Raw genomic sequence first — 144,179 nt, 5'->3', positions numbered from 1 at the left:
ATGTCGATGTAGATATAGATATAGATGTAGACATAGATAGCTATAGCTATAGATATAGATATAGATATAGATATAGATATATATATAGATATAGATATATGATGAAGAGAAGTAGAGATGGAGGAAGTTTCTGATATATTTTTTGTGTTTCCTCATATAAGTTATATAACTTCTCTGTTCTCCACTTTTCTTATTGGTACATTGCTGATGTAGAGATGGCAAAAAAAATTGAACATAAGAAAAAAAAAAAAAAAAACTTAGACAAGGATCCAAAAGAGTAAGTTGTTTTTAAAACATCTTTTTTGTTATGATTTTTGTTGTATTAGTAAATTAGCAGTTTTTCCTTATGGCTAGGACAAAGTTGGTCTAAGTCTCCTATTATAGGCCTTGTAAAACAGAAGCAGGTAAACACAGGCACTTTTCCAGATATACAACACAGAACAAAGAATAAAAAATGCAGCTCATCTAATCAAGGTACATGCCACTGTTATGCATTTGCTAAATTACCATTTGTTAACTGAAACACAGGGTGCCAGATGGTGAACAAAGTTCCAAAAGAAGACCATGGGAGAGATTGAAATAGAAGTTTATTACTCACAAGTTCTAGAAAATTTTTAGAAAGAGTATATGCCCTCATGGGGCTACACAGGGAGGTCAAGGCAAAATGTAGACAGAGAGAGAGGCAGGACTTGGAGCATATGTTTTTATAGAAGTTCATTGGTAGCACTTTGCTGCTTCTGAGATGAGGCCAGATTCCTCAATTCAAACCACAAAATTGATCCTGGTAGACACCAGAACCCAAATTACTGCTTTCCAGACAATCCATCTAGATTCTTAGAAAGAGACCCTTTAACCTATAAGGATTTGGCAGTGAAACAAAGTGTACAAATCCATTCTGATGTAACTACTGGGACCATTCACCTCAAATAGCTTCCTCTGGTGATGGCCCACTTGACTCTTCCTCTGTTTATAGCCATGGATGCACTGACATGACACCATGCAACACAGAACAAACTCAAGTTCTTGGTCTTCCTGCGAAATGGATACCAGTGAGTCTTCCTTCTCTGATCAGGATAGTAAACACCCCTCAATACCAATATTGACTTAAACACGGCACTGAGGCCTAGACCCTGTTCTTAACCATATGCTTGAGACAGGAGTCATTAAGCCTAAAATTCTCCTTTCCATAGCCTATGTGGCCAGTTTTAAGCCAAAATGAAATTGTATCACAGGGTAGGAAAGCAGGGAATGATGGAGAGCCCTGTTGGAACGGTGAGGCTAGCGTGCCCCTGAGTCTGGATGACAAAGGGATTGAATTCTTTCACAGCGATGGTCCCTCTGAAAATGATGTCTAAATGATCCTTGCTGCTAACCGTTCCCACCCTTGATGGGGTTGCTACAAATATCAAATATCACTACAAACTAACTGGGCCTATGATTGCACATACATAAAACCCATTTGGGGTCTGTACTTCCATGATTTGTCCAACACCCTCATGGAGTCAGTCTCATAAACACCTAAGTAGCAGTGCTAATATCTCCTTTAGCCATATACATGTAGCTCCCCAGAGAGTAAAAGGGCCAACTGCCTTTTCCTTTGCTAAATGTGTCCCTGACCACCAGAGGGAGCTGTAAAAATTTGTTCCACTAGATGCAGATAGGCAGCTCAGCCTTCAGAGAAGCCTTCAAGTTGTGTAAAGCTAGCCTACCCTTAGCTCATGATTGGCACCTCAGCTTGATAACCACATAGGAGGGTCACTAGCTCCCTAGGTGGCCACCACACCAGAAGACCTCACCCCTGAGTGAAATGGATTTATCAGTGGAGAGGACATTGCCCCAGACCACATTAACTTAATCCAAGAATTTGTCTTTGAAGATAACTATACCCCCTATACCAGAGATAATACCACAAAGACATACCACCAGTAGGAGACTTCATTACTCACCAGGGTGATCTCACTTCTAAGTTCACCAAGAACTCGGCAAGACATTGCAATTTGGATTGAGACCTTCCAGGAACAATAGATTAAATGTATTATCCTTGGTGAACTCAGGAAATCCATTGGAATAATATTTCCCTGAACTTGCCTCTGTTTTATGGCTGACCCTACCCAATACCAAGACGCTTGTCAAACTATGAGTCTATCTTCTGCCAATTTCATGGCAGCATTACATCATATTTCCCCATTGTGCCAGGCCAGAATGTGTAATCAAAACCAGACATCTCTCCTGCCTGGAAATAACCACTTAAATCGCTTGTCTTTCCTATTCCCCTGACCTTCCATTTCTGAGTGCTTCCATGGAAATACTCAACCATGACTTCTGCTGGTCTCTGCTTTCTCTAGTTAGACCATGGGTTTCTCTTCAGCAGCCATATATCCCTTGAACCTGCCTCCAGTACTTCCCTTTCAATACCATAATCCCATGCTACAGCCACCCTGCATTGGAATCTAGAGATTGCTGGGATGTTGTCTTTAATTATTTGTCATGCAGTTTATAGATTTCCATTTTGGGGGGTTAGTTTGGTATTTTATTTTGTTCATTTTGTGGTGCTATACTTCTTACAATCCTCATGGGCTTGTGTTAATGTCTACACATTTGAAGAAGTAGGCACTTCTTCCAGTCTCTACTGACTGACTTTGGCAAAGAAAGTTCTTTGCTAGTTAACCCATCCAGAAATTTGGGTAGGCCAACTGGTGAGGCCCACTGGTGGATTGTTGTAAGAGTCCACAACTGGCCACCCTGGCATGGGTGGGCCTGGCAATGGGGCAGGCCTGAAGCCTGTGTTTGTAGGAACTGGCAGGAAGCTGACTCTATAGATGCTGGACCAGAATCTGGGACCAGGAGGGCTAGTCTAGAGCAGGGTCCATGGGTGCTGGCCTGAAACATGCATCTGCAAGGGTGGGCCTCAAGTCTGGGACTTTTAGATGGGACTGGTTGTGGAGTAGGCCTGGAGATAGGGTCCATCAGGGCTAGCCTGGGATCCATGGGCTGAAGAGTCTTACGTAACACAGGAATTCACTGGAGTAAACATGGTACTGGAGTCCAAAGCAAAGTTGGGTGCTCATTTCAATCTCCTTCCCCCACACAGAGGGTATCTCTCTTGGTACTGTACTGCCCGAGCTTGGCGGGGAGTATTTTGACAATGTGAATCTCTTTTTCCTACCCTCTTCAATTCATCTTATTTATGTACTTTAATCTCTTACCTAGATTCCTTAGCTCTTGTGAAGATATTTTCACATATGGATAGTTATTAAAATTGATGTGTCTGCAGGGGATGGATGCTGGAAACTCCTATCATCTTGATGACATCATTCCTCACCCTATTTAAGTTCCCTGTTAGATAGCTCCAATTTCTATGTCATATCTAAATCTGTCCTGATGACTACCTTTTTTTCTTGAGATTATGGTGAGATTTCTTTCCTTTTCTTATGCCTCTTAATATTTTCATTAAATCTGGATATATTGTGTAGAACAGTAGAAAATGTGTTAAATAGGTTTCAAGTGTGGAAATGGGCCCACTTTTCCTTTGGCTACATCTTCAGTGTGGGGGTTAGTGTTAATTTTGATGGGAGATGGACTAAGTTTAAGATTTGTTGTTGCTATGGTTACTCATAGTGCATCACAGTGTTCAAATTCCTGTAGAGATAATTTGTATCTAAGGTGGAGTGAGGTTGACCGACTCCTTTCTGTTGAATTCTGAGGTTTAAGCCATTCCTTTTTTTCTGTGCCCCAGGATTCTCTGAACAATCCTGCTCCTCTCCTAGCCTTCTCTCAACAGTATTCTGCTGTTCCTTGTGATTAGAGATTTAATTTGGCAGTGGAGAGCGGAGGGTAAGTAGGTGGTGAATATGTGCAATATGTTGTTCTGGTTCAGTCTTAGATCTGTGCCATGTATCTGGGACTTGAAGGTGTGACTTCCTCAGTTCCTCAGCCCTCCCTTAGTTACAGTTATGGGCTCAGTGTATAATAAAGCTCCTCTTTCAAGATAGATTCTTATTTATTTATTTTTTAAATGTGTATTTCTTTATTTGAGAGAAAGAGCATAAACATGTGAGGGGCAGAGAGAAAGGGAAAGAAAGAATCCCAAGCAGGCTCCACACTTGGTGCAGAGCCCAACGAGGGGCTCAGTCTCATGAACCATGAGATCATGACCTGAGCCAAAATCAAGTCGGATGCTTAACCAACTGAGCCACCCAGGTGCCCTTCAATAATGGATTTTTAGACCCCACCTGTTTCCTTCCACTTATTGCAGTAGGTGTTTACCAGTGTTTAAGTTCATTACTGCTATTGCATGTCCCACGAGAGAATCAAGCGTTTATTCCATAGTGGAGATAGCAAAGATATGTAGGCAGTGTTTCTTGACTCTCTCCCATGGGTGTTGTTCCCTTCCTCAGGTCTGTACCATAAGTAACACTTCTTAGGGTGTTTTGAGATTCTTTCTGTGAGAGTGCCTGGTGGGATTTCTGGAGAAGGAGCATACAAGATGGTACAGACTCCTCCAACTTTCACACTGTCCCTCTAGTTCACACTCAGCCTTCACCAGTTTGTGAGCTATTCTAGCCAAAAAGTTCCTGTCAATACCTTGTTTCATTTTCCCATGAAAACACATGACTTCCTTCCACCCTTCCAGGAAACACTTTATCTCCTTAGATTTGAGGGGGGGGGGGGGCATTAACTGTTCTATGACCAAAGTGCTTCAATACATTTGGAAAACAAAAGGCATGAACCTGACATCAGTCAAGCTCTTTGTTGTTGTAATGGTGGAAAGATGCTACTACTCATAGTTCTGTACATCATGAGGTGGAAACCAGAGGTTTCACTGGTGTTTTCGAATATTAATGATTTTTTTTTCCTATTAAGAATGCACAAGTATTAGCCTCTAACTGAATCATGAATCAACATACAGCAATCAACAGGTGAAAATATTGCTTATTTGTTACTTAGTAAGAGAAGACTAAAAGAACCTGAAAGACCTTTGCATTTGTAAGTAAAATAATATTTTTATAATTAAAAAGTTAGCTCTCGGGGCGCCTGGGTGGCGCAGTCGGTTAAGCGTCCGGCTTTAGCCAGGTCACGATCTCGCGGACCGTGAGTTCGAGCCCTGCGTCACGCTCTGGGCTGATGGCTCAGAGCCTGGAGCCTGTTTCCGATTCTGTGTCTCCCTCTCTCTCTGCCCCTCCCCCGTTCATGCTCTGTCTCTCTCTGTCCCAAAAATAAGTAAAACACGTTGAAAAAAAAATTTTAAAAAGTTAGCTCTCTAGGTTATTAAAATATAGTTTATATTCTACTAATTTTCAACTTGAGGTATTCTTTAATATTAAAAATTATTGAAATAGGAAAACTGGAAAAAAAAGAAAAATATAGAGATCCAAAGTTCATGAACAAGAAAAACTAGATGTACAGCATATCTGGATGAGTTTGTTATAACCTTTCAGCATTAAATTGATTTCTGAACTTTCTGGGAGGCAGGGCAAAAATGTAGGCTTATTATCAGTCAAGTAAGGTTCTGTTTTGAATACCACTTTCGTGTTGTAATAGACACTTTCCCTTCTGTAGGGTTTCAGGTGTACATTAGCAGTATATTAATTTAGGGAATGAACCCTGCCTATACACTGATGAAAGCATACACCTAGAGAGAAATCCTTGCTATTTGCACAGAAATGATTCCCTAATCCTACCTAAGGGAAGACCAACCTAATAAAGGTGGCAGTATATGTAACTTAGATACAATACCCCCTCAAGAAAATATCTTACTCATGAAAGTAAAATCTCTGAAACATTCTGCAGAATCTTTTCTCTATTAAACAAGTACCCTAATTTCTGACCAATTTTACCATCTGGTGTTAAAAAGAGAAATCAAGGTGAATGATTACTTTGATTAAAATATGCTTTATAAAATCTACATTTATTTTCATTTTCATATATACATATATATTAATATACACTATATATACATATTTAAGTTACATGATTAAAGCACAAATTAGATAATTTTTCATTTATTTATTTATTTATTTAAGTTTATTTATTTATTTTGAGAGAGACAGAGACAGCAAGAGTCGGGTGGGGCAGAGACAGAGAGGGAGAGAGAGAAAATCCCACGCAGGCTCCCGGCTTGAACTCAGGAAACTGTGAGATCATGACGATCATGACCTGAGGTGAATCTAAGAGTCAGACACTTAACAAACTGAGCCATGCAGGTCCCCTGATAATTTTCCATATAAGTAGTAAACGTATTACGTACCCTGGTTTTCTGTCCTAACTGAATTTGAGCATGTGTGTATGTGTGAGTGTGTGCATGTGAATGCGTATGTGTGGGTATGTGTATGTACATGTGCATGTGTGTATAAATGCACATGTGTGTGAGTACATGCACGTGTATCTTCTACAACTAAAATCAATATGTTTTCAGTACAAAAGTTCTAGGGGCATCTTGGTGGCTCAGTTGGTTAAACATCCAATTCTTGATCTCAGCTCCAGTCTTGATCTCAGGGTCATGAGTTCAAGCCTTGTGTTGGGCTCCATTCTGGGCATGATGCCCACTTAAAAAAATAAAATAAAAAAGTTCTACAGAAAACATAAAATGCCATAGATATATTTTTTTTAATTTTTACTTTAAAAACTTTTGACTTAAAGTTTACTGAAATCTGGGAAGAGTGATTCTAGGTAAAATTTGGCTTCTCAAAATAGTACATGATTATAGAGAAGAAGAATAGAAACATAAAGAAGAAGAGAGTCCACACACATATTCACACATATACAAAATTGATAGAAATGAGCATAATTTTATCACTTGGTTGTGAACAAAGAAAATAGACATTTTGATAAAAGTATAGGTAAGTATAAAAAGCAGCCTTAAATTTAGAAAAATGCAATACAATGTGAGTGAGTTGCACCTTCAAGAAGTTACCATAGTAAGCATTTTAAGTGAACTTCGCCAGTAATTTATTTAAAGACCAGAACAATAGTTTATTTTTAAGCAATTAGTAATTGATAATTTAGAAAAAATAGAACTGAACTCTGGTAAACCAATATTGCATCTCAGTGACTGAGGCTGGATATCTTGGGGAAGTTTCCTTGTTTTCTGAATGCAAAATTAGAATTTAATCATTGGAAATTGGAATTTAAGCAAGGAAAATGTCTGTCTTACTTAGTTAACCACATATCCACTTTCATTATAAGAGAGCAACACGGATAATTATCATCAGTAGTCCCATTTTACTTAAAATCAACTCAGAATGTGATGATATATGATTTTTATATATCTCAGTAATACCAGGGGAACCTGAAACAGAACTTAAAATTTAAAAGCAACATTAAAAGTACTTGTTAGTTGTAATTATACTACAATCTCATTTTCTGGATATCTGAGCTTCTTTTAAAGTATGTTTTATTTCCAACAATCGTTTGCTATCCATAGAACAGACTTCACTTTTCACTTTTGGGTTTTAGAAAGAAAAAAAATTTTTTCTCTCTGGTACTTTGCTAAAAATTAAGTACTACATTTAATCTTCATATTAAATGTTAAGAATTATGATGATTTAACAATTTAATTGATCATCACGTTAGTACTATTCATTTTATTTTTAAAAAAGTTAAGGGGCGCCTGGGTGGCTCAGTCAGTTAAGCGTCGGACTTCAGCTCAGGTCACGATCTCATGGTCCCTGAGTTCGAGCCCCGCGTCGGGCTCTGGGCTGATGGCTCAGAGCCTGGAGCCTGCTTCCGATTCTGTGTCTCCCTCTCTCTCTGCCCCTCCCCCGTTCATGCTCTGTCTCTCTCTGTCTCAAAAATAAATAAACGTTAATTTTTTTTTTTAATTAAGTTAATTGGGGTGCCTGGATGGCTCAGTTATTTGAGCCTCTGAGTTTGGTTCAGGCCATGGTCTCACTGTTCCTGAGCTCCTTTTGGGCTCTGTGCTGACAGCCCTGAACTTGGAGCCTGCTTTGAATTCTGTGTCTTTCTCCTCTTCCCCTCCCCCGCTCATTCTCTGTCTCTCTGTCTCTCTCTGTCACTCTCTCTAAAAAATAAATAGGGCGCCTGGGTGGCTCAGTCAGTTACGTGTCCCACTTTGGCTCAGGTCATGATCTTGCGGTCCATGAGTTCGAGCCCCCCGTCGGGCTCTGTGCTGACAGCTGTCAGAGTCTGGAGCCTGTTTCAGATTCTGTGTATCCCTCTCTCTCTGACACTCCCCCGTTCGTGCTGTGTCTCTCTCTCTGTCTCAAAAATAAATAAATGTTAACAAATTTAAAAAAAAAATCAAAGATAAAAAATAAATAAAATTAAAAAAAAATTAAGTTTATGAAGAATACCTATTTTATATAAAAATGACTGATAATAACAGAACTCTGTGAGATTTTAATCAATGCTTCTTTCGGTATCTTACAGTATCAGGAAAGGGTAATCTCTTCTGTTACTCTTCCTCTACCAGTGAAATGCATTCTTTTTGCAGTGATTGACAACAAGGATGTTTATTTCTTCCAATTTGAGTAGTCACTTTAACCAGAGTTCTGAGCACTCTAATATTTGGTTTTACCCTGTCATTAATACAGTGATGTGTAGCTATTGACTTATGACTTTTAATCTATTTTTTGTCTTCAACTATGAAGTAAAATTTCCATGTATTAACATCCCTTAATATTACTATGATATATGGGTCATCAGATTTAATGAAACCACCATGATTAATGACATTATAATGGTTTAATTAAAATAAATGAGCAAAAAGTAGAAAAGATGAAATATAGTATAAGGATATATAAGTCACAGTCAGTTAAACAGATGAACTTAAAACAAATTAAAGTATTTAAAATACAAGTAATTGACCTCACAAGAAATTTGACCATGATACAATACAAATTAATGTTTGCAAATATATTCTCCACTTCTTCAACAAATACCCCCTAAACAATTTCCCTAAACACCTTTCCTAGACAATAAGGAAAGTCAAGATGGAATTATACTGCATTAGAGTGTATTATATTGCATTATTAAAACTTAAAGAATCTCAAAATATAATGTAATAATACGTGCTAAAAAAACATGGTCTTAGTCTGGGCTTTTATAAAAAATCCCATAAACTGTGTAGCTTAAACAACAGACACTTATTTCTCACAGGTCTGAAGGCTGGGAAGTCTAAGATCAAGGTTCTGGAGGATCTGTTATCTGAGAACCAGCCTTCTGAATGGCAGATGATCTGCTTCTTGCTGTATCTTGCATGAAATAGAGAGGAGAAAGACAAGGCAAGCTATACCCTGTTTCTTCTTATAAGATCACTAATTTCATTCATTAAGGCTCCACCCTCATTACCTAATTAATTTCCAACGGCCCTATCTCCAAATGCTATCACACTGGGGATTAGGCTTCAAAATATGAACTTTAGAGGGACACATTCAGTCCATAGCAAACGTACACAGAAGATAAAAATGGATAAGAATAATGATAGCAATAAGAATAAAATGCTATGGGGTGAAATGATAGGCAAGTTCTTATTAACTTGGGAAAGTAACAAACATCGCATAGAGTCAGAGACATACAGTATTATTAAGTTTTAAAATAATAATTCTGAAATTATGGAGCAAGCTAGAATAATTTAATATCAAAAATTTCAATTAAAATTGATTACTGCCTTCTGGTGTCCAAATATTTCACAGTCCTCTATATCTTGCCTTGAATGACAAGAAAGAACATTAGGAGTTAAAAAAAATTATCTCCAAAAATAAAGAGCTATAAACTTATTTGTACTTTCCCCTTGTTATCATTCAGGATTAAGAACACAAGTAGTGGCCCTATTGACCAGAATTGATGATCCTAGAGCTAATTACATAGCCTTAATATTTCCTTTGATTATTGTGACTACTAGGACGTATGTGAGTTAGTGTATGTGTGTGTGAGTGCATGCACATGAGTGTGTATGTATATGTGTGTGCATGTATGCTCAATTTACATTATCAGTTGAAGTTCAAATTTCTTATAGCAGTAACCAAGTTTGTACCAGAATGACATAGATATATATAAAATATATATATTCTTTGATATATATATATATCAAAGAAAAGAATGTATTCCTTTCCTGCCTCCATCATTTTCTGATTCTTTCTTTGCTCAAACAGATAAATGGCTGTAGCTACTAGGTAGAAAGCATTCATTTCTAGAAAAGTTTGTAAATAAATCCCTGTGTTTACACATGCATGCACACATAATCATGAATAGATGTGTACACACACATACCACACACATATATAGTAAATGACTATCAATTTTTCTGGACATACGAAACTCTGTAATTAATATATTATTAACTCTCCATGAATCCAGTCAATATAGTTCTTGTTTTACATTGATGTATCAAATATATTGAGATATATATATATATATATATATACACATACATATACATATATATCAATATATATATATTGATGTATCAAATATATAGAGAGAGAGAGAGGGAAAGAGAGAGGGAGAGAGAGAAAGAGAGATCACCAGCAGGGGAGGAGCAGAGAGAAAAGGAGAGAGAGAGAATCCCAAGCAGGCTCCTCCCTGTCAGTGCAGAACCCAATGCAGGGCTCGAATTCATGAACCATGAGATCATGACCTGAGCTAAGATCAAGAATTGGATGCTTAACTGACTGAGCCACCCAGGTGCCCCTAGTCAATATATTTCCTAAACCCATAAGGTAGGAATATATGATAGGTACTCTTCAGGTCAATCTGGACACAGCAGTGAACAAAACAAAATAGACTCAGGGCCAATATTCCTTTTTTTATTTTAGTAAAAATGAGAGAGATAGTAAACAATGATATATGGTGCTTATAAATACTATGAAGAAAAGTAAATCAAAGTAAAAGACAATAGTGTATTGGTGCTATTTTAGATGAGGTCAGAAATGGTCTCTTTGGGAAGGTGAGATTTAAGAAGAGATTTTATTGAAATGAGAGAAGTAGGCATATTACAAGCAGAAGGAGCAGCACATGCAAGGGCCCTGAGCATGACTGAGTGTGATGCATTCCTAGAATAGTAAAAAGGTAAAAGTATCTGAAGGGCAAAGACTGCAAAGGAAGACTATTGGTAACTGGGATTGGAGAGGTGATCTGGAGCCATGGTTAGGAATTGCATTCAAATTTAGATTGGTAACTATTGGAGGAATTGTTTTAAAGGATCACTGTGGCTATGCAGAGCCCATATTATGGGTGATCTGAACAGAAGGGAAGCAAGGAACAGGTAGTTTTGAGGAAGTACAGGTAAGAAGCATGGTGGTACAGACTACGGTAGTGGTGCTGGACATGGTAAGTGTACATCTAAGAAAAGAAACAAATTATGATTATATAGCTGGATGCATACCCACAAAATGAATACATCCCCCATGTGGGAGATAAGTTTAGGAATTCTGTATGCTTGCACCAATGGGTTAACAAGTCTTAGTAGGCGGAAAGCCTCCACAGGACAAAAGCCCCCAAGGTTAGTCATTAAGTAAAACAAGGCTTAGGGTTGAAAGCCGCCTCCACAGGACAAAAGCATCCAAGAACAGTTAGAGGTGGAAAGCCGCTACAGGGCCAAGACACCCAAGGTTGGCTAGGTTAGTTAGTGAAAAGTGTACCTTGTTAGCCTTGAGACAGCTTGTTCCAGCAATCTTAAACTTTGGAGATAACAGCTACGCAGCTGTATCGCCTACAGAGAAACATTGTCCATCTGGCATTGGGTGCCAGTATATTATTGTGCTTTAATCTCAACTCCTAATGCCACTCAGCCCCCAAACCCTTTGCTTCTTACACACACAAGTTAATGGTCACTAACTTATTTTTTTCTGCATGTCAACCACATATGTAAAACCTTAAGATCTCAATAAATACAGAGATAAAACCCCTGTTTGGGGCTCTTGTCTTCTCCCAGACATTAGCCTCTCCTGTTCTCATTTCTGCCATCTGCTCTCGTGCTAGACAAGAGAGAACTCCAAACTCATAGTCTGCAAAACCCCAGAATAACCAGAACCCCTAAACAAAAGTAGAGCACTGCCAGCCTCCAGAATGATCACCACAAGAAACTATCTCTGCACAAAAGTGACCATGCTTCCAATTGTTAATACTGTAGGTTCATATTGTCCATTTTTCTTTTATTTAGTACAGTAAAACCTTGGATTGTGAGTAACTTGTTCTGTGAGTGTTCCGCAAGATGAGCAAACATTTCTAATAAATTTTAACCTGATAAATGAGTGATTCTTGCAATATGAGTAGTATGTGATGCCGAATGTCACATGATCACAACAGAGCCAATGGCTCTTGAAATTTGCTTTGAAAGATTAGTACTTTGGATTGCAAGCATGTTTCTGGAATGAATTATTCTCTCAAACCAAGGTTTTACTGTATTTTGTTTTTTTGTGATTCATTCATTTTATTGCATCTAGCATATTTTATTTACTCTCATTACAGTATAATATGTCATGGTATATTTATTTACATTTAGGTTATTACTAATTTATGAAATTCTTATGAAATTTCATAAGGACTCATATCTTTGGGGTTTATTATTAGTCATAGAATTGCTAATCATATGATACTGACAATTTTCCAAGATGATTGTACCAAATTATATCTTACTGATGGTGTCTGAGAGTTCTGATTGTTCTACATCCTCACCAATAATACACATTCTCTGTCTTTTTTCTTTTTAGCCATTCCCGTGGGTCTGTACGTTCATATAACATTGGAATTTAATTTACGTTTTTCTGATATCTGGTAAAATAGGCAAGATTTAGTTGTTTTGAGGGCATTGATTCTCCTTCAATATGAAGTACTCTTTCAAATCTTTCGTCCATTTTTGTATTCTTTTTTTTTAATTTTTCTTAATGATTTGTATGAATTTTGAATATATTTGTAAAATATCTTTAATCTGAATATTTCTCTTTCTGTGCCTCACTTTAAGGGTGTCTTTTGACGAACAGATGTTCCCAATTTTAACTTTAATGATGTCCATCTTATTAATTATTTCCTTAGTGATTAATTCCTTTTTGTACTTTTATTTTTAAAGCCTTTGCCTACCTCAAGTTCAGAAAGACATTTTCTTATATTTTTTCTAAAAGCTATGTAGTTTTAGTTTCAAAGGGGAGCAGAAGATACCACTTCAAAATGTGCCTCTTTGGCAGGAGGATTATTATAGGCTGATTATTTGTAAGAAATAACAGACATAGGAAAAACTCTGAAAACTGTGTAGAAATTATCCTTTTGTAAAGAGACCTTGACATTTATGAAAGAAAGCTCCATTTATAAGGGTGTCTCCTTCTCTGTACTAGGAAGAGGAAGATGTCCAAATATCTAGAAATTCTTATCAATGGAGAAGATAAGGACTTAAATATGTAAAACAGCCATATCCTTGATTACTGTGCTTTGTCTGGTAACCTTCCCCTTACCCCAATATCTTCTTTGGACTTTAACTAGGGATCATATTTAAGGTGGTGGCTTGGGTCATTTTAGAAGGTGTAACCAAACCAGAAGTGAGTCCATCCACCAGAAAGGAAGAAAGCCAATAAAAACTGACATGGAACTTTTGCAGTGAAGAAAGATAGGCAATTTATGAGTGTGACATCACCCAGGAGAATGGGGACCTAATGCTCAAAAGTTCCAAAATCCCCATTGACTTGCAAGTGAGTGTTTTCTTCTTTAAGTTTATGTATTTATTTTGAGAAAGAGAGAGCATGAGCAGTGCAGGGGCAGAGAGAGAGGGAGAGAGAAAAATCCCAAGCAGACTCTGCACTATCAGCATGGAGCCTGACACAGGGCTCAAACTCACAAACTGTGAGTTCATGACCTAAGCCAAAACCAAGAGTCAGATGCTTAGTCACCTGAGACACCCATGTGGTTAAGTTTTTAAGGAGAAATTTTGGAGCTTCCTCACCTCCTGTGAAGGTGGAGACCATTGATTGGAAGCCCAGGAGGTCATGCTAGCAGGTGCTCATCTGGTGTCACTTCATCTAGTCCCCTGGAAGTCTTGAACCTCTCAAGAGACTTGGAATCTGAAAATATCTTTATTCTTTATGTTAGAGTTGTTGTTTTTTTGTTTTTTTTTTTTAGGTAAACCTGGTGATTATATCTTTAGGGTGATTACTTTTAAGCTAGTGAGGCTGCATTCCTTCATGTGCCTTTGAATGGTAGGTAAGCACTCCGTCTCTTGAATGTAGGCCTGCATATTCCTCGGCCAGTCTTGTCCAAGGGGATTATATGACCTTTAATGTTCTCTGAACTGACAAGATGGACTTTGTCTTCAAGAGTTACTCAGTTTTCAGGGGTGCCTGGGTGGCTCAGTGGGTTAAGCATCCGACTTTGGCTCAGGTCATGATGTCAGGGTCTGTGAGTTCGAGCCCCGCGTTGGGCTGTCTGCTGACAGCTCGGAGCCTGGACCCTGCTTTGGATTCTGTGTCTCCCACGCTCTCTGCCCCTCCCGCTCATGCTCTGTCTCTCTCTATCAAAAAAATGAATAAACGTTAAAAAAAATAAAAAAAAAAAGTTACTCAGTTTTCTGTTATCAGTGGTTATGTCTGAGTAGTGAGATTAAAGTGATTTTTCTTTTTCTTTATTTTTTGTACATTTTTGACACATTTCTTTTAAATAAAAAAATTTTGATAATTGAAAAAAATTGTTACTCAATTTTCTATGTATACAGGCAGTAAACATATTATTAAACTCTGTTTTTGTTTTTTCATGTTAATCTGTCTTTTATTACTGGGGTGGGAGGGTCTCAGCCGAGAACCTAGAAAGGTAGAAGAAAAGTAATTTTCTCTCCCTCACATTTTCATATTTTTTAACTAGTTTTTGAGTATTGTAAGGTAGAAATAAAGATTCACTCTTTTCCTTATGGATATCCAATTGACACAGCATTATTTATTAGCAGATTGTCTTTCTCCTGGTGAATCACATAATCCATATATAAATTAGGTAAAATAGAATATGTTGGGTCTCTCCCTAATGTCAGTGGTGAATCCCATTGCCTAGTTTTGGTTCTTGAATTAAGTCAAAAAGGCATTCAGAGCCAAAGTCTTAAGCAAGCAAGTGTTTAATAGTAGTTTAAGGGAAAGCACATTCTTGAGATGGCAGAGAGTGCAGGCCCAGAGGTGGGAGCTGCATCAGGGATCAGGGTTGTCTTTTCTTTTTATTTGAATAGGTTATGGGTCATAGCTTGGGTAGTTCCTGGCTAAAGTTGCAGCCACTTATCTAAGGGACTCCTCATACTGTCAGGATGGGGAGTTTTTGACTCTACGTGGTCCTTATTGAAACTGTCATGGCAGACTTCCCTCCCAGGGTGGGGGTCAAAACCACAATGTAAATGTATTATAATGAAGCTGTAGGCAGTGGTTATAGGGAAGAACACATGTGCATCCTCTGGGGTCTGTCCCTGCTTCTTGGACTTTGCTTCTGTCCTTTTATTAGTCAGAAAGCACTTGCTCCCTGCTCATATCTAAGTAACTGCCTACTTTATCACCTAGCCTCTGCTTTTTTCTCTTCTTCTTTCTTTTGTCTCTGTATATTTCCTTGTGCCAATACTACCCTGTCTTAAATCATGTAATTGCAAAATCAGTTTTAATATCTAGTAATATCTAGCTTTGTTCTAAATTAGCTCGACTATTCTGTTTAGATACATTTATTTTTTTATAAATTTGATTTCTGTATTTTTGGCAACTTGCTTGAAAATAGTCTTCAATTCTCTATAATTAATTAAATTTTCATCTTTCAGAATAGTACATGTTGAATAAAAATAACGGCAGTTTTAATAAAATTATCAAATATTTAAAATTGTGACAAATGTTACATAAGTGATAGACTTAAAATTAGGTAATAAATATAAGTATCAGCCAACATTTAAATCTTTCATATGCATTTGATTTTCTTCCTTTGGTTTTTATGACATTTTAAGTTTAAGTCAAAAATTATAAATGCTACAGTAAAATTTCTTGTAAATAAACTTGTAAAGAAAAAACACTTTTGTTTATCTTTACTCACTCTCCACTACTTCACTCACACTTAGAACACTCCACAGCGAGGCGCCCGGTGGCTCAGTTGGTTAAGCATCCAACTTCTGCTCAGGTCATGATTTCATGGTTTGTGAGTTTGGGAACCCCATCAGGCTCTGTGCTGACAGGTCAGACCCTAGATCCTGCTTCAGATTCTGTGTCTCCCTTGGTCTCTGCTCCTACCCCCCCACACACTCTCTCTCTCTCTTTCTCTCAAAAATAAACATTAAAAAAAAAAAAACACTCCACAGCACTTCTGACACTAGATATATGAGGACTCACCCCTCCCCCAGCAATTCTGTGACACCATCTTGATCTCCTACAATTGTTACAGCTCTGCTGTAAAAATCAGAGATTCCTACAGCCCTGGCTTGGGTTTGATGAATTTGTTAGAACAGCTCACAAAACTCAGGAAAATATTTTACTTACTAGATTACCAATTTAGTTATAAATGGATATAATTCAGGAACAGTCAGATAAGAGGAATGCATAGGGCAAGGTATGTGGGAAGGGACATGGCTTCCCAGAACCTCTCTGCTGGGCAACTTGAAAGGTCTCTGACTCTCATCGTTTTAGAATTTTTTAGAGGTTTCATTACATAGGAAGATTGATTAAATCACTTGACCATTGATGATTAACTCAATCTTCAATGTCTCTCCCCTCTCTGAGGCATCAGGGGTTGGTGGAAAAACTTACAAACGTTTAATCAGATGGTTATTTCTCTTGGCAGCCAGTTCCCATCTTTACAGGCTGCCCAAAAGTCATTAATTAACATAAACCAACCTGGTTGAAAGGGGCTTGCTATGGATGGCCAAAGACACTTATTTCACCTTCTTGCTCTGGAGAGATTTCAGAAACTGGGGACAAAACTAAATATTCTAGTAAAGGATGACCCTATGATTCTTATATAAAAATTTCAAGGTTTTCAGGACCTATGTGCCACGAACAGTGGACAAAGACCAAATATGTATTTCTTTTTATAAATCACAAAATTTAAAGATAAATAATTTGGGATTTATTGCATTATAAAATATCAGATGGACAACTTTAAATCATTGTCAGTGTTAAAAATCAATGAGAATTTGAATTCAGACTCATCACAAAATATTTTCCAAAGAAAGTTAATAACACAATTTCTTTTCAGAACTCAAAATTTTAGTAAGAAATTAAAATAAATATTTCTGTCATTTTTAAAATTAATTTTGTCTTCAGTTCTAATTTTATAATTTTCTTTGAGAGATTGGCATCAGAATAATCAGGAAATGACAACAACATTCATCCAGTTTCTTCAGCGAAAATATCTGGAATCATCTCTGATTTATGTGTTTACATTCTTATCTAATCAATCAGCACATTTATTCAGTTCCATCAACATAATGCATATGGAATCTATCTGCTTCTCATCATCTTCACCTTTACCATCCATATTCAGCCACCTGGACCCTGGCAAATGCTTAATTAGTCTAAATTCCTCTCTTGGAGAAGTCTATTTTCCACAAAACAGTGAAGACTTTAAAAAATCATAGTCAGATCATGTCAAAATCTTGCTCAAAGCTCCCAGTAATAAACGTCATGACACATTCAGGTTTGAATCCAAATGCTCACATGGTCTGTGATGAGGTTCGGGATACATTGTCCCCACATATAACACCTTGACATATTGAGGATGTTAAGCTGAAGAATTTTGAGAAAATGGCAGAAGCAAGAAGGTCACTTTTAATTTTCCTTTCCTCACTCTTCTTCCCTGAAACAAGGCATGAAATTCTCATGTGAGAGGAGCCCTCCCCATATACAGATTAAGGAAGGTATGTTTATCACCAGAGACATGGAAATCGGGGCTGAGAAATCTGTATCAACAAACCTTGCTAAAGTAACTCTTATCTTCTCAGATACTTCTTTACCATTTGCTGTTCCTAGCCCACACCCCTGTGTTTTGTCAATTCACAAATTTATTATTTATTTGCCTAAAAGGTTATAAAAGCATCTTGCTCTGGTTACTACCTTGGGTCTTTATTTTCTTGAGAAGGCTCCCATATACATGTAAACATTTAATGACATGTGTCTGCCTTTCTCTTGTTCACCTGTCTTCATTAGTTTTCAGACCCAACCAGGGACCATAAGAGGGTTAAGGAAAACTTTTTCATCTCCTGCACCTATAGGATGTTACCGCCTGCTATCTCTCACATAGTATCTTTCCACTATTTCTTAGGTCACCATGTGCTTTCTGTATCAGTCTTTTTATCCTCTCTAAGTATGTGAAGCATACTCCCACCTCGGGTCCTCTGTATTTACTATTTCTTCTTTTTGAAATGTTTTCTCCTGAGATATTTGCACAACCTTTTTTTTTTTTAATTTATATCTCCTCTTAGATGTCACTGATGCAGAGAAGAACCTCACTCAATCTGAAATAGCACCAGTTTGAAATTCCTAACACTTTCTTGCATACTATTCATCTACTTTTTTAAAATTGTTATTGTATTTATTGTCAATTTAAATGTAAGCAGTGTGAGGATAGGACAACCTCCGTTCTGTATATTGTCCCCTGATGTTTAGAATAGAGCCTGGAATAGAAAAGTGTCTAATAAATATTTGTCAACTACATGAATGGATCATGCACCCTTACTTTTTAGAAGTTTCTAACTCTGAAAACGCAAATGCATATACCTATTGTTCTATCTTTAATAAGTTCAAACATATAAGTTAATGGATATTCAGATATATACAAGGCATTATCCACTTTCCAGGAGATATTACTCAAGTCGAGTAGACAGATGTTAAAAAGAAAAGTGTAAGCCCCAAATGGTATCACCTTGGTCAAGTTACCAATCAGAACTTAATACCTGACCAGTTTGCAGTTTTAACCTCCCTAAGAAATGTAAGTTTTAACCAATTAGTTAGAAATTTTCTGATAAGAACCAATGAAGTAATATGTCACACAGCCCCCTTACAATCCCCAAAGGAAGATGAGATAACCTGCATGATAAAACCTTCCATTTTCTCCAACTCCTTTGCGCACCCCTCTCCTTGCTTGATGTGATGCTGCTCAATACAATTGTTGAATAAAGCCTATTAGATCTTCAAATTTACCCAGTTGAGTTTTTTTTCTCAACACAGACAAATCAACTGTAATTGTACAAAATAATGAGATAGAGACTAGCACATGGTTTTGGAATGAACCCAGTAAGAGAGGCCCCTCATCTAGAATAGATCAGAATGGATTCTCAGGAAAGGTGATGCCTGCATTGATTATTAAAAAAAACTCAAAATTATTTTTCACTCCAATCTTATTTTCTAATTTCTCTTTTTTTAGCCAGCTAAGGTATTTTTTGGCTTGACATTGTATTTTCTAAAGTATTGCTAAAAATGTTATAGATTATATCAGGTGAAGATTGGTAGAACCGAAAAACTTCCTCTGAATCAATACTAAATTACAAATTGTTAATCATTGTGTTTAGGTTCCTGACTAGCAGAATACCTACACAGAAATAACATTATCTAAATCATTCAGTGGTGTCAATGAAAAAAAAATGTGTCATTTGAAAAAGAAAGAATTACTTTCCTGGAGGCAAGATAAATCATATTTGCTCTTTCTTGCTATCGACAAAGCCTATCATGTTGTCATAGAAAGAAATTTGTTTGACAAGCATGTGTCTTACTTGTGATTTCTTTTAAAAACCAAGAACATTTCCAAGATGCATTCAGTGAGTTTTAATAAGAATTCTTGTTATCTTCAATATCTGAAAATTTTTAATGTGCATAACATATCAAAAATATGATCATAAACCACGTGTTTTCAACTTCAGTCACTATTTGAGCTGAATAAAACTGACAGGATAATAATATAAATGAAAGAAAACAAATTCAGAATAAAGATTCAAAGACGTATTTCAATGTAGAGAACTTTAAGCTTCAGGTTTGGCATAAATAGTAATCATTCTCATTGAAGAAATAAAAAGAATTGGAGCATTGAATGCTAAGTTCTATAAATTCTTCGCAAGAGTAAAGTAGTATTGAAATAGAAAAGAAAAGGGGTGTGGAGAGAAAATAGAAGCTTTTCTTATTTGTATAAAACTTTATAATTTATCCATTCAGAATAATAACAAAATAAACCAGAATAAAAGTAAGGATTTTGAAATTTTTCTAATTAATGAAATATAACTGAAGATAGTTTAGACAGTTGGGGAGCAAGAATTCCTGTCCCCTTCAAGAAGTCCTTCTGGCCAAACTAAGAATCAAATTGACACGAGACAGATTAACAGGAGAAAATAAAATGTAATAGTGTGCATATGGGGAATCCATACAAACATGGAAATGCCAAAGAAAATTAGGGAAAATGAGATGTGCATATCATTCTGAAATAAGGAGAAGGATGTAGGGGTCTGGGACTTCAGAGAAAAAGAATGTACTTCACAGGGTGATGAGAAGAGCAATGTTTGATAATTAGATGTTTACCTTGCCCTAAAGATGGGCCATTCAGCTAAAAATTATCTCTGCTAATAACCCTTATTCTTGTAAAGTTCCCCAATTTAGTTTAGTCTATGTAGTAAGGGAGGGACAAAAGTTCTTAGGGTCTTCATTGCCTTCAACTCTACATAATCTTCATGTCAATGTGGCTCATTTTGGGGTGGCTGCCTTCAGCCCCTACAAGAAATACTTCAGATTTTTTGTGGCCAAAATTATATGCTCTCATAGACTAATATCTAGAAGTTCCTAAACAACTGCTTTTTATTTTATGTTATGTAGGCAGTAAAAGAGACAACTACTTATTGTCTTTTAATCTAATAATTCTCCCTCCCCCAAGATTGAAGGATATGGTCCTAACTAACATGTTTTGACTGACAAAAGTTTAAATTTAAATTTAATTGATAGGGGTACCTGGGTGGCTCAGTAGGTTGAGCATCTGACTCTTGATTTTGGTTCTGGTAATGATCTCATGGTCATGAGATTGAGCACCACGTCTGGCTCTGTGCTGACAGTGCAGAACCTGCCTGGGATTCTCTCTTCCTCTCTCTCTGTCCCTACCCCCATCATGCACATGCAAGTTCTCTCTCTCTCTCTCTCTCTCTTTGAATTAATAAACATTTTTATAATTAAGTTTAATAGATAACTCATCTTAAGATATACAGTGTAAATCTAGGCAAATAGATTTTAACTCAAAATGTGGTATTCCTTAACTTGACCTTATAGAGGAGGAATAAAAATTTTGCCTCTACCCTTCTAAATTCTTGGCTGAAACTCCCTATAATAAAAGTCAAATTAACAAGAGAAAAACAAACAAATTAATTATACCTGTATTCTTTATGTATGTATAAAAGATACTCAGAAAAAAAATTGGATCAATTCCCTAAGATGACACAAGCCACTACCTTAAATACTAGCTTAAACTCAAAGACTAAAGGAAAAGGTGTTTGTGTTGGGGGAGGGAGGGATACTTTGCAGGAAGGTGAGAGGAGGAAATGTTTGGTAAACAAATAATTGTCCCACTTTAAAGACAGATCTCTCAGGTAAAAAAAGCTATGTCTTAAAAAAGTTAGGACTCCTTCAAATGTAAATTTCCTCTACAAATGTAAATTTCTCTCATAAAGAATAACTGCTGTTCCTTTTTTTTTTTTTAAGAAAGCTCTACACCCAGTGGGGCTCAAACTCAAGACCCTGAGATCAAGAGTCACATACTCCAAGACTGAGCCAGCCAGGTGCCCCACTTCTACTCTATTTTCAGAACTTGTCTTGGGTCTGCAGTTTCTCAAAATAATCAGCTCAAATATTCCTTACAGCAAAGAAGTATATTTTGAGGTGGCATATTCTGCTATACAACAAACTTTACTTTGACTTGATTCACTTTCTTGTGTTGGAAATGTCTCCAATGTCAGCAATCTTTTCATTCACATAGCTTCATCGCACAGCCCTACATGCAAAAGTGAATCAGGCAAAATGAATCAAATCAAAACCAAATACAAACAACTAAGACCTTTACTTAATTCCCAATCTGTTTTTTTCCTCATTCAATTCTCAATGGCTACAATCTAGTTTACAAAGTTACAGAGGGCTTATTTTCCAAATTTCTTAGTTGCATTTTTATTTTTTATTTTTAGACAGAGAAAGAGTAGGGAATAAGGGTAAAAGGAAACAGCGAGAGAATCTTAAGTAGGCTCCATCCTCAGTGAGGAGCCAGATGCGGGGCTCATCCCATGACTCTGGGATCATGACCTGAGCCAAAATCAAGATCCTATGACCAAGCCACTGAGGCATCCCTCTTAGCTGCAATTTTAAAGTTCTACACCTCCTGTTTCAATAAGGACAAACTCTCCTGGTGCTCTTTTTCACCTCGATGGCAGTTTTTCTGCTATTGTTCTCTTGGACATCTTTTTTCCCAGCCCCCATATCACTGACTTGCTGTGACCATGCTACTGAATCTTCCTGGAAGACCTCATCCTTCCTCACTGTTCCATGGACTACTCACATCCCACTGGTATCCAAATTGTTTCCTCTAACTCATGTTTCTCCTTGATGCTGTTAATATAATTGTCTGAAGGAGTATTTTAAATTCCATTTAGTAGTGTTGTCATATACCTAATTACCTAGGGCAGAAATCTGAGTGATATTCTTAAATCCTTCCTTTGTCTTACACTTGTTAAAAGTCGAAACAAAAGCCCAAAATAGAGTTGCTTATGCTAAGCCTTATGTGACCAACCTGAGACTTGACTTAATTACAGTTTAGTCTCTCCCAGAAATAGAACCATAAGCCAGTCAATCTGGAGTTGCTCTATCAGCACTAGGAAAGTAATCAGCTTCATAGATCCCTTCCATCCCCTAAAGAAGAGTAAGCCTGCAATAGCAAGCCTGAATTTTTGGCAATATAACTTCCTTGTTCCCACTTCCTTCTGCCTGTAAGTCTTTCGTTTTGTACAGCTTCATAGAACTCCTTTCTATCTGCTAGATTGGAGGCTGCCTGGTTTGAATTGATTTTTGCTCAAATGAACTCTAAAAACTTTTAATATGACTTAGTTTAACAGTCTTAAATGAATCCACTACTTTCCTATTCTTTGTACATTTTAAAACTGAAAATTATTTTCATTACTTTTAATTTACCATAACATAGTCATAGTCTCTGATCTGAACTTCCTTAACAGCCCCTTTATAAGTGAGAACAAGTTGTCCTGCTGACAACAGTTTAGTGACCAGAACACTGACTTAAAATTTACAAGTTTACAGTCTTTAAAAATCAGATATCACGGGACCCCTGGATGGCTCATTCGGTTAAGCACCTGGCTTTTGATTTCAGCTCAGGTAATGATCTCATGGTTGAGAGATGGATCCCTGTGTCAGCAAGCTATCAGCATGGAGCCTGCTTGAGATTCTCTCCCTCTCTCTCCCTCTTCCCCTCCCCTGCATGTTCTCTGTCTCTCAAAATAAACATTAAAAAAGAAATCAGATATCACTTAAAATCCAGACTTTCATTTTATCTTACATAATTAGATAATGGGAATCATTGTCTGATTTACACATTAGTTGCATATTTAAACTGCTGTAAAAAGGAGATCAGATCTGAAAATAAAATAACTTAAGTATATTATATTATTGCTTTCTTAAGTAGCCATATATATATATATATATATATATATTTAATTTTAATGTTTATTTATTATTGAGTGAGAGAGAGAGAGAGAGAGACACAGAGAATGAACAAGGGAGGGGCAGAGAGAGAGGGAGACATAAAATCTGAAGCAGGCTCCAGGCTCAGAGGTGTCAGCACAGAGCCTGACGTGGGGCTTGAACTCACAAACCGCGAGATCATGACCTGAGCCAAAGCCGGTCGCTTAACCAACTGAGCCACCCAGGTACCCCAACCATATATTTTTTAAAACTGAAAAAATATGGTAAAAAATATAAGAGGAGGATAGACAGTTGTTCAAGTTTATATTGGAAAGGTGAGAGTAAAATTTCTGGTGATAAAAACATTTTTTCTTAAACCATATAATATTAAAAAATTGAAATCTTCCTCAAAATATGCAAACAACATAATAATTACTAAAATTAATTTTCCCTAATTTAAGTATATCATTGTTTATTTTATTTGTTATCTGTTGAAGGACACTGGTTGTTTGCAGATTTTCGAAGATAAAAATTGATATAAGAAATATTTTTGAAACTTAGGTAAAAATAAATTTTCTTATTGTTCCTAATACATCCTCAGGAAATTATCTTTAGTTCAGATGTAAAAATATATTATCTACAAATAATAATAATTTTGTTTCTTAGGTTTGTTCTTTTTAATTTCTCTTCTATGGGCTTATTGCTTCCTAAATATATTAAATAATTATGCACGCTCATAATTTGTTCAGGACTTTAAAGTATATATTTGTTTTACTATTTTGTACTAAACTATCATGTTAAGGGCATGCCATATATGTATATTGATGTTGAATTTTGTTCAACTCTTAAGATTATATGATATTTCTTTTTTATTTTTTTTTTCAACGTTTATTTATTTTTGGGACAGAGAGAGACAGAGCATGAACGGGCGAGGGGCAGAGAGAGAGGGAGACACAGAATCGGAAACAGGCTCCAGGCTCTGAGCCATCAGCCCAGAGCCTGACGCGGGGCTCGAACTCACGGACCGCGAGATCGTGACCTGGCTGAAGTCGGACGCTTAACCGACTGCGCCACCCAGGCGCCCCTGATATTTATTTGTTAAATTTACTTTTTGCTCTATTAGAAATGAGCAAAATACATTCTTGTTAATGACTACAAATGGTTGTGGTATAATAATCTGATAGGGTAACACTGAATTATATTTATTAATATTTTATTTAAAATGTTTGCTTTGACGGGGCGCCTGGGTGGCACAGTCGGTTAGGCGTCCGACTTCAGCCAGGTCACGATCTCGCGGTCCGTGAGTTCGAGCCCCGCGTCGGGCTCTGGACTGATGGCTCAGAGCCTGGAGCCTGTTTCCGATTCTGTGTCTCCCTCTCTCTCTGCCCCTCCCCCGTTCATGCTCTGTCTCTCTCTGTCCCAAAAATAAATAAATGTTGAAAAAAAAATTAAAAAAAAAAATAAAATGTTTGCTTTGATTTTTATAAGTGAGATGGCCAACATTTGAAAACATTTAGAACAGTTAATGGTATACAGTGTTTTATATGTGCTTTAACTACTTTTTAAATGTATGAGTTGTGTTCATCCTCGATCTCTTGATTTAAAAACCATAAAATGTCATATCATATTTCAATACACACACAACAAAAAACTAGCCTACTTCCTCCTATATCTAATCTCATACCCTATCTTTTCTTCCTGAATTTTTCACTGGGGTTGGTAGCAATATAAGTTTTATATTTTCTCCAAGAAGCTTTATAACTGAAGTTTTATGTTAATACCACCATGTCTTGTTGTACCCAACTTAGGTATAATATATTGACTCTTTAAGAATAAAGATTAGAAAATTAACACATCTTCAATTCTTCACATCCTCTGTGCATCATAGACACACACACACACACACACACACACACACACACTATGCTAATATTTTAGAATCAATATTTATAATATCCCCCATTTCTACTTAGACTATTGATATTTTAAGCTCATTATCTCTATTTAGATAGATGTAAAAATCTTTATTGTTATTTTCACCAAAGAACTTATTTTATGTCTTGGTTGACTAAAATCTATTACATGCATGCCAAATAAAAATTTTCTCTGAATCTATAAGTAAATAGAACTACAATATGATTCTTTTTTTTCTTTTAATGTTTATTTTTGAGAGAGAGTGAGAGAGAGAGAGAAAGCATGAGCAGGGGAGGGGCAGAGAGACAGGAAGACACAGAACCTAATGCAGGCTCCTGGCTCTGAGCTGTCAGCACAGAAACTGAAGGGGATGGAGGGTGGGGGAGTTGAACTCAGAAACCTGAGAACAAGACCTGAGTCGACATCGGATGTTTCACCTACTGAGCCACCAAGTGTCCCTACAATAGGATTCCTTTAAGCAAAGAAAATGTTGGTCCTTTTAAATATATTTTTTTTTTTTTTTTTAACGTTTCATTTCTTTTTTTGGGACAGAGAGAGACAGAGCATGAACGGGGGAGGGGCAGAGAGAGAGGGAGACACAGAATCGGAAACAGGCTCCAGGCTCTGAGCCGTCAGCCCAGAGCCCGACGCGGGGCTCGAACTCACGGACCGCGAGATCGTGACCTGGCTGAAGTCGGACGCTCAACCGACTGCGCCACCCAGGCGCCCCATGTTGGTCCTTTTAAATTAAGATTTTAGGCTTTTCTAGTTGACTGGTAAAAATAATATTAATAATAATGTGTGAATGTGGTTCTTTACTATGTCAGATATGGTAGCTTAAGGTAATTGCCCTATATTTGTGCTCAAAACTCCTCATTACCTGGAATCTGTCACTTATAATAATTCTTAGTAAAAATTTCAAAGTCTTCTTGTTTGTAATAATTTTCAAACATAAGTTACTCTTTTTATACTCCATCATATTATGATACCACTTGTATTCTTGTGTGTGATTCATTATGTGTTGACATTGTGTCAACAAATAAAAATTTCAAAATAAGAGACTTAATTCCCCCAGTTGAAAATGAGGAGCTTGGCATCTCTCTTTTCCCTTTTTCTTCAGAAAAAAAAAAGTAATATAAATCCTTTTGAAAACTAGATAGGCTCTTTGTCAAGGTGATGACCCAGGAATGTCTTTTTCAATGGCTAAATTACCATCTCGAAAATGTAGAGTCAAGTGACATAGCATTCCTGTTTCCCAGTGCCTATGAAAGTAGTCCAGAGAGTTTGGGGGACATCTTGCTCCAAGTTGCAAAACTACCTCCTGTCATAAAGATATGAAAAATTTGTTTCTCCTGTAGATAAAGCCTAAAGTTTAGCTAACATACACAGTCACCCCAATTACCAGATGAAACTAGGATGAACTATGTGTAATAAATGGTGCTATCAAGTACTTTTACATAACAACTAGTCACTACTTATTTTGAAAACATACATATAATGGTTGTATCTTCTTGGCTACACCAAAGGTGACAATTTTTTCCATCTTTTAATTCTCTTAATAGATTGCCTATAATGTGCATCACACTCTGGTTTACTGCTTACTTAATAATAAAAGTATTTTCTTCCTCCACTACCTTTGTGGACAGGTTTTCTAGGTTAGGAGAAGGTTTTGTTTTTAATTATATTTCCCCAACAAACAGTTTTATATATTTTTGTAGATCAAATGCTACAAATTATGAAGTGTAAATATCTTCTTTTCAACATCTGCGAAAAATATGAAAACATACACTGGAATTTTTGTTACAGTATTTATTAGTGGAAATGTCTAATTTACTTATGAAGAAAATCATTTGTCCACATATTCACAGATTCCTTTAAAAAACTAAAAGCATGAAGCATTTACTCTTATGAAAAGGTCTATATTTGACTCCTGGTATCTGTGTGAGGGGGTAAGATAAATAAAGCACAGACCTTGCCTTAAAATAACTTATAAACTCCTGAGAGATATATTCTTTCCTGAGGTAGGGAAAGTCATTGAATATATTATAAGAGAGAGTGAAATAAGCACTATTACTCCACCTACTTTATAAAATGTCCAAAAGTGATTACCCTTTTAGCTCATAATAATCTCTTTGTAATACCTATTTTACTAGAAAAAATTATGATACTTACTATGAATGAGATTGAAAAACTAATGCTAAAGGTAAATAGCCATATCTGATGGATGATCCTTTCATATTAAAAAAATAACACTACATTTCAGGGAATTCCAAAAGATCAAGCGAGATCTCTAGTCGATCCTGAGATGTAGAATCACTCAGAACCACATTCATGGGATCCTGAATTACCACACTTTCAGCAACATGATATACTGCTGGTTTGAATGGGAGTGAACTTCCTGTCAAGCTTTGGTTATAACTAAACTCTTCTGGAAAGTGCACTAAAATTTAAAGTGTTAAAAATGTTTTATTGCAAAAAAAGAAAATATGATAAATTAACGTGTGCATTCCTATCAGTCAAATCATGAAAGAATAAAGTACTTGTATTTGCAAAAAAATCATATTATTCAAATGTTTATTAGCATGTTATGGTTACTTATAAAATCTAAATTGGAAACACAGAAGAGACTAGGAAAAATGCTTATTGGAATAATTTAATTAATATGAATGATACAACAGAAATTGCAAAAATTCTACATTAGGAAACATTTGTTTTTAAGATTTTGTTTTTAAGCAACCTCCACACACATCGTGGGGCTTGAATTCAAAACCTTGAGATCAAGAGTTGTAGGCTCTACTGACTGAGCCAACCAGGCATTCTTAAACTAGGATATGAAAACAAAAAAATGGAAATAAACATATAAATCTTATAAAATGTTGTTTCTGTAATAAATCCCACCCGCCAAAAAAATAAGAAGAGGAAGGAGTGTGATTTCTTTTCATCACTGCAAAGAATTTGGAGAATTATACTGTCCAATTAAACTATCATACTAAGTACCAGACTGAAATGTCAGCTTCAGAACATGCTTATTTCCTTATAGCTCAAGCAGTACTTAAACTATAGAAATATAAAATGATTTTAATAATGTGTACCTGTTATTTTAAAGATATGTATTTGTTGACTAGTAACTTGCATCTCCTTGGCTGTTGTTCCCCTGCAATCAGGATTCTAGAATCATCTTGTCACTTCCTGTGTGATAAACTGAGATAGGGAGTAGTAACAATATTTGAGATAAACTTTTCTTACATTTTTTACTAATATGTATTATAGTGTACTTAGCTGCAAGTACCAAGTTATGAAATAAGTAACAAGCTTAAAGTTTATATTATATTAAGATGGTAGAAAATTACATAGAAATTAGGCATAGGTATGCACACAGTTTCTTTTGGAATGTTTTTTACATTAAATTGGCCACATAGTAGTATGTGTGTTTTTGTGGTGTTCCCCCACTGCCACAATCAAGATAGAGACTTAGCAATGATTTATTTGAGTGTAAGTTTATTTTGGAAGTAAAACCTAAAGAAAGAAAAGAAGAACCAAAGAACCAATAATGTTTCTATTTAGCGTTAATAGGTTTACACAGCCTCATCTCAAAGCAGTCACACCATAGAAGCCTGTCACAGAAAAGCTAAAATATGATTCAATGGGCCTTCAGCTGTGTGATTTACAAAATATATTTATTATTTTATTACTTGTTTGAAATTTCTTTAAAAGACAGTAAAAAAAAAAGCCTAAGTTAAAATGTGAGATAATACATTGAATCGCTTTACTAAAGGATAAATGATGGGGCACCTGGGTGGCTCAGTCAGTTGAGTGTACAACTCTTAGTTTTGGCTCAGGTAATGATTTCACTGTTCATGGGTTTGAACCCCGCATTGGGCTCTGTACTTTTTCTGCCCCTCCCCCCCTCAAAATAAATAAATAAACATAAAAAAAAAGGATAAATGTATTTTATCAAAGCCTTTCCTAGGGACAAATTTTTAAGCAAGAGGAAATATATACAAGAAAATGAAAAGAAAAAGAAATGATTATGCTGAGGAGAATAAAGAAAAAGTTCTACTTAAAAATAATATGTGTGTGAGTGTGGAGGTAAGAGAACCTGCTTTATAAATATATATGGATGGTTCCCAATATCACAACTATTTTTGTTCCACTATTTGTATTAAATATTTCTATCATCTTAGAGGAATTTGGTTTGCTTATTATGTATTGTGTCACATTTTCTCAATCTCATGTCTGATTTTAGCCATGTATTCAGTTTATACTTGTCTATACCAGGCCCATGAGCCCCCCTGTTACTTTGTGCTGCGATGTTTCTCCAATGCAATAGATGTCTTCAGGAACTCTCTCTCTAGGCAGACATGTAGAACTTTGAAAGGTAGGAGATTTTTTGCACAGAGAGCAGATCTAAACCGATGGGAAATGAGAACTGACTAACAACTATTTTTCCTGTTAATCATTGACTCTCAGATGGATAGTTTGAAAAACATCCAATGTGCTCTTTTAAAATCTCAAGTGGACTGAGCCCCAGTTTCCCTTAGAAGTGACCAGATGATGCACTCTTATCGAAGTTTCATCTTTGCTCATGTTCCCCTGAGGCTACTTCCAAAAGAATCTTCATGCATCTAAATTCTTGTCACAGGCCCTACTTTAATAATGGTAGTTAAGCAAGACAGGCTGAGACTTAAGCATTACCACCTGCCAATATTTAGTATAATTTTAGTATAGAAATGCTATTTATACTACAATTCTTAATTCAAGTGTTTCCTCAAGTGACTCTACAATGTTTTGCAATCTTTCTACTATTTATGTTTTACATCTTTATTGTAAATGGAAAATCTTATACATGGTATTTGTATATTTTAATACAGCATTTGGGTTATTATGTTTTGGTGTTTGCTTAATTTTGTTCCTTATTTAAATAATAATTTAAGTTTAAATTTAATTAAGTAATTAATTTTAATTATTGATTTTAATTTAATAATAAATGTATTATGTTTTATTTTAATTTATTATTAAGTTATTTTATGATAGAATTCTTGGTACTCTAAGTTAAATATAATTGTCGAAACAAAACTATTATAGATCACCTATTAAAAGTTTTGGTGCTTCGTTGGGGCGCCTGGGTGGCTCAGTCGGTTAAGCGACCAACTTCAGCCCAGGTCATGCTCTCACAGCTCGTGAGTTTGAGCCCCGTGCCAGACTTTATGCTGACAGCTTGGAGCCTGGAGCCTACTTCGGATTCTGTGTCTCCCTCTCTTGTTCTCTGCATGTCCCCGGCTCATGCTTGCACTCTGTCTCTGTCAAAAATAAATAAACTTAAAAAAAATTAAAAAAAGTTATGGTGCTTGGCAATGGTGTAACAGGTTTGGAACAAAATCCTGCCCTTATTAACCCTTATTATTGTTTAACACACATGAATAAATTAGGTGAGAAAAGAGAGGGGTAATCTGAGTCCATCGCTTTTAGCTAGTCTCATATTTAAAAATATTTGGCTTCTCTGAGTTGTTTTCCTAATGATTATAAATCCTGATCCTAAAGCTAATAGCTATTAGACACATTGTTCACATTGTTCCATTGAGAATTATTTACCCACTATTCTGTCTGAATTATTTACTCACTACTCTATCTGAATTAGGATAACTCTCTTTCCTGTTACTCTGATATTTCCTGTCTATAGCTCTTATAAATAGCTGCTATCATATAGTACATTTATAGGTTATATTTCCCCCACTGGAATATGAGCATGGTGAATACAGGGCTTTTGTGCTGTTTGTTCATGGAAAACAGTAGATACTGAATTAATATTTGGCATTTAATGTTTATTTACTTTTGAGAGAGACAGAATGTGAGTGGGGGAGGGACAGAGAGACAGGAAGACACAGAATCCTAAGCAGTCTCCAGGCTAGCAGCAGGCTAGCAGCAAAGAACCAGATGTGGGGCTTGAACCCACGAACCCATGAGATCATGACCTGAGCCGAAGTCGACCACCTAACCAACTGAGTCACCCAGGTGCCTCAATACTTGACATTTAAAAGAATGAATAAATTTTCACAAAACCTTTGAAAAGAGATTGTTTATATTCCTGTTTCCCAGTGCAAAACTTCATGTTTCTGAACAGTTAAGCTAATTTTTCAAGTCCACTCTGTTTTTAAAAGTTGAGAAAAACATTGATAACAGGTATAACATGATCTAATGTTAAATCTATATTTTTTTTACTACACCATCCTGACTTCAAGATTTAGCAATGTACCAACAAATGGCCTTATTCTATAGGGGTTTTTTAATGTGCTTGAGTGAGTGTGGGGTGCCTGAGGGATATTACATTCGCTGCCTAGATATCTGGCCCAACTTAGACCTATCTCATAATTAATTGGAGATTCTCAAAGTACAACAGAAACTTTATAAAACTCAATGTATTTTATGTTAAGGTTACCTACTGTGATATTTTCTGAAATGTGAAACTGAATGAATATTTCATTAGACATTTTAGAAAGAAGCTCTGAGTAGCAGAGGCATGGCATATGCTATGTCAAAGAAATAGTAATATAGATGACATTGAGATGCTGACATTGTAAAATATTCATGACAATATAAGTATCTATTAAGAAGTTGAAATCATAAAAACTTCTTACAGTGGAAATACATTCTCTTGTCTCACTTAAGATTATACAATCAGATGCCCACAGTATACTTGATTTGGCACATTCTCTAATATTTTTGATATTCTCAGACTATGTCAGGGAAAAAAGCTAGGCATTTATAAAAATATATTTTAAGGTAGGATTCTAAACAAATTGTATCTTTCTAAAAATTTTCTTAATAATACTCTACTGAAGGTGAACCTTCCCTGGGCTTCCCAACTTCATAGACATTTGTTCTCTGTTTGTCTCTTTTTCTCTCTCTATCTCTCTCTCTCTCTCTCTGTCTTTCTCACACACACACACACACTCACACACACACTCACACACACACACTCAGACACACACACACACACACACACACACATACACATGCGTGCGCGCACACACACACAACCAAAAAACCCCTTTATTCTATACCCTTTAACTCAATAATTATAACATTTACACATTTTTTAAGTTTATTGATTGATTGATTGATTGATTGATAATATGAGTGGGGAGGGGGCAGAGAGAGAGAGAGAAGAGAGAAATCCCAAGCAGGCCCCATGCTGTCAGCACAGAGCCTGACATGGGGCTTCAACCCACAAACCATGAGATCATGACCTGAGCTGAAATCAAGAGTTGGATGCTTAACCAACTGAGCTACCCAGGCACCCCTGAAAATTTTTAAATGTACAGTATCCTATCCCTTACAAAGAACTTCCTCATAACTATTTCATCTGAGGCTCCCCAAGCAACTATACAATGGGATATCTCTAGATGAGAAAATGGAAAGTTTAAAAGGTTTGGTATGTTCTAAAACAGTTCATGTTTAGGAGATGTCAAACACTGAGCTCAAGACAGTCTTTCTGATTCTAATTCTAATAGTGAACATGAAATCTATAAGCTATAGCTTTGGTTTCTCTTCCTCCTCCTACTCATCTTTCTTCTCTCTCTCTCTCTCTCTCTCTGTTTCTTCTCTCTCTCTCCACTTTGTCTTTCTCTCACACATGCACATACACCCACTTATACAAAATTTGATACTTCATTTCCTCAGGAAGTTATAGTTTGATTTGGGCATTTTCAGCCTTCCCTAAACTAAAAACAAATACATATTTCTCATGCTGAAGTATTAATCATACACAACCTTATTACCAGACATCTGGTGATTAGTTTAGTAAAAAGCTAACATTAAAAAATATATATATTTATTCATTTATTTTGAGAGAGAGAGAGAGAGAGAGAGAGAGAGCGCGAACAGGGGAAGGGAAGAGAGAGAGGGAGAGAAAATCCAAAGCAGGCTCCGCACAATCTCATGAATCATGAGATCATGACCTGAGCTGAAATCAAGTCAGATGCTTAACCTACTGAACTATCCAGGTGCCCCAAAAGCTAACATTTTGAATGGGTACTGCCCAATATTTTAAAAGATGGGATATTGTAACTTATTAACATATTAAATAAATGCTATTATCATCTCATTTTTAGAAATGGAAAAATTGAGGGTGAGAGAGTTTTTATTCACTTTTTTTAATGTTTATTTTTATTTTTATTTTTTTTAATTTTTTTTTCAAACGTTTATTTATTTTTGGGACAGAGAGAGACAGAGCATGAACGGGGGAGGGGCAGAGAGAGAGGGAGACACAGAATCGGAAACAGGCTCCAGGCTCTGAGCCATCAGCCCAGAGCCTGACGCGGGGCTCGAACTCACGGACCGCGAGATCGTGACCTGGCTGAAGTCGGACGCTTAACCGACTGCGCCACCCAGGCGCCCCTTAATGTTTATTTTTGAAAGAGAGAGAGGCACAGACTGCAAGCAGGAAAGAGGCAGACACAGAATCCAAAGCAAGTTCCAGGCTCTGAGTTGTCAGCACAGAGCCTGATGTGGGGCTTGAACCCATGAACCATGAGATCATGACCTGAACTGAAGTGAGACACTTACCTGGCTGAGCCACCCAGGCACCCCAAGAATGAGAGAGTCTTTAATTTGAGCAAGATGATATAGTTTAAATGACTTACTAGTATTTGTGTTCAGGTTTTTCACACTCTTTGTCTTGAACTTATATCTAAATCTATATCTTGAACTTATATCTAAATCTATAATCTATTATATATTAAATCTAAATCTGTTTTTTACTTTCAAGAGTTCGTTTCCTTCACAACAAACTGTTTGTTTCTAGATATATTTGCTGTATTTTACTTTATGGTTACTCATGGAAAGTATTGTAATTGTTTTCAAATATATTTATTTAATGTACCTTTCATTGGGGTTAAAACTTAATTAACACTTAAATAGGGGCACCTGGGGGCGCCTGGGTGGCGCAGTCGGTTAAGCGTCCGACTTCAGCTCAGGTCACGATCTTGCGGTCCGTGAGTTCGAGCCCCGCGTCACGCTCTGGGCTGATGGCTCAGAGCCTGGAGCCTGCTTCCGATTCTGTGTCTCCTTCTCTCTCTGCCCCTCCCCCCTTCATGCTCTGTCTCTCTCTGTCTCAAAAATAAAATAAAAAAAAAAAAAAAAAAAAACGTTAAAAAAAATAGGGGCACCTGGGTGGCTCAGTTGGTTAAGCATCGGACTTAGGCTCAGGTCATGATCTTGTGGTTTGTGAGTTTGAGGCCCGCATCAGGCTCTGTGCGGGCAGCTCAGAGCCTGGAGCTTGCTTCACATTCTGTGTCTGCCTCTTTCTCTGCTCCTTCCCTGCTCATGCTCTGTCTCTCTGTCTCAAAAATAAATACACATAAAAAACATTAAAACTTATATAACCATATGCACTCTTTCTTTTTCAAACATCAGTAGTACCACGACAGTTATTTTTTTTTTATTTTTCATTAAGATAGAAAGTTAAACATCAGCTTATATTAGAGGTATACACAGATTCACAGTGAAGCTAATGAAGTTTAAGCTTCAAGATTCTCTATATCCATGGGTTTCTTGCAAGACACTTTGTTTAACTTTATATTATTTTTCTTAAAGAAAAGCCTAAAATAGTACAAATTTCAAAGTCTTCCCATAAAACCTTGTGTTGTCTTTTATCCAGGGTTAAGTTTGTTAAACAGTTCTTAGAAAACTACATGTTTGGATTAGGAAACCCAACAGGAAAAGAGAGCATTGACTAGAAAGAAATAATGCATAGATTTAAATTCATGCTTCGCTGATGAACAAAATTGTTGTCTTTTATTTTTTTTAATTGTACTTTTTATTTAAGAGTGAGGAGGAAGAGAAAAGATAGATTCAAGTGACAGTTTAAATATCACATTCATATAAAGGCTACTCTTTGTACACTACCTGGGGTATATTCTGTCCTCCTGGACCACTTAGTCTTATCCAAAATTAGGAATGATCTCGGGTTCTGCCTTACTTGTAAGCTGACAAATAAGACTACCACAGTTTCCAGATTGTTAGCAGAAGACAAGAGACCCCTGGGCCCTTTTTATTCACAGAAAGCAGCAGAAACTTCCTGTTTGCATTTATTTCCCCTGCCCCTCATGTTCCATGGGAGCAATGTGGAACGGCCCAGGTGGGTTATGCATAAGCAGAAACTTTGTATGCTAGCCAAAGAAATCCAATCATAAGAAACGCCAGTATTTTAAGGGGGTCACATTCAAGTCTGCCAAAACCTTGGCCTCGAGGGAGTTATCTTGATTACTTTGGACGGCAAACAAATCTGCCCTCTGCCCTGTAGAAAGACATTCTTTCCACTTCCCGCGTAAACTCGGTATGCCATTTTGAAAAGATAGTCTGAAACAAAAACTTTCAGTGTCTTTGCTCAGAAGATGTGCAGAAATTTAAGAAACAAACAGAGAATTATCCCCCAATAATCATTATCACTCTCTGTTATTTTCTTTGTGATGTAAACTTTCCCACAAATTTAGATACAGACTGATTGTATCCATTATGACACGTGGACATCAGAATCTGTTTAATCGTTGGGTGACAACTCATCTCAGGCATCATGTTTTGGCAAACTCACCAATCAATGTCAGCCCCTTACTTCTGAAAGTCAGCCAATCAAGAATGGATATGTCTAATAATCTCACCTATGTGTGGTAACTGATTAACAGCCATCTCATCTGAGTAACCATGCTTCTGCAGATGATGTTGACTTGCTGGCTATTAAAAGTCCTCTAACTATTGAACTTCACATTTCCTCTGAAGAGTATAAGAAGATCATCGGTCTGTTATGCTCAAGCCGACTGTGACTGATTAGCATAGCTTTCTTCAAAAGCCATAAATTCAACTGTGTCTTTTTATCGCAGGTATTGTAATGTGATGTTATCATCTGACATAGTTCACTTATTCATTTATTTGTATATTTACGATTTCCACTTATTTGTAAACTCTATGAGAATGAGGATCTCATCTATATTGTTGCCATTGCATTCTTGATTTGTTTACTGTGAAGCCCACAGTAAGCTGCTGATAAATATTGGTTGAAGGGTCAAATTATTAAAAGAAAAATAAGTCAGTATTGAAAGTTGGTAAGGTATGTGGGTGTGGTTACTGATCACAAACTAAATCTAGGTTGGGAAATATGTGAAATCAGGTAAAGAAGATTAAAAGTATTAGGAGGAATTCACAGTCTGAATTCATGATACAATACAAGATATAATATGGTATTAAGACAACTGAAAAGTAGAGACGTTGAAAAAATGTGGTCAGAAAATAAAACATTCAAGGTTATAATTTTAGAATTTAAAATAGCTGGCATGATCAAGAGTATTGGTACCCAATATAATATTATGCATGATGGAAATAGCTATATAATTATTAAGAACATAAAATGTATATAGAGTGACTGAGGAAGAAGAACTGACTTTTAAATTTTAATGACAATTCAGTTATGTATGGTTCGTAGCTACTGTACTGAACTGTACAGATCTAAGTAGTTCTTATAAGTTTTGTTTTAAATTCCCTTTGGAAGTGTAGCATCAGTTCTGGATCCCATTTAAATAATCCTGGGATCTATAGTAAAGACATGGAAAGAGATCACTCCACCACAGTGGGGAGAAGGCTATTGATTAAAAAAAAAAAAGCCAGGAAATGAAAAGGCTTATGTGTAAGAATAAATTAGTTATATGGACATGGAACTCAGATAAAATGAAAAAGGTTATACTCCCCTTGTTTCTCAACCCTGCTTTCTGCATTTGGTCTTAATGAAATAACGTCATCCTAGCTCTCTGCTTTGGCTTTGCTAGATGCCAGAACCAGGCGAAGAAAATCTGTGTAAAGAGAAGCCGTAGAAAGCAAACCTTCAGTACAGGATTTGGGAACTGGATTACACCCCAAATTGATAGCATTGAAAGTCTCATGAATGGGGGCACATGGTGTGGTGATGATCCCTGGCATTCAGTGGCATAATCAGAACTGGTAAAATGTATGCCACACGTACATTAGCAAATTATTTTGCAAAGAAATTCATGGATTTTACAATCCCCTTAAACCAAAATATTGACCTTAGTTTAAGAACACCTGGATTTAAAGATAATTAGAGGATTAAAATATGTGGAGTAATTAGTAGCAAGAGCAAGGCATGCAACAATTAAAAAGCAATTCTGGGAGTTTGAGCAGTTTTTTTTTTTTTTTTTTTTTTAAGGAAATCTATTTAGGGTTAATAGATGTAATTTAAACAAAGAAGTGTGCAAAATAAAATGGTCAAGGAAATTGCAGGTGGAAGTTTTCAGTGAAATGATAGTATGCAACTGAGATAAATCTATTGACACAGAATGATTCAAAGTTTCATTGGGAAGGCATAGGTAATCATGTCTCTGCATAAGTGAGTACATGCATAGTGTGGCATGATGGGCCTGTTAACCTTAACGAAGTATACTGTAAGGAATTTTGCTTTTTGTGGGAAGGGAGGCAGGAAGGAAGACGTCATGTGCAAGCATATTACAAAGAGCTCCAAGAAAGAAAATTGGTAATGTTTATTTTTATGACTTCCAAATACTCCAGTGTTAGTAGAGAGACGCCGAATTGATCAATTACGTTTCAACTAAATTAGAAATGTCAATTCATTGTGGGTTTAATTCAAACACTTTGACTATTCAATCTTTTCTTCCTTCTACTTCACATTTGTGTGAAATTAAAAAGGGTAGCCTAGCATAGTTACTTTAATCAGCAATTTTCTAGAAGCTAAACATTTATATGTCATTTCAAATCTCTGGTACAGAATTTTCTTTTCCTTCTGTACCCATGTCATTATACATGTTTCCTGATACATACATGTATTGCAGTCTTCTGTATATAGCAAGAGTCACTGCTGGTGTAAAGTAGGTGAATAGGGCCACTTCAGTGCAGAGACTTGTTGCCTGTTGATAATTTGAATTTCCCCCTTAAGAAAGAAAGAGACATGAAAGCAAAAGACAGTCATGTAATAGAATTAGTATAGATTTTGAGTATCATAGATAAAGGTTATTCACTATCTGCTGAACCTTGGATAAAATACTTAAATCTGCTAAGTCATATTCAGTCTTCTATGAACTAAGATAAGTGAAAGAATTAATATAAATATAATATAATATAAATATAAATATAATATAATATATTATATTTATATAATAAATATAATAATTATATTTATATAATAAATATAATATAAATATAAATATAAATAAATATAAATAAAAGAATATACAATTAATTAAGCACATGATCATGATCAGTTAATGAAATAATGAATCAATGAATTGATGGGTTAGCGAATCCAATTCAGCAGTGCCTAAAGTAACGGGGGAAATAAAGAGGGAAACTTCTACTGCTCTTTAATACAGTTTAAAATTAACAAGTCTCAGTTTGTTTCTGAGATATAGCAGTTGACGCATAAAAAACTTGCTAAATATATTTACTATTAAACGTTAGGTTGGTGCATCTGGGTGACTCAGTCAATTAAGCGTCCAAGTATTAAATTTCAGGGGTGTGAGTTTAAGCCCCACTCTGGGCATGAACCTACTAAAAACAAAAACAAAAACAAAAAAGTTAGCTTTAACAGGAATATTGCTGTGGCTACCCCTGAGATGCTAATATTAATAGTTTTTTTTTTTTTAAAGATATATTTCCTTTTCTGGGACTTATGGTATATTTTGGATCTTCAGAGGAATACCCTGTTTTCTTACTTCTAAGCCTTTCCTTTTCACATTGAGATACCTATTATGGGCCATATGACACTTAATGTGGTAGTGATTAAATTGATGGACTATTTTGCAGTCTATAATACTTTAGATTTCAGAGAAGTTGATCTTCAGGACACTTGGGTGGGTCAGTTGATCAAGCATCCAACATCAGCTCAGGTCATGATATCACATGATCTTCTGGTTAGAGTTTGAGCCCCATGTAGGACTGTGTGCTGACAGCTCAGAATCTGGAGCCTGCTTCTGATTCTGTCTCCGTCTCTCTCTGCCCCTCCCCTGCTCACACTCTGTCTCTCTCTCAAAATTGAACATTAAAACATAATTTGTATAAAAAAAGAGGAGTTGATCTTTTACAATGAGAATTGATTTTCAGAGGTAAAAAAACTGTGCAAAGAAACATAGGTTGATTTTTTAATATTGAATTTTTTCTTTTTAGTGTAAGCCTTCTTTCTTTTTGATGCATAGTCACTTCATTGTAGAGTAAATCACATACCATGATTCCTCAGCTCCTGCGGTGTGTTTTGTTTGTTTGTTTGTTTGTTTGTTTAGGTGTTTATTTACTTATTTTATGAAAGAGAGTGAGAGCAAGTGGGGGAAAGGCAGAGAAAGAATCCCAAGCAGGCATCTCACTGTCAGCATAGAGTCGCACGTGGGGCTTGATCTCACAAATGGTGAGATAATGACCTGAGCCAAGATTAAGAGTTGAACACTTACTCTTTAACATAAGTTAAAAATACTTATGGTATTCAGAACAATATTCATATAAATATTAATTTACTTATCAAATGAACGTTTTGGATAAATCTTGATACTGTATGCACTTTAACTTGATGTTTATTTTTTCTTTAATTTTTTTAACATTTTATTTTATTTTTTGAGAGACAGAGAGAGAGCTCAAGGAGGGGAGGGGCAGAGAGAGAGGCAGACACAGAATCCGAAGCAGACTCCAGGCTCTGAGCTGTCAGCACAGAGCCCGATGTGGGGCTTGAACCCATGAACACGAGATTGTGACCTAGGCTGAAGTTGGAAGCTCACCGACTGAGCCACCCAGGTGCCCCAACTTGAAGTTTTCTTTAATTATCTACTTACTATCTTTTGAAAGTTCTAAGTCCAGAAATCCCACCTCTGGACCCTGTGATAGGGAATATGGTGAACTCACTCTTCCTAGAGCAGCCTGCACTGGTCTGTCTTCCAGAATGTGATTATCAGAAGAGAAAGGCTTCAGCTCACCGTAGTTAACAAGGCACTGAGCCACAGGTCCAGATGAGATCATGCTAAAAATAATGTTTATGGGTTTCTTTACAGAATGTAGAGTCTCTGCAGGAGAATTGCTGCAACATTGACTCACTATCATTTCTTCCTTTGACAAGTTATCACAGTATACCTAGGATTATTTACCCAGTGGAACATAAATTCTATTTGTTTAGTGAAAGTAGTATATTGACTGATGAGAAAATCTTTTCTCATATCCATAAGTAAAAAAGATGTGGGTTTGAAAGTGAAAATATATATATACACAGTTGGGACTTTTAAAAACAAATAAGAAGGAGCACCTGGGCGGTTTAGTCAGTTGAGTGTCCGACCTCAGTTCAGGTCATGATCTCGAAGTTGATGAGTTCCAGCCCCGCATCAGACTCTGGGCTGATAGCTCAGAGCCTGGAGCCTGCTTCAGATTCTGTGTGTGTGTCTTTCTCTGCCCCTCCCCTGCTCATGCTCTGTCTCTCTCTGTCTCAAAAATAAATAAACATTAAAAATTTAAAAAAATAAATAAAAACAAGTAAAAACATGAAGAGTTATAATTAATGTATAAATTGGCCAGGTTTCTATAAGAGAATAAAAAAATAAAAGTTCATTAAAGAATATCAATAAATTCCAGCATATTAATTAAGTGTGGATATGAGCTAAAATAGCTAAAAGGAGAAAAGAGTGAAAACAAAATCTAAGAACTTTGGGACAATATAAAACAGCCTAATATATATGTACATCAATCTAAGAAGAGAAAGACATCTAGGTAAAGATCTAGTTTGAATTTTACCTCATATTTGAAGAACCAAAACAAAGCTTTGGAAGTTCATTAATAAACATCTGACATTGATGTAAATACAACTGTAAATTCAGTTAAAATGTTTGATAGTGAAAGTAACATTATTTAGTTGTTATTGTAGGTAATATGAATATGGTAATATAAATTTGGGGAGACCACAGCATCTTGGTTGATACAAGTATCTTCATAAGAAACTTATGGACAAGGAATGTAGTTGGGGTATGTTATGAAAATAGTATCCAAAACAAGTCTAGTAAGAAAATAAACGTTTTAGGGGCACCTGGCTGGCTCAGTTGGTAGAATACACAACTCTTGATCTTGGGATGGTGAGTTCAAGCTCCACCTTGGATGTGGAGCCTACTTGATTAAAAAAATAGATGCTATAATTGTTAAATTTGCAGATTTACCTGTATTGAGTCACTAAACTATAAAATTTTGTGGCAAAGCTGATGTTGAATAGAAAAGATGCTTTCACATATTAGAATGTGTTTTGTCTTCTGGCTGTCCAGAACTTATTGAATTTCAGAAAAGTTGGAGACTTTGAAAACTGCTTTGTAAAACTAACTAAGTGATCTATCTTGGTAATAAAATCTTAAATAATATTCACAATTTTGGCTAAAGAATCACTGGAAATCTTTCTTAAGAATATTCAAACACTGTACCCCCCCAATAATTTTTTTGCAAGTGAATTACGTTACTGAAATAAAAAGCTTACAAACAGAAAGATATTGATTTTTTTTCCTTAAAATTTAAGGACAGAATAGAGAAAATAAAATTATGAGAACAAAAAATTTAATTTTAAAATTTTATACTTTTGCCTTGGAATTTCTCCAATTGTTAAAAGAAAATTTTAATGGAGCTTCTATTTTGAATTATATAATTTTATAATTTGAGCTAGAGTGAAATAAGCATATATCGGTATAGCATCTAAAATAGCAAATCATTCAAAATAATAATAAACTGGGGCAATTTACTTTATATGTTTTTTTCCCTTATAAATGATTTCTAAAATTGATAGTTCAGGAATGATGAGTCAGGACATGGAAAGATGGTTAGGAAAAGTGCATGCAAAGATAGGTGGGTTGGCAAGTTGTGTTAAGTTGTGTTAAGACCCTGTATAGGAATAATAAGAGACTGAGAGCCATTGACAAGAGCTAAATGTGAGCCAAAAGGGCCTTTTTGGTAACTTATGAAAAGGTCATTATCTCCTATAGTAGAAGAGTAGATATAGATAAGCAGTGAACTGAAAATATGGTAGAATCACAGAATTCCAAAGACTTTTCAGTGGTCCCTCAAAGCATCACTATGGGTCTGTTGTGCTAACGGTGCCATATTAAGAAACATTTAGGAGTTTAACATGTGTAATGAGGATTTCTGGATGGATGACCCTGAGTATGCTGGCTCTGTTGATCTATCTGAGCTTTTCACACTAAGGGTGGTCTATCTTGCCCTAGGACAGGTTAGCCCATTTTGCTCTGATGGAAGATACTGCAGAGTGCTTGTGTTTGCAAAGCAATGAGTGCCACCCTCAAGATCTTGGATTTCAGGACAGTAACTATGGTTAAATAAAAGCATAACTTGGCAGGGGATGTGATGGGCCTGGTGAAGAAGGAAAGAAACTGTAATAATTAATTAGCATTTGCCAGTAGTTTGTATTTTGAGCATCCTCAATGAAGAGGGCCAGGAAATAAGACTGGATTGACTTGGGGCACTTTTTTTAGGTCATGGATTTATCATTGTGACAAGGACATCAAAGCATATTATCCCTAAAGAGAAAATAGATGGATGACAAGGGGACTTCACATGACTGAAGATGTGGCAAGAATACCTGTTGGAAACAGAGAAGGTGGGTAGATACTACCAAGAATCCATCCTATATAGTTTAGTGGGGAAAAAATGTGAGTCTGGAGAAAAAACCTGAAGTTTCTTCTCAGTACATGAGAACTTTTATGTTCTAATCAGAACTGAAGAAATTTATGAAGAGGAACTATAAATGGGCATTGTGACATGTGAAATAATTTTTTATAGGTTTCAAAGAAATGCATAGTCAAATGATGTAATTGTACTTGAAATAAAGATTATCAAGCAAAATATGATTATTTGTGTCCAGTTGCTGTTCCTGCAGAATTATTTTATAATTGAGTATCAAAATAAAATAATCCATTCCTACAAAATCATTAGGGAGTCTACTCTATCAAAAACTCAGTATGTAAGAATAACAAAAGATATAGGGAAGCAGCTAGATACTTTTCAAAGCTTAGGACATGAGGTTACATCAGGAAAATAGAAGCTTATATAAATCTCCTATCAAGGTGAAGAGAAGAAAAAGGGGCACAATCAGAGCCTCAAGTTATTGAAAGGCCAGCCTACCCTAGCCTGAGGGGAAGCATGTGATTCTTTCCATATATGTTCTATAATGTAAGTCTTGCAATGTAAGTTTAATTTATTTAATATTTATTTATTTTTGAGAGGGAAACAGAGCATGATCAGGGGAGAGGCAGAGAGAGGGAGACACAGAATCTGAAGCAGGCTCCAGGCTCTGAGCTGTCAGCACAGAGTGGACGCAGGGATCGAACTCAGTGCAAGATCATGACCATAGCTGAAGTCTGAGGCTTAACTGACTGAGCCACCCAGGTGCCCCTGCAATGTAATTTTAATGTAATTAGTGGGGGGCAACTACCAAGTTCCAAGCTATCACTTATCTCCACACTTAATGCATTCAAATTTTTAGTTCCAATTTATTGTTCCATGCCATGCACCGTATCATTCAGTTTGGAAGATCCTTAAAAACTCTACTCATTTATTGACAGCTAAGCAATGTATCTCTATGTTTAGAGGTCAAAATCAAGATTTATGTGCCTTAAAAAAAACATACAGTGAAACAATGTATAACTCCATTATCACTATGTAATATTGTGACTTATTTTCTCTTAGGTAATTTATTCTATTATATTTGAGATACTTATGTACTGTGTACTTGTCTTATTTTCCCTATTAGATTTTAAGTCCTTTGCTCATGGGATTTTTATCACTGAACCCTTCACATTCAACACAGTATCTCCCTTAAAGTGAATAGTTAATGAGTGAATGCTGACTTGAATTCAATGTGTTCAATTTACATGTGTTAGTTCTTTTCTTTTCTTAGACTCCAATATATTTCAAACATTTTGAAAAACACTTGGGGTTGGCTAACAACCCATTGTTGCATAGCTGGCAGATGAAAAAATTCCTGATCAAATCTGCCTTTTCCAAAGCTGGTACTCTTTTCTTTCCTATTTGTAGTGTTGTTTCATTAGAAGCACATTTGCACAATTTAAAAGTAATTTGGCAGCATATATTATAAACTTTATGGGAAATTTGCGACTAAGAACTGGAAATCACAATCATTTGAATTATCTCAATATATATGCAAGCCAAAGTTGATGGAATCTAATTCAAGGGTCATCCACCCTCCTAGCATCTGAATGGAGTAGAGAAGCATAATGTTTGGAGAAATAGAGCCTATCTTTTTTGAAAGAATCAAATTATACTAGCTTTAATAATATTTATATATTTAAAGCACAACCAAGATCAAAAGTTCATCAATGTAATGCATCAAAAATTTAGCCGCAAGTAAAATTAAAAGATTGGTTTTAAATTTTGAAAGTTATAATTTATAGTATAAATAATGTAAAAACAATATTTTAACCCTAAATCACTGCCCTAGTTTTTGTCAACTTAAATGTGTTATTAAAAATATTGATGCCATTTTGACTTTCCAGAAATATTAAGTCTCTAAATGCAAGAATAGCCTTTTTTCTGACCTTCATATAACATAAAATAAAATGTTGTTTCTCTTAGATATATACATACACATATCTCATGTATATAGTGATATATATATGCAAATCATTTATATAGTGCCTGTTTGTTACCTTTAGAATTTATAAAATATTCACATCTAAGTTCTGATATACTAAGAGCCTTCCAAAGGCATCTTTATGACAAATGTATAGATCTATATACAAATCTTTTCATTTTCCCAGCAGCTGGAAATTATCATCTTTCTACTCTGTACCAATTTTCTTGGCCTGCTTTTCTTTTCATTAAAAAATACTACAATGTGGTTTATGGTATATTTTTCTCTTCATCATATTCAACAATTTAGAAAGGTTAAATGAACCCACAATAAGGGAAACACCACAAAATGAAAAGACGTGTACAAAAAATACATGAGAAAATAACAATAAAGTACAATAAATAGTATTTTTAAGGAATTAAGATATATTTGAAAAGTATTCAAACTCTACAATTTATCCAAACTTACTAGTTCCAATGAGCAACTCTGCTCAAAAAAAGACTTTGATTGGGGCACTTGTGTGGCTCAGTCAGTTGAGCACCTAACTCTTGATTTTGGCTCAGGTTGTGATCCCAGAGTCATGATTCCAGAGTCCTGGGATTGAGGCCTGGGACAGGCTCCATGCTGAGCGTGGAGCCTGCTTAAGATTTTCTTTCTTTCCCTCTACTCCTCCCTCCTGCTCGCACACTCTCTCTCCAAAATAAATTTTAAAAAAGCAGTCTTTGTAGAAAATTGGTTCTTCATTTTATTAGTTCTTCTGAAATGACAAAACGACTTATTCATCAGATGCAGTCTGTGTGTGTGTGTGTCTGTGTGTGCGTGTCTAGGTGTATTTAAGTGTGTTTGCATGTATTTTTTTCATTGTGATTTCACTGTATCTTTTTGTTAAGGTTACTATAGAAACTGCTGTTACTATTGATTTCTTGAAACAAGTTTCACTGAATATTCGGAAACATTTTTCTGAGGCATTTTTACCTTGTAACTCCTTAAAACACATTAAACACATTAGAATTTAACTAATGTCCAAAGAGTCTACATTGTTCTTTATACAATGTGAAAGAATGCATTATAAAATAGTAAAATTCAATATAGATTCAGTTAGCAATTAAAAAGAAAAATCAATAGTTGATTTCCTTTTAGCACGGTTCAGGATGCATTTTTCATTCTGTCAGAGGTATGCGAGCTTCAGGGCTCCCCTCTCAGTGCTGTGGATAGGATTTGGGTATTCTCTACATGTCCAATACTGCTTTTAGAGGTATCCTGCAATACAGAACATGCTATAATACCACCTCCATTTAAGTAATTTAAGTAATCCCAGAGTCACTCAATTCTACCCCCTTTAAGCAATTCCAAAGGTACTAGTTTATTGGATGCACCAAGTTTAAACTCCTTGAAGTTGTATACGAGTGGTTTAACATTGGGACTAAATATAGAATAATGTCTTTTTCTTTCAAGTCTACCACAACACCATATCTTTTTCCCTTCTGTTAGATGCCTTGAGCAGCAGCCACATTCTCATATGCATTCTGACATGCATCTCGCATTTTCCATGTCTGTATGCCCTTCTATAAGATCTGTTTCTCTCTGATTCATCCTCCCAAACACCCCTACCTAATGAACCACTAACTAGTCTTGGAAGCCTCAGATTAGACTCCACTTGCGTTGTGAAAGGATCAGTCGTAGAGTTAATCAGCAACATTTTTGTGATTGCTAAGAACCTTATAAACCATAATCACTATGCATACTATATGTACTATAGTTCAAGTACTAGTATATGGCCTTAGGTGAATCACATAGTCAGAAGAGACTTGAAAGTTTATAGAGATAAAAGTTGTTTGAGCACATCAATATAAGCAATTTGTGGCATCTTTGCTCTTATTACTCTTATGGAGTTTATTATATTCAGGCACAAGGTAGTCCACACACACATACTGAGCAAAGAGCTAACTATATTAAAAAGCAAGGATTTCCTTCTTATCTCTAGAAGGCTGTCAAAGAAAGTCATTAATATTAAATTTGAAGCTTTATAATATCCAGGTAGTTGGGAAATCTTTTCTCAACATCTGTTTTAGCAAGTAAGGATTATTGAATCCATTTCAGTCAAATTCTCATTTCAAAACAGACAGCAAGGGAGTTAATAATTTCAAATATCACTTTAAAATGTGAATAAATTGATATTGATGGGGGGCATGGCTTTTCATTAGTCAATCATTCTTAAAAATTGAAAGAGCTGTTTTCTATATGAAAAGTAACCAAACTCAGGAAACTGGTCAGAGATGATAACAAATAGTAGGAAATAGTTCAAAGGTTTTTCTTTTCCTTGCGCATTTCTCTTACCTGTTATGCTTACATCTTCCATGATTTTATATATATATATATATATATATATATAAATTCTAAATATCTCTATCTATCTAACTATCTATCTATACCTGACTTTGTATTGATCTACACATAGACTTTAAGGTATCAGCAGAAATCCACTCTATTCTCTGGTGACCAAAACCACAAGTATATTAATTCAAATATTAATTTGATTTTAAATTTATTCAATTGGGCTGTGTGATTGAATTTAATAAAATGGGTAATGACAGCTTACTTCTGAAAGTGAAACATTCTTGATTATTTTTATTTTTATTTTTTTATTTTTTGCCTGTGGTAACCCTGTCTTACTATAAGTATGACCTTGGATATTCCACCTGAATATTTTTTAGACCTTTGCTCAATTCCCACACTTCCTTTAGATCTGTCTAATATAAAAAAAACACATCATACTTGACTAAAGCATACACAATGCACTATAGTCATTTTCAGAAGGGCAACATTTTATTGCCCTTTTGAAGTAGGGTGAAAAGGGTATGTTGTCTATATGATGTCACTAGTGAAACTGCCATTTAAAAAAAAATGCAAATTTATACCGTGACCCAGAGAATCTGTCTAAACACATGGAAGGTAGAACTTTAACACAGAAAATGATTTCAAAGTCACAGTCCTGATTTCACAATCTTGAATTACTGTTGGTTTTCTCTAGCATTTTCTGATAGTTAATTCCAATGGGACTTGCCAAGGGGCTGTAACACATTTCTCAGGTTAGCTCTTACAAGCTCCTTCTACTTCTAGGTGGGCAAAAGTAATTTCTTAAGGCTGGCCTTAAAAAATGTTGTTCTCAAATTCTACCCCACCCAATCTTTTTCCCCCTGATATATATCACTTTCTAGTTTAGCTATTACAGAAAAGAAATTTTGGAAGAGGTAGAACACACATGGTGGAGCCCAAAGGAATAAAGGTGTTTTTTCCACTATTGCTTAACAATGTGTAGTAACCTTGAGAAGATAAACATATTGTTTCTGCAGTATTTTAAGCTAAAACAATGGCCTTAAAGTATTGCAAAGAACGTATTAATTTCAATTAATTTCCAAGAATGTATCAATTCAATTCCAAACTACTCCCTGGAATTCTTGATGTCTTTAGATGTATAACCTCATGGACTATAAAAGTGAAAAACTAAATATATGTATAAAGGTAATCTAGATATGTACTTTTATTGTTTGATTTATTGAATGTTCACTTATTTTTTGACAGAGACAGAGTGTGAACAGAGGAGGGGCAGAGAGAGAGGGAGACACAGAATCCGAAGCAGGCTCTAGGCTCTGAGCTGTCAGCACAGAGCCGCTGGGGGCCTGGGACTCACAGACCCGAGATCATGACCTGAGCCGAAGTTGGCCGCTTAACTGACTGAGCCACCCAGGCGCCCCATTGGCTAATGGTTTTGGTAAACAATTGTTGTATATCAATATTTATCAAATATATTCAATATCAGAAGGTAAATACATGTAAGACACCTAATAGAGAAAAAAAAGCTTTCATTCCAATAGGAGAGTCAGAAAATAAACATCTAATACATAATAGTGTATGAATGTGGGCTGAATTGTAAGAGAAAATTATGTTGCATAAGGACTGAAATGTAGGGAAATTGCAGTAGATGGGGCAAGAAGTAATACTACTATATAATCTGTTTTTATTCCCCATTCTTATGAATTTTACATTCTGTAACAAACTTAGTATGCTTCCATTAATGTCATTGTCACTTCTGTGAGTAACTTAAATACTAATATTTCCATTGACTAAGCTATCCTACTAACCACATGCCATGGATATACATGGAGTGAAATACATAATATATGTAATATATAAAGAAAACAAGTAAATAGTATTTGTTCAAACATAGGCAAATATCACAATTTGGACAAAGGAAAAAAAAGCAAAATCAATCAGTAGTAAATTGAGTATTTTTTTTTAAATATTGAATCAATTTATTTTAGATATGTTTGAAACATGTTTTAACATGATCACAGCTTTGCTCCTCTGCATTTAGTCAGTAATTATGATGCTGTAGAAACATGCTAAACACTAATTGTGTTTCATTTTAGATATGTTTAGATGCATGTTTTATATCTATTCAATTTTAACTTAAGTAATTTCATGATTAAAGATATGTCATATCATATGGTATTATTTACTGCCACTTTCTTCTAAACAAATTAATTATACCTTCTTCTAACTAGCATGAAAGTGTCTTTTCTTTTAAAAATGATTGATTCTTAGGTTTATGTGACAAAGAAAACATCACAAATGTAGGGCTATTAAGGTTTGTGAGTTGTAAAGAGTTACTATGTAATTTATTGCAGAGTGACAGAGAGAGGAAAAGGCAGTATGTGAGAGAATGATTCATCTCTAAGCTCACGTTCAAACCACAACCTGCAGAGGTGACTCTAAGCTGAAAGACTTAATATATTATCAATACTAGATGCTGAGCTATGGGGATCACCACTGAAGCCAAACATGACATGTAGTGATCAATGAGAAAGCTACTGAACATTGCAAGCTGAGTTTTCTTTATGCTTAGTTTTGAATGAGTCAGGACTCTTTCTCATATTCTTCTCATATAATCTTTCTCATATATATTCTCATATAATCAAGTAAGGATTATATATAGGTATGGATATGTTAGCAAATATGTATATAAGTATATATGCTAAGATAATGATTATTTAATCCTAATAGCCAATGTTTCTTTTACTTTAGTTTTTGAAATGTGATTTACCTTGAGTCACCTTCAAATAAAGGTATTAACAAAGAAATAGCACAGACACCTATGTCTTGATTCTCTCTCTCTCTCTCTCTCTTTCTCTTTATTTCTAGGGAGAGAGAGTACATAATCAGGGGAGAGGGGTAGAGGGAGAGATAGAGTCTTTTATTTTAATGTTTATTTACTTTTGAGAGACAGAGGAAGACAGAGTGTGAGCAGAAGAGGGGTAGAGAGAGAGGGAAATGCAGAATCTGAAGCAGGCTCCAAGCTCTGAGCTGTCAGCACAGAGTCCTATGCGGGGCTTAAACTCACAAACTGTGAGATCATGACCTGAGCTGAAGACAGATGCTCAACTGATTAAGACACACAGGTGCCGAGAGAAAGAGAGACAGAGAGAGAATCTTAAGCAGGCTCCACACTCAGCATGGAGCCAGACCCAGAGCTCGATCCCATGACACTGGGATTATGACCTGAGCCGAAATCAAGAGTCAGATGTTCAACCAACTGAGCCAGCAGCCACCCCAATATCTTGATTATTTTTAAGGTTACATGTCTGTTGCTCTTCAGCTCTGTTCTATGTAGTATATTATTTTATGAATGGAGAATTCACTAGTCTTTGTACTAGTGTACTTCAGTAATTTTTATGTGGCAATATCTTACTCATTAGACTTCTGACAATATATATTACCTGGAACAAAGCCAGAAACCAAGATTTATTAGAGAAAATATATCTACAAAAGGGAAAATGACCATCACAAAGTCCATGTAGGGAAATTATAAAATTATTACCCATTTACCTGCAGGTTAGAGTATACTACTGAGGATTATTATAATATTAAGCCTGTTGAATTCACATGCTTTGTTGTCAGATTTGCCCAGACAACTTTAAAAGTTTTCAGCTGAAACGGTGCAAAGAAAGAAATAAATAGTGAAAGAAATGGACTGAACAAGTAGAAATTAAAGGGCACAGCAACAGAGACATATGGAACATAATTTATAAATCCTTCTGGGGGCACCTAGTGCCAGGCAAAAAGACCTGTACACCTTACTATTTTCTGAAAACATTATGGTAATCGAAATTTGTAAGATTATATAAAGTCTTCATTGAAGGAAGGTTAATGGTGGATTAGTCAATTTAAAGAACACATGACAACTTTCATTCTATTCTAAATATATGTGTATAATATCATTTCACTAAAACCGTGCTTATAGAGATAAGGTATGGATATCAGAAACTTGACTAATTAGATTAACACAGATGTAGATAGCAAGATGAAAGTAGACTATTGTAGAAACTAACATAAAATAAAACCTTGGCTTGCGAACATAATTCGTTCTGGAAACATGCTTAATCCAAAGCGCTTGTATATCAAAGTGAATTTCCCCACAAGAAATAATGGAAACTCAGATGATTCATTACAAAACCCAAAAGTATTCACATAAAAATGGTTACAATACTGTAATATAGTACAAAATAACAAAGAAAATACAAAATATAAAGAAAAATAAACAAATCAACCTACACTTACCTTTGAAAATCTTTGTGACTGGTGTGAGAGAGACAAGAGAGAGGAGGGTTATTGTGTAGGATGACTTTCACTATCACCAACAGAATCACTGCTATCTATCGACTCAATGGAATAGAGTCTTTTTATTTTCACGCAACTTTAACAAGAAAACTATCTAATGACACTTGCTTTGGCCTCTTTTCGAGGATTTCGCATAAATGTGACATTGCATGGTCATTAAACAGATTCATCACTCATACTACTACAGCCTTCTTTGGGTGGTGCTTTTCTACAAAATTTTGCAGTTTCCCACATTTTACACATCTCCCTAATCTCATTTGAAGTTAGGGATTCCTCCACCTTTTTTCTCCTCCTCCTCTGCAGAGGAGATCTCCTCCATAAATTCTTGTTGTTGCTCATAATTCAACATTTGGATGCAATAGTCAGATACCAGTGTGGGCACCTTCCAATGTTCTGAAAAATCACTAGTTTCTGCCAAGCCATGGCCTGAGACCAAGCATCCAGTCATGGGAGATGATCACCCACAAACGTGCAGCAAGAGAGAGAGAGAAGAGCAATGATCTCAGTTATGATCATGTGACATTTGGCATCACATACTACTCTTATTACTAGTCATCGCTCGTTTATCAAATTAAAATTTATGAGAAAGGTTTGCTTGTCTTGCAGAATACTCACAGAACAAATTACTCACATTCCAAGTTTTATCATAAAATAAAATGAGGGTGCCTGGGTGGCTCAGTCAGTTAAATAAAAAGGGGGCACCTGGGTGGCTCAGTTCATTAAAAATCTGACTTTGACTCAAGTCATGACTCACAGTTCATGAGTTTGAGCCCTGTGTTGGACTCTGTGCAGACAGCTCAGAGCCTGGAGCCTGCTTCGGATTCTGTGCCTCCTTCTCTCTGCATCTCCCTGGTTCGCACTTTATCTCTCTCTCAAAAATAAATAAATATTTTAAAAAATTTTAATTAAATAAAATACAATACATTTTCTATCTTATATAAGTAATATTTTAGGTTTATTTATTTTGAGAGAGAGAGTGCAAGGGAGGGGCGGAGAGAGAGAGAGAGAGAGAGAGAGAGAGAGAGAGAATCCTTAGCAGGCTCTGCACCATCAGCAAGGAGCTCAATGTGGTCCTTGAACTCACTAATCATGAGATTATGACCTGAGCTGAAATCTAGAGTTGGATGCTTAACAGATAGAGCCACCCAGGCACCCCAATAATGGCTTTATTTTGACTTTGAGCTACCAAGGTGAAACAGAGTGAAGAAAATTCCTGTTTAGTAATCTCTTATGTCCTATCCATTAGTAACTAAGATTTTATCAAAATTGCACACATCATAAAAGTTACATATTTAAAACAGTTAAATTCATAATGTTTTTACCTTCTTTTTTCAATTTTTATTTTTATGTTGGACTTTTTGGACAGTGATTACTTTTTCTACCAGCAGTACCTATTGAATTTCAGCACAAATACCCTTTAAAAAATCTTTTAATGGGAGGTGGTAAGTAAATGTTCATTAAATAGATTTTCACAATCATTGTATATCAATCACTCATCATTTAAAAAAGAGCTTAGTGAAAAATTTATTTGAAGGTAATCTTCCATTAATATACTATGTTAGGATTCTTTTTACTTTCTTGTCCTTTTTTCCCCCTTTCTTTCCTTTTCTTTTACGTTGTTGCAATTAATGTAAAGGACTCCAAGAATCCCCTTGAATCTCAGATCTTTGTTACGTATTTTATGTAAAAGAACTGCTTTGGTTTATTTTCATTTTGTTTTCAGGTCTTCCAACAATGAGGTGTTAAAAATGGTTGGTAGCTTAGGTACTGATTTACCAGTATACAAGAATACAATAAAATGTTTCTGGTAATAAAACCCAAAACACAGCAAAATTCATTTTCTTTTTTTTTTTTTTTTTTTTTAAATTTTTTTTTCAACGTTTATTTATTTTTGGGACAGAGAGAGACAGAGCATGAACGGGGGAGGGGCAGAGAGAGAAAGGGAGACACAGAGTCGGAAACAGGCTCCAGGCTCTGAGCCATCAGCCCAGAGCCTGACGCGGGGCTCGAACTCACGGACCGCGAGATCGTGACCTGGCTGAAGTCGGACGCTTAACCGACTGCGCCACCCAGGCGCCCCAAAATTCATTTTCAAAATCACTGCATACATCCTAAGTTGATAAATGATTTTTAGTTCTTCCTGCTTCTATTTCATGAAACTGTTAGTGCTTTTCTTACCAGTTCTGCCAACATGGAAGGACATTTTCTTTACATCAGTTTCCTACAGCCAATTTTTGGATATAAAGAGACAGAAGTGGAACTCATCTTTAATCCAAGCATTTAATATAGTTTCTTGCATTTGGTAGGGCCTCAGGAAATGATGAAATAATGGATGTGTTTAGAAATAACAAAATAATTTTTTAAAAAAGTCTTAATTATGTTGTTTATATCCTATATTTTATGTGGAAATTGAGCCTAGAAAATTGTGTTCATGAATGTCAAATTTGATACGTATGTTTTATCCATTCCATGCTACAAACTACAAAGCAATCTGGCATACATAAGGTCTGACATGTTCACACTCATTTCCCTCTGAAACTTCACATAAGGTCTTATTTTTGTCATTTCTAATCAATTGCATTACATTTAAATTAAGAAGAAGCATAAAAGCATATATTTGCCTTTCTCTCAGTTAAGGTGTCTACATATCTCAATGTACTTTCGTGTATCCTTTTGAGTATATAATTCTATATATATTTTTTATTTTAAGTATTTGCAGATTATTCATATTCAATGAATTCTGTTTTTACGCACGGCTACACCAAATAAATGCAATTCAATTACATTAAATATTCATAGACTGTTTGTTGCATAAAATGTATGCATGGATTGAAATACATGGTCATGATTTGGCCTTTGTTATAATTTATGTATTTTATTGGTCCTAATCATAATTTTTGCAGTGATTAAAGTATTTCTAAATGGTAGCTAGAGGCTATCAGATGTTTACACTTAGGAAATTTTGTTTTATCTATTTTACAAAGGAATTGTTTTAATGCAACAAAGAACTAATTTGCCGTATTTATACCTAGTATTCTGGGTGTCATACCCTAGCTGTCCAAGTTGAACAATATGCTACTGCTAATTAAAGAAAAAAAATGAAAACGATTTATTTGAGATTCCTGTGGCTTTCTAAGAGGAAGCCAATATTTGATTACTGATACAAACTGGAAAAAGGAAAAGTAACTCAGTTGACCTCACCCTACCACCAGACTCCTGCAGAGCATGGAAACACCATTGGTTCTTCAAACGACTTTGGGTTTCTTTTATTTTTATTGCTGACTTGCATACCCCTCCTTCCCTTCTAGATCCCTCTGGCTGAGGCACCCTGTCCTAAGCAGAAAAGTCATGTCTCTCTGGTGAGACAAGGTTTGTCCTTACTTATTTGGTATGTCCAGTATATAACATATATATCATAGTTTCTTGGACACCTTATTTATTAAGTGGAAAAATGAATGTCCCTACAGGACTCATCTGATTCTTGCAAACATAAGTAAGTTCTTTACACATATGAACTAATTTAATTTTTTGTTTATTTGTTTGTTTATTTATCTATTTATTTATTTATTTATTTATTTATGTTCAGAGGAGGGAAGAGGGGCAGAGGGGGAGAGAGAGAGAGAGAGAGAGAGAGAGAGAGAGAATCCCAAGCAGGCTCCACACTGTCAGTGCAAAGCCTAATACAGGGCTCAAACCTGCCAACCATAAGATCATGACATGAGCCAAAGTCAGACACTTAACCGACTGAACCACCCAGGAGCCCCTAATTCTCTTTTTAAGATTTCATTTTTAAGTGACCTCTGCACACAACGTGGGGCTCAAACCTACACCCCCAAGATCAAGAGTCACATGCTCCATCTACTCACCCATCCGGGCACCCCTGAACTCATTTAATTCTTGACACTGTCCTACTGTTATTTTCTAGATGAGGAAACTTACACAGTAAGTTTCAGAGAAACTTAAAAAACAATCTTAAGAGTTATTTTTGATATGCAATTAGCTTACTAATCTTTTGATATTATCACGTAAGTATCTGTCCTATATCTTTTCTCCTCTCATCTGCAGGGCTACTGACTTATATATGAACACTTTGGATACTTTTACACAAGTGTATTTCCTTAAATATTAGTGGCTATTATTTAACAAGAAAGTACATTTTTAAAAAGTACATTTTGAAAATTCCTACTTAGAAAAAGTTAAACTTCCGCATGCATGGGAAGGCGCCTAGGAACTCTAATAGAACATCTATTTTGAATCCCTGAGGCAAATGTGAAATGTAAACACTTCTCTGAACAATAGATTATAGTCTGGAAAATGGATTATGGATATGGACAAAGGCTAAAATCATAACGAATTGGTGGAAAATTGTTGCCCTAATCAAAGCAATCAATCCTGAGAGCCCAACTTCAATTGGTAACAGAGGAGGAGAAAATTCAAAAGTGATTAAGTAGGTAAAACCAAACAAAAAGAATCATAGATTATTGCTGACGATAATGAAGGAGAGACACAGACTAGCTTGAGAAATTAAGCGATATGGTAGAGTCATTCAGCATTATACGGGGCCTGTGAAGAAGAGAATGTTTTGTAGGAGAAACTGAAGCCTCAGTTTTAGATTTGTATTTTGACTTCTTATGAGATACCCAAGAAGAAGGGATGTGAAAAACTAGATCCAGTGCTTAAGAGAGTAACTTGAAAAGGAGATTCTTATTTGGCTAACAGACGAGGTTGTGATACCTCTGGAGTAACCATGCTCACCCGGGGAGAAAACGTAAGAAGATGAGAGTCAACAGCCACTAGAAGCGGTGGCTTCCGGACGAAGCAGTGCGTGGTAGAAGCCATGCACAGAAATAGAACAGAGTTTCCCTTTGTTGTATTTCAATAACTAGGAAGGGCAGCAATAATCAGGACGAAAACTTGTTTAAGTTTTATGATCATCAGAACGTGGAATTTAAACTAGATTTTAGGGGCGCCTGAGTGGCTCACTCGGTTAAGCGTCCGACTTCAGCTCGGGGTTCACTAATGCAAACCCTCATCGGGCTGTGTGCTGACAGCTCAGAGCCTGGAGCCTGCCTCAGATTCCGTCTTCCTCTCTCTCTGCCCCTCCCTCACTCGTGCTCTGTCTCTCTCAAAATTAAAAACATAAAAAAAAATTTAAACTAGATTTTAATAATTTTTAAGCATCTCCTTACTCCCTTGAGATAGATATGAAAATTGGGTCCCAATGATGCTGATAATTATATAAAATTTGAAACTGTATTGTTATACATTACTACTTTTGAGTTTTCACTATTTTATAATTTTAAGATATTAGTTAAAATATCACATGCTATATGATCACGGCACAGATTCTTCCAGAACCAATCTCTGTGCTGCCACTGCATTGATTATATCACCCAGAAGCCCAAAATATCGAGGCAAAAAAGAGCTTCTGCATCGTATGTACAGTTAAATGTGCTATACTATTTATGCGTGTAAATTGTAGACATCTTATTCTATCAGGAGCCAGTTTAAGACTCCGCTTACATGAAATATAGGCAAAGAGCTCGCTAAAGTCATTGTTACAAGCTTTTTCACATTTATGAAAGGGAAAATGAATTCTAAATTCTTTCTGTGACCCTAAATAAGATAATACACAATGCCTAGGGGAAGGAAATAAGAAACAGAATTAAACAGTGAATTTTTTTCTAAGAGAAACTCAAAGTAATTTGAAAGAGACTGAGACTGTAACAAGACAGCAGTTCTCCCATGTATTTGTTTCTGTAATTTGCCTCAAATAAGTTTTTTCTTTTCTTAATTGGACTTAAAAGTGAAATCTTTTATAAACAGAAGTAAAGTTTGCTTCAGCATTAAAATAAAATGCAGCTATGGGTTCTCAGCAGGTATTTTAGTGTGTTTCTATAGAAGCAGTTTATGAGTTAGAGGCATAGTCATGCAAATAAGATTAAAAACAAAACCTTGCCTACCCCTGCTTATTTGGCTTTTCTACAAATTGGGTTTTTTTTTTCTTTTTTTCTTCTCTCCTCCTCTCCCCCAAAATGATCATGAATCTGGAATTTGGGCTGAGTTACTCACAAATCACAATACTAAAACATCTAGTAAAAGTGAAAATTTGCTTCATCATCCCAAACATTCAGGTTTTTTTTTTTTTTTCAGACTTAAATTTTTTAGTGCAGTTTTAGGTTTACAACAAAATTGAGATGGAGGTACACAGATTGCCCAAAAATACCTGCCCCCAAAATACAGAGACTCCCCCATTATCAACACTCACCAAAATGGTATATTTGTTACAAGGAAAAGCCAGCATTGACACAGCATATTTTCCTTAGAGTTCATAGTTTATTTTAGGGTTCACTCTTGGTGGTTTTCAGGCACTTCTTTGATGAGTCTTCTATAATATTTCTACTATTTTAGAACATTTTTTTAGTGTTTTTATTTATTTCTGAGAGAGAGAGAGAGAGAGACCAAGCAAGCAAGGGAGGGGCAGAGAGAGAGGGAGACACAGAATCTGGAACAGGTTCCAGTCTTTGAGCTGTCAGCACAGAGCTGTACGTGGGGCTCAAACCCACGAACTGTGAGATCATGACCTGAGCCAAAGTTGGACACCCAACTGACTGAGCCATCCGGATGCCCCATATTTCTACTATTTTTGTGTCAAAGCCCTGTCTTTGGTAACTTGTATTTTCTAACAAAATGTTTTCTTCAACAAATCAATACTTATTGAATATTTTTTAAAACAACTTACTCTAGAAGGCACTATACAGAAATGAATCAGATCCAAGAATCCTGTTTCCCACCAATGGATATGTGATGTGCACATAAATAATTACAATGACAGAGAGTATGTCCAAAGTGCCCTAAAAGAAGTGTGCATCAAGTATCTTAGAAGTCAAAGGAGAGAGACTGTGTCCTTTGTTTATTGGAGAATGAGATGGGGATGTTTAAAAAACCCATAAAGAGAAGCTACAATATTAGCTGAGTTTGGAAATAATAATTCACTTATAAAACAACAACAAAAAGAGTATTATGACCATTACAAACATAGCTCACACTCCAATAAAATACTGTTAGAATGCACTTCATGAAAATATTGAAAAAACTTTAATGGTTTCTATCAGCTATCAAATAACATTCAAGACATTTAAGATTTACTGACATTCAAAATTTTCCATAAGTTAGTCTCCATAAAAAAATAGTCTATTTACAACCATATAATTCCATTTTTAACCTCCTACATGATATTACTGATTTTTTCTCTGATATTTTCATCTCAGTGAACTTGTTTCCAAGTTTTAAGCCAGTGTCTGAATATGCAAAACATCGGTTCGATATTTCCTTGCCCTGCAGCCTTATAATCCTGAGTAGCTGGTGTCCAAGTAGCCACTGTCACTTAGCCTGGATTAAACCAAAGTGAGGGGTGCCTGGGTGTCTCAGTCGGTTAAGCATCCAATTCTTGAGCTCCACTCAGGTCACGATCTCATGGGTTTGTGGGATTGAGCTCTGTGTCGAGGTCTGCGCTGACAGCGAGGAGCCTGCTTTGGATTCTCTCTCTGCCTCTCTTTCTGCCTCTTTTCTGCTTGCTTTCTCTCTAAAGAATAACTAAATAAACATTTAAAAAAAAACCCAAAGTCAAAACCCATCTATCATTCCAAGAATATGCGAAATATTCATAGAATTTATTGAAACATGATTCAATCTACTTATCTCAGAAAGCAAACCCACTTAACTAAAGAGCCTGGTTCACCACAGATATACTGAGCACTTGTTTTAAAATAAGGCTGAAGTAACGAAAGAAAGAAAGAAAGAAAGAAAGAAAGAAAGAGAAAAGGAAGAAAGGAAAGAAAGAAAAGGAAGAAAGAAAGAGAAGAAAGAAAGAAAGAAAGAAGAAAGAAAGAAAGAAAGAAAGAAGAAAGAAAGAAAAAGAAAGAAGGAAGGAAAGAAAGAAAGAAAAGAAAGAAAGAAAAAGGAAGAGAAAGAAGAAAGAAAAACAAAAATGAGGCTGAGATCTCCAAAGGCAAGAAGCCAAAGATGATTCTTTCTCACTGAAACATTTATCAGAAGTATAAAAGCATTTGACTTATTCTGGAACACCAAAATATAATAGGGCAAATGTAATCGTAGATGAAGAAGATTCTATGTAACCCAGTCTTTTCTAGTTACTTTAGATTTTCTTAACTTTGTTATGATAAAATGAACATTAGAGACTAATTTAAATAAAATTGAAATGTTAATCATAAGTGTTTCAGTTGTAAACAATAATTACCTTTTTTTTTGGTCCAGAAAATGAAAAGAAAAAAAAATAATAACTGTCTTAAATAATTATTATAATGATATAATGTGTATTTGAATGTTTGAATATTTACTTATTTTGATCAAAGGTTTCTTGTACAACATTCTTTGTGGTGACTTAGGACCATGTTAGGATTGATGAGTATTAAAGGCAACTTTTTGTGTGCTCTGAACACAGATATTTTATTTCATAAATAATTTTAAATGACTTTCATAATTTATCAAATCAATACAATTGTATATTTGAAAATAAAAACATGTTACCTTTTCTTCTGAAATGTGGACAGACTATATTAGCCCATTAATGTACCAAACCAAATAAGTAAGACAATTTGCTGTTGGTGAGAGACTACACAGGATGAAAGTAGAAGTAAAGAAAATGCTATAAATCAGATTTAAAACACCTGAGGATCATTTCAGTTAAACTGGTCCTAGATTATCTGAGTGCAGATTTGTTTTTTTCTAGAGGAGAAGGGATGTGTAAGAATTTTGCAGAAATATATTTTTGTTGTTGTTGTGAGTAATAGTCTCTCAAAAGGTCTGTAACACTTTACAATTTCCATCTGTTGACCATTTAAATGCTCTAAAAGCAGCATAATCTAAATGGAGCTTTGAGTAGCTTTAATTCATTTTGCAACAGGGCGAAACATAAGTTTCATATTTACTGGGAATCAGCTTTATGCTATAGATACAAAATTAAAAGCTATTACCATTGACATACTTATATTCCGGTGGGAGAGATGACATATTTGTATTCATGTAATTGTAGGAGACCTTTGATATTCTTTAGCAAGGTGTCTAGACTTTGTTTTTACAAAATCTTTAATAAAGAAATGCTGGTTTCAAGACTTCTCCCAGTACTTAGATCGGAAGTAAGAAACATCTTTTCTATATATGGTTCCATGCTAGTATTCAAAATGTGGTCCAACCTTTCCTGGGCTTCCCTGAACTTTCAGGGACTCTGCAAGGTCAAAACTGATTTTGTCACAATACTAATACAACATCATCTGTCTATTTCACGCATTCCCTCATGAATATTCTGAATTTTCTACAGACTATATCACTACCAATTGAATGCAGAAGCAGATAAGAATCTAGCCATCTTCTATTAAGACAGACATTACATAAATTTGCAAACATGTAAAAAAAAATAAAGCTGCTTTTTCAATCATTTATTGGCTTAGAAAATATAGTTATATTTTCTGTATGCTGAACTAATAAATAGGTAAACATACAGATAAATCTAAGTGATTATATAAAATAATCATAATATCTGTTATTTGGGATTAAAAAAAGATTAAAATCCTAGACAAAAATAAAATAAAAGGGGGGAAATAATTTGTAAAGCATTATTATGTCTACTAGCTTACTCTTTAGAATGAGTGGAAAAATGGTTAACTTTAGATTTCATTAAAAAAATTTTTTTAATGTTTATTTATTTTTGAGAAAGAGAAAGAGAAACAGAGCAGGAGCAGAGGAGGCGCAGAGAAAGAGCAAAACACAGGATCTGAAGCAGGCTCCAGGCTCCCAGCTGTTAGCGCAGAGCCTGATGCAGGGCTCAAACCCATGAACCGAGAGATCATGATCTAAGCCAAAGTCAGACGCTGAACCAACTGAGCCACCCAGGCACCCCTAGATTTCATTTTTTTGTGAATTTTATAGGTAAACTCTAATTGATTAATTCCCAATTTATTAAGAAAATGGGTGGAGGAAAAGAAAACAATCTGTATAATAACAAAATGAACAGTGAAGAGATAAATTACGACTGAATAAAAAAAGACAGTTGCATGCTGTATGAATAGTGAAAAGACAAGGACAGAATGTGAGGAAATGTTTACAGATCATATATTTAATAAACATCTGGTACCCAGAATATATAAAGAACATTTAAATTCAGTAGCAAAGAAAACCTTATTTTTAAATGGTCAAAAGTCTTGATTAGACATTTTCCCAAAGAAGATACATAAATGGCCAATAAGTACAGAAAATATTCTCAACACCTTTAGTCCTTAGGGACATGCAAATCAAAACCTACAGTGAGGTGCTACTTTATACCCACTAGGATGGCTATATAAAAAAATGAAAAATTACAAGAGTTGCCAAAGATATGGAAAATTCTGTTCCTTCATACACTGAAGGTGGGAATATAAAATGGCTCACTCGGAAAAATATTGGTGGTTCCTCAAAAAGTAAGAATAGCTTTCTGACCCAGCAATTCCAGTCATATATATATATATGTGTGTGTGTGTGTGTGTGTGTGTGTGTGTGTATACACACACATATATATACACATATATAACTGATATGGTTGAAAACAGGTTTTTTAACAAACATGTACATACATATGTTTGTAGCAGCACCAATCACAACAGTCAAAAGGCTATGCCCCAAATGTCCATCAGGAAATGAATGGAAAAACAGATTGTGGTGTATACATAACATGGTACATTATTTAATCTTAAAAACAGTGAAGTACTGGGGTTCCTGGGTGGTTCATTTGGCTGAGCCTCCGACTTCAGCTCAGGTTCTTGGGTTCAAGGCCTGCATCGGGCTCTGTACTGACAGCTCAGAGCCTGGAGCCTGCTTCTGATTCTATGTCTCCTTCTCTCTCTGCCCCTCCCCCACTCATGATCTCACTGTCTCTCTCAAAAATAAATACATTTAAAAAAAAGAGTGAAGTACTGATACATATTATGACATGGATAAGTCTCAAAAACATTATACTAAATGAAATAAGCTAGACATAAAATATCACATATTGTATGACTCTATTTACATGAAGTATTCAAAATTGATAAAGCCATAGACAAATAATGAAGATTGGTGAATGCCAAAGATTAGGGATAGAAAGAAAGAAGACAACAGCTGTTTAAAGTGTTAGGTTCACTTTCTGGGTGATGAAGATATTTTGAATTAGATACGTCGAGATGGTGGTCGTGCAACACTGTGAATGTACTAAACATGACTGGGCTGTTCATTTAAAAATTATTAATTTTACATTATGTTAATTTCACCTTAATTTAAAAAATATTTAGGGAAGCACGGGTGGTTCAGTTGGTTAAGCCTCCAACTTTGGCTCAGGTCATGATCTCATGGGTTGTGAGTTCGAGCCCTGCGTTGGGCTCTGTGCTAACAGCTCACAGCCTGGAGCCTGCTTCAGATTCTGTGTCTCCCTCTATCTCTGCCACTCCTCTGCTTGTGCTCTGTCTCTCTCTCTCAAAAATAAATAAATTAAAAAATAATAATAAAGTAAAAATAAAAAAATAAAAATGTTTAAAAGGGGCACCTGGGTGGCTCATTTGGTTAAGTGTCTGACTCCTGATTTTGGCTCAGATCATGATGTCACAGTTCTTGAGACTGAACCCTGCATAGGGCCCTTTGTTCACAGTGTGGAGCCTGCTTGAGATTCTCTCTCTTTCCCTCTCTCTCTGTACCTCCCCACTCACTATTTCTCTCAAAATAAGTGAATACACTTTAAAATATGTTTAAAATAAAAACAGCAAAAACAAAACTAGTTGCTTCAGATGCAAAACTGTACAAGATGAATCTTTTACAGGCCGTATCTCCATTGGCAATTTTTCTTCTCGAGAGACTAGAAATGCCAAATCTCGGGTGTCTCTATGAGCCAACTGAATCAGTCTGAGTTTTAAGAATGCTGCCAGGTAAATCATGTGTGATTTAACATTTGAGAAGAACTGCTGGATGGCATTGCTGCAGGAATTGATTCGTGAATCACATAACCTTGGGATATTATTTAATTCACATATTTCAATGTATGACATTGTTTTCATATTAAAGTAATGCAAATAGATTACCACAGTGTTTCCCAACTTATTAAATCATAATAATCTGGGAAAGTAAGTTTACATATCGATAAATAGGACATCTGTCTGGAAATTCTTTAGGTCTGGGATTTATGCAAGCTTAAAAACATTTGTATCAAGGGGTGCCAGTGTGGCTCTGTCAGTTGAGCATCCTACTCTTGATTTTGACTCAAATCATGTTCACAGAGTCCTGGGATTGAACCCCATGTTGGGCTTCATGCTGGTCATGGAGCCTGCTTGGGATTCTCTCTCTCTCCCCCTACCTCTCTTCCCTGTTCGTGCTCTTTTTCTCTCTCTCTCTGTAAAAAAAAGAAAACAAAATTGTGTATTGACTAGAAATGATAATGTAAAACGATTTGTATTCATAAATGGCATGATCTTATATTTAGAAAATCACGAGGAATGCTCCCACTTAAAAAAAATGAATAGAATTAATAAACACATTGAGAAAGTTTTCAGGATACAACGTTGATACAAAAAAATTGTGTACTACCAGTGAACATGCCAAAAATAAAACTAAGAAAACAATTCAACTTATAAGAATATCAAAATAAATAAATACTAAAGACTAAATTTAACAGTGCAAGATGAACACTCAAAACTAAAAAAAAATAATTGAAAGAAATGAAAATTACAATAATGGAATGGCATTGCTTGCTGTTTGTAATCAGAAAGGGAAACAAAGTAAAGGCAGATGAATAATTTAGGAAATAAATAAATTGGTATTTTGCTGAGAAGGAAAGTCTTCAGTTTCACTAGGTCATGAATAAAGATTAGAAATAGAAGAATAGGGGTTAGAACATATACCATGGTGAAATTAAAGAGCCTTTTAGATTTTCCACAATGTGTATTAGGTCTTTGCAGTATTCTGGTCCCTAAAAGATTTAAAAATATGTATTGAAATGTAACTATAAAAAATCATACCAGAAATTCAAATATCAGTGGTTATAGTGATAACTACTAACGTTTCTGGAATATTAACACCATTGTTGTTCTTCATAAAGGGAGATGATTGCATGTGTGTCTCCCTCCAGGAGAGGGCATTGCGGCAAGGGTAATTATTTATATTACATACACACAAGTCATGATGTTTGTAGAACTGTTCTTTATAGATAGCAGTTTTCACAAATACACCAAGCATTTATTTGATAAATTAGTATTATTTCCCGTGTGTTGAAACAGAATTTGTGTAAAGGATGCAATAGTAACATTGAGGTCAATATTGCTTACTTCAATATTTCCAAGCAGAGACTTAGAATTCTCCAACATTTCAAAGCAGAGACTTAGAACTTTCAATGAACTGAAAACATTCTATCTGAAGGGGAAATCATGTGAAAGGTGGTTGAGTTCTTTTAATCTTCTGTCTTCTGCCAGGAAGGAATTGCCAAACTTCCATGTACAGGTTGAGTGGAGAATCTCCTAGGTATTTGGAGCTTGAAAGGTTCTGATTATGAATTCTAAGCAAGCCAAAAGCACCACTGGGAATTGCTCTTAATGTGTCTGTAAGAAGGCACAGTTGGAATAAAATGATCTGTTGACAGTTGAGATAAAAAATTCAACTACAAATACAAAAATAAGATTTTTAAGCAAGTAGCAACATAGGAACTCTGATATTTCAAAGTCTCAAAGAAACAGAAGAAACCAATTCAAAGCTAAGCAAGACAAAACTGTGCTTCTACTCTTAATATGTTATTTTATAATACTAAATAGTGCCATTACCAAAAAGGGGGGGGGGGAGAGAAAGAGAGATATAGCTCTTCATAATATTCTATTGTTAGAAAATCAAGAAAATTGCAGAGGGAGAGGTGGTTAATTGAAAAGAGGAAGTGAAATGAAGGAGCAACTTATCTTAGTTTCAACAACCAGATCTACTTTGTAATGTCTATCTCACAATAAGATTCTACATAACCCTGCCATGAATAAGCCCATGGTTAAGGTTTATAACACTGAAAAAAATGCTTCTACTCCAGCATCATGTTATATCAAATGGAAAACTTTGTACAATGCACAAGAAAAATCACTCTGATGAATACAGAAACAACCCAACAAAAGATAGCTAGTGGATCATTCTATGTTAACATGGAAAAAGTATTTTAATGATTAATGGAGAATACAGGCTATTTACTTAAGTAATCTGGATTTAGCTCTGCCAGTGTAACCACTTAGGTTTCTGGCTGCTGAAACACAATAAATATCTAGGAGAAAGACCAACGGTAGCAAAACTTAATAAACACAAAGATATGAGAGGAAATTAAAACTTATTCTTCTGGACACTGAAATGTGCAAAGTGTGCTAGTTAGCCTAGCATGCTCTAGAAAGCTGAATTCAAAGAAGGAGAGCTGAAAAGTAAAAATAGTATGCCAATTATCTATACAGATAATCCAAAGTGGCCAGAAATTGGTGTGTTCATCGACCACTGGAAGACAGCAGTAATTTTCTATCTTTGTTACATCATGATAGAGTAAATCGCTCACAAAACAGAATGGAATCTTACTCTCAAAAATAAAATCAGAGTTTATTGTTTGGTTATAATTCCAAGTACAACTGGCTGTTAGTATTCTGCAGGAGACTAATTTTTAAAAAATTCATAGACACACAGACACACACACACATATTTCATAACATATACAAGGATTAAGGGGTCTCTGTATTACTTGGTTCACCAAAAGAGGGCAGTCAAGTTATTATATGTACTATATACTGCATATACAATGTATTATAAGCAGAATATTGGGATTTTTACCTCCATGGAGTCCAAATATTTCAAGAGAATAAAAGACAATATTTAGACTTCAGGAAAATGGATCCCTTTGTTGGTAAATTGTATCTATGGGGAAAGAGCTCCCATTCAACTTTTATTGTCTTAGTCTTAAATATGAAGAGAAACTCTGGAATAATCAGATATCCAATAAATGTCTTTAATTTAAAAGATTAAAACCAAATAATCATCAAAAAATCTATAAGAAATAAAACACAAAGATCAAAATCTAAGACGAAATTGTCCTTTGATATAAAAAAAAGATATTGCATTTATGTAACAGACAAGGTATTATAAATTTGGAATATTCTTGGTAATAAAAAGCGTTTTTGGCCCTTAAAAATATAATAGCAGAATTTAAAAATGTTTCACAGTACAGGAATTGAAATCTTCCAAAGTGGAGAGAAAACAAAAAGAAACAATTTCTGCTTCCATGAAGATGGAGTGGACATACATTTCTCTATTTCTCCAAGTAAATACAACTAAAACTTGGGACATTATAGATGTTAAAAACAAAACAAAACAGAAAAGCAACTCTTAATGGTGGAGAAAAGGCAGACCCATTAAGGACTTTGGGACCTGAAAAATGACATGGTGCTAAGTTCCCTACAATTTTTTTTTTTTTTTGTCTCCTGCACTCCAAGGCAGATGTTGAAGAAACCATAAACCTGGATATTCTAATGAGTGTAGATGAATAAATCTCCAACAAAAACCTGCTCTCTCTAGCCAAAAGACCAGAAAAAAAGTAACCTAATGAGACAGTAAACTTTTAGGCTATTACTGCTCCACTTCAGCCAAATGTCCCAGAAGACCTATGGCCACACTTCCATTCACGTTGCCAAAAGATAAGTGGGGAACCTAGACTTTTCTCCTTAACAAGCTGTAACAAGGTGCTCTAACCTCCAGGCGTGGTGATGTCAGAGAAGATCAATAAGGAAGCTAGAACTTTCATCTCTCCGGGGCAATGATGAGCAACCCTACTTCTAAAGATGGAGTCAAAGGAAATCATGTGAGGAACATACTTCCCTCCCCATATTGTAGTGATCAGGGACAGTCTCAAAGAAGGCCTAGTGGAGAATCAGTATTTTTACTCCATTTCTGTTGGAAGTAGTGTGGAGGTACTCCTATTCATCTCAAATAGGGAGGTAACAGTGGAAGCCTAGGATGGAGCTGAAATCCCTACCTCCCATAAGCCCACCCTCCCAGTTGTCAACAGAGGCCAAGTAGAGAAGCTGGGCTGGTACCCCTACCTCATGTAATGAGGTGACACCCTGTCTTTCTCTGTCAAAGTTGTCTTAGAAAAAGCTAGTTAAAGCAAAAGGTTTAAGTAAAATCCAGAATCTCATAAAATAATACACACCATGTCCAAGTTCCAATAAAAATCACGCATCATACCAAGAACTAAAAAGATCCCAAAGTTAATTAAAAAATGATAGTCAGTGAGTGCTAATACCATGAGGAGAGAAATATTACTAATATCAAATAATTATTTTTACACCATAAAATTGCTTAAAATAATAATGACACTTAAGACAAATGAAAAAGTATAAAAGTCAACAAAGAAATAGAAAGTTTTTGCAAAGAAAGTTCAAAAATAAAGAAGAAGCAAATGAAAATTTTAGAATGAAAAAGTAAAATAGCTACATTAAACATTTTTTTTAAAAAGCATTGAATGGAGGGGTACAACAATAGAATGAAGAGGAGCAAGGAAATAATCAGTGAGCTGGATGAGAGAAAAATAGAAAATAATTCACCCCAGCCCCTCCAAAATGGACAGACTGAGCAATACGTAGAAATATACCAACAGATTGAAAATTCACGGCATTGGATTCTGAAAGCAGAGGGGAAAGTAGGTGGGGCTGAAAAATATTTAAATAAATAATCCAACTGACAGAACTTGACAGAAAATCAGCAAGGGTTTAGAAGACACCATAAACAAACACAGTCTAACCAACATTTATAGAACACTCCACTCAACATGACAGAATATATATTCTCTTCAAGTCTCATGGAACATATATTAGAAAGACCAGGTTTCAGGCTATAAAAAGTCCTTAACAAATTTAAAGTTATTGAAACAATACAGAATATTTTTCTCTGTGCACAATAGAGCAAACTAGAAATCAAAAAGCAAGAAATCTTCAAACACTTAGAAATTAAACAACACAGTTCAAAATAATCCATGGGTCAAGAAGGGGTCTCAAGGAAAGTAAAGCAATTCTTTGAATGAAGGAAAATAAAATACATGTCAAAAAATTGCTAAGAGGGAAAATTATAATAATAAATATATACCTTAGAAAAGAGAAAAAGTGTCATATCAATAATCTAAGCTCCCACTTCAAGAACATAAAAACAAACAAAATAAGTTCAAAGTGAACAGAATGATGGAAATAATTAAGATAAGAGAAAAATAAGGGAAAATCAGTGGAGCAAATAGTTTTTAAAATGTCTAATAAAGGGCACCTGGGTGGCTAGTCATTTAGTGTCCGACTTCGACTCAAGTGATGATCTCATAGTTTGTGGGTTCTGGCCCCGCATCAGGCTCTGTGCTGACAGCTCAGAGCCTGGGGCCTGCTTCAGATTTTGTGTCTCCGTCTCTGCCCTTCCCCCGCTTGTGTGCAGGGCCTCTCTCTCTCTCTCTTTCTCTCTCTCAAAAATAAAAAAAAAATAATAAATAAATATTAAAAAATAAAATTCTGTAATGTATCCATATATTCTGTTTAAAAATAAATAAAATGTATAATAAAGTTGAGAAATTCCTAGCAAAACTGAAAATGAAAAAAAATGGTGAAGACACAAATAACCAATATCAGGAATGAAACTAAGAGAACTAATACAGGCCCTGAAAATATCAAAGCAGTAACAAAGAATGTCGTATAAAATTTTACACACAAAGTTAACAACCTTGATGAAATTGGACCAATCCCTTGAAAAACAATTAGATAATTGGAATAGCTCTATAACTATTAAGGAAAATGAATTTGTAATTTAAAAAAACTACCAAAATAGAAGTTTTCATTTCAAGGTGCTTTTACTGAAAAATTCTACCGCATGTTTAAAGAAAAATTAATACATATTTTACACAATTTCTTCCAGAAAATATAAGGGGAGGAAACAATTCTATTTAATTTTATAAAGCTGTATCCTACTGATACCAGAACTAGAGAAAGATAGCATTAAAAAAGGGGGGAGGGAGAGAAAATCACAGGCTAATATGCTTTATGGAATAAAGAAATTTTGAAGAAAATATTAGTAAATAGAATTTAGCAATACATATTAAAATTATTATATAATGATTAAATAGAGTTTGTTCCAGGGATGCAAGTCTTGCTTAATATTTGAAAATCAGTAACATTATATTGAGTGGTGAAAGATTGAATATTTTTCCCCTAAGGTAAGGTACAAAGCAAAGATCAGTTCTCACTATTCTTATTTATCATTATGTTGGATGTTTTAGCTTCTGCAATAAAGCAAGAAAGGCAAATAAAATTCATACAGATCAAAAAATAAAAAAGACATTAAACTCTGTCTAATGGCAGATTAAATGTCTACATTGCAAATCTCAAGAAATCTAAAAAGAAAACAAAAAGAAAACTCTCCTAGAATTCATAAGTAAGTTCAGCAAATCACAGGATAAAAGATAACATACAAAAAGCACTGGTATTTTTGTGTAGCGGCAACAAATATGGGTAGCCAAAATTAAAAATAAAATGTCACCCACAATTACAAAATAACATATATATACTGAGGTGCAAATTTAACAAAACCTACATAAGATTTGTATGCTGAAAACTGCACATCACTGATGAAATAAATCAAAGAAGGTAAATACAAAAACATGCTATGTTTATGGTTTGGAAGATCCAATACAGTAAATGGCAATTCTCTCCAAACTGGTGTAAAGATTTAATGCAATTCTTATTAAAATCCCAGCAAGATATTTTGTGTATACGCACACACACACACGCACGTGTATGTGTATATATATGTATATATTTGTGTATATGTGTATATATATCTTGCTATTATCTATCTAGATAGATAGATAGTAAAATATAGGGAAAGACAAAGGAATTTGAATAGTTAAAATAATCTAGGAAAAGATGAATAAGGTGGGAAAAAAAAGTTCACCTGGTATCATGACTTATGTAGTCACAACAATAAAGACTGTGGTATTTGTTAAGGGACACTACGGAACAGATAAAGAACCCAGAAGTAGATTCACATAAACATATGCAGCTATTATTGACAAAGGTGGAAAAGTAATTCAATGGAGGAAAGATCTTTTCAACAAATAATGCCGAGGCATTATTCATAGGCAAACATGAAACAACTTAAGTTTAATATCTAATGCAGAAATAACTCAGTATGGATCATAGATTTAAATATACAATGTAAAACTACAAAACTTTCAGAAAAACCTCATAGAATAAAATTTAGGGGACATAAATCAAAGAGATTTGACAAGGAAAAGATAATTAACAAAAGAAAAATTTAATAAGAAAAAATAAATTAATCAAAAAAACCTATTCTGCATCTCCTTGTCTTTCTCTGGCCCCCTCCCCCATGCTCTGTCTCTCAAAAATAAATACAATGTTAAAAAATTATATAACATTTTTGAAATATTAAAATTCTAGAGATAAGAAATTTATTAGTAGTTTCCAGTGACTGATTAGGGATTAGGAGTGGGAGAGAAATGGGTGGGCTACAAATGGGCAACATGAGGGGTCCTGGTGGTGATGGCAATATTCTGTGTTGTGACTATCACTGGCAACAACCTGGTTGTGATATTGTAGTAGAGTTTTGTAAGATGTTACCATTGGAGGAACTGGATAAAAGGAATATGGAGTTTCTCTATATTGTGTATCACAACTGCAGGTGAATCTACAATTCTCAAAAAATTAATTTAAAAATAAGGGCAAGAGGCGCCTGGGTGGCTCGGTCCATCAAGTGTCTGACTTCAGCTCAGGTCATGATCTCACAGTTCCTGAGTTCAAGCCCCATGTTAGACTGTGTTGACAGCTTAGACCCTGGAGCCTGGTTCGGATTCTGTGTCTCCCTCCCTGCCTGTCCCTCCCCTGCTCATGCTCTGTCTCTGTCTCTCAAAAATGAAGAAATGTTAAAAAAAATAAAATAGATAAAATAAAATAATAAGAATAAGGGCAAAAGAAGACAAGGGGAGACAAGTTGGAGAAAGCAGATTGAAAAATAATAATAAAGGATGTGTCCAGGATGCTCCATACGCAAATAAAATAAATTTTAGAAAAAAGGGGAAAACTTCAAACAAATAAAGAAAATTTTACAGAATTATAGAAATGTAGTATTTGGTTTAAAAGGGTCATATAGTCCCTAGTCAATAAATGTATTCTGTCAACCTCGGTGCTGAAAGTAAAGCATGAGATAAGGATTTGGCTGCAGGTTGTTTGGGAGATGATTCCTGAAAGGAAAGGGGTATGGGGGTTAGGGGTGGCAGGGAAGATGAAAACAGAAAGCAAGAAAAAAATCAGCATAGAATGTGTAATCACTGCTGTGGACAGCTAGAGATCAACCCTATAGGGGTATTTAGATGTCCTAATACTTCAGGACTGTTCCCTGGTTTCCAGTGTTGTGATTAAGAAGTTTGAAGCCATTCTGATTGTTGATGTATATAACTTGATTTCTATCTCTATAGGAGTTCTCTAAATCTTCTCTTTATCCACAGTGTTCTTGAGTTTCACAAGGATGTACTTTAACTTTGACACACTTATGAGATATTTTCTGTGCCCTACCTCTCAGCCAAATTTTTGTTATAGCTATGGCTGCAAAAGACCGTTCTCTACAGGTTTTTACCTATATCATCTCACCTTAATGAATTTTGAGACTCTGTATTTTATTTTGTTCTGTTTTTCTCTCTTAGGGAAGAGTTTACACATGAGTTCAAGTGTCACAATGTTAGCCATCAGCAACACTGAAAGCCACTATGTCATCGAGCAATATCTTCAAAGTTTTAAGGAAAAACAATATTTCCAGCTAGAATTCTATGGATAGCCTAGAATTCTATGCTCAGTAAATTAGTACTTAAATACAAGTTTTTAATATACAAATTTTTTAGGTATTCGATTCTCAAAAGATCTACCTCCTCATCCCATTTGCCAAGAAAGTAGAGGAAGAAATATTTCGCACACATTTAGGGAGAAAACTAAGAAAGAAAAAAACTGTGGGATCTAGTGAACAGAGGACTGGGGCACAAAAGAATAAAGGAAACTCCTAGAATTATCGTCAAGGAGATCACAGGATGCGAGCGCTATAGCAGACCTGCAGATGCGAAAGGGTCAGTTCTTTGCAGGAGAGAGAGCTTTTTCAAAAGGTTGCTTAAAAACATGATGTTTTAAAAGCATTGAAAACAATTTTAAACAACCAGAGAATAATGTGATAGAAACTTAATGATAAGTACATAGGAAATGAAGTAAACATACACATAAGACAAATATTAACCCGAGCAACCAAAGAAGTTATCAAAATGATGTTGCACAGGAAAATTAAAAGGAGAACACAGCATGATTCAGCTGTCATAGTCAGCTGTAAGAGTGTTAGTTAGGGGTATTGATGTGAACATTGCATATTTCTCTATTCAAAAAGGCTGATAAAAAAAACCCAGGAAGATGTGCTAATGGAAACAGATTTTACCATAAGGTTAATAAAATTTAAATGTTAGGACCCCCTAACTTGTGTGGAGTCTTACTAATGTGTTCATATGTGCATACATTTTTTTAATGTTTTTATTTTAATTTTGAGGGAGAGAGAGAAAGAGAGAGATAGAAAGCACAAGCAGGGGAAGGGCAGAGAGAGAGGGAGACACAGAATCTGAAGCAGGCTCCAGGCTCTGAGCTGACAGCACAGAGCCCGACGCCGGGTTCCTACTCCTGAACTGTGAGATCATGACCTACGCCAAAGTCAGACGCTTAACCAACTGAGCCACCCAGGTGCCCTTGCAAACATTTTTATAAAGTTTGTGAAAGTAAAATATTTTCATTGCAATGTGTAAAGAATATTGTTTCTTCCCATCTTGATTTCCATTGATCTTAATATCTCTCCAGTTTGATAGTGCTAGAATGACCATGGACATTTAAGATTCTGACAAAAGAGAGGTTGAGTTAGCAACACATTTAGTTTGGAGGTAATGGAATATATTTTTATGATTCCCATAATTTCTATGTATTGTAAAGTCATGAATAAGTACTTAGGTATATGGATGGCTTCCAGTAATATTCCTGCTATCCATTTCAGCTGTAACATTTAATGGATATAAACCAGACTCATGGTAGGTGTATTATGTAGTGTAGTACTGGAAGAATGTCTACAATTGAGGAGAAATAGGTCCCAATGCTGGACTTGAACTCATGAACCATGATATCATGACCTGAGCCCAAAGTCAGATGCTTAACTGACTGAACCACCGGGCACCCAAGCCCCTATACTCTTGTAACATTTTTTTAATCAGAAATTAAGGTGCACAGAGATTTAAAAACTTGTCCAAAATTTACAACTAGACTCAGGCTTGAAAAAGCTGCCTGACAAACTACGAACTCTGAAAAAGACAGTGTACTATTAGCAGCATTGATTTAATTTCCAGTTAATGTATTTATTTATCCTTTAATTAGCTAGAATATTTTGGGTAGACAAAGTGTGCCAAGAACTCCATGCTGTCCAATTTCTCCTCTAATTCTGTAGTTTTGGTTATATGTTATCCACAGAAAGTGTCTGTTATACATTGTCTCTACCTTCATCTAGCATTAACTTCTCCATCACTGTCTTCTAAAAAACTATAGTTTTCTCACACTTTAGTTGTGCATATAGCTAAGATTTGAACAAAGTAGCACAATGTGTGTGTGTGTGTGTGTGTGTGTGTGTGTGTGTGTGTGTGTAATTCACATGAGTAATGTCAGGGAAGTTAAGTGCCCCGTCATTGGTGAAATCATAAGTAAGTATCACAGCTTGTCCTTGAACCTATGTATTCATGCTCCAAATACTATATACTTTCTAATATTCCAAAACGGTTGGCTATCAAGTCAACTAGACTTAGCATTCAATTTAGCAGTGATTAAAGTTAGTAATTCTTAACAGATCTTAAACATATACCACACATATTCTAAATTTTTTGTTGGAGTTTGGTTAGATGAGTAGAAATGATGATTTACATAAAAGTGTATTTTTTAATGAGCCATTTTATTACAGTTTAAGGGTGGTACGTATTCCTAAAATTTTTCACTTGACACTAATTTGCATACTGAAAAATTAGTTGTTGCATAATTTCAAGCAATGAAGAACAACTTGATTAAGCTTGCCATGAGTTTAAAATTTTAACTTTTGGGGCGCCTGGGTGGCGCAGTCGGTTAAGCGTCCGACTTCAGCCAGGTCACGATCTCGCAGTCCGTGAGTTCGAGCCCCGCGTCGGGCTCTGGGCTGATGGCTCGGAGCCTGGAGCCTGTTTCCGATTCTGTGTCTCCCTCTCTCTCTCTGCCCCTCCCCCGTTCATGCTCTGTCTCTCTGTGTCCCAAAAATTAAAAAAAAAAAAAAAAAAACGTTGAAAAAAATAAAATTTTAACTTTGTAATAACTTTTGTTATTACTGTTTCAAGTGAAACTTTTTAAAAAGTCATTGACATGTAATGGTACTTTGTTACACGACAGCTTTGATATTTAAAATTAAATTATATTTACAGCACTTTAGCTTATTTAATAATAGTTTATATTTTAATGTGAAGTAAAACAATGTAAGTTGTATTTACAAAAGCAGACATGTATCATTATTGTTCATGCTTCACTGGATATAGAAATTATACATTGGGGAAAATAAATTTAGTATATTGAAAATATTTCATGTAGTTAATTAATTTTTTCTCACACATTTTTCTAAGCAAATACTTGTGAATTTTTCTTGGCAAAGTATCTTAATTCAGGGATAAACCATATGTCTTAATTTTTAATTTTCTAGAGGATAGGAAATATGCTGAAAGCATTATTTACAGCATGTGATACTTTATACAGATAAATATGTCTCCTTGATAAATGCTTTTGAATATGACAATAGGAGGCAGTATTAGCTGTAAAAAAGGAAATGTATATATCTTACAAGGGGATTTTTACTAAAATATCTCTATATTTTGCAAAATATATTAGTACTTTAGCAATCATAAGTATTTTAAAATTAATATTCCTTTATGTAAAATCATGCATTAGCTTTTTTTATGTGTCAGACACATATTTAGTATCTAGAAACACAGAAATGAATGAAACATCCAGCCTTTGAGTAGTTCACAATCTAGCAAGGAAATCAACCTGTAAACACATAATCAGAGAATGCTATGATGATTATTAGCTCTGTGAGGTGTATACAGAGTAATCCCTGAGGAGAGATAGAAGGTGATATTTAAATTAAACCTATTTAATAGCTACATGGGAGTTGAAAATGATACGATGTTTCTCAGTCAAGAAAAAGAGTTTGTTCAAAGGTATGAATAGCAAAGAAAGATAATCTGAAAATAGAAAAATTAAAAGCTCAAGTTGCTATGTTTTAGTCAGAATTTGAAAGGAATAGAAAATTAGAGGCTAGAACTAGTCTATCTTGGGGACATCAGAGAGCTTCTAAGATTTTAAGATTTAAGATAGACTTGACTAATACACGTGCTGAAAAGACCTGTTATCAGTAGAAAGAATTGAAAGCAGAAAGAAAGAGAACAGGAAATCAAAATTGGAATAAAAACACAAAATTTCATGGAGACCAATAAAAAAGACCTACAGCAAATGAAGCGTGAGATGTGCTGGAGACAATCAAGAATTATTTAAAAAATATATTCAACAACACTCAGTGACTAATGGATGTGATAGGTGACAGATACTAACCAATGATGTGTCTGAAGTTGTTCCTGTGTGACATATTAAAGAATATGGCCAAACGAAAGCTAAAATTATGTATTGAATTCTGAAAGGTAGTCTGAGCAAGAAATAGACATTTGTAAGTAATCCATGTTAGGCATTGTGAAATCAAAAGAGAGAAGGATAGTTCAGAGTGGAAAAGATGCTCAAAGACATAACTGTGGGGCACCCTGACGGTTTACTGGGTGTGCAAATGAGTAACAAGTTAAATAAAATAGTGACATCCAATGGTATGAATTTCAAATGCAGGTTTGAAATGTCAACTGCAGGAGAAAGCCAAGGAAAAGGAAAATTTTCAAGTGTGCTCTCTTAAATAAATAAGGCCAAAATCCTGTGTGAGATTTTTTTTTAAGCCTGACCATAGGCGATTCCATAGGACTTAACTGCCAGGTCTCATGGTGCAAGACTGTCCTCTCCACACAAAATTGATCTACAGCTAGGGCCCTGCGGTAGGTCTTAAGGAAGTTACAGTTAAGGACACAGGTGCCCCCTGGTTGAACATGCTCCTAAGCATAGCTGCTTATGTAGCCCACATGCCTCAATTTGGAGGCTACCTTGTGGGGGCTTTCAGTGGAGGCCTCTTTCAGTTGCCTCTGCTTTATTATGGGGAGGTGAGATGCCTTGAAAATACCTTTCTCTACTTTGACTCAGTACTTGGTACTTTTCCACTTTTACCCTTTTCCTCTCAGATCCAGGTTCATCGAGTCTCAGGAGCCTTTTATTCAGGTATACCCTGGCAATGAGATGATTCCCCAACCTAACTGAACCTTCACTTGGTGTGGTTCTGTGGGTATAAATGGAACATTGATGGTGTGGATGCTTTATTCCTGGTTTCTTGCTTATAGTACTGCAGCTAGTGCATAAAGTCAGAAAGGTTACTTTAATTTGGCTTGCCATTTTCATCAACCAGTTCTCTCCAGCTCAGCTCTTGACAATATGTGGGTACAAGAGCACAGGCCCAGGATGGACGTGGGTTATCTGGAGGGAGTTTCAAAGCAATAAAAGACAGCAGGTTGACACAGTGTAAACCTTCATTAGAGGAAGTTATTATTTACTGCTCTATCAGGAGAGGACTATTAAAAACATAAAAACTGTGCATTAACATTTCTGTAGCTTTCCATAACCCTATAAACTTCTATAACCACTGGCCTCTGGACGAATGATTTCGTACACAGTTTCCATCTAATGAAGGAGGAATGGTGTGCTAATTTTTTTTTTATCATATAGATTTTGAGTAAAATGTGTTTTTATGTGGACAGTAGGGGCACTCTTTAATATTAATTTCATTTTGTAATATATGTCATCTTTACTAATTAGTTATTAATGTCATATTTCATTTTCTGAAATAGAGACAAATTGAAGGACAAACTTTCTTATGGTCTTTGTGTGCTTTGGTGACCAACTTATTGCCTGACACATTATAGGTGATCAATATGTTATTATTGAATGAAATTATTCTCTTATGTACTATGAAAAAATAACAAAACAATAAAACCACTTTAAACTATAACATAGAATCATGTGCTAGGGATAATGTTGATTTTAGCCATGATATTCACAATAACATCTATCAGTTGTTTTTAAGCCCTAGGCTATGCCACTTCTGCAAACAAAAGCAGCAGATATAGAAATAAACAGAGCTTACATTTGATCCTTCGGATTCAGCTCTCCTTAAGCAGAGAATTCCTTGGGCATTCACTTTTATGTGCTGGATTATTTCCTTTGTCACTCTCTCTCTCTCTCTTACAAACTTTTAATTACATTTCCATCAATTTCTATCACTTGATACTGAATAGGTACTGATTACTCTACTCTGTCAAATAGGAAAAGGTTAGTTCTTTGCTCATTTTATAAGTACTATATTAGGCATAGACAAATTGTTTCTTTAACAGGGTCTTGGAAGTAATGAAAAATAAAAATAACAAAACTTATATGTAGTTTCCTAAGATGCAGCATGACTTTTTTAATACTTGTCTCAATATCAATGCTTCTTTGTTGCTATTTTATATTAAAGGGAACTTCTACCAAAAGAGACTTTTAAAGTTGAAAGAAATTTCTATTTTTGTACTGTGCATTATAAACAGAAGATAACTTCAAGTTCTAAGAACTAATGTCTGATAAGAATATCTGTATTTACAGAGAAAGACAGATACCATATGTTTTCACTCTTATGTGGATCCTGAGAAAAGTAACAGAAACCCATGGGGGAGGGGAAGGAAAAAAAAATGAGGTTAGAGTGGGAGACAGCCAAAGCATAAGAGACTCTTAAAAACTGAGAACAAACTGAGGGTTGATGGGGGGTGGGAGGGAGGGGAGGGTGGGTGATGGGCATTGAAGAGGGCATCTTTTGGGATGAGCACTGGGTGTTGTATGGAAACCAATTTGACAATAAATTTCATATATTGAAAAAAAAGAATATCTGTGTTTAAAATAGAGAGCAGATATCCTTGTTGAGATGTCAACCTGGACACAGGCCTCCACCTAGTTACTCTCTAGCCATTCCCACCCTGCCTATAACTGAAATGACAAATGAAATACAAAATGGAGAGAAACCTAAACAAACATGAAATTGGGGAGTGTTTTCTCACCATGTTAGAAGTATTAAACAATTGTTTGCTATGTAGAGTGTAAGGAAACAAAATAATAACAAATTTATGTCTTACTTTTTATCTGAAAAGCATGTCAGGTCAAATGCTGGCAGAGTGCCATTTGTATTCCTAAGATGAACCATGGGACAACTGGGAGTGAGTTTTCCACCTTGGGAATGCCACTGGGAAAACATTCTGGGTGCTTTAATCCAGAAAAAGGAGAGTGCATCTGGCAGGGTTTATTCTTGGCTTAGACTTGGAGCCCTCTTGGAACAGAAGGCTCTGACAGGCAAAATCAGGAGATATGCTGTAGTTGGCTCTCAAGAAGTCAGATATTCCAGGCAAGCACGAGGGACCCTGCTGAGGCTGACTCCTGGCTGCCACACCACCCATTGAAAAGACACACATAGGCAGAAGGCAAAATTCCCTGCCGTGACTGACGCTAGTGTTCCAGCTCCACACCCCACTTCCCAGCTCTCCCTAGTTTATAGCATTTCTTTTCTAATGTGGTAAAAAATCTCTAAATTATATCTAAAATTTTCTTTTCTCACCTCGTATGTCCTTAGACATTTGCACTAGGATCTATATCAATCTTTGACAATCCAATCTCAACTTGAATTTGCTATTAACTCTTATTAACAATGCATAGATTTCATTCTACAAGTGTGAGCTAAGAAAATAACATCATACCTATTAATAGTGTTGTTCTAAGAAATAGGACAAATTAGGATTTTATACAAATTAGGATTCATCTTTTCAAGAGATCTATAAAGAGAAAACCCTAAAGAAAGATTGCTTTCAAATGAAAGAGTCACATGGTTAATTGGAAACTGCAGTACTCAGCAAACAACTGTTTTTATGCTGCAAAAAAATATGATGGTAAAGTAGGAAATAAACGTAAGAAATTCTCCCAGCCCCAGAATTCAGAGCTAATTGTTAGGGAGCAGATGAGAATGGTAAGAAAATGAACAGCCCTGCGGTAGATACATCAAAGAGACCACTCCATACTTGTATTTCTTAACTAAGGTAGTTGGAACAGGAGGGAGAGAAAATGTTCAAATAAATGTAATGAGTGATTCATTGTGGAAAACCAAATCAGAAAATAAAAAAAATTAAACAAAAACAAAAACAACCTTATTACATTAAAAATATCCATATTTAATAATAATATTTAATAATACTTAATAAATATCTATATTTATATTTAATCTATATCACCTATCCTTTTCACTCTATAAAAATCATCACACTGAATATATCCAACATAGAAAATATAAAACACTTATGAATAAAAATTAGATTCCCAACAAATGCCACCTTCCTCACTAAATGCCAATAGATATTGATTCTGCAATGTATTTTATTTAAAAAAAAAGATTATAAACCCAAAATATTATACCTGTCCAAGTAGTCATTCAAGTTACTAGAGACACAAATGCTATTTGGGGAGAAGGAACATTTCCAGGCATACTACAGCTGATGGAAATAAAAATAAGATGAAAAAAATTAAGTATATATGAAGGGTGTTTTTATTTTTAACGACTAAATATTCTATTTTAATGGAAGTGAATCTATTTTAATGGATGTGATTAAAAGACAAAATAGTTTAGGGGCGCCTGGGTGGCTCAGTCGGTTAGGCGTCCGACTTCAGCTCGGGTCACGATCTCACGGTCCGTGGGCTCGGGCCCCGCGTCAGGCTCTGGGCTGATGATGGCCCAGAGCCTGGAGCCTGCTTCCGATTCTGTGTCTCCCTCTCTCTCTGCCCCTCCCCCATTCATGCTCTGTCTCTCTCTGTCTCAAAAATAAATAAACATTTAAAAAAAAAAAAGATAAAATAGTTTAAATATTGGGTATTAAACAGAAAATTATTAAGGTCACTATATATTTAAAAATTATAAAGTGAAGGAAACTAATTATTAAAGTAATTACATCTACTAAGATAAAGATTATACTGACACTGTGCTCATTTTACATTTATATTTGTAATAGAAAATAGCAGTCAATATATGAAGATAACCATATACGTTATGTTAGATGTATTTTAGAAGGAAAAAATTATCATTATAATAACCACGTAATATATTCCTCTCAAAAACATGAAAGACTGAGAAAGGGAAATAAATGACTATTCCCTTTAGTTATTAGTGTATAACATATTTAACATGTAAGTCAGCAATTTTTTATTATATCTCACATTATGTGGCTTAAAAGAATTCAGTGGCTCATCTCTGCTCCATCATGTTTGTTTCCACAGGTGGGAGAACTTCAACAGCTAGGAACCAGAACAACTGGGGTTTGACCAGACTTCCATCTTCTTTCTCTCTATGTCTCTCTTTCTCTTACAGCCTTCTCCCCTTGCCTACCTTAGACTTTACACAGCATGGTTACCTGAAGATACTTACACTACTGATGTGGCAGTGTAGGGCTCTGACAGAAAGGCAGCAGGAATTGCCAAATCCCCAAAAGTCAAGAATGATTGCTGCATCACCTCCCCATATTCTATTGGGCACAGCAGTCACAGAGGCTCCTCTTTTTCTGAATAGGAGCGCCATCTTTGCTCTTAATCTGACACAAGACCCAACGGAACCAAGACTTGGTCTAAGAGGATCTCTGTCACAGAGATGTTGCAAAGATTAAACATTTATGAAATATAATAAAAATTAAAACATTTAATGTGTAATTTAAATGTTGCTGGAATTTTAATTTGATATGTCATTGAATATTCAATTGAATTATAGTGTCTTTCTTTCCTCTGAATCTACTCCTGAACATGCTTGTGTGTGCATGCCTACTTGCTCTCTTCCTTTTCCTCTCTCTCTCCTTCTCACACTCATGCACACATACGCATCACACATATCCATGAATATTTCTTATCTCACTCATATTCTGGGACGCACATACTCAAATATCAGTGCATCCTAAAGTAAATAATAGAACAGATAATGACCTCTCAAAATAATTTAAAGAAAATTTAAAATTAGATTTCACGCATATCCATGAATATTTCTCATCTCACTCATATTCTGGGACACACATACTCAAATATCAGTGCATCCTAAAGTAAATAATAGAACAGATAATGACCTCTTAAAATAATTGAAAGAAAATTTAAAATTAGATTTCAACTTAAAAATAATTAATAATAACTTATAGAATGGCTTAATGTATGCTGGAAGTTTATAAAAAAAAAAAAAAGATTTGATGAACATACTAAATCCTAAATAACTCAAAATAAGAGAAACTGCAATTGAAGGTGTTTAAGAAAGGAATACAGTAACATTCAGTAACTTGCTTGTAAAATGTTATTAGATAAACTAAAAGCTCCATTGCAAGTAAATGTATCACAAAAAATCCTATTGTCATCAAGTAAGAAAAAAAAAACAAAACTAAGCCTTCAACTTGCAAAGTACAATAAAATGCAGCAAAGTATACCCGAAGAATATTGAGGTAAACATTTAATAAAAAGAAACCCATGCTATTTCTATGCTATGGAAAATGATAAGAATAATAAATAAATAAGCGGTCTATTTTAATGGGCACATTAAAAAAATCTTCAAAAATCTAACAAAGGGGGGCTCCTGCGTGGCTCATTCAGTTAAGCATCTGACTCCTAATTTCGGCTCAGGTCATGGTTTCCCAGTTGTGAAGAATGAGCTGCACTGGGCTTTGTGCTGAGCATGAAGCCTGCTTGGAATTCTCTCTCTATTCCTCTGCCCCTTTCCCCCACTCACATGCCCTCTCTCCCTCTTTCTCTCAGTCTCTAAAAAAAAAAAAACAACTAACAAAAATATTATAAATGTGACACAATATAAATAAGATATATGGAGAATCCAAAATATTAAAATCAATGCTGTTCTATACCATCAAACTTGAAAAGATAATGGAATTGATGTTTTCTGTTAAAAAAAAAAATTCCAAGATTATTTTGCAGAAATTCTGAACAGAAAGTAATTAAAAAAAAAAGAAAACTGAAAAATAAAACTTACAAAAATAATTTAAATTCCAGAGAGTTATACATGTGAATTCTAGCAACAGTTTATTCTATATTATTTAAATGATACTAGAACACAGGGAATGATGAAAGAGTTTGATTGTTGTGTAAGTCTATAAAAAGATGACAATTCAAACTCTAAAAATTTTTTACCAGTCTTAGCTATGGTATAATGCAAACATGAAAGCAAAGTATTATAAAATTAAAATGAGCATTGCATTATAATAATATTAAGTAATATTGTGTAACTACCTTAAAGGAAATTAAAAAAACATACAAAATATCTTAATAATCTGTAACTAGTATTCAAAACTTCTGTGGATAGGGAGACACTAAGCATAACTTTTAAAAATTAGTTTACCAAAGAGGTTTTGTAAATTCAGTGGCTCTACTTCCTGTGACATTTGTACCTATTAATCATTAGCAGAGATTGACTGGAGACTGTGTCTAAAACCACTTTGTGGATCTAATAAGAGAACTCCATTAGGTGTTGCATTTGCAAACTGAATCTCCCAGTTAGCTTACAGGTGAAAGGCTCTGTCTGAAATGGAGTTCCCCATTGAATACATATTCATCATTGATAATAGAGAGCTTTTAGCTCTCAGCAGTCGGCAGGAAAAAAAAAAAAAGTGATGTCTGAGCAATATTTATATGGCTTTCCTTCTTATGCATTTTATCATTTGCATTAAAATAATACATTTGTAAAATACAAAGTAATTCTAATAATTGGCACAGTTTCACATGAAACAATCCTATAAGTCAGACTCAAGGTGAAATAAAATGTGATCTAGAAATATTGTCCTCTGCAAGATAAAGTCAATTAATTCCTATGGGGAAAGCATTCAGGTGGCCATTGTGGTAAATCTGCCTACAATATCAGGAGGAATATGAAAGCCTTAGGTGATGCCTTTAGAAAAGGTTAAAATAAGTCCTCACTTTTACCTTTCAGCAAGTTTAGCATTAGTACCCAGGCTTAATAATTTCACTCATATGTCTTGACTAGTTCTGCCTTTTTTACTACAAGATTTTGCGTGTGTATGAGAGAAGTGATGGAAACTATTTTAATGATTATTATTTTCAGAACTGTGTATGTCTAATTCATGGACTGACCTGTCTATATATTAAAATTACAGTATATGTCAGTATACAAGAAGGAGGTAAAATATGGAATTGCACAGGTTTTGGAGTATTTATTCTTTATCTTTTTTTTGGAAAATGTCCAAGTTCGTCAGCACTAAAATGTTGCATGAGAAGAAAATTATAATGATGTTTGCTGAAATATCTTTATAATGTTATGCATCACTAAGCAAAATATCTTATCACATTCTAAATGTATTTCTGACTCTGCTCTCAAGAGTATATCATAAATAAGGTTCTCTTTGTAATGGCATTCAGAAAATCCACCTAGTGCTCCAGAGCTGATGAATAACAATAAAAAATAACAATTGCTTACCTATTGTCTAGTGTGTTAAGATGAAGAATTTCATCCTATACACCTTCAATATAGGTACCAAAAGAAAGATACAATGACACTGGAAAAGGAGCCACAGAATACCTAGTTATACTAAATTCATTGAATTATATTGTGATATACTTCAATAAAAGGGAAATATATATGAATAAAATTGAATTTAGTACAACATAAATAGAAAGGCCCATTTATAGTACATGTTTTCAATTTCTTCAGTTATTTAACTGATTAAGTGATAGAGGATAACCAATAAACAAAGTATATATGTCATTTCTCTAAATTTTTACATCACTAATTTTTCATTCCAATCATTCGACATTTATACAGTTGACTTTTGAACAACATCGATTTGAACTGCAAGGGTCCACTTATATGCAGAATCTTTTCAACAAATACAGTACAGTACTGTAAATGTATTTTCTCTTCCTTAGGATTTTTTAATAATATTTTCTTTTCATTTATTTACTTTATTGTAAAAAAACAGTATGTAAACATATAACACACGAAATAAGTGTTAATTGACCGTTTATGTTATTGGTAAGCCTACCCTTTGGCAGGAGGCCATTATTAGCTAAGTTTTAGGGGAGTCAAAAATTACATGCAGGTTTTCAACTATATGGGAGTTGTCACCCCAAACCTCGTGTTGTTCAGGGGTCAACTGTACTGACCTTATCTCTTAGATACAATAAATAAATGATAGGTGATAAATAGAATGATTGATATCTGCTTTTTATCTAGAGGAAAATATTTCTGGGAGCAGAAACTTTGTAGCCTAGTAGCTATCTGAATGTATTATGTACAATGTTAGATCAAAATACAATGGAGCTACAGTGTAGCATAAGATGGAGCCAATGGTGACGTAAATAATCCAAACTCTTTGAAAGATAAATGGATACAAACCCATAGTTGAAGTTTTAAGTAATATTATGTGGATTAGGATTAGATTAAAGGAATGTTGGGGTACATATTTTTGATGTGTGTATGTGCATATGTATCTATACATATATATATACTTAAACAACAGATATTATAATAAAAATATGCAATACACAAAGGATTCTCCTACATGGACACTATGATAATGATGCCCTTTTATAATCTATGATTCACAAAACTATGAATAGATAAGAATTATACTTGTGAAAATGGAAGTAATAATTATGGGTGTCAATAGCATTCCATGTTAGGCAGTTGTTAGGTGGCCCCCAAGATTCCCACTCTGTTGTGGGAACCATCCTGCATGGTTCCTTCCCCTAAAGTGGGACCTAAACTTGCAAATAGTATAGAACAAAATTTCCCTGATTAGGATCTCGCTAGGTTGACTCTAAAGTAAAAAGCGATTATCATGAGTAGGCCTGACCTAAGCAAGGGAGTTTTGGAAAGTGGGTAAAAGTCAAAGAGTCATACCTTGTTGGCCTGAAAGAAAGCAAACATCCATTCTGTGACCTATGAGGTTACATGGCAAGGAACTGCTGCAGTCTCCAGGAGCTGAGTGCTCCCCAGCTGATCACTAACAGAAAATGAAGAACTCAGCCCTACTGCTCATAGAAATGTATTCTACCAACAAGGTGAATGAACTTAGAAGAGAACCCTGAGCTTCAGACTTCATGGCCTGGTCAACATTTCTTAGGGGGGAATCAAATTCATATTGGATATTTCTCTTTTGTTTATTGAGGCATAAATGATATGTAATATTAGCTTAGTTTCAGTTCTATCACATGACTCAATATTTGTATACAGTATGAAATGATCACCACAATAACAATCTTTTTTTTTTTTCACTTTTAAGCTCAAAGTCAAAAACTGTTAAATTTGAGTAATGTTTGTATTGCTCATGGTCCCTTAATTAGAATATGTTATTAAAAATAAGGCAGTTAAGAGGCTTTTTGTTTTTGTTTTTGGTTGAGGAATATGGAATTGAAGAAAACACTATACCTGGAATAAAGTCATAAAATTTATCTTCCTCATTTTATTTCTCTTGACCCTGTTATATTCCTTCTCTTCTGAGGCACTATCAGCTAGCTGTAAGATGACTCTTTTTTTGAGACAATTGGAAGTCTTATTGCTAGAATGGTGAAAATATCTATTGTTTTACAAAAATAAATCCCACAACTAGGTGGTGTGGAGTGACAACAATTTTTAAACCACCCACAATACTTTGAGGTGGCTGGGCTTTGCTGTGTGAGTAGTCCTTCTGTATAAATGTAGCTACACTAAGGTGAGGGCTCCACTGAGCAGGAGCATGCAAGGTGGCTCACTCACAGTTTGGTTGTGTTTGAGGGGATGTTTGGAAGGATGGCTGAGCAGGGATTCTGGGGTGGTTGGTCCTTTGTGGAGTATTTAAGCACCTCCTCTCCCTGTGGCCTTCCCATGTACTTTATCCAGGATTGTCTGCCCTCTTACATTACAACTTAGAACACCGAAAAGTGCAAAAGTAGGAACAGCCAGGCCTCTTCCAGGCTAAGTCCCAACATTGGAGGAGCATTACTCCCACTTCCGGGTAGTAGTTACAATAAAGTGCCAGTTCAGTTTCAGAGGGAGAGGACATGAATGCTACTTCTCAGGAAGAAAAGTGTCAGGAGGACTAACAAAAGATTTCTAGCCATTGTTAATCCACATACGTGAAAAGTTATTTTGAAAGACATAAATCAAAAACTTCTATATACTAGACCCATTCAGAATAAGAATAAATAATGCAGTGATTTTTTAGAGTCAATGTGGTCTGTCTGTATTCTTATACATGACTAGTCAAATTAGATTCCATGGAATTGGATGAGGAATATTATTATAGTGAGAAAGCATCTAAGTTACTGATGAATCATGTACATTTTCTTCCTTTCCTCCTTAAATACGGTTGGGCTTGTGTAATTATAAAGCCCTAATGATCTAACACAGATATTCCATTTCATTTATATGATTAAGTACTAGTAAAGTACTTGATATAACTGAGATTCAATTGGTCAGCTATTTTTTCTCACTTAGTCTATTTTTGTCACTATTCTTCCTCAAGGAATAAGTTATATTTAAAAGTTAAAGAAACATTGACTTTGAGAATAGAGTACAGCATGAAACATCTACATTAATTGAGAGCTGGCACATCTTCGTTTGGGTGTCTCTTAAGCGCCTAAGAGTTGCTGGCAGAGTAAGAATTCAAGAAGTAGTTGCTGAATTTATATGAGTAAAACTGAAATAGTAGTTATTAAGAAGACAGACTTAGATAAGTTTCAAAGCTTACTTTGACCACTTTTGAGCTGTATAAACTTGTTTACCTGTTTACCTGTTAGATTTGAAGTTATTCACTTAAAATTTTGAGGAGCTTTGTAGACCATATTGCAATAGTCAAATTTATGCCACCCAATGAAGCCTCTTTGGGCCCAGCCACTTAGGATGTCACTGGTGATATCCCTTCTTTCAACATTGTCCAATTAAATACGATTCAATTTATACATTGATAATTATTGGTTAGTGTGTGATTAGTTTAATTAGAATGGTTATATTAAATGTATATATAGATTATGTAAGTGAGGAAATCTATCTAAGGAGGCCAAGTCGAATATAATAGATGAACACATTTTATTTTATATGACTTATACATTAAAGGTACTTGTTTATGGATAATTGAGTTTTTCTTAAGGGTCAGTCCTCACATTGGAAAGGATTACTTTGACATCATTGTTGGGAGGAGAAAACTGAATTGCAGGAAGTTAAGGTAACATTTTTATAAAGCCAATAAAAACTATGAAATTGAAATTCCACTTCAGACCTTAGAAATGCAAATTGAATTACTATTGCCAAGCAATTTAGTCACTCAAAAGATTTGCCAGTTGAAAGATTGTGATGGTTAATTGTACATGTCTACTTGGCTAGGCTATGGTGACCAATTGCTTGGTCAAACACCAGTCTAGATGTTGCTGTGTATTTTTTGCGTGGTTAACATTTATTTTTTTTTTTTAATTTATTATTTTTTTTTTCAACGTTTATCTACCTTTGGGACAGAGAGAGACAGAGCATGAACGGGGGAGGGGCAGAGAGAGAGGGAGACACAGAAACGGAAACAGGCTCCAGGCTCTGAGCCATCAGCCCAGAGCCCGACGCGGGGCTCGAACTCACGGACCGCGAGATCTTGACCTGGCTGAAGTCGGATGCTTAACCGACTGCGCCACCCAGGCGCCCCCGCGTGGTTAACATTTAAATCAGTAGTCTTTGGGGGCACCCCCGCGTGGTTAACATTTAAATCAGTAGTCTTTGGGGGCGCCCCCGCGTGGTTAACATTTAAATCAGTAGTCTTTGGGGGCGCCCCCGCGTGGTTAACATTTAAATCAGTAGTCTTTGGGGGCGCCCCCGCGTGGTTAACATTTAAATCAGTAGTCTTTGGGGGCGCCTGGGTGGCGCAGTCGGTTAAGCGTCCGACTTCAGCCAGGTCACGATCTCGCGGTCCGTGAGTTCGAGCCCCGCGTCGGGCTCTGGGCTGATGGCTCAGAGCCTGGAGCCTGTTTCCGATTCTGTGTCTCCCTCTCTCTCTGCCCCTCCCCCGTTCATGCTCTGTCTCTCTCTGTCCCAAAGGTAGATAAACGTTGAAAAAAAAAAAAATTAAAAAAAAAAATAAATCAGTAGTCTTTGACTAAAGCAGATTACCCTCCATAGTGTGGGTGGGCCTCATACAATCAATTAAAAACTTTAAAGAACTAAGACCATGGTTTCAAAAGAAGAAGAAATTCAGCTTTGAGACTACAACATAAAAATAACCAAATAAATGTCTTTTAAACAAAAATGAACAACAACAACAAAAAAAACCTGCCTGAGTTTCAGGCTTGTCTGAGGATTTCAGATGCAACATTGCAGTTTCAATTCTTACTTGAATTTCCAGTCTGCCAATTTAGCCTATGAATTTTGGACTTGCTAGCCCTTACACTCAAAAAGCCAATTCCTTAAAATAAATCTCTCTATATATTAATGTATATATCTTATTGCTTGGTACATTTTTCTTTCTTTTTTCTTTTTTTTTTTTTTTGAGAGCCCTAACTATTATAGTGTTATTCCTATTTTCTCATTAAGTAAGATTATCTTGGGCAATATATATATATATATATATATATATATAGCATGTTTTTCTTTTATTAATCACTGAAATTCATTCCTTAGTTAATTCAGTACCCAATAGAGCCTCTACACAATGTTTATTGGTTTATAAAATGAGTAAATAAAGTAATTCTTCAAACTTGGATTTCAATTATAAATTTTATATATCCACAGCACTTAAAAAAATTCTGGTATAAAACTATTCATTTAAAAATAGGCTTTAACTGTAATTAGGTTAAAGAATAGACACACACACACACACACACACACACACACACGAGAGTTCTTTTGGATAAACCACCTTTTATTTACCAATGGGCTTGCAACACACAAAATAAAATTGATATATTTGAATTTATTGTAATAATAAAAATAAACTTTGAGGTCTTACTAAAAAATAGGCACTTTATTAAGTGCTTTAGATTCATTAGCAAATAATTCTCCTACCCCACTACAACAGTTAATGACAGTTACTTTTATTATTCCCACTTCACAGATGAGCAAACTAAAATTTTAAAAAGTTAACATTCCCAAGTGTATATATCTAGTCAGTGATAAATCTACAATTCTAATGCAAGTCTTTCTAAACCCAAATTCTTTTTTCTTTTTAATGTTTATTTATTTTTGGGAGAGAGAAAGAGACGGAGAGAGAGACAGAGCTTGAGTGGGGGAGGACAGAGAGAGAGGGAGACCCAGAATCTGAAGCAGGCTCCAGATTCTGAGCTGTCAACACAGAGCCTGACATGGGGCTTGAATTTAGGAACGAGGAGATCATGACCTAGGCTGAAGTAGGATGCTCAAACAATTGAACCAACCAGGCGCCCCTCCTAATTCTTTTTCACATTGTATTTTTATATTGAGGTTTTATGCAAATGAAGTATTGTTGTTCCTTTGCCAACTTACACTGATAGTTATCAGTTATGGAAGTAAGGCTGATCTCTGTCTTTTAGGCTTTGTATGCTTCCTCTTCCTTTTGCTTCCTGCCATAACTCTGCTACTTTCTTGTCTATCATCTTTCTTTGCTTGTGTTTTTATCTTTTCATTACATAAACATTGAGTGCATACCAATTTCAAAACACAGGTTTCTGATGGTTTTATAACTTTTTCTTCCGACAAAAATAATAGGATCTCGATTAAAACAAGCCTAGGGAAAAAGAATGTATTGGCTCATGGAATTGAATCATGAGACAAATAGAGGAGCAACAGTGGTGCTGGACCTTCAAATGTTGCCAGTTTCACTCTTGCTAGTGCCAGTAATATCTTTTTCTATCACAGACCATTTTCCTCGTTAAAGGAACATGGCCACTGACAGATACAGATCTCACATGTCCATCACTGGCAAGGAAATGGGATTCTTTCTTTGATCCCAAGTAAAATAATACCTTGATCAAGATTTCTGTTCAGCTGAGTGTGTATAATTGTATACATATCTATGATGGATTAACAGTGACCAGGGAACTATGATTTTAATGATGTTACCCCATTCTAACCACATGGCTTCTTTCTCAAAGAATGGAGAGATGCACTGACTGAGAAAACAACTGATGATCACTATACTGGTTTTTACATGGCCTATATTGATACCCCAAGCTAACTCCACATGACTGTTCAAATCAAACACATACTAAAATCCATCCATGTTATGAAGGGTAAAAAGAAAAAAAAATCTCTTTCTAATTATATGTTACTTAATGACAGTAAGAAGTAATGAACCAATTTCTACTATCAAGTCCACATATAGCCCCATGTTTGTTCTTCCTGTGGAGTGGTTTATTTTGACTACTGGCTATGCCACTTTATATTAAACTGCTAGCTTCCCATAAGTTCATGGGATATATGAGACTATATTATCAATAATATATTTTAAGTAAATAAGTAACATATTTTAAATAAATAACCTATAATATTATATTGGACAAAGAAGCATATGGATAAAATTTCAAGTGACATATAGAAAAAATAGCTCCATAAACAGCCAAAATGATATGACCACATGTAAAGATCTCTGATGATTTGACTCAATCTAATTACATACTGTAATACGTAGAAGACACTATGAAATATTCATCCAGCCAATTTCCATAAAATCCTTAAACATCTCTTTCAAACAAAGATTTGATAATTATTAAAATGCATAGATTTTGATATTATATTCTCTCTGAAGAAATTGTATTGCAGAGATTCTATTTTTATTGCTAAAGGCCCTCCCATACATTTTAAGTAGTGATAGAATTGCTATGTTCTACAGATACTTTGTAAAATAGATTATCTTCCTGATAGTGTCCACATTTCCTCATAAACACTGAAACCAAAACAGGTTTGAGGCCCCAAATCACCACTCCAAAACATAGGTGTAGGGACTTCAGTCAAAAATACTATTAAATCAAGAGGTTTAATTTTGTTCATAAAAGTTTTAATTTAACTTGTAATCACTGAATTGGGAAACCATAAGCTTTCTATTTTAAGTAATCTAATTCTTGCTGCATCAGCCAAGAGGTACTAGCTGTAATGTATAAGTAAATATAGCTTTTTGCTATAGACTACAAGGTGCTGTTAGGGAAAATAGATTGGTTTTGGAATCCATTATCAAATTGGGAGTTTTCTTTAACTGCTAATCAGATAGCAGGATTAGTTGAACCTATTTCTAGTTCAAAGCAATAAAAACCATATACCATCATACAGAACAGTTACCTTTTCTAAAATTATATACACTGTATGATGCCATTAAATGAACACACCTATTTACAACAAACTATAAATGAGCTATAGAAATGTTTTTATAAAATTTCATGCCTAGTCCCTCTTGAAAGTTTTTATCCAGTTATGGCTATATAAAACACAATCATTATGTGCCTTTCTGGATGTCATGCCCTTTTCCAAAATCTGTTGCTCATCTATTGTGTGTTTTTATTCCGTTCTTACTCCATTTAAAGTTGTGATGAATTACCTTGTAACAGAAACCTTATTTTTTGTCAGACTATGCTTATCCACCTATTCACAATTATCTTACAAGTTCCAAGAATTTTATCAGTGATAATATCATTTAGAAGATACAACTTTCCTCCAGTAAACATAAATGCTGGTTTCCTATTTTTCTTTCTTCACTTTTTACTGAAAGATAATCCTATAATAGGAGGAATCTTTAAGAGTAGCTTTCTGATTGAGAGAGAAGGAAATGAACTCATTGGTACAAATAACCATATATGACAGAGCATGTGCTAAAGTTAGCGCTTTAGAAGAAATTGAATCAACTTCTTAATCTTGGGATTGCTTTAAAAAAAGCTTCAAAGAGGGGGTATGGGTTTAGTTGAGTCTTGAGGGAGAAAAGGTCAGATTTTAGAAGGAAAAGTGCAAACCTAAGAAAGAGGTTTGTCCAAGTTAGGAATAGAAGAGGAAATCTTATTGAGGAATGGAAAGTAGGTCTATATAATTATGTACATATATATGTGTGTATGTGTATATATATATATATTATATATATATTATATATATATATACAGTGTATGTATATATATATATATATAATATATATATTATATATATATATATATATACAGTGTATGTATACACATACACATTAGGTGTATACATACAGAGTAGCTTCAGTTGGAGGCATTGTAAGAAAAATAGTCATTATTTTTTTATAATTTTTTAATGTTTATTTATTTTTGAGAGAGGGAGAGAGACAGAGTGCAAGAGGAGGAGGGTCAGAGATAGATGGAGACACAGAATCCGAATCAGTTTCCAGGCTCGAGCTGTCAGCACAGAGCCTGACACAGGCTGGAACCCACCCAGACGTAAGATCATGACCTGAGCTGAAGTTGGACGCTTAACCAACTGAGCCATGCAGGCACCCTGCCCCCATTAAAATAATAATAATAATAATAATAATAATAATAATAATAATGTTTATTTATTTTTGAGAGAGAGACAGAACACAAGCAGGGTAGGGACAGATAGAGACGGAGACACAGAATCTGAGGCAGACAGTATACTGATTACCAATGTCACATAGTTCATAAATTTTGGCTGTGGAATTTGGGCCCAGACTGCCTGCGCTTTCAACCCTGCCCCTCTACTTTCTTCATGCATTAAATACATAGACTTACAGTACACGACACTAGGAGAACTTAATTCATTTTTGACTTAACTAAAAGCAGAGGCGGTATGTCTATGATAGTTTTAAAAATAAATTCTATCCTAGACTCTTCCATTCTCATCTCATTTTTCTAACTCTTGCTCCCTCCTCTATTCATCCTTTCTTGCTTATGACTCAGAAATGCCAGTGTAACCCAGTGTCATTTCCAATAACTCAATATATACCTCATTCTTTAAATATAAATGTGTCACATCAATCAATTATCAACTACCAATACAATATTTAGTTTTCAGATATCACCTTGAAATTTAAAGACAGATCCTGACTTGTTCAGTAGACAGAATTGCTGCAAGTTTCCTCTTCTTCAGAAAGTCATCCTTTGTGGCAAGAGTAGGAAGAGGAGACTAGAGATTTCTGTAAAGTTCCCTAGAGAGGATTTATGCCCAATGACCCAGTGCCAATCATCTTGGATGCCAGAAGCACATTCCTTGGCTGTTGCCTCGACAGCTCTACATACTAGCTTTCTGGTGGATCCCTTGTCTCTGGGATCTGTTCCAAGACAGCATCCCAAGACATGTCAAAGAACAAATTTGATCCTTCACCACTTTCCTCACAGAATAGTACATTTTAAAGCATTATCATTTAAAATATTTTAACATTTCTTCTGCTTTACATATTTTTTTTCAACTTTTTTTTTTATTTATTTTTGGGACAGAGAGAGACAGAGCATGAACGGGGGAGGGGCAGAGAGAGAGGGAGACACAGAATCGGAAACAGGCTCCAGGCTCCGAGCCATCAGCCCAGAGCCTGACGCGGGGCTCGAACTCACGGAGTGCGAGATCGTGACCTGGCTGAAGTGGGACGCTTAACTGACTGCGCCACCCAGGCGCCCCTGCTTTACATATTTTTATGTGGACTCCACTATAATAAATTCATGATTGTTTCTTTTTATGCTACTTTAGTTTATTTTCACCTTCATGAAAGGATGATCTAAAGCACAAATAGTTGCTAGGTTATTATATGATCCATTTTCTAGTATATATAAGTAATGATGGAATTTTCAAGCTCTCATCCAATTGTACCACTGAAGATTGATGGACATATTTCCTGTTATGAGATGAAATACTTAAAGTTTTTACATATATTTATAAAATCTTAGACTGACATAGCTTCTTAACACCTTTTAAATGAAATTTCCTGGATTCAGGATGCACTTTAAATGATTGGTATTTTTATAAATAAATATATAAAACATATGGTGTGAATCTCATTTTAAATGATTTTGAGGAACTAAATTCAAATTTGTCTGAGAGAAAAATGCTCACAAAATTTCCGAGTATTATGTTCACTGCGAGCTGAATTAATCTGCTGCTTACCACATGTAAACGGTTGTTAGTGAGGATGTTAAACAAAATTAGGGCTAACACCAAATTCTGCACCACTTGACTGCACACATTAGTGTTGTTTTGTACACTGCACTTCATCACCATCCACTGGCTAAAGTGACTCAGGTACTTTTCAATCTACATAATAGTTTTTGTTGGAAACTAATTTGTGACTTTTAAATTGGCAAATATTAGAATTTTTTAAAAAAAAATTAATGTTTATTTATTTTTGAGAATTACAGAGACAGAATGTGAGTGGGTTAGGGGCAGAGAGAGAGACAGACAGACAGACAGACAGAATCTGAAGCAGGCTCCAGGCTCTGAGCTCAGCACAGAGCCCCACGTGGGGCTCGAACTCACAAACTGTGAGATCAGCACCTAGGCTTAAGTTGGATGCTCAACCCACTGAGCCACCCAGGTACCCCTTGCAAATATTAGAATTTTATGTTAGATGGGGCACCTGGGTGGCTCAGTGGGTGAAGCGTCCAACATCGGCTCAGGTCATATCTCGCGCTCTGTGAGTTCCAGCCCCCCGTCGGGCTCTGTGCTGACAGCTCAGAGCCTGGAGCCTGCTTCAGATTCTGTGTCTCCCTCTCTCTCTGCCCCTCCCCCGTTCATGCTCTGTCTCTCTCTGTCTCAAAAATAAATAAACGTTAAAAAATTTAAAAAAAAAGAATTTTATGTTAGAAATGCTTTGGGGAAATTTTGAAAAATGATCTTATTTTCTTAAAATATGTTTTAAATAGCAAATTCCCTGTGTTGTGTGGGAAAAAGAAAAAGAAAAGTCTATTGCTTTCTCCAGGTGAGACCATTTGCCTTTATGTTTATAAAATTATAGATTTACATGACCAACAAAAATTCACTTAATTATTCTACAACAAATTAAAAATAGCCAGACATTTGCTATTTTCTGGAATGAAAAAGGAAAATAAATGTTTTCTAACTCAAGTTACTTACAGTTTCCTGCAAAAACAAAACAAAACAGGAGCCCCTGGGTGGCTCAGTTAAGTGTCTGACTCTTGATTTCCACTCAGGTCATGATCTCATGGTTTGTGGCATCAAGTCCCATGTTGGACTCTGCAGTGACCATGGAGCCTGCTGGGATTCTCTCTTTCCCTCTCTCTCTCTCTCTCTTCCCCACAATCAAGCTCCTGTACATGTGCTCTCTCAATGTAAACAACAAACATTAAAAAGAATGGATAAAAAAGAAAATTACAACAGTGTGAGGTTGGAGACACATATGGAAATATTTCTTACTTTTGGACCCACAAAGATGGTTTCTGGGATTTTCTGAATTCACTGTAGAGAATGATACTAGAATTTTTCTTATGTAATAGCTAAATACAGCATGGCAATAAGATGCTCCTTTTAGCATCCTACAATATCCTTTACCTGTCTCATGTTGCAGGTTGCATTGTAATAGAGGTAATCTTTCACAAATTCCCTCAAATATTTTCTCTCTTTCTCCTTTTCTTTAAAACCATGGGAAATATTTGAAATTTAAAACAAGGTCCTTGGGGTGCCTTAGTGGCTCAGCCAGTTAAACATTAGACCTTTGATTTGGGCTCAGGTCATGATCTCATGATTCCTCAGATCAAAACCCACATGGGCTCTGTGCATACAGTGCAGAGCAGGCTTGGGATTCTCTGCCCCTTCCCTGCCCATAGGCATGGACGAGCCAGTGTGTGCCCTCTCTCTCAAAAATAAATAAATAGGGGCACCTGGGTGGCGCAGTTGGTTAGGCGTCCGACTTCAGCCAGGTCACGATCTCGTGGTCTGGGAGTTTGAGCCCCGCGTCGGGCTCTGGGCTGATGGCTCGGAGCCTGGAGCCTGTTTCCGATTCTGTGTCTCCCTCTCTCTCTGCCCCTCCCCCGTTCATGCTCTGTCTCTCTCTGTCCCAATAATAAATAAACGTTGAAAAAAAAAATTAAAAAAAAATAAATAAAAATTAAAAAAAAAACAAGTTTCTTTATGACAAACTTACAAAAAGGTATACTAAACATATAATCATATAAATACATATAATTGGCACTATGTGGGTAAAATGCATAAAGTAATTCAGATTATCTGACTGAGTTCATCTGAAGAAACAAATTATTCTCTTACTTCTCATCATTTTTCTCATTTTCTGCTTCAGAATTCAAGATATTCAGCCTCTTAAATATGACATAAATTTGATTCTAGGAATAAAAAAGTATTTACCTCAAGTGAATTATTCTCTCATCATATTTTTATTTATTTTAAAGATTTCCTTAATATTTCATTTTGGAGCTACAATAACTTCCTATTCCTTTTATTTTTGCTATCTCTCTTCTTCCTTACTCTTTTAAAATTTTTACGTTATAAATTCTTATGCTATATTACTGTGTATGCATATATTCCCATATTTTTCCATATCTGCAACTTGGTTATACATTAAGAAAATATGGAGATGTTGCCAGACATTTTTCCCCTTTTTGGATATCTAATACAGATGTAGCTGAGAAGGGATTTGCTATAGGGTGGTAATGAGAAGTCCTCTCTTCAAAGGTCCTGGAAAGGGAGTATCTTTGGACTTTTCCCATTCAAACCTTCCCCCCAAAACAAACAAACAAACAAACAAACAAACAAACAAAACCAAGTGGATCAGTGGATAATTAAGGCTGGAGCAGAAAGGCATAATCACTAATTAGGTAGCAAGGGATAACAATATGGAGACTTCAGTTTTCAACTTTATATGGTATATTACTGTAGTTTAGCAACAAAGTGAGAGAAGCGACTTGAATTTTTTTGCTTTTTTGTTGTTGTTATTGCTGTTATAGTTTTTCAGAACTCTAACATCTGTCTTGAGCATAGACTTGCATGGAAATGAAAACAGAAATTGAGAAACCAATGAAAAGGTATTGTAATAATGCTGGAAGAAGAAGATGATGGCTAATGTTCAGATTTCATAAAATCATAAATATATGAATATAGCTAATAAATATTGAACAATCAAATTCTAAGACACTGAAGTGGGCTTAACATTTGAAGGAGTGGTTTTAGGGTAATTAAAGGAAATGAAAAATGAAACTAAATCTGTTAAATGGCTGCTGTATCCCAGGCACTATGCTGGGCACTTGGCATATGCAGTATCTTTCAATTTGTCCAAAAAGTATTGATTTCCATTCTTTTAAAAGAGAATGAATCCTTGATATATGCTCTTGGATAAAAATGCCTCTAAGGAGCTAGATGAGATTTGTTTCAAAGCATTATGTAACAGAAATATATGGCAAACGTATGAACAGAAATCATTCCCAATAAGTACACAAAGGCTTAAAACATAATAGAATAAAGAAAGGTTTAGATGAATTCATGGATGATTGCTATAGAGTAGATGTTAAAATTATTTATCAGTAATATATATACATATATATATATATTTATCAGTAATATATACATATATATGTGTGTGTATATATATATATACATATATATATATATATATATATATATATATATATATGTATATATATATATATATAAACCCTTGTAGAGTAATAGTAGGGAACAATGCAATGAATCATTCTGTGGTTTGACCCCAAATGTCACTTCTTAACACTTTGGTGAAAGATGTAGCCACACTGGTAGAAATGCTTTAATCTCTGGAGGTCTCTGTGAGGAAGCAGTCATGCTTGAGCCAAGTAATCAGGTAGACACTGTGTGCCTAATTCTTTTTCATGGCAGAAGGAGCTCTTTTATTTGTGGTAAAAGGACAGCTCTCTACTCCCTGCCTCAATTTGATGATTGAAAAAAATAATTTCATGAGCTACTGTTGACAGTTGATATATGATTATAGATTGTCATTTAAAAATATGAACAAATGAGTTTATTGGTTTGATCTTATTATAGTAAAAAAAGCTATGGGGTGTCTGGGTGGTTCAGTTGGTTGAGAGTTTGTCTCTTTGACTCTTGATTTCAGTTTAGGTCATGATCTCAGGGTCATAGGATTGAGCCCCATCAGTCTATGATCTGAGTGTGGAGACTTATTGGGATTCTCTCTCTCCCTCTGCCCCCTCTGCCCCTCTCCCTGGCTTCCTGGCTTGTGCATTCTCTCTCTCTTTCTTAACAACAACCACCAAAAAATGCTAGAAAGATGTTGAAACATTTTTTCTTGAGTTTTTTTCCTAGCCATTTGCATTGATTCATTGAACATGAAACTCCAACTTCTGACTATTTTGCTGAAGATTTTCCTAAACTTATTACTAATTACTAACATTTTGAAAAACTTCTTAGATATCTGAAATGGTGATTTGGGGTGCTCTTATTACCATTTTTTGTGTCATTTTGAAAATTACTTTTAATAACTTGCCATTTGTATCCTTAAACACATTTAAATACATCTTTCTTCCTTAAAATAGAAATAATATATTGTAGGGTACAATAACATTCCTTAAAAAGAACCCTGATGAGCAGTGTAGAATAAAAATAAGGCCACAGTTTTAACAATTAGGCTTTATAGTCACCATGACTTTTCATATCCAATATTATCATTTTTGTTTAATACCATTATAAAATTTATTTAATAGTGATCTTATTTTGGCAACCATCTATGAATAGGTTTTAAAAGGATACAGAAGAAAAAATCTGGTTAATTTGTAATTTGCTTAAATTTAAATAGACCATGCAAACTATAGGTGTGCTCTTAAACGTATAACTGCCAACACTATGAAAAATCATAAAACAGTTTTGCCACTATATATTTTGCCCATCCTTATAACCTTGAAAGAAGTGTAAATTATTGAATTTTCTGATAGTAATAACATTTGTTTATAGTTAACTAAAATACAAAACATTTTAATACATGTGCATGTATGTGTGTTTATGTTCTCACCACCCATATATAAAATCTCTGTATATTTTGATACAATAGAAATTTTCCTCTGATGTCAAATAATCTTTGAAAACTGTATTCCAAATAAATAAAATATTATAAATAATATAACTAAGTGTCTATAGTATTTTAGCCTAGTTATTGTATAACATTACATTGTACAGAAAACCTTCATATCTAAAGTTTTGGCCACATTTTTTACTGCTTTCTTAGGATAAATTAATAAATTTGGATAATTTAATGATATTCTATTAAATGAGGTTAATGAATCAAAGAGAATTAATATTTAAAATTATAAAAATTGTTTACAATATGCATCACAAAAGAGTTTTATAATTTCTTTATATTTTGATTTTTTAAGTTTTTTAAAAAATTTCCAGTTAGTTAACGGTGTAATGTTGGTTTCGAGTGTACAATATAGTGATTCAACACTTCCATACAACAGCTAGTGCCCATCACAAGTGCACTCCTTAATCCCCATAACCTATTTAATCCAGCCACCCATCCCACCCCCTCTCTGGTAACCATCAGTTTTTTCTCTATAGTGAAGAGTGTGTTTCTTGGTTTGCCTCCCTCTCTTTTTTTTTTCCTTCACTCATTTGTTTTGTTTCTCAAATTCCACATATAAGTGAAATGATATGGTATGAAAGAATATATCATATGGCAAGATTTCATTCTTATTTTATGATTCAGTAATATTAATCTATATATCTATATATGGATATCTATCTATCTATGTAAATATATCACCTCTTCTTTATACATTCATCAGTCAGTGGACACTTGGGCTGTTTCCATAATTTGGCTATTGTAGATAATACTGCTATAAATATCAGGGTACATGTACTGCCCTTTTAATTAGGAGTTTTGTAATTTAAGTCTAAGGAGTGCATAAAGTTCATCATAGTGAACTATGTTGCATAGGACCTTTGTCATGATATCAAATAGTTACTAACAGTCACATGTTTGGAATTTTTCATTTATTTTTAACTCTAATTACCTTTAAACACACACATGCTTCTTAGATCAATGCCTGAAATTCCTGTCCATGCCTTTTTCCAGCATTATATTATGTGAGACTGTACAACTTTTTTTTCTTATTGATTTATGAACACTTTGTGTATTAAATATATTAACTTTCATTTATTTCAATTTTTTCATAATTATTGTATGACTCAATGTTTATATGGTATTGTTGATATACTAAAGTTTTAAGCTTTTATAATATAATTTTTTGCATTTTTATTTTATGTTTTATTTTACTATTTTGACACACAGGAATTATTTTTCCTTTGATATTAGATAAAAATATATGTATCTTCTCACCGTATTGTATTATCTTATTCTATATTTTTATCTTAATTTAAATTACCCAACCATTCAAAACTAATTTTGCCTATTTTCATAATGAAATTCTTAATCTTTTTTACATTATTTAATCACATTATATAACATGTTTCTTCATTATCTGATTTTAAGTGTTCTTTTTTTCATATATCTAAGGCATTTAAAATTTTCAGAAACTTCTGGACTGTCTATTTTATCCTACTTCATTATTGTTTCTTTTTCTTTTTTCTGCTTAACAAAAAGAATGTTTCTGGGTAATTTTGTTGGTAATTGATTTGAAGATGGCAAGATATATTTTTATAAATTCTAGGAATAAGACATCTTTTGCTTCTAACTGAAATGTTAAATTATCAACAAATAAACTGAATCAAAACTTTCTATCAAACACTGAAAGGTTTTGGGAGTTACACTGAACTGCACATACACAAAAATAGCCTTGAAGAGATTCTGCCATGTGCGTTGTTCCTTTTTTCCATGGATGAATGGTTTCCCCCAAATAACAAGGCAAATGTTTCAAAAGGATATCTGCCATGACACATGTTCACAGGTTTATCACCATACATAATCTGATACAAAAGAAGTTACATGATTTCTCATTAGAACTACTACTTAAAGTATATTCATCAGAGAAGAAATTTCAGGCCTTCAAAAATTATAAGAAATATCACACCAAACTGTCCAGCATAGTGTTCTAAATTAACTCTTTATTTTAAGGATAGCAAGAGCTACTTCTCCTTTTTACTTTATCTACCTTTCAATTCTGGTGAATTAGAAATGAATGAAAAAGTAGAATTGAATTGAGGTTGCACCAGACCACAACTTCCAAAAAGACTGATAAAATTGCTTTATATGAATTCAATTCACTGAGCTAGTCGCCTGGTAAAATAGTAAGAATGAGTATTATTCTACCTTGTCCTTATAGCCACCTTGAAGAAAAACGTGTGGCTTAGAATCTTTAACAGTTTTGGCAAGGATTTTCAGCAATATTTACATAGTGTTTATAATTTTAAATCCCTAATAGATGTGTTTCTTTTTGTGTGGGAAGGCTTTTGGCATGAGTAGCACACAGATTCAATCTCAGTGCATCATAATTTTTAAATGGCCACAGAAAGTCTTTGTCACAAGGAAAATATAATAAATTGAGGCTAATATTTCAGGTGTAGCTTCAAAGGATTCCTAAATTGAATGTATAATGCTGAAATTGCTCAGAGTGTTTTGATTCCTTCAGAAACAAATCTTAAACCAGAATAGCCAATAGATTTTTTGGCTTCTATTGTTTTATTCAAAATGTCAGCCACTTCTTCCCACATACAATGCAATCAATTAGCAAGGGTACATCAGAGAGGCAACAATTTGATGTTACCTTAAACCTTAATTGTTCTTTTTTTTTTTAAGCTTTATCTTTTCTTATAACACGTTTTCCATCCTCTCTTTCAGCTAAGAGTGTCCCAGTGGTTAAGCTCTGGATAAAGGGATATAACTAGAATTATCATGTCCAACTTTCAGGAGATAACTTTATAGGGAAGCTATTTTCCATTCTCTCTTCTCCGGGACCTTCTCTACATTCTGGGACATGTTTGTGGTGGTGGTGATTCAGTTTAGGACTTGGGATGAGGACAAATGCTAGGAAAGGACAGAGCAATGAAACAAATGAATCTGTGTTCCTGAAGGACGTTGTACAGGAAACCCATCAGATTTTCCTAGATTGCTTCTCACCTTAGCCATTTACATTAGAAGAGAAATGAACCATCTCTCTTGTTTTTACTGTCTCTGTTAAAGCAATTAAAACAAAATCTTTTCCATTGCTTAATGAGCGAAACTCTGTGCTTTGTTTAGTATTTGTTTCCTGGTAATATTTTTTTTATACTTTCCATTTGCTCAAAACTTGTTCAAAACTTCCATTTACATCTCAGTGGATATTTGTAATGAGTAAAAATTCTGGTTCAATGGTTATTTTCTTTAATCATGTTAACTATATGATTCCTTTATAATCTGGCTTCCATTGTTTCTTACGTGGTTCCACTGATAAACAAGTTGATATCACCTAATTACCTGTGTCAATTACTGTTGCATTTCAGCTCCAAAATTACCCTTCTACAATTTGCCTTGAGATGTTTGATACTAGAATCTTTAAACCACATTTCTGTTTTGCAACATTAATTTGGCCCAATAGAGAAAGAGAGTGGAAACTTCAAGGCTAGAAAAGAGGCAGTTTGCTTCTTTCTGTTTGCTTTCAAAGTTCTTCCTATTTGCGTAAGCTTGTTTTTACAGATTTAAAAACTGCCTCTTCCATATTGATCTTTCTATAAATACACAAGATTTTAAGTGTTCAGAGAGAATAAAATACCCATACTTCTTTATAACTTTAAGATTTTCTTTCAACAATATGGCAATTTTGTTTATAACTTTATTCATTCTCCAACCATTCTAGTTACTGCTTATTTTTATGTTATATGTATAAAACACAATTTATTTCACTAATTCCTATTAGAAAACTTTCATGTGTCTTTGAGTATTTAGTATCTTTTATAACTATTGCATTACCTTAATATGATATTTATTTACCATATAATATTTCTCTGTCAAACACTATGCTAATTCTTTTATAGGTACCATCTCTGTTATGACACAAAAACTTTGAGAAGAAATCATTGCTTTTCTTGGTGATGAAGTACTTGAGATTCTGAGAGTTTAGTTTTTTTAATCTTTATTTATTTTGAGAGAGAGAGAGAGATGGAGAGAGAGTGTGAGCAGGGGAGGGGCAGAGAGAGAGGGAGACACAGAATCTGAAGCAGGCTCCAGGCTCTGAACTGTCAGCACAGAGCCCAATGTGGGGCTCAAACCCACAGACCGTGAGATCATGACCTGAGCTGAAGTCAGATGCTTAACTGACTGAGCCACCTAGGCACCCCAAGATTCTGAGAGTTTAGAAGTTTTGCTTAAGCTCAGACACTAATTTTTTAAGTAAATCAAAACCAAACTATTTCCATAACACTTGTATAATATAGTTCTTATATATGGCCATCCTTTGCTTTTTTCTTGCTTGCTAGCTTTATTATTTGGGTCCCTACTATCTATGTGCCATGTGTGTGGTAAAGATCCACAGTTTTCATTTGGGGATCAAAATCTCAATCATCCTTATGGCATGTGGTTTTGGTGGGACTTTATCTCTAAATAGGCAAGCATGTGATCGAGTTTTAAACCAATTGGTGGATTTATCTTTTTGGTCACAGTAATTCAGAGTTGGGAATGTGATTCAAGCCATACTAATGAGGCTTACTTAAAGTAATATTTGGATGTTTCTGAGAAATTTTAAAGGCACATTGGATTTGAACTTGAGAGCTTGTGAAGTAGGGGGTGTTACAGTCATCCTGTGACCATGTGCAAAATGAGAATAAAACCAACATAATGAAAAACAGAGCTGAACCAAGGATTAGAAGCAAACTGAGTTCTGATTATATGACTAGAGTCCCAAATTGAAAATTTCCTGAAGCCAATTATCTCCACCTAGTTAAAGCCCCTTTTATTTTTTAATTTATTTTTAAAATATTTAATGTTTATTTATTTTTGAAAGACAGATACAGAGCACGAGAGGAGGAGGGCAGAGAGAGAGGGAGACACAGAATCCGAAGCAGGCTCCAGGCTCTGAGCTGTCAGCACAGAGCCCGACGCAGGACTCGAACCCGCAAACCATGAGATCGTGACCTGAGCCAAAGTCAGTCCCCCAACCAACTGAGCCACCCAGGCGCCCCTAAAGCCCCTTTAAAAAGTAACATATTAATTGCTGATTTCTTTTTGCACAGCCACTCAATATGGGAAATATTTTACCTGATGTGTAATTTTCTAATGTTCAAAACAATCATGTGAGATAGATGCTAATGTTATCTCCATTCAGGAGAGAAGGAAAATAACATCCAAAGTTTTTGTGTAACTTAATTATGTCCAGATTCAGATAAATGCTGGAGTCATGATTAGAATTTATCCGGTCAAAATGTAGAGTTCAACATGACACTGTACTGATTTTCTTGACAAGTGTGATTTGTACTTTTGCCCTTTTGATCACAATTGTCTTTACAAATATCGGAAGGAATTATCACTGCTTTCCCTTGTAATCTATTTTAGTGTTTTTGTAATATGCTATTTTAATTTATACTTTTTCTAAAAGTCAATGAAAGTAAAATAAACACCTTTGTCTAATGTTATATTCAGGTTATCTTTGTGTCTTTCATTTGTTTTCTTTTCCATGGTACGGAATATATTGATAATTGGAACCAAATGTAGGTTAATATGGAAATGAGTTTTAGTCCTCATTATAACTTTTGTGGGATAGCATTCCTTGGATAGAATACATCTCTTGTAAATAATGACTGTCCTGACATCTGCCCTTCACCAAATGAACAGACAAACTAGCTTATAATAATGCAGCTAACTGTGCTCAGGCTATGTTTGGACATAAAATATGAGTTTAACGTTGTCAACAATTTTGTGTACTATGAATAGTGGGGGGTTTTTTGGTACTATTTCAAAAATACAGCGTGATTTAATTTTATCTTTTTTGTCTCCATATTATTTTATAAAATTTTAGCTGATAATTTTAGAAATCATTAAGTAAACATTTTAAATTGAGAAAAATATTATTTTTAGTAGAAAGACTCTAATGTACTAAAAATTCTTGCAAGGTAACTTTTATTATTACTTACAAGTGTATTCATAGCAAATTTTTAACATAAACCTTTGAAATATGAAGAAATAAAAGATACAATCTGAATGGAATATGAGAAAACATTTTCTCATGTGATAATAGTGTAATATAACTGTAATTCACTTCACAAAAAAGGATAGCATTGTCCTGCCACAGAAATAAGACTCCATGTTTTTTGATAGGAACTATAAAAACTTACATTACTCTGTTTTAAATTGAACCATTTAGAAAACCTGCTACTGCAAAATCACACAATTTTTCTGTAAAAATTTCAGTCTTGTATGTCCCAGGATACTATTATTGGAAACAATAAAATATACTATTGTAAGATCAACGAGGGTTGAGATGACTGTATTCACATAAGCTAAAAAAGACAATCAGTATGATAATTAGAGCATGTTAATTACTCTCCACCAGCAACAAAAAATGCAAATGATATACAGCAGGAAATTAACAGCAGTTACTGCTCAATATTGCATGACTTTTCCATTAAGAATAATATGAGGAGTTGTTAAATTATAGAAAATGAGAATAATGAGGCCAGAATATTAAAGAGCTTTAGGTTTCCGGTCTGGCTGTGGAGGAAATCATTAGGAATGGTTCTGAGCAAGTGCTACATTCTGTGTGGGTTCAGAAAGCTTGTTGAGTACAATGGGGAAATCTTCATGTATGCTTTTGTTTTTACAAGATAAAACAAGACTGGGTATTCTGGCTCAGCTAGAAGCAGTTCAGTAACCTTTCCTGAATAATACATTTGCCAAAATCTGCTAACACCATTTCACCCTTTCCTTTCAAAATGTTGGACTGATGGAACAATGAATATAATTTGCCACAGTCCCAGAACAATCTGAAGAGTTGGGATACTTTTTGTAATTACAAATCATTTTTAAAGAAAGGAAAACGATTATATGACTAAGATTTAGATGAAACAGAAATATGGCGAGCAGCTAAGAAACCTTCCCTTCTTTATCTGTACTATAAAGAAAGAATCATATTAACTTTCTTTTGGAAAGTTTTAATATGAAAGGAAGCTGCATTATAATACACCACCTAATGCACCATCATCCCTATATAATTCAGTCTGTCAAATGTGCTACAAATACAGCAGGAGTGAAACCCAGAACGTTTAATATTAAGTATACATTTGAAAGAATGTACAAGTATAAAATAAGTCCTAAATTCTATGGAGAATAGTTTGCTTCTAAAAAGAAAATCATTAATTTATTCATAATTTAGCACACTAGTAAACACCCTGAAAAAACTCTCGTTCTAGGAAAAAGGGAGAGAAAGTGAGGACAAAACAAAATATTTTCAACATTTTTAGTTTTCATGTGTTTTGGAATTTTTAACAATTAATTGCATATATTAATACAAGCTTATCTTAATTCGCATTATAGAATATTTAAGATATACATATATAGATGTGATTTAAGTGTTTGCTATACTCTTATTCTAAGGTCTTTGTTTTTAAAATTTTTGTGACATCCCAGTCTGAAATTAATAGCTAGTCAATGTGTTCCATATCCACTTTAAGTTCATAATCATTATATACCTTAGGAAATGGATATATTTTCATCTGTAGAGCAGAGTTTGAAGTTTAACTTTTCATACCATCCAGGGAGCTTTGATTTCTCCATGAAAAAATTTCTCCTTTGCTCAGACACGGCCAGTTTTTCATAATAGCATTGAGCTATTACCACAATCTTCTCCTTTCCCTTATTTTCCTGTTAATACCTATTTATTACAGCTTGTTTTCATGGTTTCGTTCGTGGAAAGACATTTTTAATGCATCCAGGTAAGTACCAAATCACTAAAACTATTTCACAACAAAATTATTGGCATAAATAGACATACCTTAGCTAAATACAAGCTGTTGCTAACTAGACATAAGCAAGCTGGGCCGTCTCTCGCATAATATAATTGCACTCCAGGTAGGCAATTCATTCCTTTGGAAATATCTCTGAAACAGCCCTCAAAATGATTATTGCCCAGTAAATATACATTTTACGGCTTGGTACCTTGTTGTTATTGTTGTTGTTGTTGTTGTTCCACCATAACAGTTTTAAAAACATTTTCTGTGAAATTAATAACATACTGGTTCTAACCTGTAGAATCCATTCCAGCTTTTTCATCAAAATACAGGCAAATAAGATCACTAGGAAAAGTCATGTTTCCCTGATTGTTGACATTTTCTGCCTTATTTCATTAAAAGCATGTGATCTCCTTTCACTGAACACACAGAAAGCAATAGGATAGCATTGGCTGTAAAGGAATTGGACATATGGGCCATCTTCCTCACTGCTGCTACTGGTCACACCTGAATCAATTACAATATGCTGTGCATGTAACATGACAACTTCCAAAATAAAGGACATATGCACGAGGTGTTCTTATGATGACACTGAACTCTGAGTTGCAGCAGTAGAAAAGGGGTCCAGGGTCTGATTTAGTCTCAGGAGAATACTTCCAATGCAAGATGGAAGTAAAAACAAAGAGACAATAGAAACAAAATATGTATGCTTCGAAAGCACCTTAACCCATAGTTTTACATAAACTATCACTCATGGTCCGTAGAGTATCCCATCGTGACAGGTAGGACAAGTGTTCAATAATGCAGTCTGAAACCAATTTATATATTCAAGGACATTCAAATGATTCGATTGTGCAGAGAATATAAAAAATAAAAAGTAAATTATATCAATAATATTTCATTCTTTTTCTTTACTCTGAACCTGGTGTTCTTTCCACACCATGCTGCCATTCAAACCACTAACAAAAATAAAAATCCTTATTTTGTACAATATGTAGTTTATAGAACTCTTTCCCATATATCATAACAGTTCATCTGTTTATGATGCTATATGGGCTGCATTCCTATTTCTAATTACCTATGAGAAAATTGACTGATAAAATTTAAGAGACTGGTTCAAGAGTGTTCTGGCTCTATAAATATAATTCTGGCCTGAAATTCTTTCTATAATATGACTGAATTTCCATATAGGGACATCTGTTCTTTCACTTATTTCACAGATAAATACTCATCATGTAACAAATGTTAAACATTTTTCCAGTCCCATGGGATACAATGAGAAAAAGAAACACAACAATTTCCTGCTTTCATGCAGTTAATATTTGATATATATATATCAGTATTTATATATCAATATTTGATATATATGTATGTATGTATATATATATATATATATATATATATATATACATATATATATATAGTCAAGGAAAAAAGGCAGTTGAAAGGAAAAAGGGAAGAGAAACAACATAGGTATGGAAAAGTGTGCCTATATCTACTTTTATATGGGTATTATCTGTGTAGGACTTATTACTGTGTATATCTGTGTAGGATTTATTACCACTCCCCACTTAAACCCAACAATGAGGTCATAGGGAAATTTTGCTGTTCCTAACATAAATCACTTTCTTATCTTTTTTTGTCTTTGCAAATATATCTGAATATACTTATCGTTCTTCCTCATTTGTCCTTAAAGACACAACTTAGTGATAGTGTTCTCTAAACTGTTGCTCATCTTTCCAATCTGAATGTCTGTCCACTTCTTCATTTTTCCTTGGTTCCAATGTTTATGGTGATTATATAAAATGCTACATCTCTCTTTTACTCATCTGATTATTTGTTTACTTTCTAGTTTCACCTTATGATATCACTGAATGGAAACTTGTATGTGTTCCTAGTAGTTAGCACAGTGAATGGTACTTGATAGGAGCCCAATAAGTTTTAGTTCCTCAGTTGAATATCTAACACCCTAGGGTCAGTTTATCCTAGTGATTGTCCCAATTAGAGAGTCATAAAATGACTGGAGTTTCTTCTTTTGTTTTTTGACTTTCAACCAAATGTACAAATAGAATCCCCAGTGAAAAACCAAAATGTTTCATCATTTAAAGAACTCCAAAGAATTCAATGATCAGCCAGATTGAGGAGTCACTGATCTATTAGACATATTGATCACATTTATACCCTCTGCTTTTTAGCTTGAAAGCCATTGAAGCATTACATCTTATTGACAAGTATGAAGCAAAAAGGGAATAATACATATTATAAAATTCAACAAAAAGATAATAAACAATCTGATTAAGAATACATAAGAGATCTGAATCGACACTTCAGCAAGGAAGATATACACATGTCAAGTAAGCATAAGAAAAAATGCTTCTGTCATTAAGGATGCATATGTCATTAGGGAATTGCAAGTTAAAACAACATGAAACATGGCTACACATCTATTAAAATAGCCAAAATCTGGGACACTGATGACACCAAATTCTTTCAAGGATTTGGAACAACAGAAACTCTCATTCATTGATAGTGGGACTGCAAAATTGCACAACCACATTGGAAGACAGTTTGGCGGTTTCTTGGAAAACTAAACATACTCTTGCCATATGATCCAGCAATTGTACGCCTTGGTATTTACGAAAATGAGTTGGAAACTTATGTCCACACAAAAACTTGCATATGGATAGGCACAGATATAAACATGGGTGTTTATAGCAGCATTATTCATAATTGGCAAAACTTGGAAGGAACCAAGATATCCTTCAGTAGGTGAATGGATAAATAAACTGTGGTAAATCCAGACAATAGAATATTACTGTGCTAAAAAGAAATGAGCTATCAAGCCACAAAGCAAAGCAAAACAATAATAAGAATAACAAAAACAGAAGAGGGGAAACCTTAAATGCATATTACTAAGTGAAAGAAGCGAATCTAAAATGGCTGCATACTGCATGATTCCAACTATGTGACATATTAAAAAGACAAAACTATGGAGACAATAAAACGATTGGTGGCTTCCAGGGATTGGGAAGAGAGAGAGATAAATATGGAGAATACCGGGGATTTTTAGGGCAGTGAAGCTATTCTGTATGATACTACATGGTGAACGTACATCATTACATTTGTCAAAACCTATAGAAGGCACAACACCAAGATTGAACTCTATTGTAAACTGTAATCTTTGGCTGATAATTATGTGTCAATGAAGGTCCACCAATTATAACAAATATACCCCTCTGGTGGAAAATATTGATGATGGGGAGGCTATGCATGTGTGAGGCAGAAGATATATGAGAGAACTGTACTTCTGCTCAATTTTGCGGTGAACCTAAAATTGCTGTAAAAAAATAGCCCATTAAAATATATAAATAATCCTAAGAAGGTTAAAAAAAAAAAAAAAAACAAAACCCACACAATACAACAAAATTCAACTTACTTTTCTACCAATCTAGGACCTCACAACTGAAAGAGTATTGTGCCATCCAAATATTATAGTGTGTTCTAACCAGAAACTTCTGAACATGTCATCAAAAGTAACTTTTTAAAATTCTTTAATGTTTATTGTATTTTTGAGAGAGAGAGAGAGAGAGAATGAGAATAAGTGGGGGAGGAGCAGAGAGAGAGAGAGGGAGACACAGAATTCGAAACAGGCGCCAGGCTCTGAGCTGTCAGCACAGAGCCTGACACGGGGCTCAAACTCACAAACCAAGAGATCAAGACCTGAGTTGAAGTCGGATGATTAACTAACTGAGCCACCAAGGTCCACCACCAAAAGTAACTTCTAAAGCTACTATATTTGGGTGCCTGATGGCTCAGTTTTTAAGCATCTGACTTTGGCTCAGGACATGATCTCACAGTCTGTGAGTTTAAGTCCCACAGTGGGTGAGCCAGTGACCTGCTTCAGGTGAGCTCGTGCCCCACTTCAGGTGAACATGAGCCCTGCTTCTCTCCGTCTCTCTCTCTGTCTTTCTCTCTCTGCCCTCGAATTCTATCTCTTCCTTTCTCTGCCCCTCACTCACTTGTGCCCTTTCTTTCACTCTCAAGAAAATAAATAAATAAAACAAATAAATAAAGTTTTATATTTAATAAAGATTTTTTTTAAATCTCACACAAGAATAAGATTATTTTATAGCCTTCTTTTTATATTTTGTTAGTGTTTTCAGTTGTGACTATCTACTTTTTTTTTACATGCATAGCCATTAATTTTGGGGACGTTTCAAGAAATCCAATATATTGATATAATATGTAATTTACCATTAAAGAAAATAGTCAAACTGCTGTGTCATTGCACCCAAAACATATAAAATTTAATTAACAAAAAAGACAACAAAACAATGAAAATAGGCAGATATTTAACACAGTCACGCATAAAAATGGCTAATACGTGCATGAAAAGATGATTAAGATTCTTAGTCCTGAGGGAAATGTTAATTCAAATCATAATGATAAACTACTTCACACTCATAAAGATTGATAAAATTAAAAGGACTGATATTACCAGTTTTAGTGAAGATAGGTCAACTGGATCTCATGCATTGTTGATGGGAGTGTATAATACATAACCACTTAGGGAACTAGTTTGGTCATTTCTTATAAATTCAATAGACAACTAGACAACTACCAAGTGTTAGCACTTTTCTCTCACATGGGATATATTGAGGGAAAAATAAAACATATTCCTGTTTTCATGCAGCTTATATTTCACTAGAGTGAAATAAAACAACAAATCCGGGGCGCCTGGGTGGCGCAGTCGGTTAAGCGTCCGACTTCAGCCAGGTCACGATCTCGCGGTCCGTGAGTTTGAGCCCCGCGTCGGGCTCTGGGCTGATGGCTCAGAGCCTGGAGCCTGTTTCTGATTCTGTGTCTCCCTCTCTCTCTGCCCCTCCCCCGTTCATGCTCTGTCTCTCTGTCCCAAAAATAAATAAATGTTGAAAAAAAAATATTAAAAAAAAAACAAACAAACAAAAAAAAAAACAACAAATCCAATACATAAATGAATTCTGTAGTATATAAAAAGGCAATAATGACCCAGAAATGTCATTTATGTGAAATCCCCAAAGGGATGAAAATATACATCCAGTCAAAATGTCTACAGGAATGTTATTAGTTTTATTAACAATAGCTAAAAACTAGGAGGAACTCAGATGTCTACCAATATGTTAGTAGTGTAACAAATTGTAGTGCTCTAAAACATTGGAAGACACTTCATTCTCTTATATATATTTTGTTATCATTATATCATTATTATATATACACATGTACATGCACATACTCCTATTCATATATAAGGAATGCATATAACATATGTATACAGGATGAATATATTAAATAGCTCATGGTTGATACCATTTCATGAAGTTCTAAATAAGGCCAAAACTAAGCTACAGAAATAGATAAAACAATGTAGTGGGTGTGGTGTGACTGAAAAACTGACATGGGGAAAATTCAAGATAAGTGGAAATTTTCTATCTTTTGATTGGGTTGGACGTTGTATAAAACTTATCAAAATTTACCAACAAACAAGAGTCCTGGGTCAGATGACTTCCATGGGGAATTCTACCAGACATTTAAAGAAGACTTAATAGCTATTCTTCTCAGAATATTCCAAAAACTAGAAATGGGAGGAAAGTTTCCAAACTCATTCTATGAAGCCAGAATTACCTTAATTCCAAAGCTAGACAAAGACCCCACAAAAAAAGAAGAATAACAGGTCAATATCTCTGATGAAACTTGATACAAAAATTCTCACCAAGATACCAACAAATTGAATTCAACAGTACATTAACAGAATTATTCACCGTGACCAAGTGGGATTTATTCCAGGGCTGCAGGGCTGCTTCAGTATTCACAAGCCAATCAACATAATACACCACATTAATAAAAGAAAGGATAAGAACCATATGATCCTTTCAATAGACAAGGAAAAATATTTGACAAAATACAGCATTCTTTCTTCATAAAAACCCTCAAGAAAGTAGGGATAGAAGGAACATACCTTAACATCATAAAGGCCATATATGAAAAGCCCACAGCGAATATCATCCTCAATGGGGAAAAACTGAGAACTTTTCCCCTAAGGATAGGAACACAACAGGGATGTCCACTCTCACCACTGTTGTTCAACATAGTACTGGAGGTTCAAACATTAGCAATCAGACAACAAAAAGAAATAAGAAGCATACAAATTGGCAAAGAAGAAGTCAAACTTTCACACTTTGCAGATGACATGATACTCTACATGGAAACCCCGAAAGATTCCACCAAAAGTATGAATTCAGCAAAGTCACAGGATATGAAATGAATGTACAGAGATTACTTAAATTTCTATGCACCAATAATAAAGCAGCAGAAAGAGAAATCAAGGATTAAACCCATATTCATTTACACCAGAAACTTCAAGATGCCTAGAAATAAACCTAACCAAAGAGGTAAAAGATCTATATCCTGACAACTGTGGAAAGCTTATGAAAATATTGAAGGAGACACAGAGATATGGAAAACATTCCATGCTCATGGATTGGAAGAACAAATATTGATAAAATGTCTATACAACCCAAACAATCCTAAAAGTTGTATGTAACCAGAAAAGACCCCTAATAGACAAACTAATGTTGCAAAGAAAACCAAAGCTGGAGTCATCACAAATCAAGCTGTATTACAAAGCTATAATCATCAAGGCAGTATGACACTGACACAAAAACAGACACATAGATCAATGGAACAGAGTAGACAACCCAGAAATGGAACCACAAATGTATGGCCAACTAATCTTTGACAAAACAGGAAAAAGTATCTGATGGGAAAACTGGATAGTGAGATGCAGAATGAACCTGGACCACTTTGTTACACCATACACAAAAATAAATTCAAAATGGATGAAACACCTAAATGTGAAAAAGGAACCATAAAAATGCTACAGGAGAAAACAGGAAGGAACCTCTTTGACTTCGGCCACAGCAACTTCTTAATAAACGGGTCATGGAGGCAAAGGAAATAAAAGCAAAAATGAACTACCGGGACCTCATCAAGATAAAGATCTGCTGCACAGCAAAGGAAACTATCAGCAAAACTAAAAGGTAACTGACAGGATGGGAGAAGATATTTGCAAATGACATATCAGATAAAGCATTAATATCCAAAATCTATAAACAACTTAGCAAACTTAACACACAAAAAACAAATAATCCAGTGAAGAAATGGAAAGAAGATGTGAATAGACAATTTTCCAAAGAAGACATCCAGATAGCTAACAGACACATAAAAAGATGCTCAACATCACTCATCATCAGGGAAATACAAATCAAAACCACAATGAGATACAACCTTATACCTCTCAGAATGGCTAAAATGAACAACTCAGGAAATAAGAGATGTTGGCAAAGATCTATGCTGATTTAAAGGGGCACATGCACTCCAATATTTATAGCAGCGCTATTAACAATAGCCAAATTATGGATAGAGCCCAAATGTCCAATCCACTAATAAGTGGATGGACACACACACACACACACACACACACACACACACACACACAATGAAATGCTGCTAAGCTATCAAAAAGAATGAAATCTTGCCATTTGCAACAACATGGATGGAACGAGGGTGTATTATGCTAAGTGAAATAGTCAGAGAAAGACAAATATACAATTTCTCTCAGATGCTGAATTTAAGAAACAAAACAGATGAACATAGACTATGGAAAGGAAAAATAAGATAAAAACAGAGGGAGGCAAGCCATAAGAGACTACAGAGAACAGACTGAGGGTTGCTGGAGAGGTGTTGGGTGGGAGGATGGGTTAAATGAATGCTGAGCATTAAGGAGGGCACTTGTTGGGATAAGCAGAGTGTTACATGTAAGTGATGAGCCATTGGGTTCTACTCCTGAAACCAATAGTACACTGTATGTTAACTAAGTTGAATTTAAATTAAAATTTTTTTTAAATAAGTTGCATTTGAATAAAAAATCCTTATCAAAAAATCTTATCAAACATACAACTTTTTGTTGACATGTTAATACTGACCTCCCCCCAGTGCATTTTGTTACAATTATATAGCAACAAAAATTACTTTAAAAAGTATACTAAACTGTGAAAGTAGTTTAAAGGAAGAAGCTAAAAGATGATTTGACAGGCAGCAGAATTTTATTCATTCTATGTGTTTCTTTTTTGTCATTGTTTTATGTCACTATGTTTTTTGGTTTATTACACCAAAATATGCAGCCAGAAAAACAAATGAATAAAAACTACTCAACCTCTTTCCACTTTTCCTTTGACTGAGGCTAAGATGGCAGATGTTGGGAGAACCATATGGACTCAGAGGCAGAAGCTACCACTTGATTATGGCAAAATAAAGAGACAAAAGGAGCTTGGGTGTCTCTGACACCACAGAGCTGTCATATCAGTTCTCTCTCTCTCTCTCTCTCTCTCTCTCTCGCTCTCTTTTTTTGTGGTTTCAAGTTTTTATTTAAATTACAGTTAGTTAACATATAGTGTAATATTGGTTTCAGGAGTAGAATTTAGGGATTCATCACTTGTATATAACACCCAGTAAGCAGCAGAATTTTAAAAATAATTAGATGTCTTCTTAAAGTGTCTTTGTTGTAAAGGTCAGTAATAATCATTTTGATGAATACATTGCATTCTAGAGTTTTAAAACAAGTCATTTTTATTAAGATACTTATTTCTTATTTTAAAATGTAATAGATGAGTAGTCAAGGGTATAACATTAGATGTAATATCTTACATAATTTTACAAATTGAGCACACTCTTATAACCAGCACTCACATAAAGAAATAAATTATTAGCTCCGAAATCTCCTTTGACCTTCTTTCCAGTCACTACACCTAAAGAACAAACTAGGTTATTATTTCTAGAATATATGGATTAGAAGCTCAGAAAATCTAAGTGTATAGATTATCTTTAAATTCTTCCTTTCTTTTATCCTCCACTTTTTGTTGACATGTTGACACTGACCCCCCTCATGCAATAAAAAAATCCACGTATAACTTTTACTTCCCCCAAATGTAACTACTAATAGCTTACTTTTGACTGGAAGCCTTACTAATAAGATAAACCATTGATAAACACACAATTTGTATTTCATTTTCAACAGATTTTACCTTGATTTTAATTTCTCAATTTTTGCTTCTGTAAAATTTTAATTGCTCCCTAAATAGTTTCATAATTTAAAGCTTCTAAGTCGTCCAATGCATCCCATCATCTTAAACTCAGATTTTATTATTCCACTTGTTTGTGAATATGTATAATGTACCCATGTGTTTTGTGCTTGGGTCTTAAGCTTTAAAAGTGACTAACATGGAGAGGTCAAGTCCATTGAAAGAAAAAGCTTAATGTTACAGTGCCCCTAAAAATGAGAGGCAGAGCTCCTCATGCGGGACCACAGGAGGAACACCACACTGTGGTCAGGAAGCAGAAGCAGGAAGAAAGGGAGAAGCTGGGCCAGAAGCATCTGTTGGTTTTCCTCGGGAAAGGGAAGGCAGGATAAACAGTCTATTCAAACTAGTGGCTAGTTTGAATAATTTTGATGGGCTTTGGGCTGTAAGAGTGGTCTCTAGTTGTCTGGCATGTGACCCTGAGATGATTAAGTCAGAGAAATATTGTCTCCTGCGATATATATTTAGCCATGACTCTGAATTAGTTAGCCAAAGGCATGTTCCTGGCTCCGTCTTTTGCTTTCTCTAAGAATTGGCTGGCTTAGGAGGGGTAGTCTCTCCTCAACCGAAAAGGTTTTTATTTTTTTTTTTGAACATGTCTAAATATCATAATATACAGAAAAAATTAATACATTTTTTGTATTGATTGTATATGCATATAATGTATATATACATAATGATGTGTGTGAATATATACACAGCTGACCCTTGAACAACACTGGGATTAAAGGTACTGCCCCTCACCCAAACAAAAATCTGCATATAACTTGTGACTTTCCAAAAAAGTAAGTACTAATAGCTAACTGCTGATTGGAAACCTTAATGGTAACATAACAGGAGATAAACACATATTTTATGTTATGTGTTTACATACTGTATTCTCACAATAAAGTAAGCTAGAGAAAAGTAAATTTTATTGAAGATTATAAGTAATAGAAGATATATTTACATTACTGTACTGTATCTATTGAAAAAAACCTGCATATAAGTGGACCTGCGCAGTTCAAACCTGTGTTGTTCAACTGCATACTTATGTCATCATGTTCACAATGTAGCCTTTTCTTTCCATCTTCTCTATAGTCTCACTTTTATCCTCCTTCACTAATTAATATACTAATTGAAATCTCATTTGTTCTTCAAGTTTCATCTCCAGATTAGAAGTCTTTTCCAATGCCATCAAAATTATCTCTCTCTCCTTGTGAATCCATAGAACTGTTAAAAAAAAATCTCCAAACAACTGGTATGACAAACCCACTTCCGTTACAGGTGTTATGGTAACTATATCCTTGAGGAGATTTTGGGATACCCCAAATCATGCTTTTTGTAGGAGCCAATCATTTTGTCGCTGTCAATTATTCCCTATGTTTGTTTCATGCATTGCTCATGGGAATCATCTGTTGGTCTTGCTTAAACTATACAAGACTTGAATTACACAGACTATCACTTAGGCTTTCTTTTTTTTTAATATTTTATTTATTTTTGAGAGAGAGAGAGAGGGAGAGAGAGAGAAGAGACAGAGTGCAAGCAGGGGAAGAACAGAGAGAGAGGGAGAAACAGAATCCAAAGCAGACTCCAGGCTCTGAGCTATCAGCATACAGCCCGACACAGGGCTTGAAACCATAAACTGCGAGGTCATGACGTGAGCGAAGTCCAAAGCTTAACTGACTGAGCCAGCCAGGTGCCTCTATCACTCAGCCTTTCTAAGGACAAGTATGGAAATCAGGATTTTAATCAATACCTCTGGTGCTTATTTGGCACACTGTATTTTTAAAACCACTACTCAAGTCAATGACCCATTCAGTATAAATTTAATAGTATAAAACCAAGTTACATCATCTTTTTAGTGATGTATGTACCACACTTACTATAATCGAAACTGTTGTTTGGATTTTATTTCTAAATAATAATAGCCAACACATATAGCACTTACTCTGATCAGATATTTTTCTAAGCTGTGTGCATATAGTAGCTTATTTAAACCTCACCATGATCCACTCAGGTCGTTACCATTATTATCCCCATTTTACAGATGAAGGAAGTAAAATCAGAAAACATGAAGTAACTTGCCAATGATTATATAGCTTTTAAATCTGGCTGCAATCCGTATTCTTATAAAATACACTATATTTCTTCTAGTGCATAGAAGTTAGATGATCCATAGATAGATAGGTGATAGGTAGATATCATCAGTAGATAGATTATAGTATCTGAAATGTGAAAATGTGATCGAAGTTATTACAGGGCAAATAGATTATAATCATCAGACAGTCATATAAAAAATAAACCTACTCTTTTTAGTCTTTTTAGTAAATCCATGTAGGGAAACGACTACTTCTTAGCAATGGAAACTATGCTAATTTATAATACAACCCAAACTGCTACTTTATGTAAATTAGATGTTTCCTACTCTCAATATTCTTAAAAGACTGTCTGATTCAGAGCAAATAAATATTTCTGAGAACTAGACCTAAAGTATTTTTCACTCTTAATAGTTTCTATATTTATTAAACCAGAGAAAATTCTAAAGCTAAACTTGGCCATGAATCTTACTCATTGGCAGTTAATCTGGAATTTTTAATTTTGAGAACCTGATTCAAGATTTGTTTTAATGTCTGGTTCTGGATATGTAAAGTATTAAACCTCCAATGCGTGTTTGAACAAAAAAATAAGCATACTCTTCAGTAGCTTGTCTGAAGAAATAATTTAATGCAAAGTTTGTGTCGTGCAACTCTTTCTTACTGTATAGTAATTGTTTGCTTGCAAAAATTATAGTCAACTGTGGCTTGAACTTGTTTTTATCACCTTTTACAGGCAAAACACTTTATATACATTATCTTATATAAGCCTCATAACAAACTAGAAAGTAAATACTATTTGGAGATGAATCTATCAAGACTCAGAAAGTGACATACCAAGCTGGTCCCACAATAAGTAATTTTCACATCTTGGAAAAAGAAGATATTTTTTGAAATAAAACAATTCTTCTAAAATAGGCCAGTGAAACTATGATAGACTGGTAGAAAGATAACCTCTGTGTGTATATATGTATATGTGTGTGTATATATAAGTGTACATATCTATACACATTATAAATTGCATGTATGTACACAGATAATATATATATTTATCACATAAGTATCATTTGCATCCAGTATTCATGAAGTACTTATAGTGTTTTATGTTCATTTTATGTATGAAAATACGGGCCTCACTCATTCATTCTATAAATAAACATTTTTGGGTGCCTTATTGGAGCAAGCACTACTCTAGCCCTGAATTACATTAACAGAGTCTCTGTTCTTAGAGACTGACTTTCTTGGGAGAAAACATAAATGTAAAATAATATAAATAAATATTATAAATATAAATTATAAATATAAATTTATATTTATAAAAATTATAAATAATATAGTAAGTAAAATTAAACCTTGTGCAGTGGATAAAAATGAAAGGATTTTTTTACATACCTTTTTTAAGCAAGCTATCAAATTTCTCCAAGGCCATAACATTGAGACTCATACCCCATTAATAGGAAGTCAGGTTTTTATCCCTAACCTTTGAAGGCAAAAGTTACTGCACAATTTCTGAAACAGAAATAAGCCTAGTTGTTTCCAAGACTGAATATAGCCCGTTTTTTTTTTAAATCTTAGTGTTCAAGAAAATACAGCTGACTGCCTCTGTGAAATATTTTATCCCACTTACTTTTCTTAGTACTAAGCAAGGATGGGAAGGCTTGAATGCCAGAAGTTACTCGTGGGAAAAGGAAGAACGGTGAAAATTTGCCTTTTTTCTATGTGAAATAGCAGATTTCTTTTGAGAAAGAAAGAAAAAAATGGAAAAATGTTTAGTTATACCTATCAAGATCTAATTTAACTTGTTAAATTAGGTTTAGCAAAAATTTATTGAGTGCATATTAAATGATAGCCATTATAGAGGGATAATATCATAGAAAATGTAAAAACCTTGAAAAGAAATAACTATATAGATGGTAAGTTCTATTAGAAGAGAAGACAGCAATATATGTTTCTGAAAAAAGGAAGCAAGAAATGATTGTCTTTGGCTTAAATTTGGACACAGATGATATTGAAAGTATAAGAATAATCCATTATTTCTTATCAATTTGAGCTTGCCACAGCCTTTTTTTAATATATAAATAACAATTTTTGTATCAGAGAAGTTAACGGTCCACATATAAATACTATGGATATGAACATAACAAATATCATGCCATTATTCCCTTAAAACAGGACTATATGGACACTTAAAAGCAGAAATAGAATGAGAACTGACAGGTATTTTTTCTGAGAAACAGTGGAAATGCTTAGTTTCTGAGATGGAGAAACTCATATATATATAATATGATGACTTGAGGAATAAAAAAGGAAATAGTAGCTGTGAATTCACTCAATTTCAAAATGTTATCCAAGACACAGAAAGAAAACAGCTATAGAAAAGATGGCACAGAATATCTAAGAAGATGAGAAACTATTATTAGCAACAAGAGACATGAAGCACACTTCTGCTGACCTCAGGCATCAAATCCTGTTTGGATAGTACATGCAATATTGATGAATATGTTTTCCTTTCATGGACTACCCTGCCTGCAATGTACTTTTGGATCTTGAGCTAACAAGTACCACGAAAACGAAACTTGGGAATAGAGGGCATGTTGGACAAATCAATCATACACAGAGACACAGAAAGTCCCTTGCTTACCAAGGAAAAGTATGTGATTCCATTGTATATGGCAAAAGGGATCTCTAAATGACTATTACAAATAATACAAGTGGATGAGCATAAATATTTATTGTTTCTATTCTTTAGGTTTCAAGACAATTGCTATATAACATGAAGAAATAGGCTAAGCTGGTGTTTTATCTATATACTACAACTAGCATACTTCTGGACTCAGATACAAATAAGAAGAACACCGGACTGCCAGCCTGAACTTCTGAGATGGACAAACTTGACTGCTAAGTTACTTGCATCTGAAAGCAGGAAACTTCTGTAGGACGTTTGCTTTCAGTATTTATAAGAATATAGATTCTTATTTGATGAAAACAAAATATAAGTCTTGTGAAGGACTGGAGACAGACAATAATCTTTTGTACTTATTAATCTATTCCAATGTTGATGCTGAAAATGGAAAAGTCCAAGACCAAAATTGTTAACAGGGTTTTGAGGCAAACTGACAGAGGTGATGACAAGGGCAGAGAACTGAATCAGGGAAATGAAATAGCTGTAAAACTGCTACCCAGCTGGCCACCACCATGAAACCGTTTCAATTTAATGTTGCAGAAGGCTCATAGAACAAAAGATGATGTGCATTACAGGAGACAAATAAATAAATACAACTATTTAATTTTACAGAACATTTTATAGTATCTATGAGGTTTTTGATAAACAATAGGTTAAGAGTTAGTGCTAAAGTATTCCTATTTTTGTGAAGCCCAATTGAAGTTATTGGTCTGCAAATGATAGCCTAGGCTACTTACATATTAATTTATTTATTTGACTAAATCTCTAAAGATAGTCATTAAGCATCTTTTAGATGCACATATGGATTATGTCTTCTGTTGCCCTTCAATCTGAAAAATGTTTTTTAATTATCCCAAACAATCAATGTTACAGAAAAATTTCAATAAAAGCCACCAAACAAAAGCATTGTATTAAAGCAATATATTTATTATAAAGTATCATACCTAATAAAAGAAGCCAAAGCAACATAACATAGAGCCAATTTAGGATGCAAACAATCAAAAAGTTAATGCCTGAATTTTTTCAGAGTACAGTGCAACTACAATTTAATTTTATAATTATGACAAAACCTCTTACTGCTTTTTTTAAGCAAATACAGATGGACTTGTATATAAAGACCTACCAATTCAGCATTTATTTATTAACAAAATGTATTCTAATAATACAAAAATGTATGAATATTCTGGTAAAACTGAGTTAACAAAATAATCCATTTCTTATCAGTTCAGGGTATTCTTTTAATTTAGTAATAATAACTGAAATAATTACCAGTAAAAATATAGAAACCTATTAAATAACATGTACTCCTTCACTCATGGAGGAAACCAAGTCAAATGCACAATTTCATAACTTGTAAATTTGTAATTTCCAACTTACAGCATTTGGCTAAAAATATATTAGAAACTTACAGATTTAGCTAAAGGAAACAAACGGCAAATTTCCTCAAAACTAGTGTTAGTTTCTTATAAATATCATTTATTCATTATTTTGAAAGTAATTACTGTTCCTAAAAATATCAAAGCATGTTGTTATTTTTTAAAAATTGGGTGGAAAGAATGGAGCATGCATTTTTATTGTATTATGTAAGGCTTTTTAAAGCCTCCTAAAATATCTTTACCTTTACTTCATTTCATTATCTAAAAATTAACAAACTTATTTGACACTACAACAATTTTTAAAGGAATAATAGTTTGATAGATTACCAATAAAAATTTAAGAATGATAATTCTTGACTGGAATAAATAAAACAGATAAAAGTGTGTCACAAATTTTTACAAAAATTATCAAATTTTGACTTGTGCATTATTTTTTTCATTTCTACTTTTTTTACTTAATCTGTTTAGAGCAGTTTCACATTTACAACAAAATCAAAGTACAGAGATTCCCCATATTCTCCCTGTTCCCACACATGCTGTCCTCTCCCATTATCAATATCTCCTTGATTTTTACCAAGGATGAACCTACATTGGCACATCATAATCACTCACATTGCATAGATTACAAGTTCACTCGTGCTGTTGTACATTCTACGGATTTGGACAAATGTAAAGTAATTATATATATATATATATATATATATATATATATATATCACCATAATATCCTAGAGATACTTTACTGCCTTAAAACTCCTCTGTCTTCTGACTGTTCCTTCTTCCACCCTCCTCCTGCCCCAAGAAATCACTGATCTCTCTCCCTAGGTTTACTTTTCCTAGAATGCCATATAGTTAGAATCATCAGTATATATATATAGTCTTCTCAGATTGACTTCTTTCATTTAGTAATATGCACTTAAGGTTTCCCCATGTCTTTTCATGGCTTGGTAGCTCATTTCTTTATAGTGCTGAATAGTATTTATTGTTTGGACCTACCACAGTCTATCTGTTCACCTACCAAAAAACATCTTGGTCACTTTCAAGTTTTGGCAATTATGAATGAAGTTTCTATAAACATCCATGTGCGGTTTTTGTATGGACATGAGTTTTCAAATCCTTTGGGAAATAGCAAGAAGACTGATTGATTGCTGGATCATATAGTATAGTATGACTAATTGCTGGGTCACATAGTATAGTATATCAATTATTTTTGTAAGAAACCACCAAATTGTCTTCTGAAGTGGCTGTACCATTTTGCATTCCCACCAGTACTCTGAGTGGGAATGTATCGACAGTGACTTACAGCACTGCTCAGATTCTGGCCATTTTACTAACTGCATAGTGATATCTCATAGCTGTTTTCATTTGCATTTCCCTGATGTCATAAGACATGGAACATGCTTCCATATGCTTTTTTGCTATCTGTATATCTTCTTTAGTGAAATATCTATGAAAGTTTTTTTTTAATTTAATGCTTATTTTTGAGATAGAAAGAGTGCAAGCAGGGGAGGGGCAGAGAGGGAGGGAGACAGAGGATCTGAAGCAGGCTCTGTGATGACTGTAGAGAGCCCTATGGGGAGCTCAAACTCACAAACTTTGAGATCATGAGATCATGATCTCAGCCGAAGTTGGATGTTCAACTCACTGAGCCACCCAGGATCCCCAGTGCCTATTAAAGTTTTTGACCTCTTTTTATTGGGTTATTTGTTTTCTTATTGCTGCATTTTAAGTGCCTTGTTTATTTTGGTTAACATCATTCATCAGATGTTTCTTCTGCAAATTATTTCTTCTGGTATTCCCATTACACTTTTTGTAAATGTCCCACAGTCCTTGGATATTCTGTTTTTGTTTGTTTGTGTGTGTTTGTTTTCCCCCTAGTCTTTGTAGTCTTTGCTTTCTGCCTTTCAAGGATGCTACTTATACATCCTCTGGCTCAGAGATTCTTTGCTCATCCATTTCCAGTCGACCAGCAAGCCCATAAAAAACATTCTTAATGTCTTTTACAGTGTTTTTATCTCTAGCATTTTTCATTTGCTTATTTCTTAGAATTTTTATCTCTCTACTTTTATTTTCCATCTTTTTTGCATAGTGTCTACTTTATCCATTAGAGCACTTAACATATTAATCATAGTTGTTTTAAAGTCTTGGTCTGATAATTTAAATATCACTGCCATGTCCGGTTCTGATGTTTGCTCTATCTCCTCAAATTGAGCTTTTTGCCTTTTGGTATTCCTTGTAACTGTTTTCTTGGTAGCCAGATGATCCGTGACAATTCCAATAAGGAATTACTATATGCAGGCCTTTAATAATGCGGTGGTGAGCTGTTGGGGGAGAGTTAGTGTTCTATAGTCTTATAGTTAGAGATCTTCTTTAAGTGAGCCTATGCTTCCAAACTATTGAACTTCACAAAGTTTTCTCTGTTTTTTCTCTTTTTTCAGGTAGGATAGAATGCCTAGAGTGGGCTGGAGTTGGGTATTTTTCTTCCTTAGGTCAGCCAGGCTCTGATAATACCCCAGCAAGTTAGGCTGTGTTTAAATGGTTTCCCCTGAGATCAGTCCTTGTTAAGAATAGAGTGCTCTTGTCATGTTTCAGAATGGTTCCTTACCTTCTCCCCCTGCAGGAAGCCTGAGGGGATTTTCCTCTGATATTTACTGTGTGAACAATGCTGAGCTCCTGGAGGAAATCTCACAACACTGTGGGGCACCCCTATGATTAGACCTCTTTAGAGTTTTTAACTCTCAGGGTGTCCACACTGAGTCTCCAGCATTTTGTCTATTACAGCTCAGATTTTCCTATCCAGGCACAGGTTCCCAGGGTGATTTCTGCTCCTGAGTCTCTACTCCATTAAGACACCACTCCTTGAATTTGCCTGCCTGTCTCTCCAGTCTTGGGGGCTGAGGTGTGCCCTGTGTTCTTTTCTTATGGATCCCAGAAGAGTTGTTGATTTTTCGTTCTGTATTGCTTTTTACTTGTTGTCAGGACAGTGACAGCTTCCGAACTCCTTAAGTATGGAACCATAAATCAGCAGTCCTTCTCTAATATTTAAATACATTTTTGTTTTGAAATATAATTCAAAATGATTGTATATTTGAAGAATTTTACAAATATTAGTAATCACATGAACTCCCACTAGATATTAATCAGCTTTTAGATACAACATAATTACTACTTGTATAGATAGAACATAGAAAAAAGAAGTTCCTCTTTTTTCCTCTTAGAAGTAACCATAGTCCTGAATTCAATGTGAGTTTTTCTCATCCTTCACTTTATAGTTTCCCACATATGTAATCTCAAGTAATATATTAATTCACTTTTCTGTTAATGAATATCTTGTAAGAGGATTCATACTTTGTATTTACTTCTTCAAATTGCATCTACTCAAAAAATATTTTCTGAGATTTATCCATGTTTATATGTACACTTACAGTTCATTCATTTCCATTGTGAGTTTATATAAGTGGACTACAAAATATCATTTCACGATTCCCAAATTCTTATATTTATGTTTTAAATAATGTATATGTTTATTTTGTGTGAAATATATTTTCATACATGTTTTATAAATATTAACTTGGTTAATCTATTACAGCAAACAATTAAAACACTTATAAATGCTTCCTGGATATATGTGAAAGATTTTCTCTAGGGTGATAATTTTTGGAGAGGGTGTACTGTGTCATATTCATCTTTACCTGGTAATACCAAATTGTTTTTTCATTTATATTCCCACAATTTTATGTTTTGTTCAACACTAGACAACACTTGGTATTACTTGACTTCTTAATTTATACAAAATTAGTAGCTGCATAACTTCATTTTGCATTTAACATTCTCCTGATAAATATTAATGTTGAAGATAATTTCATATTTTGTGTCAATGATTTTTTCAATAATGTTCTTTTTTATATCACTTTCCCATTTTTCTATTGTTCATATTTCTTATCAAGCCAAATCAACTCTCTATTAAATCCCAAGTATTACAAATCTCTTCTCCAAGTTTATGTTTGTTCTTTATAGATGTTACATATGTTGAATTATTTTGTCCCTCCATGTATGTTGTTTTAAGAACAGAAATTCTTAATTTTAATGTATCCCATTTTATTCATCTATCCTTATGTTTTATGTATTTTTAGAAATACTTAATATCCCATGGAATAATAAATATGTACTCCTATATTCCCTATTTAAAGTATTAAAATTTTATTCGAAATGTTAGCACACAATTCATCTAGAAGTAGTATTTTGTGAGGTTTGAAATTCTGATGCATTTCCAGTTTTCTCTTCTCTTAATAAGGAAAAAGGTATAATTTTTTGATATGTTCTTTTTTTTTTTTTTCAAACAGAACTTCAGTGGGAGAAATCTCATATTTTTATCTGGATATGGCCCTATTCCTATCCTCTATTTTGTTGGTCAGTTTGACTCTACATGCAACTAAATAATATTGCCTTACTACTATTAATCCATAGTGAAAATATCTGGGAGGGTAATTCTCCATGTCTACTTTTTCCTTTAAAGTGTTTCTTGAACATGTCTTACTTGTGCTTCTCCTCATATGCTTTAGAGGAAAATTTTAATTTGTATGGACTTATTATTGGAACTTCATTGACTCTATAGATAAATTTGAGGAGAATTTACCTCTATTTGCTATTAAATCTCACATGGTATGTGTTTCCATGTATTTATAATTTCAATGAAATTTAATAAAACAATAAAAATAAAGCTCTTGCACCTAATTGGTTAGATTACATATAGAAACCTGTTAGATTACTATTGTAGACACTACTTTTCATTACACTTTATTTTCTGTTTTCTGCTAGTATCATTGGGATAATAAAACGTTATATCGATATTTTCTCTGAAAATATTAAGTGCCATTATCAATTTTTTTCTTTTGTAAACCATTGTTAATTCTTAAACATATTTGTAGATTCTTGTGGGCTTAACATGCATGTAGGCAATCATAGTCTGTGGAAACAATTTTTCTTCTTCTTTTATTTCCCTTAATTTGTATATCTCTTTCCCAATCTTATTATTCAATATAAGATTTCTGATACATTGTTGAATAAAAGTTGGAATATTAGATGTTTTGTCTTTTTTCTGAATTTATTTATTTTTTTTTTAAATTTTTTTTTTCAACGTTTATTTATTTTTGGGACAGAGAGAGACAGAGCATGAACGGGCGAGGGGCAGAGAGAGAGGGAGACACAGAATCGGAAACAGGCTCCAGGCTCCGAGCCATCAGGCCAGAGCCCGACGCGGGGCTCGAACTCACGGACCGCGAGATCATGACCTGGCTGAAGTCGGACGCTCAACCGACTGCGCCACCCAGGCGCCCCTCTTTTTTCTGAATTTAATGGGTAGCTTCTAAAGACCCACAGATAAGTTTACTTGTAGGAAATCTCTAAACACATATTATCAAATTTAAAAAGTTAAAAAAATGTATCCTTTTTAAAAATTTTAATACAAAATCTAAATTTGTTAGAACAAAGTTTTGGCAAATTCAACTGTACTTGTTTTAAATTCTGGGTTTTTATACTTGCAATTGTTGTTTGTGAATGTGTTTTTTTCTTTTAGTTGTAAAAATCGACATTTATTTATTTTGTTATTTTCTTCAATGAATTAACTTCTGATATTATTGATGTGTATATTTTATATTTGTTTTCTATTATATTCTGCTCTTATGTCTATTATTTTCTTTCTTCAACATTATTTAATTTTAAGGGTAGTTTCTTAATCCATTACTTTTTCATATGTCACATATATAATATAAAGCAATTGTCTGCATCCCATAAGTAGGATAAAGTAATGCAACTACTTTTGTCTGTTATTTTGATTTGTTTATCAACCATGGCCCAGCAGTTTCAATTTTCAGTATACACCCTAGAGAAATGCTTACAGAGATGCATGAAGAAATATTTAAAATAGGGTTCATAGAAAAATTAATCATTATTGATGAAAAAGAAGCATATGTGTGGGGGAGGAGCGGGAGAGAGAGAGAGAGAGATCTATTTTAAGGAATTGGCTCATACCTCATGCAATTATAGAAGCTAGAAAGTCGAAACTGCAGTGTGTGCTGGTAGGCTGGATACCCAGAGTAAAGCCATCATTTCAGTTCATGTCTGAAGACTGTCTGCTGATTGAATTACCTATTTCTAGGGGTAGGTCAGTCGTTTGTACTATTCAGGCCTTAAACTGACTGAATGAGAGTCACCCACATTATGGAGGACAATCTGCTTTACTCGAAGTCCTTTAACTTAGATGTTAATCTTATACGAAAACACTCTCATAGAAAAATCCAGTATATTTGATACCATATCTGGACACTGTGTCCCAGACAAATTGACACATAAAATTAACCATCACACAAGGGATAGAAGTAGAAATGGTTCCATTTATTATTGTTTTCAATAATCCCCTAGGAGACATTGTACTTTCTGTATCTACGACTTTGGAATCTATAGGGTTGAATATTCAATTCCAAAAAATGGTACACTTTAGCTAAATGTTATAGAAAGAATCTCAGTGAATCACAAACTATGGATTTTTCCTGGTACTTTTGACTCCTAGTGTCAAAGAAGAGGAAGAAAAGAGTCATTATCAAATCATGGATAATTGTCTCTGTTCATCAGGGTAAGTAGAGATGATTTTAAACAGTGAGGGGGAGAAAAAAACATGTAGAACCCAGAAAAGCCATTTATTTAAGTTTCTCTTGATATCTGAGATGTACCCTTGCCTCATTGTGACTTTAAGTGCACAAACTTATCAAACCCAACTTCAGAGGGCAAGCAGCAAAGATTCAAATCATTGGTGATGAGTGTCTGGATTATGCCACTAGGTAAAGCTTTGAGACAAGTAAACATGATGTCTGAGATGAAGAGGACTTGAGAATGGATAGTATGAGGAAGAGATAATAAATATCAATTGCAGCATTGAGTTGAGGCCAACTTAATGGATGCAAACTCTAGTTTGTTCTGTTAACATCCCTCTTCTAAGACTCTCATATAACAAAAGGCCCACCAAACACAAACTTATCTTTGCGTGTGTCTATAGAAATAGAGTCCATGAAAATGGTAGAGTGTGGTAGACATGAGAATGTGCCTCTCCATTCCTTCTGCCAGTGTGGCCAGCAGAGTCACTTCATCCAAAGTCTTATCTTTCTGGGACACCCCATATCCTACAACTGAGCAATGTAGAGTTTTAAAAGCCTATTTCAGGCTGATGCAAGATGACCCTCATGGGCAATTCTCACCCAAGAGCTCTCTGTTGGCTATAGTTTCAGCAGGCCTGTATTGCAATTTAATTTATTTCTTTGCCCAAGCCTACTTTTCTCCACTTCCACAGCATCTTCTTGCAGAAGAGTAAATGAAAGACATACACTAGAAAGAGAATGTGGAAGACAGCATAGGATAGTTTATGCACGATAGATGTAAATGCATTTATTCAAATTGTTGCAGCAAAACATGCCTTTGAAGTATTTTAAGCTTATGTTATTAATAAAGTTTGAAAGTATATCATTTAACAATATTATCCTTTTAGGAACGTAATTAAATGTTTGATTGGTATCAAAACTGGAAAATAATCTGGAACTTTAAAATCATCCCTAGTAATACTGTGCCTTTGATGGGAAAAAGTGTAAAAAAAGCAAATTTGCCAAGATAAGATGGTTGTACATCAACAGAATTTTATGGCAAATTGTACATGGACAACACATGACAAATTAGATGTAAGTTCTTCAGTTTCATATATTATATGATTAGGAAACTAAAATTCTGGATGAGCAGGATTTTTTTTAGAGAACACACACACACACACACACACACACCCCTTTAGAATTTAACATGTAAAGCTTGACATCTGAAAATTTAAGCTTAGCATCAGGAATATATAGGAAAAGGTAATCACACCTGGGAAACTGAATAGCACCAATTTAGTGCCGAGAGTGGCTAGAGAATTGGGATCACAGAGGTTTGTTCAGACATCTGTCCATCAGATGCTGTGATCCATTGTCATATACTTGTGTGACATCAGGTGCACAAATGTATCAGAAAAATTTGTATGGGTATGAAATGTCTTCTTTCCTTCCCAAAATGTATCTTTGTTGACTTTTTGCCACTAAATCAATAGTCTATCCTTGACCTGAATTCAAAACAAGTCATTTTTCAACTCAGGTTTTCCTGCTTTGTGGATATAATTCCCAAATTACTCCCAAGAATAAGCTTTCCATCTCCATAAGGATGTTGTCTAGTGAAAGACTTATAACAGCTCAACTATTGATTATTTCAACCTAAGGATATAATTATATTTCTCTTCCTTATCCTAAAAGCTTTTAATTATAAAAGTCTTGTGCCCACAATTTATTTTCAGAACATGATATACCTGTATTATGCAGAGGATATCATCAGAACAGGGATGGGTACAAATATAAATATTACATAGATTAAAAACATAGTTTGCAATAATAACTCCTTATTTAGCATTCTGTTTAACTCTTTGTCCAATACTGAAAATATTTCAGTTGTCCCAAATGTCAAACCTCAAACATCATACAGATATGTTTTGAACATCGACTATATCCTGAATATTATATAAAATATTAATATGTGACCTGTGGCCAAAGGGAACTTACATAGTAATTTTAAAGTAACCTTCAGAGAGCGGTAAATCACTCTATATCTTGAAAAGTTCAGAAAAAAGCCAAATGACTAAAAATTAGGGAATGACTTTTCTAGGGCCCAGAAGGGGGATACAATTTAACTTTACAGTTAAAAATTTACATTACATTGACCACATACAGTTCATTAACTCTATAAGATACATTCCATTTGGCTTCACACAAATTTTAGGTGGCCTGAAATGTAAAGTTTTCTTTTACAGTCGATCGTTTGTTCTTCTGCCCCTATTGGACAATAGAAAACAGACCTCATTATGTTGGTTATCTTTTCCTTCAACAGATTACTGCCCAGGGTCTCTTCATTTTCCAAAGATTATTTCATTTAGATGGTAGAGACTTGTTCAAAATAAATCATTAATAAGAACCACTTTATTTCTCTTCAGGTAATAAGGTAGGAATTTCACCACAGAAGGCAAAAATCAAAATTTTTCCTGAGTCCTTAAATTCAAATGATAGGTTCTGTGGGTGCCTCATTCACAGGATTGTCAGCCTAGAAAGGAAATTTTCTTTGGTGTGGTGCTAAGCACTGAAATAAAGTCTTCTTACAAGGTTGTCATGGTAACATGCATGCATCACCTGTCCTGCTCACATTTAAAATTTGTTTCCTAATATCTTCCATATGGGTATTTGTTTTTTAAACTTCATATAACCTGTGCTACATTTTGTTAGGACTCATCAAGTGTAGATTACAACTATATTCAATAATTACATTAACTGATTTGCAAACATGCATCCATAACTAAGAATCTACTGAACTCATAGAAATGAGTGTGGAAAAAAATATGACAATTTGTAGTACTGTGTACTTTAGCATCAGGCAAAACTTTAAAAATGCATATGGTTCATCAGTATATTTCAGTCCTGTTATGATAAATTCATCCATATAACAGCAACAGTGGGGTCTGCTGAAAGCTATTGCTAGAGCTGTTCCTACTTGAATCACTACTACCTCTTCAAATATATAGTTTATTCATTATTTTGTGTGATGGACTGGGCTAAGCACTTTACGTACTTGTTTTATCATTAAAACTACCCTGTGAGATGAGCAGCATCATTATTTACAAAGAAAACAACTGAAGCTTAAAATGTAAGCTTCTGCTCAGTATCACACTGGAGATTCAGAATTCAAAACAAGCCTAATTCCAAAAAAGTATGTTTTTGACTGAATTCATGCTACACTTCCTTTTCAGACAGATTCTTCTGAAAACTCATGGGGAAAAAAAAAAAGGCAAGTATTGAGTTAGGCACCAAGACATGCAAACCTCTCTCAGAAATGCTGTTATGAAAAATGCGAAAAGAAACTCCATGTCTAATTTAAGAAGCTGTGCCCTAGGTGTTTCCTTAGGTCACATTTCTCTTAACTAATCATAAACATTGTGATACAAATTATAGAGTAGGAGTTAACCTGTGTACTGGGAACTTTCCTGTGCTGCATAAGATTATGCTAGTCTCTCCTTGGGGAAAAAAAAATACACACACACACACACACACACACACACACACACACACACACTTATATCTGGCATTCAAAGGTGCGTATGTTATAAAACCGTTTTGCAACTGAACCCCGTTGTCCTACAGCCTGATCCGTTCAGCCATAAGAGACTTCTTGCCCTGCTTCACTTCTCTCTGAAAGATTTATCACTTTCTAACGTACATATTTTCTACAGAGGATACTGCAATGTTCTGCCTAATACCTTCTTCAGGGAAGACACTCACCCCATAGCTGCTAGAAATTTTGGCTACTGAAGGATTACAGCTTCAACTGTCAATGGGAATTGCTCTGGCCAAAGGGATCTACTTAATGCCACGTTACACCCCCTCCCAGAAGTTAACCATCATCTGATGATATAGGAATTCAAAGGTCAGCAGATTTGCTTCAATTTCTGGAAAGTCTGAATGGCCATCCTACTTTTAAAGTTCTGTGTATGACAGGCAACCATGTTAGTAGTCAGCTTCTTGCTCTTTCCAGTCATTCCTCCCTCGCTTCCTCAGCTGTATATCCCCTGAGAGGACTGGCTGATAAACTTCTGCAACATTTTATTTTTAAAACAACATTTTATTTCAGAGTAGATTTTTATATTAATATAGCTATGGAGGAGAAAAAAAAGTGTTGTTTTCTTTTGAAATTGTAAAGAGATTTGCTGTTATTCCCAGTTCATGCCTCTCATCTTTAGTCTCAGAAAAGAGCGTGTCCCCCTAAGTTTCCATCTTTTCAGTAGCTTTGATCACCCTGATACTGTCGTACCATGAATGGCTTAAAATTATGTTTCCTCTATTTCACTTCATCTCTTTAACCCTTGGCTTTTACATATAGAAATTGGCTCCTCATTTTCAACTTCTGTTTTTTTTTCCCCTGTCATTTTAATTTGAATATCAATTTTCTGAAAAAAAATGTTGTGTCCCCTTCCAAATCAACATTAAAATACACACGTCAGGATATCTATTACCTCAGATAGAGTTGATGGCGTTGGGGGTTCGGAGGTGGCAGACAAGAAATAATTCTTAAAGACATCTTTGTTGCAAAGTGGTGATTTAATTAAAGCATGGGAATAGGACGCGTGGCAGAAAAAGTTATACTGAGGATGTGATATGGATAACTGATTATATACCCTCAGGTTGGGAAGGGGTTAGGGACAACATAAGCCTCTAAAGAATTTTGGAAGCAAAGTTTCCAGGACCTTGAGGGGCTAGGTATTGTTAGGGAAATGCCATTTATTACCATGTAGTAAAATCTCAGTCATGAGATGCTTCAGATGTATATCAGGGGACCATAAGCTTAGAGTATGATTGCCAGCATATATCTTGGGGGTAGTTAAGATAAAAGAAGCTTCCAAAGGAATTTTTACATGTCCAAGTAGACTTTACAGAATCTTGGGGAGGTCAGGATAATGTTAAGCCAAGATTTCCTTTAGCCCTTAGCAAAGTGTCATCCTTGAGGCAACTGAGCTCCTAGAGGGAGGCCACTCTGCCTGTTTAAAGACTTGTCAATGGGAATTCAATTTTTCATTTGGCTTAGTTTGCCACATCACTATGGCAAGCACTCAAACCCTTTTCCTTTCTTCTTGGGTAGCCAAGAGTGTCTGAGGAATATCACACGTATTCCACCTGTGGTGTGGGGTGCTATTAGTCTGTACTTTGCCCTCAGCTTGTCTTACACTCCCTCATCATACCCCCCTCAACAATTTTGACCCTTAAATCTTTAAAGTTGCTGAAGGTGGAAGGTCTCATCTTCTACAGCTTCTTCCTGCTGAATAGGGGCATAGAGATGTCCCTACCTATGGGTCAACATTAGTCAGTCAGGAAGATAAAGGGGTCCCTCAGCCTCCGGGAGAGCAGCAGGGTGGACCAAGACCACGAATGCGTGTACTGTTACCGCGTCAACCGGCGCCTGTTTCTGGTGCCTTCGGATCCTGGCTCCCCTGCCGCCTGTGCAGGACACCTCGGGACCAGCGGGGCCCCGAGACCCTGGTGGAGCCCACGCAGGTCAGGGTGAACATCCCGCTGTCTGTCCTGGACCCTCCGCACCGGCACCGCCTCCACCGACGGAAGAGCTTCAACGCTTCTGACACGCTGGCCCTGCCCCCGGCACTGCCTGATGGGCTGGGATGTTCTCCCTCTGAAGCCCGAGAAAAGCTCAGCCCCCAAGAGCCTGGACCTTTGGTCCTGTGTCTCCTCCGAGGCCCAGAACCGGAAGCTGTCAGCTGCCCGCCTGGCTCAGCCAACACGAGTCCCACCCTCCACCCCATTCCGGTCACAACTCCAGCCTCGCGCGCCCTGGCCGAAGCCCTGAGGACTGGCCACCCGGAGGAGGGCAGAGCCCCTGCCATCCCCCCTAACCCCTCTCCTCTGGCAGGGCACCCACCAGAGGGGAGCCCTGCCTGGCTTCAGCTGGAGGTGAACGTAGTCCCCACCCTCTTGGGTTGGGCAGGTGGATGGGCTCAGGCCCTTCTCCTTCCTGGAGACAGAGGTGGGGACTCCAGGGTTGGGGGGTGCGGGTGAAAGAGGATGGGATGACATGTTTGTAAATAAAGCTCAGTGCCCTCTGAAAAAAAAAATACAGTGGAGGGAGCTGAATCCATGGTGGACAACATGCATTAACCTTGTTGAGTAAAAAGGATCATCTGTTGGCTTGAAGTTATTGTAGTGGTGGAGTGTTGGCACCAGGAAAAAGAAGGATTATATAAAGCACCACGTTGAGTATTCATGTCAGCTAGAAATCAAGAAATCATTTTGTGGTAATCTGGAATGTATACACAGCATTTTGTTTTTATGAGAGTATAAGTGCCACCTTGTGCAGCACTTAAAATATCTAATGTCATTCTATTTTGTAGAACTGTTTTATGCATTTGAGTTTAGTATTTAACAATATAATTCTATTTTGAGAGTCATTTAAGGCCTTAACTGTGTAGCAGGTTGTGTATAGTCATCATATAGACTATGCTCAGTAAGCAATTAAGTAATTAATAAGGCATTTTTTATAGAAAAAAGAAAAATATAGGTTAATGGTTAGAACAAATTACAAACCCAGTGTCTACCAGTGCTGCCAGTGAAATTTTTAGATGTCAGGCTTGAAGCATTCAGACTGGAGTGGGAACAAGCAGCAGGAATCAGATTGGTCTTTGTGGTTTGTAACTCAAATGTCTGTGGTGATCCATTTGAATGGCTCATTGTAAGAAGGAATTGTTAGTAGACATTGGGGAAAGGAGAATGAAAAAGAAAGATACAACCATCACAAGAGAAGTTTGAGGTTTTCCACAGGTTCACAGGAATAAGAAGTCGCAATAGTTTGCTCACTGATTTCCTATAAAGGGAGTGCAGGTTTTATTTAGATACAGGAGCCCATGAAGAGTGCTCTTCTAACTTTACTGCAGTGGGACTACATAGTATGACCCAGTAGGGGCTCTTCCATTTTGGAATTAAATCCCCTGATGTATTGGGAAAAAAAAATCAAATAAACCAAGTGTTTTGGATTTATATGGGGTGGGTGTCAAGTAACTATAAGAACAGGTTTAGGGAGGACATGGTTTGCATATTTAGAGATTTATGAATTAACCCAGCCTCAAGTGAATAATTTAATAAAGCACTATAGTCTTTATCTATTGATAGGTCTACAGCAAGAAAAGTCTTTGCACACAATTGTTGGGGGAATCCATCCCACTTTCCAATTGTTTAAATAATATGTCTTTGAGGTTATTATTTCCACAGAATAATAAGCAAGAAGATTGTCCATACCTGTGTCATTGTGACCATTTTTCTGAAGTTTACCTCAAGTGTCTAGTTTAGGCAAACCACAAGCATTTAAAGATAATCAGAACTAAAATTTAACATCCATAACAGTGCTTTTTGAAACATAATTTTTCTCTCTAAAAACCCTCATTTCCAGAGATAGCCAAATCAAGACTAATTCGCTTGTAAAACAAGTCTAATTTTAACTTGGGCTTATTATTTACATAAGCTCAGCAAGAATAGCGATTGATCCTAAGGATCTTTTAAAGTTTGTTGCTGGGACCTTTAATAAGGAATCTCCAGACTGAACTTTTAGTAGCCTCTCCAGGCCAGAAGCCAAGCCAAATAGAAAGGCCTGAAATAACTGTAGAATTGGGCAAATTCCTCTTCATGAGGTCCCCAAGATATCCTGAGGTTCTTGTACCTGCCAGGAAGTGACCTTCTTCACTCACCTGGTGAGGCTGCTGGGAACTCTGTAAGCAAGGTATCAGGCCAACATTTACAAGATGCTTTATGACTCCATGTTTCATAAAGTCAACCTTAGTTCCTTAGTGCTGTATGGTCACATCTGAGGCTATGAATGTCTCTCAAATATGACATTCCGGTCAAAGCTTTGGTAAAATAAACAGTATTTCCAATGGTGTCCTGTTCTCCTTCCAAGGAGAAGATTCTTATTGAGCTTATGCAAACAATTATAATTGCCATGAAAGAAGGAATACTCCCTGAGAGTTTTTTTGAATTTTAGAGGGTTTAGGTAGAGAGAAAAGAAAAATGCTTCAGTTTACAATTGAGTCCTTAATTTGGAAAAGCAAACATTAGAGAACCAGCAATATTTCCAACAAAAGTCACAAAACTATAATATTCCTCAATTCATTTAGTCCCATGTTCCTAATTCATGTTCAATTTGAAGGCAGCTTTTTTTGTTCTGGAATTCTTACACATTTTAGTATTAAACTTAAAGATATCAAATATCTGTTATTTGTTCTAAAAGTCCTGTGTCTAAATCTCTTTGAAGATGAAATACATTTTTTGAGAGAATAAGAACAATTATAAATGACAAAATCTCAGAAATAGACATTGTTAAAGATCTGATGAGAGTTCATTATGATAAGATTCACATGGAAATTTGGTTACTTCTGTGATACATAACCTTCAATAATCACAATATCAAGTGAGGACCTTATACCAAAACATTAAAACTTTAGGAATTGCATATATATTTGAGCAGTTATAGCATTTACCCATGCAATACAACCTAAGATTTACCATTACTTGACAGTGTTTTTTTGAAATAACTTAGCATACCAAATAAAAAGGCCTAGTTGGTCAAAAAGACTTCATTTACAATTTAAATCTTGGAAGCTTTTAAAATCTTAGAAAGTTATAAAGCACACCTGACTAGAATTACTATTACAAATCTTAAAACTTTATTTATTTAACCAAGGTGGCAATAAGAGATTCCAAAAGCAAATATGTAGGGTTATATAGTAGTTAACAAAGCTGAGCTCCTTTAACATTGAGAAGTTTTAATTAAGTGATCAACCACCTGAAGAAGACAAAACTTAAGCTTTGCTTTCCCCAGCAGACAAAAGAGAAACAACCACAACCACAACCACAACCACAACAACCACAACAACAACAATGTTGTTTACATTTTATCAAAAGCAGATCAACAGTCCAAGAAAACTTTGTCTTTTGAACGGAGAGAAAAGCAGAATTTTAATCTTATGCCAGTGTACTTTTAAAATCCGTTTTTCTCGGGGCGCCTGGGTGGCGCAGTCGGTTAAGCGTCCGACTTCAGCCAGGTCACGATCTCGCGGTCCGTGAGTTCGAGCCCCGCGTCGGGCTCTGGGCTGATGGCTCAGAGCCTGGAGCCTGTTTCCGATTCTGTGTCTCCCTCTCTCTCTGCCCCTCCCCCGTTCATGCTCTCTCTCTGTCCCAAAAATAAATAAACGTTGAAAAAAAAATAAAATAAAATAAAATCCGTTTTTCTCAACCTTAGTCTATCCTGACCACACATAAATTTCCTTTCCAAAGATTACCCTTCAAGAACCTTCTACAACTTTCCTTTGCATTCAGATATTGTCCCAAGCCATTTCTCTCCAAATAACCAGTCTCATTTAGGACAAAATTACTTTATTTTACCTTCAACAACAACAAAAATGTACTTCCATTCCTTGTATCTTTTTTACACATCTCCTATTTTCTACATACAGAGTTGCTTTCCTTATTTCCATTAGTCTTAATATACTTAGCAGAATTTTAACTCTTAGAAACCTTAATCTCTAATGAAAACTTAGTAACCAATTGAGAACAGCTACACCAGATTTTTTTTGGGGGGGAGGGGATGGTAAATTTATCAATTAAGCACAAAGCAGGCTTTGGATAGTAAAATCTTAATAAAGCACAAAGCACATTTACCAAACCCAAATAGTCTTAGTTTCTCTGCAGTAGGTCAAAAGAACAAACCTATATCTAATAATCAATGCTTTAGCTTGTTATCTCATTAGATATCCAATGAATTCAATCCCATTTATCATGCAAGCAAAATTTTAATGTTTCAGGTTACCAAAGACTTTGAAAGCTATCTTAAAAATTACCCATGAAATCTTTGAGACAGACAAAATTAACCATTATGTTAAGTCATCTTTTTGCTAACAAATTGCAGCAGAGATAACATGAGATTATTTGACCTTTAGTAAACCTTGGTAGAATAAAAAATTCATATTTAATGCTGATAACTCTAAAGAAGTGTCCAACAAACTTAAATTACTTTAAACAAATATGTTCCACTTGGGTCCACTTAGAAAGACACTCTGATTCCCATTGTCAATTTTTACCTGGGAGATCAGTGCGAGAATCTTAAGCAGGTAGTCTGAGTGGGTGCTTTTTGCTCCTTGATATTGAAACTGGGAGGATAAGCCAATGGTATCTTAGGCACATAGCATAGGAACCATTTATGTAGGCTGCACCCAAGATGGTGCAGAAACAGAAGGGAGAGGGAAGGCAGAAGAGGCCAGTTGCCAGCAGAAGGCAGAGAAGGAAGATTCCTGGTTCTAAACCTTGTCAGCCTGGACAGAGTACCAGACACCATGTTTTTCTTTTAATTTTTGTTTTTTTTCCTCCAAAGTGGAAATATGGAGTCCATGTCAAGCCAGAGAAGACAGGGAACTTCCCTAAAACAAATAGAGTTTCCACAGCTGCTTGGGAATATTCCTTAAAGTTCCTGTCCTGAAGTAGACTAACCATAGTTGGCTCCACTTGTCATAGCCATAACCTCAAAAAAATGAATGAGGGAGAAGTCCTCACATCTATTAGGAGGAGAAACAGAAAGAGTCAGCTTTTGTCATGTCAGGAGTGGCCTGTGTTTCCTCCAGTGACTGAATTCCATCAGGAGAAGGCCTATTTAGTTAATTATCATCAAATATGTCAGGAGGGAGTTTACCAGCCTGGTTACTGACCAAACACATTCTGCAAGAGGCCCTTGAGTTCAGGTCTTGATTTAGAGCTGTGAAGGCCTGAACCTAGAGTACCTCCATCCATTTGCAGTGTTATAGAAGATCAGTCCTTTTCTACATTTTGCAATCCAAATCGTTTCCAATGGTTAAAAAGGCATCCCAAAGGAGAGTCCTTGGAGACTGAAGATAAGCTCCCATGCTCCTCCTAGACAGAAAAGTAAAGAGAAATAGAGAGGGTCCATTACCCTGAGAATCCCCCCCAACTCTCGGGGAGTGTCCCACGTGCATCCTCTGACATATCAGAGGTTCTGAGGTGTCAAGTGATCCAAGGTGTCCCTCGAACAAAGTTGCGATGATCACTGATCAGCCGACTAAGGGCCCCTGAAAGCAAGATGCTAAGTGTTTGCCCCATTGCATTCTAGACTACAGATGGCCCCAGCATATGGACCTGTGTTTGCCTTGCTAAGAAGGTCGTGAAGAACTGCCATTTTTAACTCATGGGAAATACTGGAAAAGCTTTACAAGCGGGAATTACTCAATTTTATAATTTAAGTAGCAGTTAGTAAAGGACATTGAATAAAAACAGTAAAGGCAGAAATCCATCATGATCTAAGTGACACTCCAACACATATAGTCCTTTCAGCCAATTACCCTAGGAAATGGTCTCCAGTTGGGTTTTAATTCAGTTGAGTACTGGTTCTGACCAGCTCCCAGTGGAGGTCCTGTAGCCAGAAGAGGCTATACCAGAGATGTGGAGGGGATCACATTAGACCAATGAGGAGGAAACCTCACACAGGAGTCTTAAAATTGATGGCCACGCTAGTCACTTAGGTGACTTCCCTGTGCCCAAAACAGACAGCTTTGTATAAGGACAGGAATAAAGAGAGGGCTTCAAGTTTCTGGGTCTTATTACCATTCTGGCCAGTGTACTAAATTACAGCCAAAAGTCAGGCTTTCTCCTCCCCATAGAGTAGCCACAGGCTAGAGGATTTTAGCCCCAGCAATTGACATGAAAGTGTCCCAATAAGACCAATAAGTTCTTGAAAAGTTCTTGAAAAGTTCCAATAAGTTCTTGAAAAGTCCCTGAAGTGAGAGTAAAGGAAGAAAGAGTAAGAGTAAGTACACACCAAATCTGCACTGACTCAGACCTCCAGGTGCAAAGACTCAAAGCCACACATAATGGCACCAAATGATAGGGTTTTAGGTGATGGTGGGGGGTTTGGAGCTGATGACCAAGAAAGAATTCTTGAAGATATCTTTGGTGCAAAAAGGCGATTTTATTAAAGCATGGGACAGGAGTCCTAGGCAGAAAGAGCTTCACTGAGGTTGTGATGGGTAACAGATTATATACCCTCAGGTTGAAAGGGGGTTAGGGACAACAATGTCTCAAAGGAATTTTAGAAGCAAGGTTTCCAGGACCTTGAGGTGCAGGCTGTTATTAGGAAAAGCCATTTATTAGTGTTTAATAAAACCATGAGACCCTTCAGATGTATATCGGGGAGTCATAAGGTTTGATTGCCAGCATATGTCTTGGGGGAGTTGAGATAAAGGAAATTTGTAAAGGAATTTTTACATGTTCAAGTAGACTTACAGAATCTTGGGGGGCTAGATTAATGTTAAACCAAGATTCCCTTTTGCTCATAGCAAGGTGTCATCCTTGAGGCAGATGAGCTCCTTAAGGAAGGTCACTCTGCCTGTTTCAAGGACTTGTCAATGGGAATTCAATTTTTCATTTGCCTTTCATTTCATTTGTCTTCCCACATCACCATGGCAAGCACTTAAATCCTTTTTGTTTGTTCTTGGGTAGCCAGGAGTGTCCGAGGAATATCACACATATCCCACCTGCAGTGGTAGAAATGTTGTTAGCCTGTACTTTGCCTTCAACGTGTCTTATTCTCCCTCATCAGAATCACACTCAATGAGAATAGGAATAAAAGGGACAATATAAGTGAATATGTAATGTTAAGGTTTCATCTAAAATTTTCTGGAGGCACCTGGGTGGCTCAGTAGGTTGGGTGTCCAACTCTTTATCTTGACTCTGGTCATGATCTCATGGTTTGTGGGATATATCGAGCCTCATGCAACTGAGCCTGCTCATGTGTGTGCTCGCTCTCTCTCTCTCTCTCTTTCTCTCTCCTCTCTCTCCCTCTCTCTTTCAAAACAAATAAACATTAAAAAAATAAAATACAATAAAATTATCTTAAGTTCTGTATTTTCGTGGGCCCTGATGTCCTAATTTATCTTTATCCTAAGCAGCTTTAGTGTTAAGCTCTCATTATTCAAAAGTCTTTAGGTAAAAGATAGGTATTCAGTTATGCTAGGATTTTATCTGTCTTGCCTTCAACAAACAATAAACACTTCTGGCAAATGCAACCAAATCGTAGACATTACCCCAAAAGCTCAAGTGGACTTATTTCACTAGTTCATACCACATTTATATTGCCATATACAACTGGTTCCACATGCTCCAGTTTTCACAAAACATTAGATTTTTATTTAGGTCACTATGAGTTTCTATACTTTTATAAATAATTTCCAAATAGTTTGGTCTTAAATCCAGATGATTTTATTCATGCATAAAATTAACACAAATAATACAGAAATTTAAAATTCTAAATTTTTTGAAATATCCAAATTATTATTTAAGCTAACTCATGCCGTACCTCATTTCATGTTCTGTGCTGATCACAGTGGTAACCACAGAGAGAAACTGAAATGAGTACTTACAAATTTGGGAGGTAGGATCTAAATATATATACTTGACTGGTATGAGAAAGAAACCATGATCTTAAAGAATGTAGTAACATGGAGGACGAACATGCACTATCTGTTATTTTCCAAAGTAGGGAAAACAGGGAGTTGAAACAAAGTTCCAGATTGAATAGAGTTGCCAAATCTGACCAAAAATAACACATTTATCATAGGGGCAAAAAAGTGTCAAAATCAGCACATACTGGGAAAATTTATTCAAAATCTGTTACAGAAAATGCCTCCACACGTTTGAATAGTAACATATCTTCCTTCATTGTTAAATTAAGAAATTTAAAGGGGCTGTTTACAAACAAAAAGAGAAGATCACTGTCATTGGATGCTTATATGCAAATACGTCACATCTAAACTTTATACTTACGCATTTAGAGGGTACTATAAGCTATGGTTTCTAATACATTTGGAAATGTATATTATTATTTGTTATGTGAGCAATTTTAAAGTTACATAGTCTTTAGATTTATTAGAAGCCTACTGGAGATTTTTTTTTTTATTGAGCATTATTCTTTTTAATGTTTATTTATTTATTTTGAGAGAGAGAGAGGGAATGAGTATGCACAAGCAGGGATGGGCAGGGAGAGAAGGAGAGAGAGAATCCCAAGAAGGCTCTTTGCTGTCATCACCCAACATGGGGCTTGATCTCCCAAACCGGGAGATAATGACCTGAGCTGAAATCAAGAATGGGATGCTTAACCGACTGAGCTACCCAGATGCCCCTTTTGAGCATCGTTCTGATAGTCCTCAAAACTTTAGCATTTTATTGCCTTTATCATAACCTAAGAAATCAACATACTATAGATAAATACAACTTGCTTTAAAGAT

General features: G+C 35.1%; 1 pseudogene; it reads left to right on the top strand.

Moving 5' to 3' along the window:
• Positions 1 to 71,404: 71,404 nt before the first annotated feature.
• On the top strand, positions 71,405 to 135,952 carry LOC112862747 (migration and invasion-inhibitory protein pseudogene; annotated as a pseudogene).
• The last annotated feature ends 8,227 nt before the right edge of the window (positions 135,953 to 144,179 follow it).

This window comes from Puma concolor, chromosome B2 (genome assembly GCF_028749965.1).
Source record: "Puma concolor isolate L17-30 chromosome B2, mPumCon1.1.hap2, whole genome shotgun sequence".
Lineage (NCBI taxonomy): Eukaryota > Metazoa > Chordata > Mammalia > Carnivora > Felidae > Puma > Puma concolor.
Note: the sequence above shows the minus strand (reverse complement) of the source record. Positions and strands in the feature narration are given on the sequence as shown.